The sequence below is a fragment of the Schistocerca americana genome, chromosome X, assembly GCF_021461395.2.
Source record: "Schistocerca americana isolate TAMUIC-IGC-003095 chromosome X, iqSchAmer2.1, whole genome shotgun sequence".
NCBI classification, from domain to species: domain Eukaryota; kingdom Metazoa; phylum Arthropoda; class Insecta; order Orthoptera; family Acrididae; genus Schistocerca; species Schistocerca americana.
In genome coordinates, this window is record NC_060130.1 from 807,421,189 (window position 1) to 807,565,367 (window position 144,179).

The window sequence follows — 144,179 nt, forward strand, 5'->3', positions numbered from 1 at the left end:
AAAAGGCCACTCTCCACTGATGATCTGATTTCTCTACTGTAAAACATGTAGTGATGAAGGCTAAATGAAATGAAACACACTTCTGACATCGATTAATTGAAAAGTTTATTACGAAATGTTGCTGTTCATTTCGCTGCAATGACATATAGATTATGTCAAAAACCATTTTAAATAGTTCAGTAGGTCCAAAAACGATCAATTGACAGCGCAGGACCTTTCATTGTCCCTTAAACAATTTAAGTTTGTATATATTTGCCGAATATGTTTCCCTCTTTCTTCCATTGGCCTAGTTTTTGCACAAATGGTGTAATCTACAATTAAAATACTATCTTAACAGCATCCTGACTAGAAAAGAGTAATGTGACTCTTCTCCAAATTCAGCTGGCACCATTAGATGGTCAAAATGGAGTAAATAAATTCGGCCTGTCACCCAACATTCTGAACAATTCCACACACAACTACAGAAGGTTTGACAGTCCCTGAAAACCCTTTCTGCCACTGTTAACAATTTGAATACACCCTTTGGAGCAGTATAAAAACTATTTTTGATGCATTTTATTGCAATTAAAACTGTTTTCCATCAGTTTCGTCCAATTTACGGAGGTACTGCGTCAGTAAATTAAGTTTCACACTTGCTGTTAAACCATTAAGAAAACAATAGCCAACAGGAATTTTCCAACTCTTATTAATTTCAGTGAACATAAACACTAGTGCCTCTTTTGCTATTTGGCTATCATCACTTTCCTCACATCCTTGCCCTAAGTCAACATAACCCCAGACCTTATTACCAACCCATATTAAGTCTAGAGCCACCTCATCGCACCTAAGTGCAGCTAAAATAGGTCCTGAAGTACGATGAACCTCATCTGATACTTTTTTAAGCTTTCTTCTGTAAATCCAGGACTGCCATTTGCTGTAGTTGCCCACCTGCGGAGTGTTCGAGGATGGGGTAATTTAACAGACTTCCTCAAATGATTATAAGCTTTGAAGGAGTAAAAACTGAGTGTAAGGGCAAACTGTCTTATTTCTTCAGGGTATTCAGGAACTGAACATTTGTTTTGCATTGCAAAAAGTGCTTCACAATATCACTATTTTTGTCACATCCTATCACTTCAGAAGCACAGTCCTGAAGTCTCTTATTTAGGCCTACAACCACTGTTTTATATGTCACAATTTGTTTCTTCTTTCTTGAAACACTTTGCCTTGCATGTTTCGCTTGCTTCCTCAGCTTCTCGGTCCTTTTCTATAGTGCCTCATAATTCTGTTTCAATTTTTTGGGGCTAGGCAAACAATAAGAACGATCTGTATGATCATTCTGATCCACTCTTTCACCTACAAAAATGAAGTATTATCATTAAGCTTTATTTTTCTTTAAACATACATTGATTAATAGTAAAATTCACACATAACCCATATAGCAAATAAATAACAGGAAAACTATCTTACCTGGTTCATTTGATAAGGAAGCTGATTGTTCAGTGACAGGCCGTTTCCTTGGTTGTCTCTATACTATAGTTGTTTTCTGCAGATGGTCAGGAAACGTAAATATTGTCGGTACTGCGTTTGGCAGAAGTCGCCTTTTCTCGTTTGTACTATACATTTATCTATCTTCAAAGTGAAACGAGCATATGTAGCTATATTGAGTTGGCTCCCACTTTTCTCGCCTCATATTGGCTACCCACCGACTTAACAGCTCTTTCTTTTTCAGAGGAAATCTAAAAATAAAGAGACGTGTATACAGTAGTTTATTTACATTTTGTATACAGCTTAAACACGAAAATGATGCACAAGACGCTAAATACAACACGCATTTAGATACTCACCTGAAATATGATATTCCAGTTGTTTTATAACTTCTATTAGCGCAATTGTACGCTGCACATACACTGGGCAAGGTTCGCGATCGGTCAATAAGACTTTTAAAACAAATTATAACCGGAAAACAGTGATTTTCTAACGCCAGTACTATACACCAAATGTAAATATACTGACATGTAGACGTTTCAAAAAATGGCGGCAGGTGTTGCTTTTTGCTGCCGCTGGGAGCGCTGTTACCTCACAGATAGCCACTCTATGTAGCTTATATACCTCCTTGGTGACCGGGCCAAATATCTCACGAAATAAGCGTCAAACGAAAAAACTACAAAGCCGAAACTTGTCTAGCTTGAAGGGGGGAAACCAGATGGCGCTATGGTTGGCCCACTAGATGGCGCTGTCATAGGTCTAACGGATATCAACTGCGTTTTTTAAAATAGAAACCCCCATTTTATTACATATTCGTGCAATACGTAAAGAAATATTAATGTTATAGTTGGACCACTTTTTTCGGTTTATGATAGATGGCGCTGCAACAGGCACAAACGTATAAGTACGTGGCACCACGTAACATTCCGCCAGTGCGGACGGTATTTGCTTCGTGATACATTATCCGTGTTAAAATGGACCGTTTACCAATTGCGGAAAAGATCGATATCGTGTTGATGTATGGCTATTGTGATCAAAATGCCCGACGGGCGTGTGCTATGTATGCTGCTCGGTATTCTGGACGACATCATTCGAGTGTCCGGACCGTTCGGCGGATAAATGTTGCTTGCCGTTTTAGTCAAGTTTAGTGTTGTCTCCTTCAAAGTAGTTCCCTTCTGATTGCACACACTTTTTCCACTGCCTCTGCCACTGATAGTAACATTTCTGGAACTCGTCTTCTGTAATATCCTCCAAGACCCTCGTCACAGCTTTTTGGACATCTTCTGTTGTTTGAAAATGGTGTCCAAATGGTTCAAATGGCTCTGAGCACTATGGGACTTAACTTCTGCGGTCATCAGTCCCCTAGAACTTAGAACTACTTAAACCTAACTAACCTAAGGACATCACACACATCCATGCCCGAGGCAGGATTCGAACCTGCGACCGTAGCAGTCGCGCGGTTCCGGACTGAGCGCCTTGAAAATGGTGTCCCTTGACCGCCGTTTTGACTCTTGGAGATAGAAAATAGTCGCACGGAGCGATATCTGGTGAATAAGGTGGCTGTGGTAGTACTGAAATTTGTTTTGAGGTTAAAAATTGCTGTACTGACAGATCAGTATGGGATGGCGCATTATCGTATTGCAGAATCCAATTATCAGCAATGTTGGCACGGACACGAAGAACTTTTTTACGAAGTTTTTCTAAAATTTCTTTGTAGTAATATTGGTTAACTGTTTGTCCAGGATGCACCCACTCTTTATAAACAATTCCTTCGGATTTCCCTTGGAATCAAAGAAGCACACAAGCATGCATTTCACTTCTGACTTCAACATTCGTTCTGACTTTACTAAACATTTTATACCAACGAAAAACGTAAGCTCTTGACATAACCTCCTCTCCAAAAGCCTTCTGAAGCTTACCGTAAGTTGTCGCGTTTTCACCCAATTTAACGCAAAAAGAAATGGCATACCGTTGCGCAATATTATGCGGCCCCATTTCCGTGACGAGAGACACAAACACATGTTAACTTATTACAGCACAACTCACGACTGAGCAGTTGCATCAATGTGCCACTTTGACTAGAGGCAGCTTATAGACCACAGTCAAAGGTATTGTGCCTACGCAAATCTGCAGGGTTGCCACATCTTGCAAAGGAAATCAGTCTCATTCCTTTATTGACAGTGTCACACTGAAGGAGAGGGTGCTCCATGTATGGACGAACTCTTTGAAGTCGTGCTTTCAGTTTTCTGAGGGCCTTGCAGTACCATGCAGAGCTTATGGTGGTGCCTGCACATCTCAGAACACTGATAGCATGGCTTTGCCTGCTGATGAGATGGTCTTGAAATTTTTGGCGTCAAACGATCCGTTGTGGCGGAACTCCATTGATGCTTTCTTCAAAAATGGTTCAAATGGCTCTGAACACTAAGGCACTTAACTTCTGAGGTCATTAGTCCCCTAGAACTTAGAACTACTTAAACCTAACTAATCTAAGGACATCACACACAGCCATCCCCGAGGCAGGATTCGAACCTGCGACCGTAGTGGTCTCGCGGTTCCAGACTGTAGTGCCTAGAACCGCGCGGCCACTCTGGCCGGCGATACTTTCTTGTTTTCGGGGTCAAAAAGGTGTCAGCACGAAAAGCCAAACGCCCTATTGATGTCATCACCCACACAGCTTCCATTCTTCTACGGATTTCAATTGGAGGCATATTTTTTGTGGTTAGAAACTCTATTACAGCACGCTGTTTCTCACGAACCGACACAGCTAGGTTGAACACCGCCATGTTACACGCTACAATTCGGGGCCCTCTAGTGGCAATGGGTACCAGTTTTCTTCCGCGAAGCAGGAAGGTCGACGGAGTAATATGCATTACATGCAGTACCTCAACCGATACTGAACACAGAATAAATGATTCGGAGGCATTACTTTGCAGCACGCCTTCGTATGTAGCTGTAGCGTGGCTTTCGAAGCGACCTAATGAGCGGGCTGGGGCAGTGGAAGCCCATGGTCTCATTCACGTGTACGGAGGTTAACATCCTGAGCTCATTTTTCCGTGATTTTCCTTTGAACGAGCACGGCCTATTTCCTTCCCAATCCTTCCCCAATTCGACAACATTCACTGTCTCTAATGATTCGATCGTCGACGGGGCGCTAAACTCTCACCAGCCTCCCATTCTTCGTATCGACTGTGTGTCATAATGTCAAAAACTGGCACTTATCCAGGCTAAAATAGTGCTCTCCTGACTTACTGGATTGGCATAAAAAATTTCCTTGTTGTAATTTGGGTTGGACCCTCAAAATATCCGTTATTTCGCAGTAATATAGGCCTACATGTATTACTCTGGGTCTCCAGCCGTGCATTTGGCTCCATTATTCATACCTCACGTTTTTTCTAACGACTCCTTCATGGCGTTGCATTTCTTATCCAGCTGTGTCTAAGCAGTGTAACGACACCAGACGAAGGCAGACAAGAGCAAAGCACCACACAACTAAAATATTTTAACTCAGTTTACAGAGAGGATACGATGTAAATAACACTGATATTAAGTATTTTCTGATACGCAATATGGCTTGTATAACGTTTGTGCAGTTGTAAAAGTCTGTGTTAGAAACATGGGTCCGTTTATTTATGCATTCGTTCATGCGCCGTACTCTTTGAATGAAGAAAAGACACAAATTCAGGGATGCATCAAGAAAGAAAAGAGACTCTGCGATGCTTATTCTCTACACTGTATTAACAGTTAATTGTGATTGATCTGTTGTATCACAAATGGGGTCCATGCTGTTTCACATCACGGCACTGACATCGCGCTGTAGTGTCAGTAAAGTTGTTATTACGTTACTTCCATATTCAACTAAAATACCGTTCTAATAAACGCATTAAAGTGCACTGTTATATGCACAATAGTTGTGTTAGTGGCTATAATTTAAAATATTAAAGTAACAAAAAACATTCCACAACAACATACTATTCTTTTAAAAGTTAGTCACTCGATGATTCGGACGCTTAACCTTAACTTCAGACGACCTAAGAGCGAATTATCCATCCCATGTTACGTGAAAAGAAATTAGCTTATTTAATTATTCTACATCTAATGTAGCTGCGTTCCTGAGATCTTTACTGATAACCTAAAATCCAAGTTGAAATTAATCCACGGAAATACGTCGATACTGTCAAACACAGCGTTTAGTGACTGGTTACCTGGTGACTTTGTTGGTTGAACTGTAAAACAAAAGCTGTCACTATCACAAAATGTTATTTTCAACATAACAATGCCTTAGTAGGTGGATTATTGTTAGCCCTTTATTTGATCTGGCCTGAGAACCGGGTCTCCTCGCCAATTCTATGTGGATTTACAGTTAAACGTGATATTCGAACTACAATGAAACTTGATTTTTTAAATTCTTCAGTGCAACTGCACGTTAGCTGAGAGAAAAATGGCAACGTGATACATTACACAGTCAGTTTAAAGAATTTACAGCTATTTTCTGTACTTTCCGTGCGTAAGACTTCATCAGAAAATATCCTTGGAAAAATGGTGTTGTCGGTTAGTATGATACGTGATTCCACTACATCAAATTCCAACCATTTACTTCGTAATTCATATATTACATTGTTAGAAACGATTGCACGCATACGGTAACTTTTATGAGCGTGGCTTACCTAAGAAGCGGAGACGATTAAATCCAGCGAGAAACCAGCTGCTGTATTGGATCAAAGATTGACTACGTCCAAAGCTTTGAACTGCTTGTGCACCGATGTGATCAGAGATGGAAGGTTTCTTTATTGTTTTTTTAAGGTAGACACAATCCAAACAAATAGTACAGTACGTTAAAATCTGTCCTGAAAGACATAAGGCATGTACGGTTCGCGATCTTATGCGTACACCAACATTTGCACCGTACGTGATTGCGATTACCAAGTCTGTAATTTTCTTCTGCCTTTGCTTCATTTTGTACTTTCTGTTGTACTATATATATATATATATATATATATATATATATATATATATATATATATATATATATATATAATCAGGTCGGAATTATTCACTGTCTGTTTTTATATATATTTCCATTTAGATCTCTCCTACCACTCAATGCATACACGCGATAAGAGGGAAAATTTTTGAATCCATAAACATCCGAGATGTTTCAGCATCATTACTTATGTCTGGATCATTAAAGGCATATTATTCTCTGTCTGAAAAACAAAAAGGAAAAATTCTGGATAAAGTAACGCTTTCACATAAAGGGAGTGAAAACGGAAAAATGTGGCAAATAACAGCATTTCACTATATACGATTAGCAACTGCAATGCAGTAATTGTGTAAATAGACACTATCGAGTGTGGTGAGAGTTTGAGCATAGGAAAGACGTTTTAGCAACATAATGTTGCTAAAAATCGTGGCCAAATAAGATTTATTTCGAGACAGTATTTGATCAAGAAAAATGCGATTATATGCGTTTGCACGGAAAATTTTTCACGATGCATAAGATTGTGCCAAAACACCTTGTACAGAACTTGAAAACTGAAAAAATAGGATTGTTTTAACGTTACTCTGCTGCCACATGGAAACGCAGATACGTTTGGTTTCCGGAAACGATTCATTTGCGGGGCCAGTGATCGTCACAGTAAGTAGCGACTCACGAGCCCGCTAATAATCCTTAAGAACTGACCGGGATTCAGATCATTCGCAGAGTCACAAAAAATCGATAAATGTGCGAACGTGAAAATAGCTTGTTCGGAAAATCCTTCGTGAAGCAATAGATCGGAAAACATCGAAAACTGGGTGTTTAAATCAGGGTTTGGTATGGGACAGGCACGTCTATTGGTCGCAAGGAATGATCTTCACGCTCAATTCGAGCAACCATCTTTATTAACCGAATGCGGAGGGAATGTACAACCAATAACATCGCACTGCAGTAGATTATAGGATGAGAGGAGGTGAGCGAGAGGGGGGGGGGGGGGTCGGGAATGAAGAGGGAGAAAGTAATAGGAATTGCCTCGCCCGCATCAATCTCGGCGATTTCCTGGTCATCATTTTCCTTGATGGCTCGGCATCAGCTGTAGTTTTTGGGGTGCGAGGGGAGAGTACGGGGCGTGGCCGCTGGCTCCGCCCCTGCCGGCCGCCGACCAATGGCGAAGCGCGTCCGTCCCAACCAATTGGGAAGGCGTCTCTTTACGGGTCGCTAATACGGCTCCCCCAGCGGTGCTGAGCACGTAGTTAGTGTCCTGCGCCCAGCCGTTGCCACCAGCTCGTCGCAGCATGCAGCAGTCGTTCCGCGTGATGGAACACCAGCTGGTCGTGTCTTCCTCGGAAGACATCAAGCCTCCGCCGGCTGCACATCTAGGAAAGCCTACCGTCGTCGTAGACGTCATACCGCCCACGTACACCAGCCCGCCAGTCGCCAAAACCGAATCTATCAAAGGTACGTCCAGGTTTCAGTCTTAACGTGCCTCGTTCTGCTAGCTTCTTACAGCAGGGGCGTGGCACACTGCTTCCCAAGTAAACAAGTATCACTGAAACTGACTTCAGGCTACAATGAAAATAGTCAATATTTTATGTTTTGTCAGAAGCTGGTCGAAATTTATATTCTTTCCACCTTAAGATACTCTTCAAATTGCTCGTAGTTAAGTAGTCAACAGAGACATTTTACCTGAAAATTTTCGTCCTTCAACTCAGCTGGTAGCTTTTTATTTTTTTGTTATCATTATTATTTTTATTTTTATGTTGTCTTACATAAACATTATTTTTCCACCAAGCTAATTAGCAACGTATTTTACACATAGCACAGCTTGTTAGGTTATCCTGTATTACGGAGTCATAATTCAGTAGTAGTCTTTTCAAAAACGTTGTATTTAGCTTTCCAAAATTTATACAAAAATTCTAGCATGTAATGACATGAACAATCGAGAAATCTTTCACAGTCGGTTGTTCGTGGTACACTCTAATGACATTTCTTATGAAACTCGGCTGTTTTTTATTTATTGTCACCCATTCCCATAGCCTTCTTTCATTTCTTTCGCCTACTACACATATTTTAAGATAGTTCTGTAAATAATATAATGAACAAATTTTTGAGTTATTATTCTCGTTTTCGGTAGGTAGTGCGATGTTTCTACAGTCGAGAGCCTGTGATTGCAAGGGTATGCCCAGCTTACGCAACTTGGCAATATTTCGCATTCGCTTAGTCCTTTTTGCTATGTACTGAAATAATGTTGCTGAAAAAATATAATATCATGATAAAGGGAAAATATTTACTTGTGGGAATTCTGCTTCAGCGTGCAGTAAACGCGTGAAGTTACGTTTCTACTGTGAATGTCACTGTTTAATTCACATATTCTCTCACAGCTGTGTAATAAAGTTCATCGTATTGTCATTTCAGGATGCCGAAGGAAACACAGCATAATTCTGGGGCATCTATGTCGCTATGTTGCTCGTCTGCTTTCTTCGAGCTGTGACCAATGAGAGAAATTACTCATAACTTGGGAGAAACGTCTGTACCAAATATTGGTTCTCTCCGGATGGTCGGCAAATTTGCAGTGGCGCGGACCATAGAAATCACGCAGAGCTCTGTACGAGTAAAACTCCAGTCGGTTCCTCCTTGTGCCGCGTTTATAGGCAACACACCGCACATGCAGGTTGTGCGGTCAATGCATCACACACGTATTAGGCGAGACAGAGTGACGACTTTTCTAATAGGTGTTTTTGAGGTGTACCAGTTTGTGAAGTAGCCCTTTATGCCGCGTCTTGTCAAAGGCTCGCTGTATGTTCACGAAAATTACTAGGCTCCAGCGGCCTCCGTTAACTGCTCCCGAGATAGCGTAGTGAACCGAATAGATGTTTTCCGGAGCCGACATATCTTCTGAGGCGCTCTGTTACGATCATTCATATGTTTTGGCTATGGTATTTAACAATGATATTAGTCGGTATGATTTTGCATTGATTGTAGGTTTATTCGGTTTTGTTATCATTATGATTCTGCAGCTTTTCCATGACGCTGGTTTGTTTCCTGTGTTATATAGAATTCAAATATATTTACTAGTGTCAGTATTATTATGTCAGTGGGGCTTACCGTAGGTGTAGTCTTTTAATATCATTTTTGCCGGGTGCTGCATTTTTATGGTCATTTTTGCGTCTGTTGAATCGTCTCTGTGATGACACTTGTGTGGTCTATATCCGTTTCTGAATCTGCTTTCGGTACTGTGCGCATCCCTCAAAGAATGGGAATGAGAAAATGAGATTAACGAATTTGCGGAGAATTAGTGGGTTGTTGTTAGCTGTCAATAGTCGGACCGCGGAGCGAGGTGTGTTCACATCTGGCTACGGTTTGTCGTCCAGCCCACAGCTTCAGATTATTAGGGAAGTGGGCATTTCCCGAGTCTTTACAAGCCTTTCACAGTGAAATCATTCTTATGAATGAAGGTATTTATCACAAAAAATTAATTTTTGTTGTGATTCACTTGATAAATGACGTTGTACTTGCATTTTCACGAAGCGTTCAAAGAATTTATTCTCGTTTTCACGTGCTTTACATATTTGCGTCTAGTTGGGTGTTATTCCCGAGCGTGGTGCCACATTTTAATCTTGGCTTCGTCTCTTTCGTCTGTGCATGCACTGTCGCTCCGAGGGGAAAATGTTAACCGTCGAGTGTCTGCATATTCAAAATGATTCTCACTGGTGCCTGTATAATTTGCATGTTGTTAGTTATTTACTGCACGACATAAATCATGACCAGGGAAAGATTTTTTTAAACATGAAGTATCAACCGCAACAATGGGCAACTATCTTCTTTGCTTTACGGAGCTCCAAAGCGAAATCCGTAGAAGGTATATTGTGACTCTTATCGCAATTTTTATTCACTCTAAACTGTTTTATTTCTATGTCGTCTTTTCATGATTATAGTAGACGTACAACGATTATAGCACAGGATTAGGAATCAGACAAAAATGGCTCTTATACTTAAAGCTTTTACTTAACCTTCTTCCTGACACTAGTTTTTAGGTCACATCTAAATTTGGGGGAAAATATTGTTTGGCTAAGAGAGTCTGCTGTTTGTGAAAACATGAATTGCACGATATTACATCTGTAGTTCGATACACCCTGAAAAGCAACTTTTGTAATAAACGATTGCGTCGTTCGTTAAATGAGACCACAGCACCATATCAGTAAAAGACCAAGAAAATTTTATTTGTACATTATCTCCGTCTTTTGTTGTAATCTTTTCATTTCTAATTTCTGCCTAAAACAAAAAAATATCGGTTGAGCTGAACTAGTGCTCAAGTCTAGTACTCCATTCACATTAGTAATGTGGGGAAAGTTCTGGTGGAAAATTACGAATTATTTATGAACAAAAGAGGCGACTCTCCGGAACGCAGTAGCGCTGTGTCGTCGGTAGGCACACAAACAAAAGGTACGGAGCTTGGCTAGGTTTCGGAATGCACTTCCTTTTTATATGCATATAACTAAAACAGTGCTCAGTGGTGTTGATCCAGCTTTTAGTCTTTTTACCTCTATTTTATTTTCTATTGAAAACGCCCGTTTTACGAAGTTACCAGGCAGTGGTCGAACCACAAAAGCTGCACTCCGATTTCTGAGTTGCAGCGAATTCGGTGACGGCTTACCTAGTGTCATCACATCTAGAAATTTTTACCTTCCTCCGACTAAGTGCAGATTGAAATGTTGCACAAATTTACAAACATTTCGATTTACCAGTTTTCCGAAATGTGCAGAAAGAAGAAAAAATTAAAATAATCTTAGTAACCGCTAGCTACTGCTTGGATTACCTATACGTAAAAAAAGAGAAAAGATTACCTGAGTAAATTATGTCTAAGTTATTGTCTCTCTGGATACGAGAACGTCCATAACAACCGATTACGGGGCTGTGATTTCTTACGATCTTGAAATCTAGCTGTCTACAAACGACAATATCAAAGTACGTCATACAAACATACTACCTTATTTGCCACTTTATTTTGCACATTTCTTAGCCTCTCTGCATTAATAAAAACGTTTCAACTTTGCAAAAATGCAATAAATATCTTAAAATGTTATTAATTACGATATGACTTTCATAGGTTTAACAAGAGAAGCTTTTTTTATTGCTTCATTTTAATATCGTAAATAAATATACATGCGCTGTCGAAACATGAGCAAAGTAGCACTAAATATAAAGATGTATAGCAGATAATATTCCATGTGCATAACCATTGTTTTTATAAATAGGCAAAGAGGTGGAAGTCACTGATTTAATCTGAATTTCGACCTAAAATCAGCACTCCGTTTCAGCACGACTGTGTATTTAGCAGTTTAGAATTTCTTGTATTGATTAGATTGTTTCAAAATTTCGGGAAGTTGATATTAAGCCCCGAAATCTATAGTGTTAATTAATATCAGAAATCGGGAATCTCTGAAAATGGTCCCGACGTTCCGATACTTGCCATCATCTGCTTGCGAACTTAATGTTCACATTTTACGGTATGATTACCACTTGCTTGTATGAGATAATTTAGTAATGTTCTATGTCTAGATAAAACTTCCGAAAATATAAGTGAAACTACTGACGGCCAATTAATAATTTTAAATTTACATTCGCCCTTCACCTCAAAATAATTTAATTAAAACAGGGCAAGAGTGGGAGGCAATCTCGTTCGTGAGATTGTTATTGAAACAGTTGCGAGTAATACACTCTTTCTTCAAATGAACTGTGCTGTAAAGACTATCGCCAAATCTTTCAATACTATTTTAATTAGAAATTATCAGAGCGTATTGACACTGCGGGGAAAGGATCATTTACTATTTGTTAACAGGTATGGTATTCGTTATATACAATACAGAGACTTTTAATTTATCACATTGTCAGTATTCTTAAAATGTATGCCGATAATCTAAACAGATATTTATGGTATGCATTATTATGCAGGAAATTTAACAACTGTGTACTTTTCATCGCCAGAACTTATGTTCTGAAACGACGAAGTCGTTGTCCGCTGCATGGTCGGAGACTATCCATTTAGTGCGTGGAACATTATGCAAGAACAAAACAAAAATTTTGGTAAATACGCAACCGCTGAATTTATAATCGCACACGAGGTCATAGAACCATACGCTATGATTATATGATTGTTATTAAATTATTGACAGTGGAGCTATGATTTGGACGGAATAACCAAAAACATAGAAACTTTGTTTAATGACACGGTGCTAATACATTTTTGGAATGCACAACTCCGGAGCTTCAAATCGTTCATAAATCAACTTTTGCGGACACCTGCTAGTGCTTTCATTTACGCTACTCTCAATCGTTATGCCTGTGAGTTGTCAGCGTAGCTATACTCTTTATATTCTTTTCTTTTACTTTGATGAGAACTCCCCGAATTTATGTAATTTACGCAGTAGTCCAACATTGGTTATTGTTTCTTTACCATTTTCCAGTGCTCCCTTTTTACTGTGTTCAAGGAACCACATTTACGTGAGGTGTTTATTTACAGCGCAAAAACATCTAGCGATCGTTAACTTTCCTTTGTTGGCGTTTATCGTCGTTCCGAGTGGGGTGGCGCATTGGTTAGCGCGCTCTATACACACACTGGAGGAGTGGAGATCAAATACAAGTCCGGCTATAGTGATGTACGTCAGGTATGGCGTCCATAAATAGTGAATGATCCCATTAAAGAACAGAGCGATCCAATGTTTAAAAACTTTTGGAACCTAAAACAGTCTTTGATCGTAATTTTTCCTTGTTTAGTGACCGGTTTCAATCAGATAGTTCATCATTCGATTACGTCTCCTGAAAGAGCTAATCTAATGATGACCTAACTTTTCTAAAGCGGTCACTGAATAAAGAAAAAATTTGCGATTAAAGACTGTTTTGGTTACAGGAATCGGTAAATAGATTACGATAATGTCGGAATAGTTTCTTGGAAAGGGACGTGTGTAATTTCTCTCTCAATCCTTGTCTTATACGAGCTTATGCTTAGTCTATGATGACATAATCGTCGACAGAGCGTTACTTCTTAATAATCTGTCCTTACATATTTGATACCGAGAACACAATTCGAAAGCTTTTTAGTTCGCCATGGCTGTCATCGTTTGCAAGTTTCTTGTGATTTAATGAAACTTGGCAAACGTATGTCTACATCTACTATATCTATACTCTTCAAACCACCTTGTGGTGTGTGGCGGAGGATATTTTATGTGCCACTCTCACTCCCCCTCCTGTCCCTGTCCCAGTTGCCAATAGTTCGAGGGAAGTACAATTGCCTCCGTGTGTGATTGAATCCCTCTAATTTTGTCTCCGTGGTCTTTTGGCGAGATATACGTAGGCGGAACGAAACTACGCTCTCGGAAATTTAAAAATAATCCACACCACGATGCAGAATACGTCTCTTGCAGCGTCTCCAACTGCAGTTGGTTGATCATCTCTGTACCGCTTTCGTTCTTAATCAATGAACCTGTAACGAAACGCGCTGCTCTTCTTTGGATCTTCTCTATTTCCTCTATCTGGTACAGATTCCATACTGACGAGCAACATTCAAGTATTGGTAGAGCGAGTGCTTTGTAAGATACTTCCTTTGTTGATGGACCACGTTTCCTGAGGATTGTTCTGATGAATCTCAGTCTGACATCTGTCTAACTCGCGATTAATTTTATGTGGTCAATCGATTTCAGATCGCCCCGTACGCATACTCCTAGATATTTTATGTAAGTAACTGCTTCCAATGATTGTTCTGCATTTGTATACTCATACAATAAAAGATTTTTCTGTCTATGTATTCGTAATACATTTGCTTATGTTGTAGGTCAATTGCCACTCCCTGTACCAAGCGTCGATTTTCTGCAGGTCTTCCTGCATTTCGCAACAATTTTCTAGCGTTGTGATTTCACTGTATACAACATAATCATCCACGGAAAGCGTCGCGGAGATTCCGACGTTTTCTACTTCACTTAATTGTACTTCGGTTACGTAGTTCCTAATGTCATACAAACAATGCCTGTCTTGTACGCTTGGATTAAGAAGACATCAGGGGAAAGGAGATAGTTATTGTTCACTAATATCGAAGTGGCCACATGACTGTGTTCACAGATTGCACGTCTAAGGCTTGTAACTTATTTGACTTCGCAAGAATAGGACCATTAGTTCCTGTCTTACATATAACCAGAAATTCTCAATATGTTACATTACATTTATTACAATAAGCGTGTTATAAGTTACAGACCATCTAGTGCCACATACAACGTTATAAAACATTTAATAATTAATATCGTACAGAAATAGAAAAAATAAACAGATTTTACAATAGTTCATGAGTAAAACAATAGAGAAAAGTTACTGGAAGGTAGTTTTAAGTTATGAGGGTTAGCAGCAATGGGCGTAGTATGAGAGGTGCAAGAGGGGAGGCAGAGAAACGTGGTAAAACAAAGTTAATGAATCCAGGGGAAAAGAAAGTGACGTGACTGATTTAGAAATGAAAAGGGCATGAAGCGTAGAGGGCAGAAAATGGGAGTATTTGTTTTACTCTTTGACAAGAGGACACTGGCCGTATACGTTAATTTCTTGGGAAACATTACGAAGTTCGTAGGAGGAAGAGTTTCATATTGGTCTTAAAAGCAATAGCGCATTTAATTGTGTGCAGAGTGCAGTGTAGCTTGTTCCAGAGCCGGATGCCAGCAACGCAGAAGGAGTGGGTGAATATTTGATTCGTTCTGACGAGATGACGGTAACTTAATCTCTGATAGAACAAACTGGGGTTCATGTGCGCTGAAGAGCCAATGAAGTAAACAGAGCGTGTGGTAGTCACGTGACTTGCCTGGCATTAACCAACCTAACTTCGCGTAATGAGTGGCTGCGCGGATAAAACACGCACTACAAATCTAATAGTCTATAGTTTAATCCTTGGTTATTCCTTAAATTTTTTCTGACACTTACTGTGACTTTCAGAAACAGAAATGACTTGGAGATGTAAAACAATGAAATTGGTTTTTTTTAAATTCCATTTTCTACTGTAGACCCCTGCAATAACTGGATGCATGACACGATTTTCAGATTGGAGGAAGGCAAGGGCAAACCACGTTCAATAAGACCATTCCTTATAATGCTCTGTAGTGTTAAAAATCAAACTTCAGGTTGATGACTGCTTTACCTTTAAACCAATCCGTTCAGTTATTCATCTTGTAATTGGATCACATTTTGTCCTTGTTTGCTTTCAAATGTGCAGTTATCTACCTTGCGTTAATACAAGCTCTTCTTCTTTTACACCCAAACATGTTGATGTGATATTTCACCAACGCCAGTGGGTAGATTTATTTTCTCAATATCACATATTGATGTTACATGCAAGTCATGCCAAGTATTTCCGAAAGACGAAATGGAGCAAAACATCAGCGGTTCTGAAAATGACAGACAGCCACGTGATCCTCAGTATTGCACCGCGGCAAGAATACAACTCAAAAATGCAGTACTTGTTGAAACTCGACTTAAAGAATTAATTCTATAAAACTTCTGTTGAAACAGTGTAAGTTTCCTTTACATTTCAAGTAAGTACTGTTGGCCGCAAATTCTATCACATTTTTTTGTGGACGTTGCGGCACTTTGCATGCATTTTTCAGTGACATAAAATAAAGATGCTCTTTTTCGACTCGTGTCACTTTTCTTGCAGAGGTGCGATATGATGCTAACAAGGGAACCTTCCTATCGCACCCCCCTCAGATTTAGTTATAAGTTGGCACAGTGAATAGGCCTTGAAAAACTGAACACAGATCAATCGAGAAAACAGGAAGAAGTTGTGTGGAACTATGAAAAAATAAGCAAAATATACAAACTGAGTAGTCCATGAGCAAGATAGGCAATATCAAGGATAGTGTTACGTAAGGAGCGCCGTGGTCCCGTGGTTAGCGTGAGCAGCTGCGGAACGAGAAGCCCTCGGTTCAAGACTTCCCTCGAGGGAAAAGTTTCATTTTTTATTTGCGGTTTATGTGACAAACTCTTATGTTTTCATCACTTTTTTGGGAGTGATTATCACATCCACAAGAAAAACTAAATCGGGCAAGGAAGGAAAGAATCTTTTTACCCGTTCGCCAAGTGTACAAGTTAGGTGGGTCGACAACATATTCCTATCATGTGACGCTCATACCGCCACCAGTGTCGTATAGAATGTATCAGATGTGTTTTCCTATGGAGGAATCGGTTGACCTAGGACCTTGCGATCAAATGTTTTCGGCTCCCATTGGAGAGGCACGTCCTTTCGTCTACTAATCGCACGGTTTTGCGGTGCGGTCGTAACACACAGACACTAAACTTATTACAGTGAGCAGAGACGTCAGTGAACGAACGGACAGATCATAACTTTGCAAAAATGAAGAAAGTAAACTTTTCACTCGAGGAATGACTTGAACCATGGACCTCTCGTTCCGCAGCTGCTCACACTAACCACGGCACCACGGCGCTCCTGGGCTCACAGTGTCATTGATATTGCTTATCTTGCGCATGGACTACTCAGTTTGCAAATTTTGCTTATTTTTTCATGGTTCCACACAACTTCTTCCTGTTTTCTCAATTGATCTGTGTTCAGTTTTTCAAGGCTTATCCACTGTGACAACTTATAACTAAATCTGAGGGGGGTGCGATGGGGAGGTTCCCTCGTAAGAAAATAAATGAACCCACTGACAATGTGTGTTAAAGAACAAGAATTACTGTTTGCTCAAAGCGGAAACGCATTTCCATAATTAGAAACATGTAGAGTGATGTTTTCTGGTTGCTAGAGTGCACTACTGTACCAAATATGATGTTCCTGTGAGTGAAGTAGCTACTGTCGTGCTTCAGACAAGCATTTTTCTTTTCAAAATAACTGCTAAAGCAGTTACTGCAGTTATATGAGTGATTATACGGTGTAAGCTGACACGTTTTATCGAAAGCGTTTGTTTTTTATGGCGTTTAGTAGAGCAGCTGGAGTAAACTCGAGCACAGCAGTACGCAGCAGTATATTTCGGTTCTGTTCCAACAGCAAATGATCATTTATAGAAAAGGAAGAGCAGAGTGAAGTAAAGAACGTCGGCGCGGCACGTTGTAGGTGGCTGACTACCTCCGGCGAGCCAATAAATGAAGCGTCGGAATTCCTGTCTTACAACGGAACACGCCTCGCCACTCCGTCCCCCGCGTCAACAGCTCCAAATGTTGCCTGCGGCCCATATATCTCCCCGACAAATGACGGACGCCCCGCTGTTCCGCTCCTACCTGCGCTGACAGTTTAAAACTTCCCAGAAACACCTAAAACGCTTTTACTGCCCGTCAATAATTACTTATAATCGTCTAAAAACACCGGCGAACCTCTCTCGTCCCTTTTGAGTCTGCTCGTGTCACTAAATACTGTCACTTAGTATTTTAGTTACTTTCTTCTCGAATTCTTGTTCAGCTATGTTACGTTGTAACCGAAGTGTTATATACATTCGACATCAGCGTGTATGCTGTCTAAAAATTTAAATGCATCTGTTGCTCCGATAATATTGAAGGAGTGAATTTTACAATATCAAGAATATGACAACCATTAAGCGAGTGAGAAAACACTGGACTCGTATTCGGGACTAGCGATGGCGGCTATCGCTAAAACAACCGGTTTTCAGTTACAACGTTTTTTTCAACGCCAGTCTAACCGGATTGTTAAAGCCACCCAAAATAACCTGTTTCTGAAATAAACGATTTTTGTTCTTTTAATCCTATTAGTTCCTGTAATCGAACAAAGATAGAAAATTTTTGACTCCCTCCGTTTCAGGACTCACAGAATCAAAATATTAAATGAAATAATCAAATAGAAAAACGTAGTCCGTCCATCGTTCGTTTTCTCGAAAAGACTACCACGAGAAATCACAAATATTATTCTACTGATTCTCATTTTTTCACACTGCTCTAAAATCATGTTTTAATCGGAGATCATACCACTATTTGGATACTGCGAGTACTCAGTGGTAAAGGGCGAAAACTGGTGTCGAAAAACTCTGTTTTTCGTGTTAATTTGCCTGTTTCCAAGGGCTGAAAGCAGTTAAAAGCCTGCTGTGTGGACACAGGCAGCAGATCAGCCACTTTCTATTTTATTTGTAAACTGTGAACGAGCTGTTAAGTTTTCTCCTTCCATTTTTAGTCTTTTACAGCAAATGGAGCATTGTACTTCATTGATACCTTGCTTTGTAAAATACTTCCAGTCTAGAGGTGGTGACATTGTGCAATACAACTAATCTCCGACAACGACAGTGAGAAACTATCATACAGACCACATAGAGGAAGTCTTTCGCACTGCATGTACACGCGTACCGTCTGTTGGACGCCACATGATAACAGGTACATTACTGTCACAGCAGTGTTGTACGAATTCTCATGCCATTTGTTTGTTTCTAGTTTCTGTCGGCATTGTTATTAAAATAGCACTGATTGCATTTACCATTTTTTATAATATTTCAATGCTTCAAAGGAATGCAAGTTTTAGGAATAGAAATTATTCGTTCTTTAAAAAATGTTTATTTAAAAACGAAAAAAATTACCTCTGTTACTATGCTAATTGATACTTCGGTTTTTTACCTGATTATTAGTAAAAAATAAAAACACCTGTTATAATCTATACCGAACAAATACTGAATAATATCGGATATTCAGAAATAAAATACCGAGATAAATTTTAACCGGTCGGTCTTTCCCATCCCTATTCGGGACTACGGGTTTCAGGAACCCGTTCAACCATCCAGATTTACCTTTTCTGTGAGTTCCATAAATCGCTTAAGGGAAAAGCTGGGATAATTCCTCTGACAGGAACATGGCCCGTTTTCTTGTCGAGCCTTTCTCAATCCGAGCTTGGATTCCAGCTCTAACCACATTGTCCCCGACATTAGCCATTTAAGTTACACTTGTAACCTTATGAGAGACTTAAAAATACATAATAAATAAACATGTTTATTCACTGTTATTCACAAAGAGTACATACTGGCATGTCTCTCATTGTAATCCTAGGAGAAACCTTCTGTCACTTTCAAGAAACCACACTCTCTCACCTTTCCGTTGACAACTGTTTTCCATTAGACAGATGCTGCTGCATTGCTGAATTCAGAATATGATATACGAATATTCTAAGGTAAAGCAGAGAATTAGTTACTAGATAATGACATTCAAGGTACAAGCTAATGGTTAAAAAACACTATATTCACTGCTTCAAATATTGCGTTGCGCTTTCTGAATCGTTACTGGCGGATACTTTTCTTCTTTGTAATAACCTGTTGTCCGCGCAACTTTTTCTTTTAATGAGATGATACACTTTCCCAGAAAAAAAGTATTTCCTCCAAAACTGTTTTACACGGCCCCAAAGCTCCTCAACACTGCTGTAAACATGCGTGCTTCATATGGAGATACACTTTTTATAAAGCAATTGGTTCGACTATGTACGATTTCGTGGGCATTTTCTCTCCTGATCACCAATATCTGATGCATTACACCATTTGTCACCAAAAATATTAGACATTGCTCTTCATAAATATTCCGATTGCATTCTGTGTCCAGAATGTGCTCAAATTTTTTCTGAACGGCCATGACTCGAGTACTATCGCGCTCGTCGTTTAAATGACGGAAACAATATGTTTTCTTGTTAGTTGTTGCTGTAGTCTAGATTGGACAAATGTAAAGTAAACACGGTGGGATCTTGTGTGTTCTTGTTATATGAGACCACCTGACCTCCTCTCAGAGCTAAGATCTTCGTTTAATTGATAAGAAAAATCATGGGTTCCCAGTTTCTCGCATTTTATTTTGCTGAAAATTTTCTGAGATTTAAACTCCTTTCAAATTTAGCTGAAAGGCCAGCAGACAAATGTACCATCCGCCTAGTATGTTCGTCTTGATGCAAACACTATGTATTTTTGTGCTCTTCCATCATCGCTCTCGCGGTGACTCTTATGCTGAACTATAAACAAGTGCTGATTCGCTCTAAGATGCGTAGTTAACTTTTAGCCAGTCAGAAGGATGTATGCATTTAATCAGTCTGAATTCAGAATACAGGTGCATAATTCTGCAGTAGCAGTATTACACGGATGTAAAATGACAAAATGGCTCATGAATGAGCCATATCCCATTTTTTGTTTCGTAAGAAAATGCTCTTGGTTCCTTTCTCAACTGAAAGTCTTTAGATTTCTTATTTCCAGTTGGGTGGTGACGTGCGAATCATTCAGAGAATTAGACTTTATATCTGACGGATTTTGGATTTCTTCGGTGTCAACCCGAATAAAAATCCAACCCATTCATAATTTGCCAGTTCTGAATTATCATTGCCTCTAATTATCTCTGTAATAGCCCTGCGAAGAATATAGCTGGCTGAAAAATGAGTCACAGAGAAATCTTTCATAGCTGCATGCTGCCAAAGAAGAAGCGGCTCCGACCGCTTTTCAGTAATACTGGCGAGGGTGGGGATTGTGCCAACTTCATCTGACGAAATATGGTTAGCGAATAATTGAGAGGGTGGCGAGGTTCGTTATTAGCTGATGCTTATTACACGAGAGTCTGGTATAGAATTGCTGAATGATCGCACCAGCCACAACTAGGAGCGAAAACGTTGCTCATGTGCGGACTGTATTGGTGCAGCATGACTGTGCTTCCTGCTGCAAAGCTGAGGCCATGAATCAAGGTAGGAAATTAAGTAAAACAGTCTTATGAAAGCACGCAAATACTGCTCGTCTTCTGCCGTCATGAAGTGATGGGAAAAATAAACTTCTAATAAGAAAGCACATGATGTTTGAACACCGGTTGTGATTTAATTGCCTTCCAAGACACCAGTGGCTGGATTGTTATGAGATATACAGTAACCTGAATATTTAAGCAAAGGAAAAAAGTGCTTATCTTAAGAGAAATAGTTAAAAATATATCAAATTTGAAAAAAAATGCAGAAAAATTTAAGACAGACAATTACGCTACTTGAGGGGACTAGTACGTGAATAAGTCTCAAAAAAACGATGCTTTAAATTTTTGTCTTTAAAAAATTCTTTGTAGTTTTCTGAACAATAAAACGTTTACTTCAACGAAACTATACCGAAAGAAGCCCCAAAACTAGAGGAATTTAAAAATGTTTGCACTCATTACGATGTCTCTATGTCACGCACACATCTCTGCTAAAACAGATTTTTTTCTCTATTGTTTGTTTTTTGTGAATTTTAGTCTTTAATATCTTAGTCACCCAAGATTATTAGAGAAGTAATTCCACGGTAGGACACAGTAGTCAAACAAGAGCTTAACAACTGTATATGGGAATGGTTACCAAAAACTGTTCTGGTAGGACTAAATACCTTGAAAATAGGTGTGTTGAACGCTCTTCTATGTTTCAATGATAGTGCAGTGCCAGGGTTTAAGGTTACGGAATTGATGAAAAAGCGTGGTGGACTCAATATGCAAAGAGTTTTAATTGATAGACCGCAGGAGACTTTTGGAAACAAAGAAATCATTGGGTAGGCCACCAAAGAAGCAATAATAAGAGGTCTGAAAAAGAAAAAGGAGAGAGAACAATACCAGAAAAAGATGACTGTGGACCTGGGACGCATTAGTGTTATGCAGGGTAGTTAGAGGTACAACTTCAACTTGAATTTCCTGGAAATTTAGTTTTCTGATGTTCTAGTACACACTGGTTAAAAACTGTTTGAATACAGTGCGCTGAAACTTTGTATATTGTCTTAAAACACACATAACGAGAAGTAGACTTTTCGTATGACTTAAATTTGAAAATTAAAGACCTTTTTAAAGAAAAACTATGAGATAATTACTGAAACTATTATTAATCATTATTAAAAAATTTTGAACGATAATTTATGAAAGCAACATCTTTTTAAGAGTGTACTTTAAACATGGTAGTGTAAGGAACTTCCAGAAAAAAATCTGGCTTCTGCTTTCTTTTTATTTAGAGATTCGTGTACCTATGCTGTACATAAATAATTAACATGCTTTATTTCACTTGAAACACAAAACACAATTTTAAAAAGAGGCCAAAAGCTGTGGGTTGTACATTAAATTCTTCCCAAAAGATCTGTTAAAAATGGTAATCATTACACGGGCTTACATCTCTAATCTTTGAGTTACACTATTTGTGAAACCGACAATTTTTTTCAATATTTCCTTTGTATTCACGAACTAGTCCCTTTAAGTCAATATCATGTCTCGGTCAGTATTCGGTTTATACCTAATAGAGAAATGGTAATTTCTATAATAACTAAAGGAACTTAATGTACTATCAGACAACGATTTGCGTGTAACGTTCCGTCGACACTGAGACCAGAGACGAAACTCTAGATAAGCTGAAAAAGGGTGAGGCTGGGAACCCGTCTCGGCATCTCGAAGGAGCCACCCGACCACTCCCCTCAATTAATTTAGGGAAACTAAAGGAGGCCAATATCAGTACTGACATTTCAGTTCCAGTTCTACCGAACAGATAATACAAAACAAGCAATTAACCAAATAAAATAAAATATTATAGATGTTTAACGTCAGCATCGAAGTCAATATAGCTGTGGAAAACTGTGTTTGGTAAAACAAATTGTAACTTCAAGTGATGAAAACAGGAGCCACGTAGGACGGAACTAGCAGTCGGGACTCAATTCAATTTAGTCTCTAGTGAGTTAATATGAGGTTCTGTGGAAATTTAAATGCTCAGTAAGGACAGTACCACAGTGATTAGAATGATAAGTACTGAATGAGATTAATAATGTGCGCCACTGATTTTTCTGCCTTCATGTCGTTCTTTACAGGGGGTCAACTCCATTACGAAAATATATTGATTAATCGGTGGGATTTTCGACTGTCCTGCTGACATTGGCAGAGAGCTACCAGGTCTGAAACGTTACGACAGAATAGTCGAAAATTTATTTTTTAATGCAGCGACCAAATAATTTCTCGCTCCATAAATTTAGAACCATGGATTACAGATTTCTCTGGAGTATTTGTAGCTTTAGGGCGATGTAAAATAGGGTATATGAAAGGCCCAGTCCATGTAGTACCCTAGAAGTTGGCCCGCATCTCGTGGTCGTGCGGTAGCGTTCTCGCTTCCCACGCCCGGGTTCCCGGGTTCGATTCCCGGCGGGGTCAGGGATTTTCTCTGCCTCGTGATGGCTGGGTGTTGTGTGCTGTCCTTAGGTTAGTTAGGTTTAAGTAGTTCTAAGTTCTAGGGGACTTATGACCACAGCAGTTGAGTCCCATAGTGCTCAGAGCCATTAGAACCATTTGAACCCTAGAAGTTGAGTTGTCTTTAAGCACTTTGGCCGAATAGGAAAGCAATAGAAATTTTTTTACTTGAAAACTGCTACTGACCAGGAAGTAATGTCCCGCTGCTTCAGAATAACTATTTAAAATTTATTTACAATTCCAAAAAAGAATCCTGCAGCATGCGTGATTAATACTGTGCGGAGCAAAAATACATCCAGACAAGTTGAGACTTTTTTGATTTGCCATAGTGTCTGTTAATAGGTATTCAGTACTAGGAAACTACATAGACCACAAACGAAAGTTTTTATGTTTTACAAGCTAGCTCACTGGCGGTGTTATTAGTATATTTTCATTCCAGGTTGACGGAACTCTTTTTTTTTCAGATGCGTTAATTATATGTCATTTCATAGTGTATGCACTGCGGGAAGGGAATTATTATGCCGAATAGATCTGTTTCTTCCTTCACAGGTTTGTGAGTTGATGCCCTGGTCATTACCAATGAACCTGGTACTTCGAGAGAACCGATGTGTTGTTACTGTAGTGTCACTCGTTCATAAGACAATGCCGGCGATCGGACGTCTTCAAAAGAAGAAAAAGCAGGATTTTATGAAGTGTTTTTTAGTTTCCGCCAACAGAATTATTTCCAGAAAATTTAATGTTATGTTTACTTTGTTGTCTGTAGCGTACTACATAAATAACGTAAATTTAGATACAGCTTAACTAATACAGAAAAAACTTCCGTTCTTTATGCAACAATTATTTTATACTGTCATTTTAGAGCATTATGCTTCATACGTACATCTACACATGATAACCCTGTTGCCGAGTAGTTTTTATATTCTCCTAATGAAACCTAATAAAAGAAAGAAAAAAACTGGATTTCAAGGGTCGCCATTCGAACACAACGACATTTTAACGATCCAAGTGGTGTACGAATACCAGAAGAACGAATTTGAAATTAATAAGACGAAATATTTTCACACAACAGGAAACGAGTGCAATACAGACGTCAGAATTATAGCTGCAATTACGTACCATTAAAAACCTCCAAGGAGATCAATGTAATTTAGAATGTAGTCTGCGCATCAAAAAAGTAACTGGTTTTTTTTCTGATGATAGCTCGTGAAACTTGCAATGGAAAAATAATATAAAATATATAAATCTTAACATTAAGCAAATACTCTGCTAATGGCATCAACGTTTCATTCTTAAAATTTCAAAGAGGGTTACTAATTTTGCGTCTCTCATTCGACATCTACTTATTTCTTCAAATCATTTAATCATATACTTCGTACCTTTGAACACTTTTCTTTTTACCGTCTGCCAGAAACAAAGTTCAAAATTTTTTTCTTGTTTATAGGTCTGATAACATTGTGTGCACTTTATCTACGACTTTATAGAACCTTGAGATATCTTTTATTTATTCCGTTTTTAGTTATTTCGTAACTTAGGACAATCGCAGCAAATAATTATAATTGGAGCTCACAAGTAAATTTGTCATACAGGTAAATATATCGTTCCATTCACCGTGCACTAAGATTTTCTCGTAGAATGCTAAGTGCCACACACCATGGACAGTTCTTCTACGACCTGGGATATATATGTTGCATTTACACGACGAGTATACGATATCTTAAGGTATGCAATATCCCTATTGTAGACTATAACGCAACTATATGCCTGTAAAAACATGAATCGCAACTTCAAGCGACTCTAGGTGACCCAAGTAGTTTTAAGATCGCCAAAAGATACACTACAACTAGTTTTATTATAATTGCTTTAAACGTCTTCAGTTTAATCTTTCCACTTCGAGGAGTGCAGCCTCTGACGGAAGGGATATTTACTTAATGTAATGCAGCTGTGGTTTATGACCGGGAATGTCCAAAAGACTTTTTAAATGACAATTATTTGGCTAGTTCAGAAAAAAAGAAAAAAAAAGTACAAACACTCAAACACACTTATTCACCATACATACTATGACCGGCTACTCTTACATCCGCGTCACTTTGACCGTATGAAATATATACATTTTTCCGGACAGCGACAAGTTAGTGTAGCTTCATATTCAAGTAAAAATTATAAATGCTATAGACTATTACTAACATAGTACAAGCACAAGCAGAATTACACAACTAACTGGCTAGCAGCAAATAATTGAATCATGGAAATAGCACATAAACTATAAGCTCTGCACGGCCTTTGCGGCATGAATAAGAATCCAACGCATCTGGTAAATCGCCATCACTGTAGAAGACTATACGGTTAGAATATGATGCGACCAACCGAACATACTAGAGTTCGATAATCCATTCCAAGGCCTCCAACTGCGGTTGGCGTTCATAGCGAGACTATTCTATCCCCTTCCTTCCCTTAAAACACTTCTACTCTTTTAACTAATTTAAATTTTTTTTAAAAAAATCATTATTATTACAATGGTGCAGTGAAAAGTAATGCTCCTAATTTTTTTCTGTTCTCAATATCGGCTGAAGTGTTACATGTCAGCCATATTACTCGGTAGATTTTTCCCCCTTCCCTGACGCAAGATTCAACCCTCTGCTATTAGAAGGCTCCGAACTGTAGCGTGGTGGTTTATAACGTAACTATGTGGGTGCGTGAGAATCTGCTTACTATTTTCTAACTACAGAAAACGTGCCTCATATTGAAAAAAAGGAGACCGGATATCTGTCAACAGTTTCTTTTGCGTTTCGAGCTTCAGGGTGATGGGTTGCTTGAAAACATTGTGACAGGTGAAGTAAGCTGGGTTCACCATTTTGACCCCCCAAAACTAGATACCATCAATGGCGTTCAACCACAAAGGATCACTGACGCCAAAAATGTTCAAAACCATGCCATCAGCAGGCAAAGTCATGCTCAGAGTGTCCTGGGGTGTTCAAGGTGTGGTGAATTTGGAATTCATGCCCAAACGCACCGCCATTAACTCTGCAAGGTATTGCAAGACCCTCAGAAAACTGAAAACACGACTTGGAAGAGTTTGGCCACACATGGAGCAGCCTCTCCAGCATGGCACTGCCACATCACACTCTAGCGCTGCGACACCCGCAACAATCCGACGCCTGTGTTCACTGTCATCGGATCATCCTCCATACAGTCCCGATTTGGCCCAAATCGATTTTCATATTTTCAAAGAACTCCTTCGAGGACTTCATTTTGATAGCGAGGTTATGGCTCCGTTAGCAAAGACAAACCTTGTACAATGACGATATCAACAAACTGATCTCACGTTGCGAAAAATTTATTCGTCACCGGCGTGATTTCACACAAAACATGTGGTGGTATTACTTTTCAGCACACCCTAGTTGTGTAATTTGTATTAATATCTTTGCTAAGGCAATATATTTTTGTAGTATGTAGCAATTAATCCTAAAAAAATACTAAGAAACAGCCAATAAGCAAAACGAAAATTAAATAGCCCCATAAGAAATATGAATGCTTGTTTAGGAATGACAATAGATAATGAACAGTAACATGAAGTTCTGTCAGTTATATATGATGTTTCTTTCATGTGTGTATAAAATATTTCGGCGGTGTATCTAGGCTTGGGATCTAGAACGTCGCTATATCATCTCGACAAAATATTGGTAGTACTAATGCAAATTTTAACTGGCCAACAATTCTGTCTATAGTACGCACGTGTTATTGTACGGCTGGATTATTGCGCTTGCTGCATGATACAGATCTCGAGTTCAATTTGCTCTATTAGGTAAATTCGAAACAACAACGAGGTGTTTTAAACAATATACCATATCTCTAAATTTAACTAACTGCAGAAATTTTAAAATGCACTGTTCCTCAAATTTGCTGAATATAAATCCAGAAAATCGCGTAGATGGGAGAAGTTGATGAGAGGTAACGTGTGACACAGGCCATCATGGGATAACATAGTGGTGCAAAACCTAATTAACTTTACTGATTAACAACTTGCACATATTCTTGTTTGCGAATTAGAAGACTGTTGCTGACGACTCAAGTAACAACGTATAATTATCAAGAAGTTCAGGGGGTGGACAAAAATATGGAAACACGAAAAACACAACGCATTACCAAGCCCAATACAGCTAGGAAAACCATTAGCTTTCAAAACGGCTTCTAATCGTATCGGAGTAAATAAATACACGTCCTCTATAGTCTTCACGGGATTCTTGTTCCGTTCTTGGAGAAAAATATTGACAAGCCCAGGTAATGATGATGGAGGTGGATGGTGATCACACACTCTTCTCTCCGAAACACACCACAAAGGCTTAGTAATACTGAGATCTGGTGACTGTGATGGTCAGGCAAATGGTTCAAATGGCTCTGAGCACTATGGGACTTAACTGCTGAGGTCATCAGTCCCCTAGAACGTACAACTACTTAAACCTAACTAACCTAAGGACATCACACACATCCATGCCCGAGGCAGGATTCGAACCTGCGATCGCAGCGGTCGCGCGGTTCCAGACTGCAGCGCCTAGAACCGCTCGGCCACCCTGGCCGGCTGGCCAGGAAAGATACGAAAATGTGAGACCTTAACTTTTCCCGGCGAATTGAATGTTCAGATAACTTACAGGTTTGCTGCCGGGTGCCGTCGTCGACCACTGCCGATATTTCGACAGGAGCGCACCATGTGGCAGTTTTGGCTTGAGAATGGCAGGGTGTGCTCTTGTCGAAATATCGGCGGTGGTCGACGACGTCCGCCGGCAGCAAACCCATAAATTATTTGAACAAGATACGAAAACCTATCCTTGTAGTCACAAAAGCAGTTCAAAGCCATGTGATGTGTGTGAAGAACAGTCCTATCCTCTTGGAACACAGAATCACCTTAGGGGAACACACATTGTACCATGGGAAGGACCTGATCAAATGAAATGGTCGCGTAATCCTTGACAGTGAGGCGACCTCGCACAATACCCATAGGGACCATGGAATGCCACGATATGGCTGCGAAAACCATCACCGAACCCCCGCCCTGTTTCACTCTTGGGGCGTAAATTCGGTCAGAAGTTGGAAACAGTATTAGCACGACTCACCCAAGCAAATGACATTCTTCCATTGCTCCATATTCCAGGTTTTGTAGCTCCGGCACCACATTTTCCTGTTATGGGCATTTGAATCACTGGTTAGTGGTTTTGGATTCCAGCTCGCAACGGAATTCCCTGCAGCTGGAGCTTCCTATTGTTTTGGTGGTGACAGGGTCCGCGGGTGCGCCATTCAGCTCTGCAGTGACTGCAGCTGTCGTGCTCTTATTTCTCGTCACAGTACTCTTCAGTGACAGTTCGCCACGATCACTCAACCTGCAATACCGTTCGCGTTGTGACTTCGCGGACGATTTTCTTCCAGTTTCTCTGTGTGCGGTATAAATATCGATACGGTGGCTCTTTGAACAGCAAACTCTGGCTACCTTCGTTATCGAAGCACCCACCATACGACCACTAACAATTTGCCCACGTTCGAATGCACTGAGCTCAAACATTATGCAGTTATAACTGCATGGAACACTTCTGACCACGACTGACAACTGCAACGTATTCAGGACATCGCACAGATGCCGTTCGAGGCCAAATTACCCGCAGTCTTAACTAGGATCTGCGTTTATGTTCAAGCACCATTTCTCGAGATGTTACAATATTTTTAAGTATTTGTTTTGCATCACTCATCGCGCTTATGAAAGAAAAACCTTACTTCGATAACTCACAAGCCGTACGTGCCACTGGTTCTTTTATCTACATCTAAGCGATTACTCTGCTATTCACAATAAAGTGCCTGGCAGAGGGTTCAATGAACCACCTTCATGCTGTCTCTCTACCGTTCCACTCTCGAACGGCGCGCGGGAAAAACGAGCACTTAAATTTTTCTGTGCGAGCCTTGATTTCTCTTATTTTATCGTGATGATCATTTCTCCCTACGTAGGTGGTTTCCAACAGAATGTTTTCGCAATCGGGGGAGAAAACTGGTGATTGAAATTTCATGAGAAGATCCCGTCGCAACGAAAAACGCCTTTGTTTTAATGATTGCCACTCCAATTCACTTATCATGTCTGTGACACTACGACACTATCTCCTCTATTTCGCGATAATACAAAACGAGCTGCCCTTCTTTGTACTTTTTTGATGTCATCCGTCAGTCCCACCTGATACGGATCCCACACTGCACAGCAATCTCTACCAAACTGTAGTGAATTAAGAACATTCAATTGGGTATTTTTAATGAACGTGATTTCTCTTGAGGATCGTTTGAAACAGATGACTTTTAGTGACTAAGCAACGGCCGACAGAACAAATATACGGATTAAGAATATTCTGATCAGGTTATGTCAATGGATGACTGGAACGCTGCCACTGGGGGACGGCCCAGTGGCCTCCTCCACATCACATGTATGGTGAAAACCCATTCTGAGGAAGGCCACTCTGATGAGGAAGCGCTTCGTGTGAACAAATAGCGTTGAGGATGTCGTCAGACCGCGAGGCCGGCCCTCCCAGCAGGCGGTGTGGGAACAATGTGCAGCGAGCACCCAGGCCGTCTCCAGGGAGCTGGCAACTCCGCCAGCTGCCGAGCAATGCTCTCATGTGCCATGCCGTCCTTGCCTTTAAGGATACTCAGAAACAATAGACTAGCTTCTCAACATACAATATGTGATAAAAAGTATCCGGACACGTGGCTGAAAATGACTTACAAGATCATGGCACCCTCCATCGGTAATGCTTTAATTTAATATGGTGTTGGCCCACTCTTAGCCTTGATGACAGCTCCCACTCTCGCAGGCATACGTTCAATCAGGTGTGGAAGGTTTGGTGGGGAATGGCAGCCCATTCTTCAAGGAACGCTGCGCTGAAGAGAGGTATCGATGTCGTTCAGCGAGGCCTGGCACGAAGTCGGTGTTCCAAAACATCCCTAAGGTAATTTGTAGGATTCAGGTCAAGACTCTGTGCAGGCCAGTCCATTACAGGGATGTAACTGTCATGTAACCACTCCGCCACAGGCAGTGCATTATGAATAGGTGCTCAATCGTATTGGAAGATGCAATCGCCATCCCAGAATTGCTCTTCAACAGTGGGAAGCAAGACGGTGCTCAAAACATCAATGTAGGCCTGTGCTGTTATAGTGCCACGCAAAACAACAAGGGGTGCAAGCCCCCTCCATGAAAAACACGACCACACCATTACACCACCGCCTCCGAATTTACTGTTGGCACTTTGCACGCTGTCAGATGACGTTCACCGGGCAACCGCCATATGCACACCGTGCCATCGCATCGCCACTTTGTATACCGTGATTCGTCACTCCACACAACGTTTTTCCACTGTTCAATCGTCCAATGTTTACGCTCCGTACACCAAGCGAGGCGTCGTTTGGCATTTACCGGCGCGATGTGTGGCTTATGAGCTGCCGCTCGGCCATGAAATCCAAGTTTCCTCACCTCCCGACTAACTGTCATAGTAGTTGCAGTGGATCCTGATGCAGTTTGGAATTCCTGTGTGATGGTTCGGACAGATGTCTGCCTATTACTCGTTACGACCCACTTCAACAGTCGGCGGTCTCTGTCAGTCAACAGACGAGGTCGGCCTGTACGATTTTGTGCTATCACATAGTAGACAGTGGACCTAGGGATGTTTAGGAGTGTGGAAATCTCAGACGTTTGACACAAGTGACACCCAATTACCTGACCACGGTCCGCAGCTCGTGGTCGTGCGGTAGCGTTCTCGCTTCCCGCGCCCGGGTTCCCGGGTTCGGTTCCCGGCGAGGTCAGGGATTTTCTCTGCCTCGTGATTACTGGATGTTGTGTGATGCCCTTAGGTTAGTTAGGTTTAAGTAGTTCTAAGATCTAGAGGACTGATGACCATAGATGTTAAGTCCCATAGTGCTCAGAGCCATTTGAACCATTTTTGAACCTGACCACGTTCGAAGTCCGTGAGTTCCGCAGAGCGCCCCATTCTCCTCTCTCACGATGTCTAGTGACTACTAAGGTCGCTGATATGGAGTACCTGGCAGTAGTGGCAGCACAACGCATCTAATATGAAAAACGTATGTTTTCGGGTATGTCCAAATACTTTTTATCACTTAGTGTGTTCCCAACTACTTCCTCAGATTTGTCATACATGTGGTCTTCAGACTGAGGACTGGTTTGATGCAGCTCTCCAGGTTAATCTAACCTGTGTAAGCCTCTTCATCTCTGAATAACTACTGCAACCTATGTTCATTTGAACCTGCTTACTGTTGTCATGCCTAGGCCTCTCGCCACAAGTTTTATCCTCCAGACTTTTCTCCATTACCAAATTGACTATTCCTTGATGCCTCGGGGTGTGTCCTAACAACCAATCCATTCTTTTGGTCAATTTGCGCCATAAATATATTCCTTCCCCAATTCGATTCAGTGCCTTATCATTAGTCACTCGATCTACCTACCTAATCTTCAGCATTCATCTATATCTACATCTAAATGACTATTCTGCGAACCGCACTTAAGTTCCTGGTAGGGGGTTCATCGAACCACCTTCACATTAATTCTCTATTATTCCATTAGCGAACAGCGCGCGAAAAGTAAAAGCACCTATATCTTTCAGTGCGACCTCTTGATTTCCCTTATTGTATTATGATGATCGTTTCTTCCTATGTAGGTCGGCGTCAAAAAAACACCTTACAACCTAACTTTTGTAAAGCCTCTATTCTCTTCTTGTCTGAACTGTTTGGCGTCCATATTTCACCCCCATAAAATGCGAGACTCCAGGAAGTTACTTTCAGAAAAGACTCACTAACACTTAAATTCATATTCGATGTTAACAAATTGCCCTTTTTCTGAAATGATTTATTTTTCTACTACCATTCTGCATCTTCTCTACTTCAACTATCATCAGTTATTTTGCAGCCCAAATTGCGAAACACATCTATTCCTTTTAGAGTCTTATTTCCTAATCTAATTCCTTCAGCGTCACCTGATTTAATTCTACGACATTCCATTAACCTTGTTTTCCTTTTGCTGATTTTCTTCTTATAACTTCTTTCAAAGACACTACCCATTCTGTAACTGCTCTCCCACTTCCTTTTCCGTCTCTGGCAGAATTGCAGTGCCATCGACAAACCTCGAAGGTTTTATTTCGTCTCCCTAAACTTAAATTCCTGTTTTAAATTTCTCTTTGGGTTCCTTTAGTGCCTACTCGATATACAGACTGAATAACATCGGAAATAGGTTACAAACCTGTTTCACTCCTTTCTCGATTACTGCTCCCCTTTCCCGTCTTTCGACTCCTATAACTGCAGTTTCGTTTCTGTGCAGCCATCATATAACTTTTTCCCCTATATTTTATCCCTGTTTTCTTCATAATTTCAAAGAATGTAGTGTAGTCGACACTGTCATAAGTCTACAGATGCTGTTAACATCTTTCTTTACACTATGGTGTAAACTAACTCGTAGGGTCAGTATTGCCTTGCGTGTTCCTACATTTCTGTGGAGCCCCAACTGATCTTTCCCGATATAGGCTTCTACCAGTTTGTCTGTTCTTCTGTAATTAATTCGTGACATGGATTTCCTATAGTTAACAGGAGATTTCAGAGAAGAGTTTACTCATTTACCGCTTCCCCTTAACTGTTATTTCACCTTTTGACATCTCCTTTATTCATGAAATTTCCAGTAAATACGTTAGGGTTTTCTATGACATTAATAATGATTGTGGTTGCTAGATTCTCGAACTTACAGTTCCAAGAGCTCGCAGGTTTTGGACGTGTTAGGTCAAATAAAGATGACGTACTCAAAAAAATACTTGTTGCAAACTCCCTTATGATTCACTCTTATAAATAAATAAAAATTGATTGATGTTTATCATGATCTAAAACTTTCTGTCCCATGACGACGGAAGATGGTAAGCCGCAGTTTGTGCCTTGTCCTCCTATACGGTAAATTGAACTCAATAAATTGGTAAATGACGGCAAAGCCCCTACACCGTACACATAAGATGACGCCGTTTGTTAGTTCTGTAGACTGACACCTTTTCTTGTGACTATCATAAATCTCTTACCCATTGCTTGATAAAAATCTCTTCCACACTTTGCCACATATTAAGACCCTCCATGAATACCGTACATGTTTCCTAACGTATTATACTCTCATTCATAAATTATTTGTTAAGGTCCTTACTTATCTCGCAAGAATGTGAAATATTATGTGTGTGAAATATTATGGGACTTAACTGCTAAGGTCATCAGTCCTTAAGCTTACACACTACTTAACCTAAATTATCCTAAGATGAAACACACACACCCATGCCCGAGGGAGGACTCGAACCTCCGCCGGGACCAGCCGCACAGTCCCTGACTGCAGCGCCTAGATCGCTCGGCGAATCCCGCGCGGCTATCTCGCAAGATCCAGCAGAGAATTTCCACAGTCTTTTTCCGTCAGCTCGTTGGGTTACGCTGCTCGCGCATCTCCATTTATTGGTACTAAATGAGATCCTCACATACGTGTTGATTTTCATTATATAGGCGTTAGACCTTGGTCTAAAGCAAAATTATATACTTAAAAATTCGCCCCCTAGCACTCTAGACATCCTCAGAGGCTATAAAGACGTGTTAGTTTACTTTAGAACTGAAGATGGCTCTAGCATTACGAAGTGAAACGCTAGGTACAGAAACGTATCTAAGACCACGGCCTAATGCCCATAGGGTAGGTGAGGATAAGGCCAAGAATTTCAGTTCTTCTATTACTGTGGTCAATGAGGAGTAGATTTGCTAGTGATTTCAAATTGAAATCATAGACTAGGTTGTTACATATAAGCTATCCAAATTCCAGCTCCCTCTGATTGCTAATTAAAGAAGTATTTAGCCGCGCGGGATTGGCGGAGCGCTCTAAGGCGCTGCAGTCGTGGACTGTGCGGCTGGTCCCGGCGGAGGTTCGAGTCCTCCCTCGGGCATGGGTGCGTGTGTTTGTCCTTAGGATAATTTAGGTTAAGTAGTGTGTAAGCTTAGGGACTGATGACCTTAGCATTTAAGTCCCATAAGATTTCACACACATTTGAACATTTTTGAAAGAGATATTTACAATTTAGCTAAAATAAAACTTGCAGGGTTTTGTTCCGCAAAATGGAGGGAGATTGTTCCCTCTGAGATAAACATGGATGAAAACTGCGTAATAAAAACACTTGAGAAAACCCTTTATAACATTGTTGTATTGTAGCCAAGTAACCCAACAAAATACTGAACTGAAATGTCTCTCAAATTTGAACGTAATACTTCAAAATACTTGTACAAAAATAATGCCTTCTCCTCCACGAAAGGAGGATTAGTAGAGTAACCTGAAAGAGTTAAATTACTGAGGCTAAACTATTTAGGTACCTAGTAAATAGTGTACTTTGTTAGGTCCTCTGACTTTTCCTTGAAGTCCCAGTCTCTTATATTTCTTCTTCTTCGAATACTTCTTTGCCAATTAGAAACTCCATATCTGTATCCAAGCAAATGTCGTGATGTGAGAAGTCTGAATCTGATTCTGAATAATAATCAACTGGCTGTTTGATCTGTTTTCGTCCATTTTTTGGCATTGATGTAAAGAAACGTAGCTTACGTCTCTTTGTTTCTATAGCATGTTCTTTTCCTTCTTTGGCACGTCTTCTCTTCTTTGCAGCAATTTTTCTTTTCCCATGAATTCTTCTTTTTCCAAAAAGTTGCCCTCAATCTTTATTTTAGACAGCGAAATTATATTTTCATGTGACACAATCTCACGCAGTGAGTGCTGAAAGTAATCTTTTCTGAGGATTACCATTAAAAAAAATGGTTCAAATGGCTCTGAGCACTATGGGACTCAACTTCTGAGGTCATCAGTCCCCTAGAACTTAGAACTACTTAAACCTAACTAACCTAAGGACATCACACACATCCATGCCCGAGGCAGGATTCGAACCTGCGACCGTAGCGGTCACGCGGTTCCAGACTGTAGCGCCTAGAACCGCTCGGCCACCCCGATTAACATTAAAGAACTGCCGTCACACAGTTGGAGCTGTGGGGATTTAACCCAAAACACCTGCGGGGATATGCGCTATTTCGCCACTTTCTGACAAACGCATCGTTGTTGACTTTAGGGAGGTACTGGAACAACTATTTCCACGCGAAAGTAAAGTTTAAATGCAGTAGCTCAACGTGTTTTTCGTTGATTCTTCTTTTCAAATCCTACATCATTCAATATTCAGGTGAAATATCAGGAAAGTTATGTATAAGTAGTAAAAAACAAATCTACTGCATTTTCTCACCTCAGGAGCGACCTGCCGGGAAGAACTGTCGTGGAACTATAAATTTCAATCAGACATACCTGAGACCTGGTGGTCAACTCCTGAGGCAATGGCAGTCAATTCAAAAACTGGATGTAGGTTTTTACTCCACGTGGGGCTTTACCCTCAGCTACCCTGTAACTAAAATCAAACTGTATGCCAATACTGACCGTGAAATCTTACACTATATCGTCCTCATTTTTTGTCTTCTCATGTAGCCATTTATTCCTTTTTGGCGTCCATTCTCTGCAATCACAACATACATCTTTCCGTTATGCGCCGAGCAACCCTCCCCGTATTTTTGAATCATTTGCGCAGTTAAGTACATGTCTCATTGCCGTGGGATTGAATATGAACACGTAAGTGTAAGGAACCATGGTAAGTTATTTCTTTGTCCAGTATTTTCGAATTTGAAAATTTTTTGGCTAACTAATCTCCTTTCTTCTGATGCTCATAAGTAAAATTTATGTAAAGAAGGCTACGACGCTGCTTCGTTGTGTGTCAAATACGTCTCTTGATTTGAAAACGCGAAAGGATTTATTGTATTCCGGTAATTCGGAAGATGACAGGTCTAAAAAATTTTCAAGTGGTGCGTGAGTATACAAGCAGAATAAACAAATCCATTCAACAAATGAGTAGTATTGCAAGACGATGATACTGAATCTGACACAAGCCGTTTAAGACTTAATCATAACTTCTGCAAATTGTGCTATAGCAGTAAAAACATAGATTATTTTTCAGGAATTTCTTGGTACACAATATTGCGCTATATTACTGGTATTCAAGCCGAGTTGCCTCGCTAGGATCATTCACTTTTGTAGTACTGCTCCTGATTGGCGTACATCTAGAGAGGAACGTACTAGAATCCACATTGTCTAGGACACGGTATTACCGCAAAACTTTCCTTTCTTCTTTAAATGAACGCTATATTTATCACTATTTGCAACTCGGTGCATGCACATCGTCTATCGTCTGAACTGTATGAAAACTATCGCTTTAATGGAACGTTATACAAAATCAGATTTAAATTTACGATAGCGCTAGGTTTCCGTCGGAGTGTACGAGGCCGAAACGTATGTAGAATGATGCACATGAAAAAGCAATTACCTTCATTGTCGGTGAATCCGTTATCGATATGGCTTAAACCATGTTGAAGCCTACTCGAAGTTTTCTTCCAGAGAGAAGTTTCGAATACTGTTGCACAAGCGAAATAATAGTTACAATTGCAGATATTCTTCACAGCCGAAACGTGGTACTGTCAAGATGATACAGCAACATAAGAAAGCTTTAAGCTGAGGAAAATGGTCTTATTTCAGTGAATTTCAGATTTATTAAAAAATCAGCCTTAGACTTATTTCAGGCACCGTTCGCTTCTTTCAAATTTGGCAATGGTTTGCTAATGTGAAAATGCCAAGTGACATGCGGTGATTCTCGGCCCAAGTCCCTCTGAAACCAGGTAACTTAGTCAGTAGGCAATAGGGCCATGTCTAGTAAAGCACTAAAGTGTTCAAACCAGCCTTCTGACTGAGGACAGTTTCACTTTATAAAAATTACCACAAAACTGTAGTATACTTTTACTTTTACAAAAATTCGTTGTTCCTAAAACAATTGTATTGATTTCTGCGTATCATGTCTTCCATGTCATAGATAAGTTGGACGGATTGGACACATTCGTTTCTGTATAGAGCAAGTTTCACGCGCTACACATGAAATGCCATATTCTCAATCTTTCGTAATACTTATGGATGAAAATAACTTTCAAAAAAAATGGTTCAAATAGCTCTGAGCACTATGGGACTTAACTTCTGAGGTCATCAGTCCCCTAGGACTTAGAACTACTTAAACCTAACTAACCTAAGGACATCACACACATCCATGCCCGAGGCAGGATTCGAACCTGCGACCCTAGCGGTCGCGCGGTTCCAGACCGTAGCGCTTAGAACCGCTCGGCCACCCCGGCCGGCAAAATAACTTTCTCTTGATGTGTCACTGTCAAGTAACACAGCTCGATGAAACTTAGACCGTATATAGAAAGAAATGCTACATTATAGTACACAAGGTAACGGAAGAAATACGCAGTGAGAGGCACAGAAATGATACTTTTGTTGAAAGACAGTACTCACACTGAAGCCACCGCGATTCATGATTGCCCCTTGGACATTATAAAAGGCGGAACATGGTTCTCAGCACGGTGCGTGATCACCACGGATGGCTCCGTATGCTCTGAGGCGTGTCCTCTAGATTGCCACAAGGTTGGTAAGGCTTTCTTATGGTAGGGCGCTCCATTCCGCCAACTGCCCGGTTGACAACTGCTGGAATACTGAATGGACGTTTTTGCGTATGACCGTGCTGCCGTACGTTTCTCCCAAGCATCCTACTATGTGCTCGATGGGATTTAAGTGGGGGGAACATACAGGGCAGTGCGTTCGCCGAATATTCTCCCGTTCCAATAGCTTCTCAACCTGCACTCTTCGATGCGGTCGTGCAGTGTCGTCCATAAAAATGAAGTCAGTGCCGAATGTACCCTCTAAAAGACGCACACAGGGAAGGAGTACAGTGTCCCTATGACACTGACCGACGAGTGTTCCGGGTTCGAATATTTGGAGATCAGTGTGTGAATACAATATTATGCCTCCTCACACCATATAACATGGACTACCCAAGCGATCATGTTCGAGAATGTTCGTGGGTGCTTACTTGTTCCCACATCTAGCCATATGACAGTGCATCGAACACTGTCGAAAGGAGGCGATAAGGAAATTCAAATGCAGTACTATATATTTTACCGAGTACGGGACTTGAAGTACAGTTACGAGATGCCGCAGACATTTTATGCAGTCCGTGAAAAGCATTGTTCAGGCAACAAGCTTATTGCCGGATCAGTTTATCTGAGTCATTAAATTTAATGGGTCATAGTCGTATGATGAATCTAAATCAAGTCGACCAAGTAGAGACGATTACGCAGCTGTCACTTAAATGCATAGACTCCCGAGTTTGCCGAAATTTTCCAGTCGGTGTGGAGGAGATTAATGTTTAACGTACCGTCGACGACGAGGTCATTAGAGACAGAGCAAACGCTCGGATTAGGGTAGGAAGAGCAAGGAAATCGGCCGTGGCCTTTCAGAGGACCCATTCCGGCATTTGCCTGAAGCGATTTAGGGAAGTCAAGGAAAACCTCAGTGAGGATGGTCGGACGTGGGTTTGAACCGTCATCTTCCCGAATGTGAGCCTAGTGTGCTAACCAATGCGCCGCCTCGCTCGGTCCCGCCGTTGTGCTAAGATAAAATTTGTGTTGACAGCCACAGCAACAGATACTGATTTGCACGGCCCCATCACTTGTGCGACGCTGAAATGCTAGTTTATACGCAACACGCCAGGTGCTTTCGCAGCCAAGTTATTTGCAGTTCTACATTCCGATATCGGACCTGGTAATAGACCCTAGTGAATATGCTTGTTTCTTGCAAACAAACTGTCCATTCCCAGCTACTATTTCTGAAAAACACCTTTTTCTTCGTTTGTGTTTTCGAATTTCCTTCTACAAGTTTATAAATATCTGTTTTTTCTCATAAGTGTGATGCTCATATCTGATGAACTGGTCATAATTGCAATCAGCTTAACACACAGAAGTTTACTGCGTGTCGAAATGGTTGCTGCCCATTTCATTTATTTTATGAAATTACATTCTGTTAGGAGAAAAATATAAACTAAAAAGAATTTGTTGAAACAGACAGTAGTATTTGAATCGATATATGTGTAAAGCAGCTGAAGAGTCAATTGTATTTAATAAATGTTTGTTCACCTCTGCAGCTTCCTCCACAACAATATTTGCACCACACTCGGGCTGACTACTTCTACTGGTCATTAATTTATCCTTTAGCCCAAAAATGTGCAAATATTGCCTTTTTAATTTTTTCTAAATGCTTTTTGATTACAGTAATTAAGTTTGAGAAATTTGATGTCAGTTTGATAAATGGCTTATGGTGAATCGATCCACCGACAACAAGATCGATTCCGTCTAAGAAGGGGACTGTGCCAATTAGCTATTTTTGGTAGGCCCTATATCCAGAGGTTGGCCAAAAATTAAGGTGATGGAAGCGGAAGCCAAGCGTTTAGAAAAAATACCATTTTTGGAGCATGTCGGGCGAGATATGAGTCATTTATGCTATATAGTTCCCACCCAGCGGTTGGCGCTGCGGAAAGGGTAAGGAACCGTTATATGAGGGCCGTGCGAAAGAGTCCCTCTACAAGAACTTTTTTAAGTTCAGTTTTTATATTGCTTGCATTATAAATAGACAGAAATAATATTCACTACATTGTATGTATTAATACATTCATAAGAGGTGTGAAAAGAAAAGGCAAAGGAAAATTCGGGATTCGAAATACATTTCCAGCCGGGGATGTACAAGGACTTCGTGTATAAAATTACACATTTTTTATTATTTTACAGTTGATGATTTACACGTGCCAGGGTGATGACGATCATAAAACAGGGGAAGCAGCAACTTTCTCAGCAGCTTGTACTCGTTATAAACACCGCATGTTTACAGTTGCATAGTTGTTTTAAAGTTTCTATAGAAAAACGAGCTTGGTTTACATTCATAAAAGGTTCCCCTCATAGCACATCTTGGCAGCAAACGACGCGTAGCTGATCTTTTGACAAATATTGACGAGTGTAGCTGGGGGTGCACAACGGAATGCATTCTGGTGCTGTATTCTCTGAAAGTGATTCCCTTTTCTTTCTCGACAAGGTAAGAGCTTTTTGAGCAAATTCTTTACCTTACGATAAAAAAAGACATCGCAGGGTTTCACTAGCGGAGTGTGAGGAGAATCACATTAATACTGTACAATGTCAATCCTTCTTCCTATTGAACATCTCGAAAAATCTTGTCGTATAGTTGTGGATTTGTTTGTCTTTCGAACGAGTCAATTAACAGAACAAATTTGTTTTGCTGTGTGGTGTGTTTCATCATATTAGGTTACCAGATTTTGGCGAAGTAATAACGATATACCTGTATTTTGTCGCATATTCATCCACCATGATTTGAATCCTCTGTGCAAAAGAGGCAGTACTTTCTTGTAGGCATACGTAGAGTGTTCGTAATAATTTTCCGGAAAGGATTATAGCATATTATGCAGTATACGAGTGGACTAATTTGTTCACAATTCGGTTTATAAGTAGTGTAAGTAACGTAAAAATTGAAAATAAAAAAATGTTTCCGCATAGGAACTTGACGCCATTATCACCGGAGTAGCGATCGGCACTCTTTCCGCTTTGTTAACCGCTCCCTGGAAACTAAGCTAACGTAAATGACTCATGACTCGCTCGACCCGCGCCAAATTGCTATTTTCTCTAGAGTCTTAGCCATCTGCAGCTCACACTTTTGTCACTTCCATTTCTGACCAGGCCTCTCATATTCCATAAAATTTGGACTAAATCGGTGATGACGGGTAGAAGTGAACCCCTTGAAAGCCACTTCGCTAGGTAAAGCTTATTAGAAGTGCGCTACACTCATGTCCTTTCAAGCCTGACGTTATATTTTCCTGAATGAAAATCGGTGGTAACATATACAGAAACAGAATTGTAGCGAACTTTCTCTACTGATAGAGTATAACTTTTCATAGCTCAAAGCAGATATATAAAACACTTCAATTTTATGACTAGGCTTAATTAACAAACAAAGAAGTATACCTGTTAGGCGGGAGACATATTTCAAACACACATATGAAATAAAACAGTGTCAAAGTGAAAGATATCGAGTTAACAATTGTAAAAGCTGCTACTTTTTTCAATAGTAACTAGGAAAACCTAATAATTATCATCCCATAGCACAGTTAAGTTACAGAGGTTATAGATGACAAGATTCTGTAGTTAGACACATAGGCCGTGGTATAACGACATTAATAGTTAGTCATTTTTCTCTTTTCCCCTCTGCAAAGTAATTCTATGCGAATGGCAATAACTAGAGACTTCATGGATTTTCCGCAACAAGTGGTTTTTGGCATCACAGCTCGTTACCAATCGTTAACGTAGACTTCCCATGTAAGATAATATTTCGTTAGTATAATCATCAAACTTCACATGAAAGCGCACCAATAGTTGTAATTGTTCCAAACCGCGAACAGAGTATTAAGAGGCAAAGCAAAGCAAGCACAATCACTTTGTCAGGAGTCCGCAGAAATGAACTGGAAGTACAGCTGCGGAAAGAACGAAGGAAATGCAGAAGAGCAAAAAGCAATATAATTAAATTCTGCATGTGTGTGTGTGTGTTTGTCTGTGTCTGTGTACGTCTATGCATGCGTGAGTGTACGCGTTCCTTTAATACAGTTTTCACCAAATAAATTGTTAGTTTGTGACAGACTACGTATAAATACAGCAAAATGTAAGGAAATTCAGTGGTCATACAATTCTGATTTCATCAAGGATTAACGGAAAAGGTCTAGAAATATCAACGCAATATGAACATTCACGATCGTGAAGTTAAACATTCTGTTCAAACATTACTTTTCTTCGTAGAACTCTTCTTACGTACCTTGTTGATGAAACCCTCAGTGTTAGCACACACACACGTGACACAGTGATTTATCGGCTGCAACAAACAATGACTGGCTAGATAAAGTCATTAACTTAAACGTGTTTACTTTCTCACCAGCTCTTTGATGGGAGTGTAAATACTTGGACGGTTACAGCACACCGCACAAACAGACGTAGAGCTGGAGCATTGCCTTCTGATTCGGCAGGCGTAGCGGCCAGTAACGGTCAGGCCTCTTTTATTTGGGACTTCCGATTTCTTTAGTATGGAAAAAGAAAAGAAAAGTATGGAAAAAGAAAACCTTTCAAAGTTGAGCAGATATCTCGTCCCCACTGGTATAAGGCTGCACAATCGTATATTATTATTCACTAGTGGAATATTTTATACTGTTAATTGCTTTTACCGTACAACTTATAACTGAAGTTTATAAACGAACGATATCATGACTCCACAGTGACAATGTTCTGATATTGAAATTGAATAACAGACTGGTACTCCAAACTTGATGTCTTGCGTTTGGCGGGCAGTATCCTACCAGCTATACAGTGCTTGTTACAGATTTAACTGAAGACAGGAGACATGCTTATTACTTCATTTATCGTCAGCTTTTCTCCCACAGAAAATGGATATGAAACTTCCTGACAAATTCAAACTATCTGTCCCACAAAGATTCGAGTCGTTAACGTGGCTTTCACTGGTGATGACGAGCGATCTGAGCATTCCTCTGTAGCTACAGAGTGCACACAATTGAAGATTTAAAGATACATACTTCCTCCCAGTGGTGCTAGTCGAATAAGCTAGGCAAGAGATCCCCGGTAAAGTTAATAAAAACGGGAGAGCGGTACTGGCGGATGGGAACTGTGAGGATGGGTCAGGTGAAAAGTCGTTACCTATGAAAGTCAAGCTCAGGGTTCAAATCCCAGCCGGTCCTACAGATTAAACTTGTCAGGAAGTTTCACACCTACAATTACCAGTGTAAGAAAATGTGACGAACAATGAAGTAATAAGTGTGCCTCCTGTTTCCAGTTAAGTCTGTAACAAGTAAAGATTCCAGAAAATATCTTCTTTCAACCTGTATAGGTCTGGCGAGTTCTGTACCCAGACTGAAAGTTGGCTCAGCTGACGATTATAGGCCTACACGGACTCTGATATCTGCATTATTTTATATCTGAGGTTAGAAGTAAAGAATTGCTGATACCTTAGTTTAGCTCAGAGCACCATAACTGTACACCCCGCCCGGATAGCCGAGCGTGTTAGCACTCCGCTTACTGGAGGCGTCGAAGCTCGTCGGTCCCGGACCGAATACTCCAGGCGGATTAGCAACAAGGTCCGGTGTGCTGGTTAGCCTGAATGTGATTTTTAGGCGGTTTCCCACATCCTACTTGGTGAATACCGGGATGGTACTCACGATCCAACTGAGTTACAACATATGGGAACATTGACAAAAATATTCTCACGCTTTCACATACGATAACACTAGACTAACGTTACCAAATCCACAAATTAAGATGCCGAGGACATCAATATATGACGAAAAGGAACAAATGAACAAGCTAATGCAGTGAAAGAAAAGAGTGCGAAGCCAACATCAGGAACTCGTCTGACTATCCGCCTTTAGATATTCCGTGCTTCCCTTAATCGCTTCACGAGAATGACAGGATCATTTCATCAAAAAGGTGAAGGCCAATTTTTATTTACTATTCTTATCCAATCCCAGCTAATTCTCTACCTCTAACGTGTTTGATGTCGACGAAGCGTCAGACTAACCTTCCTTATTGTAGTGTGGTGCCATTATTAGTTCTATCGTTACGCAAACCATATCCCCTACCCCCATCTCCAACCTACTCTTCTACGGCTGTGTGTGCTTCTGTAATATAGTTAGAAACGGAGAATGTTCAGTCTTTTCTTCGTTATATGGATCTCTCAGCTTGTTAAGGAGAAGTACATTTTTTCATATAATGTGAAATAAATGGACAGTAAAATGAAAACGAAGCAGATGGATAAAAGTGAATAAACTGTTTATCACTTCCAAAGTAATCGCCATTACTCTCAATACATTTATCCCACTGTGTGACAATGCCTTCATGAAAAATGTTTGCGGTTGCCTACGGAATCATGATTGCACCCAGACGTACACCTCTTCGACCGAAGAAAATCGACAGTGCGCGGGCTCACTTGTTGCCAAGGTTGCTTCGTCTAGGTTTCAGAGCTGCACTTCCTCCACACAGTCCCCGAGCGATTTTTACAGTTTTGGAGCCCCGACGAAACAAATTCGTGGCCGTTGTTTTGCTTCGTACGAAGAGGTGCACACCTGAGTATAATCACGGTTCCATAGGCAGCTGCAAACATTTTTCCGTGAAGGCATTGACCGTCTCGGGCGCGATAAATATATTAACAGATATGGCAATTACTTTTGAAATAATAAACAGATTACTTACTTTTTCCCATCTGTCTCGTTTTCCTTTGACTGCTTCTTATATAACATGGTGATGCGGCCGTACTACGCCACTCGATCACACCTAAGATTCTTCATTTGTGTGGCCGTAGAGTTCGTAGTTGCTTTATAAATCATGAGGGTATTTTTGATCCGTCGTTGCAACTACAAAAATGGGTGAGTTTTTCATAAGACGCGTTTCGCTTTATTGAGGTAGAGCATCTCAGTGGTCTGTAATTAAGTTTAGTTGCATTTTGATTTGCTTTTTAGATCGAAAAACAGTTCGTTAAGAATAGGTTGGTTTGTACTTACGGTGATTTTTCGACTGCTTTCTCACTTACGGCATTTCCCGATGTAAGCGGAAAATCAGCCGATAAGTCACCGTATGTACAAACCAATATATTCTTAAAGTACTGTTTTCGGCTGATTTTCCGCTTACATCGGGAAATGCCGTAAGTGAGAAAGCAGTCGAAAAATCACCGTAAGTACAAACCAACCTATTCTTAACGAACTGTTTTTCGATCTAAAAAGCAAATCAAAATGTAACTAAACTTAATTACAGACCACTAATGATGCTTTACCTCAATAAAGCGAAACGCGTCTGGTGAAAAAATCACACATTTTTTTAGTTGCAACGACGGATCAAAAATACCGTCATGAACACCTAAGATACATGTGTGTGGACAGTCACGGAACATTTAGAACGGTGTTGTAAGAGCTGAAATTGCACAAATAGTGTAAAAAGCCAATTATTACTTTTTATCAAACTGAGTTGAAAAGCAATCAGCAAGCACACACTTCGGTTGAAGTTCATAGTCTTTTTCAAAGGCATGGTCATATTTCCTGTAAAATTTTGTCGTCCTCCCAATTGGGAGAGTTCGCGGGGCAACGGAACCTGAAACACAGCTATTTCTTTCTTTTCTTTTCTTTTTTTTCTTTTCGCAGCATATGACTAGGGATGAAAGTTGTTAATTCCCAGAAAACTGTTAGAACTAACGTATGAAACACGCCAAGACATCTAGATCTATACATGGACACTTATCTCTATAGGCACCAAGCTAGACTGAAATATTAAAGTGAATTCATCTTGATGCCAGAAACTCAAGAATCGTGGTATTTCATGGGTGCTGTTAGAGGTCGATCAGCAAACGGAAGTTACATATCATTATACTTATCCTAAGACGGCTGTGAACAATGTCCATTAACTAAATATGCGAAATTGAGTACACATCTTAGTACATTAATGTATTTTGGTAAAACAATGGTTCAAGAAATCAATTTAAGAACAGTAAAAATTGTCCATATACTTACACTGATAGTGACCATAATCTATTAGGATCTACTAATGAAACACCAGTTGAAATGCGAGAAGTTAATTGTAGAACTGCAGTTTTTATAGAGGACAAATTTAGTAAAAAAAGGATACATACTTCACACCCAGAGATTTGAGAAACTCTTTCTATTGTCGAATCGAATAAAATGGTTATTTTTCATTCACAGTAAATGTGGTATTAATTAAAGAGATAGAAGAGGAATACTTTTTATTTATGTAACACAAGCTACAATAGCCAGTAAGGACTGAGTCATACAAGAGGGCAAAATCAGGAAAGCTCATTGCAACCGCTAATATTTCATTTATACACCTATGAGCCAAAACATTGTAATTACCAGCTTAACAACGTTTGGTCCACTTCTGGAACGCAATACAACAGCAGTTCTGCGTGATACGGATTCGACAGATACTTGGTAGGTTTCGAGAGTTATGTGACACGAGATATCTACGCACAGTTCACGCAATTCCCATAAATTACGGACCGGTGGTTTGCGGGCGGGGAGCTGGTGCCCAATAGCGTCTTAGACGTGTTAATTGGGTTCAGATCAGGCGAATTTGGTGACTAAGACATCAACGTGAGTTGACTCTCACGCTCCTCAAACCACTATAAATGGTCTTGTAGACGGACAGTTATCCTACTGGAAGATGTTATCGCTGTCGGCGAAGACATTAAGCAGTAAAGGATGCAGACGGTCCTCAGTAATGTTCACGCAGTCCACAGCTTTCATGGTGCCTTCGCTTACGACCACAAGTCCCTTGGAAGCCCAGGTGAATACGATCCATAATGTAACATTTCCCCCATCTGAGGAGGTGGCGAGGTGCATGTTTCGAGCAGCCGTTCTCCTGGCTGATAGCGTATCCGTTTACGGTCATCGACCTGAAGTAACATGAAACGGGATTCATCCGACAAGACGACACGATCCACGCTCTAAGTCTGATGATCCCGTTCCCACAGAAATCACAGTTGACGAGGTTGTTGCGTCAGCAAGGGAACACGTAGAGGTCGTCTGCTGTGAAGCACTGTACTCTGTTGTCATATCTTCCACAGATCGTCGCCTATCCTGCTCTACAGGGCGGGCAAGCCTCCGACTTCTACAAGGTGTGATGAGTAGTGGACGTCCAACACCTTGTCGCCTACACATGGTTCCACCGCCCTCCAGCCACTTTCCATAGATGCTCACCGCAGCAGTAAGCTAACAGCCGAACTAGCTTCTCCATTTCCGAGTTACTCGTTCCCTGGCGCCGGGTCATAACAATCTGCCCCTTGTCTAAATTGCTTATGTGAATCGATTTCCCTATTTGCGAATTGTTTCTTCGATAGAGTGATTCTCCATTCGCCTCTACATATATACTTCCCTTGCCGCCTCACGTGGCTGCAACACCGCCAGGCTCCATTCAGTTTAACGACCAGTAGTGGCCATAATGTAATAATTTTAAGCCACATTGACAATTAATCGACCGTGACTATTTCAAAAATATAAAAAGATTTTCAAATACCGCGACGAGTCTCAAAATTTGTTAACAACTAAATTATTTATTTAGTGATATGTTTCGAGGTGCTACCTCGTCATCAGGCTATATTGGCATTAAAAAAGCATTTAACACAAGTGTATACCGATATTAAAGTTTCTTGTCGTGACTGCTGTGATCATCCTGTGTATCGTGCTTTAAAGACACTGTTGCGACGTTTGTGAACAGTGGTAAAGAAGTTCAAAACAGCCATGGAAATAATGGGGCCTCAGTACATAACAAGAAAACTGCCACGCCACAACAATAAAGTGAGTCATTGTTTTATATATAAAAAAAGTGTTCTTGTGAACGGAAGACCAATACACAAACTAACATTGCATCTTACTACGTTAGCCGGCCGGAGTGGCCGAGCTGTTCTAGGCGCTTCAGTCTGGAACCACGCGACCGCTACGGTCGCAGGATCGAATCCTGCCTCGGGTATGGATGTGTGTGATGTCCTTAAGTTAGTTAGGTTTAACTAGTTCGAAGTTCTAGGGGACTGATGACCTCAGATGTTAAGTCCCATAGTGCTCAGAGCCATTTGAACCATTTACTACGTTATCCTTCTCTCTCTCTCCTTAGGATGATCAGAGCGGTCATGCCAAGAAGCTTTAATATCTGCATGCACGCGTGTTAAATGTTTTTGTAATGCTAATATAGCCTGATATGAGGTACCATCCCTAAAAGTGTCGTTAAATAAATAATTTAGCTGTCAACAAATTTTGTGACTGGTAGCGATATTTGAAAGCCTTTTTCACATAATGTTTCAGCTCATCAACGTGTATCGAAGAGGCAACGAGGGATGTACAGGAGTTGATACTGGGGTTGTTTCTCACGAATAGAAAATCAGCATGATACAGTTCGCTGTTGCGGTTTATAAGGCGATTGTTCGACCGATTTTTGAGTGCTGTTCATCTATCTGGGTTCCCTACCAGGTAGGACTGATAGAATAGATAAAGAAGATCAAACAAAGAGCGGCCGGTTTCTTCACGGGGTCGTCTACCTGGCGCGAGAGCGTTACGGAGATGGGCAACAAACTCCATTGGTAGACGTTACAAGAGAGACGTTGTGCACCACGGAGAGATTTACTATTGAAGTTTCGAGAGAGCACTTTTCGGGAAGAGTTGGACAACATATTACTTCTTCCCACATACGTCTCGCGTAATGACCACGAGGAGAAAATTCGAGAAATTAGAGCTAACACAGGCTTACAGACATTCTTCCTACGCGCTATTCGCGAATGGAACAGGATTGGAGGACTCATTTAGTGGTACGAAAAGTATCCTACGCCACACACAATAGATGGCTTGCGGAGTATGGCGTAGATGCAGATGTAGATGTCGTAGCAGTGATACTGTACTAGCTCATGGGTATAATATGCACATTCAGGAAAAGGAAACTAAGTTAATGAAGGTAATGGTATACACAGCTGGTAACACGGGGTAGACTAAATGTGAAACTTCGACAAGACGCTCTAGAAGAGGGGAACAATTGTGCTATCTCGGACGTTCAATAGAAAAAAAAGACAGATGCACAAAAGATATAGTAGCCAGCATTACGAAAAGCAACAGAGCTGATTTCTCGAAAACGGTTTGGTTCTGCGAAGGGCGCTCAATAAAAAATGCAATACATTTTCTTCTCGGCCAATATTAGTTAAAAATTTCGGAATTTGTTATGGGACATCGTGGAATGCTCCTTCTTCGGCCCCGATAGCTTTATGAAGTTCCGATAGGTGGCGGCGCTGTACGTAGTCTTCAAAATGGCGTCTGTGACGGAAGTGGGTTCCAGGCAGAGAACTGTCACTGAGTTTGTTTTAGCGGAAAATCAGAGCATCACAGATGTTCATAGGCGCTTGCAAAATGTCTACGGAGACATGGCAGTGAACAAAATCATGGTGTGCCGTTGGGCGAGGTGTCTGTCATCATCGCAGAAAATTCACACAAACTGTTCTTCCTTTTCTGCCCTACAGCCCCGACCTCACACCTTCCGACTTCCATCTGTTTGGCCCAATGAAAGATGCACTCCTCGGGAAGCAGTGTGTGGATGATAGACAGGTTATTGATGTAGCAAGACGTTGGATCCGACGTCGACCAGTAGAGTGTTACCATGCGGGCATACTAGCCCCTCCAGTAAGGTGGCGTAAGGCCGTCGCACAGAACGGTGATTATGTTGGAAAATAAGGTTTTTTAGCCAAAAGAGTGGGGAATAATATGGAGTACCGGATTCCTGAACGGAATCAACTTTCTTTCAGAAAAAAAATTTGCATTTCTTATTCAACTCTCCTCGGAGATATAAATGAATGCCATCGAGTTCGAAAGGCTGTGCACTACAAACAATATGCTCCACATATCTGCAACTTATTTCAGTGTAAGTTAATCGGTCCCCTTCTGTCACTTCGAAAATAAAGAGGAAATATGTGGGTTTAATGTCCCGTCGACAACGAGGTCATTAGGAGCCATGTGAAACAGGAGCGCAATGCCGATATGTCGAATTGACAACGCTTCTGAGAAGACCAAAAATCAAATCCCTTGTGGCCACCCAGATTTAGGTTTTACGCGGTTCTCCTGAGTCGCACAAGGAAAATTCCTCGATATTTCCTTAGAAAAGCACACGGTCGAGTTTTTTCTTATTTTTCCCTTACCCGAGCTCGCCACATAGGCATTGCGCTTCATGTTTCATACGGAAAACGAGACAAACGTTGTGCTGAACCATACTCTAACTCTGGCTCTGGGTACTCTGAGCAATAGTCTATATTTCCTTGAGGTGCCCCACTCGCTGCAGACCGTTCCAGCTCTAAAGGTGGAAAACCAATGTAAAAACAGAAGAAATTTAATTTGTATAAGAGTATGAACGCAGTGCATACAAGTACGGTACACACGAGAAAGCTTTCGAAGGAGAAACTAAAATTTCTTTTCTGCGAGCGAAGGGTTGGTTGTTACGAGTTCTCCACGTAGGTGCCTTCCTTGAATCAGTTTGATCAGCTATCATTCGTTTGGAATACTAGTTTTCATAAATAATGTTTCACTCACAAGAACGCGCGGTCCGAAAGTACAGATACCACACATTCATGTAGTTGATTCGCCTCGATGGCAACGAATCCACCACCGTCAGTGCGGATGCACAGTTAAGTTCGACCTCATGCCAGATCTCAAAGTAGCGAGCACGGAGGACATGGGACAGGTGTCACTAGGTGGGAATCTGGGTCGGCCAGGAGGAGTGCCGAGGCAGTCCGAGCCGGTCGCTGTGGCCGAGCGGTTCTAGGCACTTCAGTCCGGAACCGCGCTGCTGCTACGGTCGCAGGTCCGAATCCTGCCTCGGGCATGAATGTGTGTGATGTTCTTGGGTTAGTTAGGTTTAAGTAGTTCTAACTCTAAGGGACTGATGACCTCAGATGTTAAGTCCCATAGTGCTTGGAGCCATTTGAACCATTTGAGACAGTCCGCGCAATGACGGTGAACACTGAGTTTGATTGGCGCAATGGTTTCCGGAAGTGCCGAATAAGTAGGAAATCCACGATTCGAATCCCGGTCCGTCACACATTTTTTCTCGTCGCCATTGATTCTGCATAAGTCCGGATGCAGCTGATATCATCAGTTCCTTCCCTTTCCTTTCCTTCCCCTCCACTCCACCTCCAGTGTACATAAAATGTTTCACTCGTTAGGTGGTTTTCGTTCAGCTTCTATGCATTGAAAACAAAACCCTTTTAGGTCGCTTTACGTTCTAGGAAGGAGCAAAAAGCTCCACAGGTCCTGACACAGTGAGTAGGATTGGTGGTAAGCCATTCTCACTTTTTTTATGCCAAAATCTACCTAACACTCGTGCGCTGTGTGATTGGGAGCGTTGTGCTGGAAGGTCCCACCCTGCCCCACGAAATACACAGCGCAACAGAATTAAAGGATCACATTTTTGTAACCCGATAATCATTTCCCATTGCGACTTAGAAATTTGGCTCAAAGGCGCCTACTACCTTTCTCTATAATGAAGCAAAAGCGTGGCGCCCGGCGACGTCGTCATTGGACTCGGCGACACATTAAACAGCAAGATGTCGATACATCCAGAGCTCAGACGTTCTTGAGAGGTGTAAGATGTGTTAATGATGTGACATTGGCACCAAAGTTCACGGTAATTCTGCCCAACGCCACCGTGGACGTGTCACACTGTGGGAAGGTCATCGCACGCCCTCTTACATTTTACCCCTTTTTTTGATGTCTCCGCGATGAGGTTATAACAGCGATGCCTAGCGTTAAAATCACGCCTTTTCTTATTTGTTGGCCGAGGACAACATTTCAGACACAACGTCGCTCGGAATCGACAAGAAAAGGTCTCAGGAGGTGTCATAATGGGCATCAATAAAACCACCCCTTCTCTTGAGACACTGATTCCCACACATTGCGCAGTCGAAACCACAGCTCACAGACCAGTGAACAACAGGACAACGTTCTTGACAGTCTTTGACATGGGTAACAAAAATGGCTCTGAGCACTATGGGACTCAACTGCTGTGGTCATCAGTCCCCTAGAACTTAGAACTACTTAAACCTAACTAACCTAAGGACATTACACACATCCATGCCCGAGGCAGGATTCGAACCTGCGACCGCAAAAGTCGCACGGTTCCGGACTGCGCGCCCAGAACCGCGAGACCGCCGCGGCCGGCAACATGGGTAACACCCTACGGATTCCTCAATCCTTCTCTAAAGACATCGTGGGCCAGCAACCCCACTGAATGTGACCGCATCGCTTTGGAGAGCAGGGTGACAGCAAATTATTTTTTAACGGTGTAGAACACAAGCCACTCCAAGAAATCTGAACGCGATCCGAAGCAACAACGGCTGCAGATGCTTTTCTAGCTCTCCAATTTTTCGCTCTCCGGTGGCGTGATCATGGAAGAGTGCGACATTGACACATGTGTGAATGAAACGGCAAAGCGTCCGTTTAAGACCTCCCCCCCCCCTCCCCCCCCAGTTCGAAAACACTCTCAGTGATATCTACCCACGTCTGTTCAGCACTTTAAAAATTTACTGTACAGAGAAAACATGTGACGTGTTTACTAAGCGCCTACACGTAGGCAACCACTTGACATCTCCCTGTTCCGGCGAGCCTGCTTCAGGGGAGGAATTACACTCCTGGAAATTGAAATAAGAACACCGTGAATTCATTGTCCCAGGAAGGGGAAACTTTATTGACACATTCCTGGGGTCAGATACATCACATGATCACACTGACAGAACCACAGGCACATAGACACAGGCAACAGAGCATGCACAATGTCGGCACTAGTACAGTGTATATCCACCTTTCGCAGCAATGCAGGCTGCTATTCTCCCATGGAGACGATCGTAGAGATGCTGGATGTAGTCCTGTGGAACGGCTTGCCATGCCATTTCCACCTGGCGCCTCAGTTGGACCAGCGTTCGTGCTGGACGTGCAGACCGCGTGAGACGACGCTTCATCCAGTCCCAAACATGCTCAATGGGGGACAGATCCGGAGATCTTGCTGGCCAGCGTAGTTGACTTACACCTTCTAGAGCACGTTGGGTGGCACGGGATACATGCGGACGTGCATTGTCCTGTTGGAACAGCAAGTTCCCTTGTCGGTCTAGGAATGGTAGAACGATGGGTTCGATGACGGTTTGGATGTACCGTGCACTATTCAGTGACCCCTCGACGATCACCAGTGGTGTACGGCCAGTGTAGGAGATCGCTCCCCACACCATGATGCCGGGTGTTGGCCCTGTGTGCCTCGGTCGTATGCAGTCCTGATTGTGGCGCTCACCTGCACGGCGCCAAACACGCATACGACCATCATTGGCACCAAGGCAGAAGCGACTCTCATCGCTGAAGACGACACGTCTCCATTCGTCCCTCCATTCACGCCTGTCGCGACACCACTGGAGGCGGGCTGCACGATGTTGGGGCGTGAGCGGAAGACGGCCTAACGGTGTGCGGGACCGTAGCCCAGCTTCATGGAGACGGTTGCGAATGGTCCTCGCCGATACCCCAGGAGCAACAGTGTCCCTAATTTGCTGGGAAGTGGCGGTGCGGTCCCCTACGGCACTGCGTAGGATCCTACGGTCTTGGCGTGCATCCGTGCGTCGCTGCGGTCCGGTCCCAGGTCGACGGGCACGTGCACCTTCCGCCGACCACTGGCGACAACTTCCATGTACTGTGGAGACCTCACGCCCCACGTGTTGAGCAATTCGGCGGTACGTCCACCCGGCTCCCGCATGCTCACTATACGCCCTCGCTCAAAGTCCGTCAACTGCACATACGGTTCACGTCCACGCTGTCGCGGCATGCTACCAGTGTTAAAGACTGCGATGGAGCTCCGTATGCCACGGCAAACTGGCTGACACTGACGGCGGCGGTGCACAAATGCTGCGCAGCTAGCGCCATTCGACGGCCAACACCGCGGTTCCTGGTGTGTCCGCTGTGCCGTGCGTGTGATCATTGCTAGTACAGCCCTCTCGCAGTGTCCGGAGCAAGTATGGTGGGTCTGACACACCGGTGTCAATGTGTTCTTTTTTCCATTTCCAGGAGTGTATATTTACTTTGGGACCCATCCTCGTACGTGTCGATTCAGGATAGCTGAAGCATAAAACGGAAGGAAATCCTACTTCCTAAGAAGCGGAAAATTCATAGTATGTGGGAATAGGGGATCCCGCCCGGATAGCCAGGCTCGTTTGCACGTCAGTTCTGTGAAGGAGCCGTGCCGGCCCCGAGTCGAATCTACCCGACGGATTAACGACGTCGTCGGTGTGCTGGTCAGCTAGATGTGGTTTTCAGTCGGTTTACCACATCCGACTTGGTGGATACCGGGGTTGTACTCACGTCCTGCCTCAGTTACTCGATACATCTAGAAAAAAGTTTTCTCACTTTCACAGGGGACAACAACAGACGTAAACTGTTGAGGTGCACAAATTTCGTCTCGGGGGAAAGGAGTGGTGACTCGAAGGGCATCCGATCTCCCTCTAACGCGAATATTGCCAAATCCGAAAATTAACAGGCTGAATCCGTGAAGAAGCGGGATAAAGACCAGGAAAATGAATAAGATGTGGGGACGAGAACTGCAGTAGACAAAAAAAAAAAAAAGATCCTAATGTGCTTGAGGACTGGAAGCGGCATGTGAAGCTCCTAGGGAACTAGCAGACCTCTCATTTGTCGCTTGCGGTCGGCGCCGCCGCTCCGGAGAACGCACAGATGTTCCTCCAAATCGCGGCCGTAAATAAGTGTTTCCGGTAGCTAACTATCAGACGGGTAGCACCTCCCGCCTAGTTAAGGAGACACATGTGGCTTATCTGCATTACAAGCGGTACTTGCGTCGGGCACGGGCGCGGGCCCCGCCCGAATATATACTGTACAAGAAGCGGGCGATAAGGGCCCGGCGGCGCATTAAGACACGTCGGCACGGCAGGTAGCTGAATGGTGGCGGTATAATGCCCGCTAAAAGACGGCGGCTAGCTACTAGTATCTGTCCGGCGGCTGGCCGGGCACTCAGCCTTATCGCGCGGCCGCTTTCATCCCGGCCGCACTAAATCACACCGCCATGTGGCCATTCAGTACTTGAACATCGGCAGACGCTGTCGGCGCTTATGAAATCTCAAGCCGCACCCGGCCTCTGCCTCCGACGTGCGCTCATCCTGTCTTGTTGCTAGACGAGTGTTCGTAGTGACGATTACTACACACTGTTCAATAAATATTGCTAGTCTAATGCTCGCTGCGGCATGTCTCTCAAATACCGGGTGATCAAAAAGTCAGTATAAATTTGAAAATTGAATAAATCACGGAATAATGTAGATAGAGAGGTACAAAATGACACACATGCTTAGAATGACATGGGGTTTTATTGTAACAAAAAAAAAAAAAAAATACAAAAGTTTAAAAAATGTCCGACAGATGGCGCTTCATCTGATCAGAATAGCAATAATCAGCATAACAAAGTAAGACAAAGCAAAGATGATGTTCTTTACAGGAAATGCTCAATATGTCCACCATCATTCCTCAAAAATAGCTGTAGTCGGGGAATAATGTTGTGAACAGCACTGTAAAGCATATCCGGAGTTACGGTGAGGCATTAGCGTCGGATGTTGTCTTTCAGCACCCCTAGAGATGTCGGTCGATCACGATACACTTGCGACTTCAGGTAACCCCAAAGCCAATAATCGCACGGACTGAGGTCTGGGGACGAAAGTGGCGGCTGAGCACACGATCATCACCAAACGACGCGCGCAAGAGATCTTTCACGCGTCTACCAATGTGGGCTGGAGCGCCATCCTGCATAAACATCGTACGTTCCAGCAGGTGTTTTATCAGCCAGGCTGGGGATGATGTGATTCTGTAACATATCGGCGTACCTCTCACCCGTCACGGTAGCAGTTACAAAACCAGAATCACGCATTTCCTCGAAGAAAAAAGGCCCAATAACGGTAGATGTGGAAATCCAACCCATACCGTGACTTTCTAGTCGTTCAATGGAGTTTCAACGACAGTTCTAGGATTTTCGTTAGCCCAAATTCTGCAGTTGTGGGCGTTGACAGACCCTCGGAGCGTGATATGAGCTTCGTCGGTCCACAACACGTTACTCAACCAATCGTCATCTTCCGCCATCTTTTGAAACGCCGACACCACAAGTGCCCTCCGCTTCACTAAATAGCCAGGTAACAGTTCATGATGCCGATGGATTTTGTACGGATAGCATCGGAGGGTACGCCTCAGTGCCAACCAGACAGTTGTGTATGGAATGCCAGTGCGACGTGCGACTGCACGAGCGCTGACTTCCCCGTGCATAGACGAACCCGCTACAGTCTCCATTTCTTCCTGAACTGTCTCAGCAGCATTACGCCTTGTGCTCGGTCGGCCACTACGGGATCTATCGTCTAAACAACCCGTGGCTTCGAACTTCGAAATCATTCTCGCTACAGCTGCATTTGTCAACGGACCTTTACCCGTTCGAATCCCCTTCCTATGGCGATAGGATCGTAACGCTGAAGTAGAACATTCCGCATTCTGATAATACAGCTTCACTAAAAGCGCCTTTTCAGGTAACGTCATCATGCTGCGGCTGCTGGCGCATCTGATTCTCTCTCTCATTACAGCTCCTTTTATACACGATTGTCATGCGCAGTCACTGACGGTTTGCTGTCCAGCGCCATCTGTCGGACATTTTGTGAACTTTGTTTTTTTTTGTTCTGATAAAACCCCATGTCATTCCAAGCATGTGTGTCTATTTTTACCTCTCTAGCTACATTATTCCGTGGTTTATTAAGTTTTCAAATTTATATTGACTTTTTGATCACCCTGTATACTGCCCATGTTTCCAGCTTTACCGCTGTTCAAATTTACACGGTACAATCATATTAATGACCACCGCCTATGTTCGACCACAACGTGCTATAGCCACTCACCGACGCAGGTGGCAGCACTAACAGTGGTGGGCATATAAAGGGTGACGGGGGTCGCGGAAAACAGTGCAGTCGTTGCTGTAATGTGGAAACGGAGCAATTTATCTGACATCCAAAAGGCCATAACCATTGGCTTTTGGAACAGGGTGGAAACATTTCCGAAACGACTAAGTTAGTAATCTGTTAGCGTGCCGAAGTGTTTAAAGTACACTGTGCTTGGCAAAATGGTGCTTTCCAAAACTGGCGACGAGGCAACTGTCGTGCACCACAGGCCATAGATGACAGGGGTGAACGACGGCTGTGGGGATTTGTACGGGCGAATAGCTGTGCAACTGCTGAGCAAGTGACTGCCCGGATGAACCAAGGAGCTGCCAACAGTGTTTCCTCAACGACCGTTCAGCTAACGTTGCTACGTATGTGCCTACGAAGCAGTCGCCTGGTTCATACACCCACGCTGTCGTCCATCGCCGACGAAGGCTGGAATTTTCACGCCAATACCGCAGCTGGACGTTCACTGAGTGGCGACAGACGGCCTTTTCAGATGAATCACGTTTTATGCTCCATGGGACAGATGGCCGTTGGCATGTACGGTGTGAAACGTCTGGAAGCAAACACCCTTTAACAATCGTCGGCAGTGTCTACGGCGAATGACGGTTAATTATTGTCTGGGGAATGTTTTCGTGACAGTCCCTTGGTGATCTCGTCATTCTGGAAATCGCAGTGGATCAACACAAATATGCATCTATCCTTGGGGACCGTGTCCACCACTATGTGTTGTTTGTTTCTCATCGGCACGATGGCATCAACCAGCAGGACAGTACAACGTGTCACACAATACGCAGTGTACGTGCGTGCTTCGCATAGCGCGAGGATGACTTTACTGTGCTCCCGTGGCTACCAAACTCCCCGTATTTAAACCCAATCAAGTGTCTGTGGGACCATCTCGATCGGGCCGTTCGAACCTTGGATCCTCAGCCGAGAAACCTGATGATCTCAGATGTTAAGTCCCATAGTGCTAAGAGTCATTTGAACCATTTTGAACCGAGAAACCTCTGTCGGCATTTGCCAGAACCTCATTGACTCTCTTCCTGCAGAAATTTAATTATTAAGGCTTTTGACAGGCGGTCACATTAGTGTGACTGGACAATGTATTTGGAGGCTAAACTGATCGATAAGTATAAAGCTGACTGTGCTGAAGCAATGAGTAGTAACTTGAATTCGAAAGGAAAAGGATGTAAACTTGGGGTTTAAACGGAGTTCAAGCTCTCTCTGGGGAAGGAAATCACTTCTGACATCTCAGAGGAACCGGGCCACAGTATTAGCTTTAGTCATTTAGGTGTATCACGAAACAAGTAATTCTGGATGAGCAGACACGCAGTTTAACCACCGTTTCCTGAATACGAGTCGATTACGTCGTTATGAAACAGCAGCTTACCTTCATTTAGATTGCCTGTAGTATTCCTGTATCCCTTAGGATGAGCCGGCCGGGGTGGCCGAGCGGTTCTAGGCGCTTCAGTCTGGAACCGCGCGTCCGCTACGGTCGCAGGTTCGAATCCTGCCTCGGGCATGGATGTATGTGATGTCCTTAGGTTCGTTAGGTTTAAGTAGTTCTAAGTTCTAGGGAACTGGTGACCTTAGATGTTAAGTCCCATAGTGTTCAGAGCCATTTGAACCTTAGGATGAATACTGACTGGCTGGGCTGTTGTGGGGGAGGAGACCAGACAGCGAGGTCATCGGTCTCATCGGATTAGGGAAGTAAGTCGGCCGTGCCCTTTCAAAGGAACCATCGCGGCATGTGCCTGGAGCGATTTAGGGAAATCACGGAAATCCTAAATCAGGATGGCCGGACGCGGGATTGAACCGTCGTCCTCCCGAATGTGAGTCGAGTGTGCTAACCGCTGCGCCACCTCGCTCGGTGATGATTACTGAAATAATCCCTTAAGAAGAAAAATGTCGTTTCTTTCCCTGTCATTCTCCAACTGAAATAATGCTCCGTCTGTAATAATTTCTACGATGCCCAGGCAATGAACTCTTAATTTTTCCTCCAGTCTGCCTGTTGGGGAGGTACCGTGCTGAAACTACGCTGGTGTACAAAACCTAAGGACGAAAGTTACTTCCGCTTGACATTTTACTACCAAGTAGAATAGCTCGATGAAACTCAGACTATGTGTAGAAAAAATTGCTGCACTATAGTACACAAGGTAACTAAAAAATACGCAGTGAGACGATCAGAAATGATACTTTTATTGAAGGGCAGTAATCATACTGAAGTCACCGCGATTCATGATGATCCAGTGATCGCCACAGACGGCACTGCCAGCTCTGCAACGTGCTCCGTTGCTGGTTACAATGTTGGTAAGGCGTTCTCTGCCGCACAGTACGAGGGGCGTTTGTAAAAGTCCGTGCAAAAACAAAAATTACTTACGTGTTTGGGGTAAACCTTTTCTTTTCGACATAGTTTCCTTTTAGACTTAATCACTTCGTCCTTCGCTGTTCTAATTTGTTGATCCCTTCCGAATAATAGGAATTGTCCAAGTCTGCAAAATAGCTATTAGTTGCTGCAATCACCTCCTCGTTTGAATGAAATCTTTGTCCCGCCAGCCATTTCTTCAAATTGGGGAACAAACAGTAGTACGAGTGAGCCATGAATGGAGAATATGGGGGGGGGGGGGGGATGTGAAACGAGTTGGAATCATATTTCCATTAATTTTGCGACCACAACTGCTGAGGTGTGTGCTGGTGCATTGTCGTGATGGAAAAGGACTTTTTCGCGGTCCAATCGCCGGCATTTTTCTTGTAGCTCGGTTTTCAAACGGTCCAATAACAATGAATATTATTTACCTGAAATAGTTTTACCCTTTTCCAGATAGTCGATGAGGATTATCCCTTGCAAATCCCAAGAGACATTCGCCATAACCTTTCCGGCCGAAGGAATGGTCTTCGCCTTTTTTGGTGCAGATTCTCCGTTGGTAACCCATTATTTAGATTGTTGTTTGGTCTCAGGAGTATAGTAATGTATCCATATTTCATCCACAGTGACGAAACGACGCTTGAAGTCCTGCAGATTCTTCCTGAACAGCTGCAAACCATCCTTGCAACACTTCACACAATTCCGTTTTTGGTAAAGCGTGAGCAAACGCGGAACCCATCTTCCGGGTAGCTTTCTCATGTCCAAATGTTTATGCAAAATATTATGTATCCGTTCATTCGAGATTCCCACAGCACTAGCAATCTCACGCACCTTAACTCTTCTGTCATCCATCACCATATCATGGATTTTATCAATAATTTCTGGAGTCGTAACCTCCACAGTGCGTCCAGAACGTTCAGCATCACTTGTGCCCATATGGCCACTCCGAAAATTTTGAAACCACTTATAAACTGTGCTAATCGAAGGTGCAAAGTCACCCTAATGTTTATCAACCTTATCTTTAGTCTCCTAAGGCGTTTTGCCCTTCATAAAGTAATGTTTAATCACCACACCAAATTCTTTTTCGTCCATTTTTTGACAGTCACTCGACTTCCTTGATTCACACGAATGCCAAACACAAAGAAATAGACCAATATGGCTGAAACTTGGTGTGCATTCTTTCCAAAGATGCTACTAACTAAATAAGACTTCGATACGCGCGGGTGGTGCCATCTCTCGGACTTTGCACGGACTTTTCAAACGCCCCTCGTACTTCTCCCCAACGCATCGCACCACGTGCTCTTTGGAGTTTAAGTAGTGGGAACGGACAGGCCAGTGTGTTCGCCGAATATTCTCTCGATCCAAGAGCTCCTCCACGTGCGAAGTTCGATGCGGTCCGCATTGTCACCCATAAAAATTAAATCAGGGTCGAATGCTCCCGGGGAAAGAAGCACATGGGGAAGAAGTACAGTGTCACAATAACGTTGAGCCGTGAGTGTACCGTGACCAGAGATCTGGAGGTCAGCACGCCCACGCAACGTTATGCCTTCCCTCACCATAAACGGTCATGTTCGAGAATATTCCTGGGTGCTGGCCACCTCTCGTCATATGAGGGTACGTCCAGAGGAGTGGAACGCCCTACCACAAGAATTTCTTACCGACTTTGTGGCCAAAATGGGAGCAAGGTGCAGAGCATGTATTGTCGTCCGTGGTCACACACACACACACACTATTAAGAACCACAATCCACCTTCTGTAATGTCCAGGGGACCATAATAAATCGCGAAGACTTCAGTGTAATTACTGTCTTTGAATAAAAGTGTCTTTTCTGTTCGTCCCATTTCGTACGTCCTCCAGTTACCTTCTGATCTGTACTGTAGCAGTTTTCTATGCATGGTGCAACTTTAATGAAGATATGTTACTTAGCAGTGACACAACATGAGAAAGTTATTTTCGTCCTTAAGTTTTGCGCACCAGTGTACTCTCTTACCATATTTATTTATGTTTCCTGCTGGCTCCGTAATACAACGATCCCATGCCACAATTGTTCCTCTGCTACTATCATCGACGGTTTCTTCCCTACACTTAGCCATCCAAGTTACTGTTTCGTCCATAATTACCTCCATATCGACTTGTCGATGAACGTTAACTTTGTTTCTTAAAAATTATATGGACCAAAAGGGAAGTCTTAGTTGAAAAAAGGGTTTTAGAAGACACGGATCAGTCAGTAACAGTCAACAGTGTATTTTGAACGCTTCTAGAAGCCGGTATCTCGATATTTATTCTTTTATTAAACTGAAAACCACGCTATTCTCACAGTACATTATATCGAATACAAAAATAGTGTTAACTCCCCATGATCTACTCAGTCTCATTGGGTCACCTGTTGTGAGATCCTGAGTATTTCAAGCCTGTTTTTCATGGAAGTTATAATGCGAAAACATAGATATTTCGTAGGGGAAAGAGCGGCAGTATTCGTTATCTGCAGGTGGAGTGGCGGTAGTGGCTGGTTCTCCCGGTAGGTGCCCTGCTATAAAATGACCAACCATTATCGGTGCAGAACCTCCGGTTATGTTGGAGTCCTTATTTTTTTAAACACTGTTGTGCAAGTTCGGCGATTTTAAAATTGCAAACATGAGAGGACGTCAATAATTATTGCAAACGACGAGTCTTGATGTTATGGATATGCTACTAGAAGCCAAGCAACAATTGAGAGCGTGGAAGACTTGTTCATCACTGCAGCCGAATAAACGTGAAAGCAAAATTGCTTTATTTTCAGATATGCGAGTAGGTAATAGCCTATGAATTTGTTCCCCAAGGAACCAGCAACAGTACGTTCGCCGGCCGGTGTGGCCGTGCGGTTCTAGGCGCTTCAGTCTGGAACCGCGTGACCGCTACGGTCGCAGGTTCGAATCCTGCTTCGGGCATGGATGTGTGTAATGTCCTTAGGTTAGTTAGGTTTAATTAGTTCTAAGTTCTAGGTGACTGATGACCTCAGAAGTTAAGTCGCATAGTGCTCAGAGCCATTTGAACCATTTTTGAACAGTACGTTCTGGCGCTATAATGACTACCTGAGGCACTGGTGGGACTATGGCTTTTATTGGGATGGTACGGTATTGTATCCTTCAACGCGACAGTGTTGTGTAATTTTTGGCGAAAAACAAAATAAGACTTTCGCACCTCCCCTACTCATCGATTCCGTAACTTTTTCTCGTCTCCTATCAAGAAAAAGAATCTTAAAGGAGAAGCATTTTCGGAACATAAAAAGATGAAAAAAATCTCTAGAGGCACTACACAGCTGGGTTAGGCACTGGAACAAATGCTCACTGGACACTGTTATAAACGTGCTGCAATTTTGTAAATGTTCTGTGAAGTACAAAATGCGTAACCGTATAATTCTCATTTATTTTGGATCATGTCTCGGACAGCGCACTCTTAACACGTTCCGCAAACGTACGAGGTTTGTTTTTTAAGTAAGTACCGTTCTGAAATTTAAAAAATACGTGCAAAGATATCTCAATAATTTTATTTTTACATGAAAGCCTGTACCTTAATCTACGCATTGATGCCATTGTGTACAGAGTGTTTAAGATGCCTCCAATAATCGTGAGTCCCGCCGACTGTGAAGTACGGGCTGTTATAAGATTTCTTAGTGCTAAAGGCCTAAAAGCGATCGATATTCATTGTGAGATTTGTGCAGTTTACGAAGAAAACATTATGAGTGATGCAATGGTACGAAAGTGGGTGAGAGCATTTAAAGATGGCCCCACAAATGTGCATGGTGAACAACGGAGTGGGCGTCCTTCGGTCGTTAATGAAAGTTTGGTGCAGGAAGTGGACAATAAGGTGAGAGGAAACAGATGCTTTACGATTTCCTCCTTGCGGGATGACTTTCCAAATGTTTCTCGTAGTGTTTTGTATGGCATTGTGACCGACCACTTGAATTACCGAAAATTGTGCTCACGTTGGGTACCGAAAATGTTGACGGATGTGCACAAAACCAAACGTTTAGACAATGCATTGACTTTCCTTGAGCGGTACCACAACGACGGTGATGATTTCTTAAGCCAAATTGCTACGGGCGATGAAACATGGGTGGTCTACGTCACACCAGAATCAAAGGAACAGTCCATGGAATGGCGGCATTCAGATTCACCCAGAAAAGTGAAGTTTAAGCAAACAATTTCTGCCCGGAAAATCATGTGCACAGGTTTTGGGGACAGAAAAGGAGTATTGCTTTTGTAATTTCTGCCTCGTAATGGGACAATCAATGCAGCAGCTTACTGTAAGACATTGCACAATCTGCGCCATTCAATTCTGAACAAAAGACGTGGCAAGTTGAGCAAGGGCATCGTTTTGATGCAAGACAATGCCCGTCCGTATGTGGCGAATCAGACCAGAGATCTCATCACATCTTTTCGATGGGAAACTCTAGATCATCCTCCGCGCAGCCCCGAACTTGCGCCCAGTGACTACCACATTTTCCTGCGCTTGAAGAAACACCTGGGCGTCAGCGTCTTCAAGACGGTGACGAAGTCAAAATAGTGGTGATGCAGTGGTTAACAAGTCAGGCGGCAGACTTCTATGAGGAGGGTATTCAAAAACTGGTACAACGTTATGACAAGTGCCTCAATATTGACGGAAAAGTAGATTAAGGTACGGGCTTTCATGTAAAATAAAATTATTGAGATATCTTAGCACGTCTTTTTTTAATTTCAAAGCGGTACTTATTTAAAAAACACGCCTCGTATGATTTCCTGTCCTACCATCACACATCAAAATGACATACTGTACGACATTCAGTCTCAGAAGACAATACCCGCCCGGATAGCCGTGCGTGTTGAAGTGTCCCTTCCTGGACGGGGTGATGCGCCGGCCCCGCATCGAATCCCCCTGGCGGATTAACAACGAGGGACGGTGTGTCGGCCAGCCTGCATGATGTCTTTAGGCGGGTTCCCACATTCCATGTAGTTAACACTGGGTTGGTACCTAAGGCTCGACGTTTTTAAAACTTTCGCTCACTTTCACATGAGTGACACTAGACACAGGCAATTCCGGTACGCATATTCGGCCTCAGAGGGTTACGGGGGGAAGGAAATCCGACCACCCCTTACATTAGCCATGCTATATCCGTCTAATAACTACGCTAAACCCTGTGCCGATGCGGTACAAAGACACAAGAAGAAGTTGTTCCAGAAGACACTGCCAAAAACCACTCACAAAACAAAAAGTAGCCAAATTCAGGCGCCCACTCTAGAAGGGGAGAATATACAACAGAACACGGTTAAAATAATTTTTTATGTGTAGCCTCTCAGGAGATATTGTTCATCATCTGTCAGCCCGGAGACCTTAAATTCCCAATACGAATTCGCAGTCTGGAATTCGCTATCTTGAAGGAAAGATTGTCGGTGCCGAGGAAGGAAGGAAGATTAGGGTTTAACATCCCGTGATCAGCGTGGTCAACAGAAACGGAGCACAAGATGGGAAGGATGAGGAAGGAAACTGGCCGTGCCTTTCCACAGAAATTACCCTGATATTTGCTACTAGCGATTTAAAGACATAATGGAAAAACTAAATCTGGATAGTCGGACACTTGTGCTAACGACTGCACAACCTCTATCGGCCGGTGCTGTGACATAACGCCCGATTTTCTCTAATTTTGCGCTGGTGGTCATTACGCGATATATATTGAAACTAAATTTTTAGATGGAACCCATATGTGAAGCATAATATCTTTCTTGTAAAGTCTGCTATACAAGTTTGTCACGCATTTCTCTGATACTCTCGAGCTAACTACAAAAATCCTTAAATCTTTACCATTTCTTTCCTGAAACCTACATAGTAAAGCAATCAGAACGATGAAGGATACTGAAGATTTGTTCAGTGAGGTAGTTGTATACTACCGCTTTGCGAGATGAGCTACACTTTCGAAGGATTATTGCAATGGTTCTTAGGCTGACATCTGGCTTTTCCACGGGTAAATGTATCCTGGAAGATTTCTGATAGTAACGCCGGAATGTCCGTCGTTGGCGAAAGGTAAAATCAAAACTCCATTTTTACATGCCAGGGTTTCTCTTATTACTTCCTTTGTTTGTAGTGGATTGATTCGTGTTAACACGAATAGAAGTAAACATTTTTGCCAAACATTCTTCTTTATTACCTATAAGAGCTAATGCTAATTTTAGCTAATTTTATAAACAGTAAGACATATAGTTATTGATATATTACATTCGTACAACCTGGCTGCCTCGAAAAGATTGCCATGCAGAATAAGGTGCTGTCAAAGGCGTTTCTGCAGTCTCAACAGTCATCGAACAAACGACTGTTTCACGGGGAAAGCCAATTATTTAACTTTTGTCCTTCTCCTTAAGGACTCGGTAAACACTTCCGTTTGTAATTATGAGCTGCACTGTTTATCATAAGATCGAGGGATACAGCGAGTTGTCTATCGTCCTGGAATCCTTCACGTTTGTAAGGTGATTAAGGACTGGTAATTATATTTCCCTGCTGACGTGTATTTACAAGAAGCAAACAAGAGTAGACTGTAACTACAATGTTCCCTGCCGTAGGTGTACTACTTAATCAAGTCAGCTGCTCTCCGAAGCTTTTAGTACCAACTCTCCCAACACCGATAACTCTAATTATTTTGGGTCGCCAGCCTCGCTATAAAAGAAGCACCCCTTGAGACACGGGGAATTACTGTAATGAGAAATCAGTGACCCATCTGACAGTCGCGACCCATCGTCCGTCCATAAGGGTCGTCGAACCGTAGGGAAACCAAGCCAGAAATACAGACACTATATACGAGGCTAGCCTAGAATCACACAAAGATTACTGCGGACACCGAGAAAGGAATGACGGCACATAGGACATTTAACACTTACAGGTGGAGAGATTAACTGTTACTTGCACGAGGTTTCTATTCACATCCTTTAATATTCATTTACATCCTTTTACGCATTGGAAAGCAAGGTCTCCTCTAGTCTCTGTAGTCATATGGTCTAATAAACGCTCCTTCTTTACACTACGGCAAATAAAGTTTAGACTAGCCTGTGTTACAACTTTAGACACTTCCTGTCCACCCTGACATGAAACAACAAAAAGTTTTTTTACGGGATTTCGTAAGGGACGAAGTCAACAGTGGGCTGTCAGTTATGACGATACGGATGTAAAGACAACACAACACCCAGTCTCCGAGCGGATAAACTCTCCTAGCCGACGGAAACCGAACCCGGGCCCCTTTGTTTGACAGTCCGCCGCGCTGACAGTGCTGCTACAGGGGCGGATGCTACAGAAAGCTTACTATGGCGATTTATTTCACAGTGAGTGCTGCGCCTCTCCGTTCTCCGCCGGTCCTTGCTGAACTGCCCTTGCGTCCTCCATACTGTATCCAACCCCTCATGCAGCTAGTCTTTTCGCTTCTGTACTCTGCTACTTTTGGCCTTTGGCGTCTTATGGCAGGCTGTCCCATAAACAACCTCAGCGACGAGCTATCATTAGTCACTCTGTCCCCTGCTACCTCCACTGCGCCGGCTGGGGTGGCGAGCGGTTCTAGGCGCTACAGTCTGGAACCGCGCGACCTCTACGGTCGCAGGTTCGAATATTGCCTCGGGCATGGACGTGTGTAATGTCCTTAGGTTAGTTAGGTTTAAATAGTTCTAAGTTCTAGGGGACTGATGACCTCAGAAGTTAAGTCCCATAGTGCTCAGAGCCATTTGAACCATTTTTGAACCTCCACTGCCTCTCATGCTCCTTGCAGAAGAATTTTCGGTATAACGGAGGCCAATCACAGCTGCTAGTGTCCAAGGGAAAGCGATACTTGGCAGCCACCGACACACCTCCATTCTGGGGTTTGCCAAACATCCTCGGAGTTCCCAGAACTGACATGGTTCCACAGCGACTCCAGGGGTCGCAAGGAGTCTTCAAAGCATTTTCGAGAACGGGACAAATTCTGTGTGTCTAGCGTTCGCAGGGCTCTCCGTCACCGAGGGAGCTGCCAGTCACCCTCCTCAACAACGGAAACCGCCATCCAGACAATCATTCTCCTCGCAGCCGAAACAGCAAAAAAAGAAGGCAGATTGGGTTTAACGTCCCGTTGATATCGAAGTCATTAAAGACGAAGCATAAACTCGGGTGGCGTCAAGTATGGGGAAGGACATCAGTCGTGCCCTTTCAAAGAACCATCCCATTTGCCTGGAGCGATTTAGGGAACTCACAGAAAACCTTCATATATCGAGCTTAACCTTATCTGCAGACTGTAGTCCCACTAAATGAGCTTCTAGGCGCTACAGTCTGGAACCGCGCGACTGTCTTAGAGAGCGATGTAAATCTCGTAGAAATGTAGATCATGGATTCAGCCAAGAACGGAAGCTGACCTGTAACCATACTATGATTAACCTATTTCTGCAGAAGCTTCGTGCGCTTCAGTCGAGTCAGTTAAAACAACCACTTCACTCCGTCTAAAGGCCATAAGTGGCCCATCGGGACCACCCGACCGCCGTGTCATCCTCAGAGGAGGATGCGGATAGGAGGGGCACGGGGTCAGCACATCGCTCTCCCGGTCGTTATGATGGTATTCTTGACCGAAGCCGCTACTATTCGGTCGAGTGGCTCCTCAATTAGTATCACGAGGCTGAGTGCACCTCGAAAAATGGCAACAGTGCATGGCGGCCTGGATAGTCACCGATCCAAGTGCCGACCACGCCCGACAGCGCAACTTCGGTGATCTCACGGGAACCGTTCAGTTAAAACAACACATGCAGTAATCTCAATCAGTAATGTATTGTCTCACATGGTGAGGTTGATTAATGTATGTTTGTTGGCAATCAATTATTTTACTGTGAACAGAATGAACTGAGCATTTGTTCCGTTGACTGGGAGCGTAAAATTATAATTGTGCGGATGACCTGCATTCAAACCCAGATCCCCACCTGTCACTGTCGGTACACTGCCAGCTGCACCATTCGCACGCTTCACGGACTAGTTCAGAACATCAGTTTATCACTAGCTCTTCTCCGACCCCTTCAGAGGCTTTCTCACTGAACTGTGAGGGTTGTATACTACAAATGTTTCCTACGCTTCATTGGAAGAAGTATTAATGAGCGTTCAGTGGCACTATGATAGGACAATTGAAGTAGTAGTTGTGGGGACAGCAGCGAACACAAGTCTTCTGATCGCAGAGACTCCGGCTATGTCGACGGGCAGCACGGCGACGAGCAGCGGGAACGACCAGAGCATCCGGCGCTACCGGACCGCCTTCACCCGCGAGCAGCTGGCGCGGCTCGAGAAGGAGTTCTACAAGGAGAACTACGTGTCCAGGCCACGCCGCTGCGAGCTCGCCTCACAGCTCAACTTACCAGAGTCCACTATCAAGGTAATTTACCTTCCCTGCACTTTTATTTCTATCAAGCGCATGCTCTGAGCTGTGTTCAGGTGCTATCCGGCCGCCCTGGAATAACACTGCCGTGATTTTACTACATCACGCGATGGCCAGAATGCTTGCTTCAACGACACACTGTAAATCACATTCCCCCAATCTCCTCTACATGATATATTGTTCCTTTTATAAGGATTTTTCCGTCGACGAAAACCTGAACACTGATGACACTAATTTTTGTGTAATAGTAGGAACAACGGCAGGACGTAGTAGGAACATTCGTTCGAGCACCTCCCACGACGGAGTACATCCGATCAGGAAATCCAGGGTGAATTCTCGTCCTGCTTATTTTCAGTGACGATATCGAAAGTAATAAGTATGTACTGATTTTATCAAAGATTTCACTGGACGTTTCTCGATTTTTCTCTGACCTACTAAACGCTTTAATGGCTACCGAACGGTACGTGAAGGTTTTGGAACATGATTTCATCCCCATTATCCAAAGTGACCCTAATTTCAACAATACACTACTGGTCATTAAAATTGCTACAACACGAAGATGACGTGCTACAGACGTGAAATTTAACCGACAGGAAGAAGATGCTGTGATATGCAAATGATTAGCTTTTCAGAGCATTCACACAAGGTTGGCGCCGGTGGCGACACCTACAACGTGCTGACATGAGGAAAGTTTCCAACCGATTTTTCATACACAAACGTCAGTTGACCGGCGTTGCCTGGTGAAACGTTGTTGTGATGCCTCGTGTAAAGATAAAGGTCGGATTGTAGCCTATGGCGATTGCGATTTATCGAATAGCGACATTGCTGCTCGCGTTGGTCGATATCCGATGACTGTTAGCAGAATATGGAATCGGTGGGTTCAGGAGGGTAATACGGAACCCCGTGCTGGATCCCAACGGCCTCGTATCACTAGCAGTCGAGATAACAGGCATCTTATCCGCACGGCTGTAACGGATCGTACAGCCACGTCTCGATCCCTGGGTCAACAGATGGCGACGTTCGAAAGACAACAACCATCTGCCCGAACAGTTCGAAGCCATTTGCAGCAGCATGGACTATCAGCTCGGAGACCATCGCTGCGGTTACCCTTGACGCTGCATCACAGACAGGAGCGCCCGCGATGGTGTACTCAACGACGAACCTGGGTGCAAGCATGACAAAACGTCATTTTTTCGGATGAATCTAGGTTCTGTTTACAGCATCATGATGGTCGCATTCGTGTTCGGCGACATCGCGGTGAGCGCACGTTGGAAGCGTGTATTCGTCATCGCCATACTGGCGTATCACCTGGCGTGACGGTATGAGGTGCCATTGGTTACACGTCTCGGTCACCTCTTGTTCGCATTGACGGCACTTTGAACAGTGGACGTTACATTTCAGATGTGTTACGACCTGTGGCTCTACCACTCATTCGATCCCTGCGAAACAGCACGACCGCATGTTGCAGGTCCTGTACGGGCCTTTTTTGGATACAGAAAATGTTCGACTGCTGCCCTGGCCAGTACATTCTCCAGATCTCTCACCAATTGAAAACGTCTGGTCAATGGTGGCCGAGCAACTGGCTCGTCTCAAAACGCCAGTCACTACTCTTGATGAACTGTGGTATCGTGTTGAAGCTGCATGGGCAGCTGTACCTGTACACGCCATCCAAGCTCTGTTTGACTCAATGCCCAGGCGTATCAAGGCCGTTATTACGGCCAGAGGTAGTTGTTGTGGGTACAGATTTCTCAGGGTCTATGCACCCAAACTGCGTGAAAATTTAATCACATGTCAGTTCTAGTATAATATATTTGTCCAATGAATACCCGTTTATCACCTGCATTTCTTCTTGGTGTAGCAATTTTAATGGTCAGTAGTGTATATGGTTCACGGAAGATGGAGCTCGACGCCATTGAAGCAGGAGAGTGTTTGATGTTCTGCAGGAGCAGTTTGGGGCTCGCATTCTGGCTCTTGGGTACCCAGAGGCCACTGGCATGGTCCTTGATTGGCCGCCATATTCTCCGAATCTGAACACACGCGACTCTTATGTGGGGATATACACTCCTGGAAATGGAAAAAGGAACACATTGACACCGGTGTGTCAGACCCACCATACTTGCTCCGGACACGGCGAGAGGGCTGTACAAGCAATGATCACACGCACGGCAGAGCGGACACACCAGGAACCGCGGTGTTGGCCGTCGAATGGCGCTAGCTGCGCAGCATTTGTGCACCGCCGCCGTCAGTGTCAGCCAGTTTGCCGTGGCATACGGAGCTCCATCGCAGTCTTTAACACTGGTAGCATGCCGTGACAGCGTGGACGTGAACCGTATGTGCAGTTGACGGACTTTGAGCGAGGGCGTATAGTGGGCATGCGGGAGACTGGGTGGACGTACCGCCGAATTGCTCAACACGTGGGGCATGAGGTCTCCACAGTACATCGATGTTGTCGCCAGTGGTCGGCGGAAGGTGCACGTGCCCGTCGACCTGGGACCGGACCGCAGCGACGCACGGATGCACGCCAAGACCGTAGGATCCTACGCAGTGCCGTAGGGGACCGCACCGCCACTTCCCAGCAAATTAGGGACACTGTTGCTCCTGGGGTATCGGCGAGGACCATTCGCAACCGTCTCCATGAAGCTGGGCTACGGTCCCGCACACCGTTAGGCCGTCTTCCGCTCACGCCCCAACATCGTGCAGCCCGCCTCCAGTGGTGTCGCGACAGGCGTGAATGGAGGGACGAATGGAGACGTGTCGTCTTCAGCGATGAGAGTCGCTTCTGCCTTGGTGCCAATGATGGTCGTATGCGTGTTTGGCGCCGTGCAGGTGAGCGCCACAATCAGGACTGTATACGACCGAGGCACACAGGGCCAACACCCGGCATCATGGTGTGGGGAGCGATCTCCTACACTGGCCGTACACCACTGGTGATCGTCGAGGGGACACTGAATAGTGCAGGGTACATCCAAACCGTCATCGAACCCATCGTTCTACCATTCCTAGACCGGCAAGGGAACTTGCTGTTCCAACAGGACAATGCACGTCCGCATGTATCCCGAGCCACCCAACGTGCTCTAGAAGGTGTAAGTCAACTACCCTGGCCAGCAAGATCTCCGGATCTGTCCCCCATGGAGCATGTTTGGGACTGGATGAAGCGTCGTCTCACGCGGTCTGCACGTCCAGCACGAACGCTGGTCCAACTGAGGCGCCAGGTGGAAATGGCATGGCAAGCCGTTCCACAGGACTACATCCAGCATCTCTACGATCGTCTCCATGGGAGAATAGCAGCCTGCATTGCTGCGAAAGGTGGATATACACTGTACTAGTGCCGACATTGTGCATGCTCTGTTGCCTGTGTCTATGTGCCTGTGGTTCTGTCAGTGTGATCATGTGATGTATCTGACCCCAGGAATGTGTCAATAAAGTTTCCCCTTCCTGGGACAATGAATTCACGGTGTTCTTATTTCAATTTCCAGGAGTGTATTAAAAACAAAGTGTACAGCAATAACACCAAAACCATTTCTGAGCTGAAAACAGCCATTCAGGAGGGCATAGACACCATCGATGTTCCAACACTTCAGCGGGTCATGCAGAACTTCGCTATTCCTCTGCGACACATCATCGCCAATGATGACAGGCATATTAAACATGTCCTAACCTAAATACGAATATCTGTAGTGACGTGCACGCCATAGTTTGCTTCTCATTTACGTTTTTTTCACATAGTTCAATAATCGTCACCATGTACACATAATTTAATGGCCTAATACATGATGTTTCAGTAAGAATGCTGTGATATCGGAAAGTCTTATTTTAAGGGAATTATCTTGTAATAGTAACAGTGTTGATGGGTAAAGCAACTTCACGACAGAAACTAAAGACTAAAACTGCAGTCACCTGTGTCGCGTGATGAATATTCCGCATATGATTTTTAGTTAGGATCAAATGCCACATTAATAACTCAGCACAGCCTGGTTCTTGTATTTCATGGAAATCGTGTAATTTCATAAAATCTGCTGCATTTATCCGTCTTTGCTCCACTCATCAGTATATTTACTATACAATCCGGTGGTTTACTTCAGCGCTAGAACCGTTGACCTAATGTTTTCTTTGCTAAAAGAACTTCTAGAATGAAGACTTTTTGTGTACTAAATGGTACAGTAATGCTATTTAGAGTGTTATTTGATAATAATAGAGAACATTTATGCTTGAGCTGGGCAATGCCGAAACGGTCACAAGTGAGAGACCAAGTAGTGAGCAAGGCCTAGCCGAACGATGGGGAACTATTTTGTCCTCTATTCTCGCAATGAATAATGAAGCTGTCGTTCAATATCCTGAATGTGATTCGTAGAGTTTCCATTTGACCACACAACAGACTCAAAAATTGGATTTTTTTTTCTACAGATGCTGGTTGTCTAAAGCATTTAGGTAGAAGATATCAATGAGTTCCTGCCGCAGATGAATTCTGAGATACGTTGTAGGTATTATAATAATTTATTTTTGAGGTTTTATACAAATTGTGAAAGTGAACGTCATCCGAATTCGCGCTCTACCATGATAGACTTCACATTTTTCAATACAAAGAACAGTTTCCGTTGTCTCTTGAAGGATTTCCAACCGGAAGACTCACGAAGTTCTGTCAACGAGTACTGCATGAATTTCCTGTTCGGGTGGTGTTTCATCGAAGCAAAATTAATTACTGCTGGTAACTTCTGATAGGAACTAAAGTAAGAGGAAGGAGAGTCGAAATAAAGCTCCCCTTGGACGGTAAATGTTCTTTCTAAACTAGTCAACTTTCACGGTGGTGGAGTGAAGTGAAGTGTATAACGGTAGCCTGGGACGCACCACTTGTCTGTAGAAGAAAGGCAGGGGGCGAAAAGTGAAATAAAACCGCACGGACCGAGCTTCCGAAAGGTTCAAAGGGATGCCGCCCTGTTCTCTTCCAGTATCTCTCTCTCTCTCTCTCTCTCTCTCTCCCTCTCTCTCCGTCTGTGTGTGTGTGTGTGTGTGTGTGTTAATGTTGTTATTTTTGTTTGATGGCTCTTAAAGGATTTTACAACCCGCGAACTCAGCTGGCACAATTAGCATCGCCGTGATAAAAGTTTCGGTGTGCCTGCTGCCCCTACTGCCATCATTACACAATAACTGGACAATCGCTCACACAAACGTACGCGCCCACGCACACACACACACACACACACACACACACACACACACACACAAAACACGAGATTGCCGCTCTGCCATTATATTATAAAATGTTATCCGAAAAAGTAGCTTTTATTGGCCGTAGAAGACAACCTTTTAGACAGCTGTTGTCGGTGTTTTACGCCGTGTATGCGGCAGCCGAGAAAAGTGATAATTGTTTTATGGTAACAGGTTACAACAAGAAGTAAAACGCTTGAGCAAGAAGCCATTCAGAGCCTCCTGTGATGAGTGTGGGTATTAATTGAATGCTACTTCACGATCCCGACTCAGTGACGAAACTTGCACCGTAAGCTCCGACAGGTTACGTATCTCGCGTTATAACACTCCTAACAACAGCAATGAAGCATCTGCCCTAATTTTAGCTTTAAGTCATCTATCAGTTCCAGCAGATATTTCCAACACTTTTTCCAGTATAAGTATTTATGTTCTCATTGCTGTGAAAATTAAGTGCGCAAAAGTAAAATTATCTACAAACACTTGGAAATTATTTTCATGGTAAACAGAACAGAATAGCAGAAGCTTGTATTACAAAGCGTTTACAAGGTTCGTGATTACCAATAGATGGCGTAGATATTGTGTAAATCATTCCATTCCGTTAACTCTTACAGACGGATAACGAAAGTAGTCAACTACCATATTGGAATTTTAACCTGTTCCCACGCTTGCACAAAAATAATAATGAATTGAAGAGGGTCCACCTATTTGCCAGTCACAATTATTGTTTTGCTTTAATACCCAAAGATGGTTCACCACAACTGTGGCATCCTCAGAGGATTTTATCTCCTTTTATTGTTCCTGAAATACGTATGTACCCTACACAAATTATGTATGTATACAGAAATACATGAATAAATCTCTGTGTATATATTTCAGGAACAATAAAAGGGAAGACCCATTGAGGATGTCATAATTGTGGTGAAACGTATTTGGGTATTGAAGCAGAACCATAATTGATTACTAGAAAAAAGGCGAACTCTCTTTAATTCATTATGAAAGTAGTCAACGTTATTCTGTTTTTGTAACTGCGCCACTAGCAGATATCAGTAAATCTCTGTTATTAACTAATTCTCAAGTATATGCTAGTAATTGATTTTAATGTTTGTTCCTTTCCTGTAGCCCATCTGGAAATATTACGAGCTCGGGTTTTCTGTTGTTAGAAGGAAAGCTATATTGCATTACAGACACTTGTCTGTTTCTTTCAACTCATAAATCCAGAAGCTTTTAAACATCTCTTTAAGAAAAGGAAAGAAAACTAGGGTGTAGCGTCCCGTCAAGGAAGATGTTATTAGAGACTAAGGGCAGATTCGGATTAGGGGGAGAATGGAGAAGGAAATTAGACGTATGTTTTTAAAGGAACGATCCTGGAATTCGGGCTAAGCGATTTAGGAAAACCGAGGAGAGCCTGCATCTGGATGAGGATTTGAATAAACGTTCTGCCGGATAGCCTCATAAAGAGGATCTGTGTATTCCACGATACCTTCGACTTCCATTTGCATCCTTTACAATTATAGATACGTGTCTTCAGGTCTGTAGATTGGAATGTAAGCCTATTAAATACGTTCTTGTTATGGGAAAAATATCTAGCATGTGCTTTATTAATCACTAATTCAGTAAGACATTTATCAGTCAGTTACTTCCGTTATGTAAGAAATATCATCAGAAATTCGGCGTGTTCCTAACAAAGAGCATACGAATCTAGGTGTGATTCTGATCGAAATAGATATCAGAAAAAAAACAGCGTTACGTGTTGCCTATGTATTCAGCAGCCAACAACTAATTTGAGTATTGTATGATTTAATTTTTAAAATTTTCTTGTTTTATATATAAGTTTTGTGTAGCAAGTACTGAGAAGAGAATATGATTGTCATTGAAACCGGTCAGTTCAGTCGGTTGTGAATCCACGTCTGTAAATGTGCTACTTCCTTTGCAGTAAACTTGTTTGTCTGTACCGTTATCGCATGAGTTCCTCTAAACAACCTAACTCAAACCATCAATATTGTTGTAAGATGCCATACAAAACCTGTACACGATTTACAGACTTTGACACCTTTTGGGAACAAATGCATAAAATGTAAACACCATTTTCAAATTACAGAAAAGGACGATCAGAATAATAACCAAAAGCGGTAATGGAGTCCATTGTAAAGATCTGTTCAAAACGCTGGGGATTTTAACTACACTGTGCGAGTACATTTACCAACCACTTGCACACATAAAAAAACATTGATAATTATTGCAAAAACAGCTCTGTCCATGGCCGTGTAACAAGAACTAGAGTGAACTTTAATAAAACTGTACGATAAATTGTCCAAGGAGATTAAAGACATTACTAAAACAAACTTACTTAAAACGACAATTAAAAAGAACCTGTTAAACAATACAGTCTATACATTGAAAGATTGCTTACACAACACAGAGTAGGAGCTTGGTAAAAAATTTAAGACATATAAGTAGTAACAGCGTTAATAAAACATCTGTCATTTCACATGACAGTTTCACAGCATGTTTATTCCTTCCTATTTTTCTTATATGGAGAAACGTACTTCCATAGCTACGCAATGTGTAATACCAATACTTTATCCTCTTTCTGGGCTATATATCTCAGTTGTTATAGAGAGATGCTGACTCAGTTTTTCAGACTAGCAAATGAGAAGTTCCGTTACTCAAAATGGAAACCAGAGATCGTCGCTATAGTCCTGAAATCAGCCGATAGTGCAGTGTAACATTATGAAGCAATGTGCGTATAGAGCGTACAGTGACAGGGAATCAGAAATGAATATGCAGTGTTACACTAGCCTTTTGCATTATTAAATAACTTCTTTGTAAAACAGTATTGTACTCTAGGGACAAACCGAGTGACGTAGGATGGTTTGAAACATACTAGCGCTGTGTTCGGGAAATTTGGGACTTTAGCTTTTATCCAGAAAATGCGATTTACGTTTTACGTGGTTTCACTAAATTTCACCACACAAATACCGGGATGATTCCTACTATAAGGCTACGGCAAACTTCCGATTCCATTCTTGTCAAATTAGATCTGTATGTATATAAATGCCTATATATAAGAATTATGTTATTTTTACTGCTCTTGAATTGAAATACCAAGACATTCCCAATATCCTTGTAAACCTGATATACAAATGAATAAAATTACTACTACTACTACTACTATTGCTACTAATACACTTAAAATTTTCGATTATTAAATAATTACTCCATTTTCCCAATACACCTAATTTACTTTCAGACTCTTCTTTCGAGTATAGTTGAGGTAGATTGCTTCTTGAATATTTGCTTATTGAATATTACATTTTAATTCTAAACATTTAGATTATATTTTTGAGTCATGCTGTTGTCTTTCTAATGTGTAATCTACAATTGCTGATAAACCTGGCAATTTCATATTTGATCAGCGAGTCTTGACGTTGCTGCATCTCCCATCTCATCTCTGCTAGTTTTCGTTGTAGTTCTGAGATTTATTTCGATTTTCCACGTTTTAGTGCCATTAAATAATGTAAACAGCTGAAACTATTAACAAGCACGTGCCTTGGGCTATTATTGAACTCATCTTTACAGAGCCAAGATTATGAATGGAAAGATTGTACATAACGACGAATGAAAGGTCCATCCTCCAGCGCAGTACGGGTTGATGAATGCTCCTCTCACATCAAATGTTTGCCGCTCGCCATTCGAACTTGGATCTTTACTTTAGCAGACTACGCTTTGCCGTTATGTCGCTAAGTGCCTCCGAGTTGGCTGTGCTTGGTGTTCAGCCAGCAAATTTAATTTTCAGAATTTGGTCGACAAGGGCGCCTATGCTCTAACCTAAATTCGAAACATTTTCACAGAATGGGGACAGTAGTAATTTCCAACTTGGATCTGTATGTCCAATGAGTACGTTAAGCGTAGCAGCCCTTTGATGTTTCCAGAAAAAATAAGTTATATGCACCTACTTTTTGTACTTACTCAAAACGAAACAAACATTGCAATACGTAAATACTTATCAGGCATCGTTTCCATGCAGTTTCACAACCAAAGTGCACTCCTAGGATGGTACTAAGTCGGTGTAGTCCATACAAAAGTGTAATTATGGTACTCAAGAAAAGCAAATGGTAGTACTTCGAAGAAAGGCAATCTTTGTTCTCAAGAAACTTTGGTGGATAAATTTAGAGGACTTGTTCTCGAGGTATATGATACATTTCTCATACATATCATAAAATTAGCAGGACAACAAATAGCTAATGTTGGTACGAGGTATTTTCTGTTATACGGTGCATAGTCGCTGGCAGCGCCTCCAAGCTTCAATGTGCCAGAGACTTTTTCTTATGTAGAAATAACACACCATCCCCACGAACGAAAAGTTAAATGAGAAACCTTTTCCACTTAAATCTTACTTGGAACCACAATGTGGATTGGTGTAGTCACCAGCGTTCATTGAGCAGGAAACAGTTATCTCTCAAGAATACTGAATGTTCACTTCCTTAGGTATTCTCTGAAACAAAGCTTTCCGAATAATATAAGGTGCTGATAAAAATACGTCCCCAACGCAGACATCAGAGCACAATTGGGGTAATCATTTATGTATTCCCTCATTCTAGAAAAGCCAGTAAAATTTTACGAAAAATCACAAATTTCGTCCCATAACTTTATCAGAACTTCAGTTACTTTTTTTAAAAAGGCGAAATTTGATCCACGCATGACTTTCGAGGGAATAAAACAAACTTACACACGTCACTAGCAGTTACACGCCTAGTACAGTTTGAAGTTCGACGCACACAGCTCAGTAAGGCTTCAAAATAACTTATGCTTTATGAGTTCGGTCATCAATATCATTATCGCATATGTTGTGTATAAGATTAACTTGTAATATTGCTAGTAAAGTACGAACGATGGACAGCTGGTCATGTTTCTAACTAAATTAGCTGTGTCGCTGCTCTCTTCGTAGTGTTTGTTCGAGCGAGGTAGCACAGTGGACTCGCATCCGGGAGGACGAAGACTCAAATGTCTGCCCGACTGTCCTGCTTTAGGTTTTCCATGATTTCCCTAAATCGCTTAAGGCTGATGCAGGGAAGGTTCACATGAAAAGGTACGACCGATTTCTTTCCCCATCCTTCCTTAACACGACTTGTGCTCCTTCTCTGATGACCTCGATGTCGACGGTACGTTATACCCTAATCTTTCTTTCTTTCCTTTCTTATTATATATATATATATATATATATATATATATATATATATATATATATATATATATATATATATATATAGTATCTTTGTGGTGCATGTGTTGTTTACAGATAGGATGTTGTGAGTTTAATGGATATAGCAGGGTGATTCATAATGATTAATTCCATTTCACAAGAATGTATCTTCTACATGAAAGAAGATATTAAGTTGGGGAAAACTTTATCGTACGCATAGGACTACAAATCTGTATTTTCGAAAGATCCACCTGATTTTATAAAAGCGTACCTTTCACATTCATGCGATACAGCTTTGGCTTACTTTTTACAAGTACGTTTAGGATCAACGTTTTTATTTACCTTTCACAAAAGTTCAAAGTGCACTTCTCCGAGCCCACGACAGACATGCAGTTGATAGTCAAGTACGTCCCATACGTTTCCCAGCGTGTCTGTAGTTGTGCATTCACTGCTGTCATTATGCGGCGTTGCACTTCACCCAAAGTTGTTCCAAGGGAAGGCACGTAGACAGAGTCGATCAAACCGTCAGAACATACGACCTTGGAAGTCAATGGTACTACGCAAAATCCATACTGCCTCTACGGCCGGTGGCTTCTGTCCGCAACCGCGCTGCTGCTACGATCGCAGGTTCGAATCCTGCCTCGGGCATGGATGCGTGTGGTGTCCTCAGGTTGTTAGGTTTAAGTAGTCCTAAGCCTAGGGGACTGAAGACCTCAGATGTTAAGTCCCATAGTGGTTCAAATGGCTCTGAGCACTATGGGACTTAACATCTATGGTCATCAGTCCCCTAGAACTTAGAACTACTTAAACCTAACTAACCTAAGGACAGCACACAACACCCAGCCATCACGAGGCAGAGAAAATCCCTGACCCCGCCGGGAATCGAACCCGGGAACCCGGGCTTGGGAAGCGAGAACGCTACCGCACGACCACGACATGCGGGCAGTCCCATAGTGCTTAGAGCCTTTTGGAACATTTAATCTACGGCCGCTCCAGTGCGGAGACAGCTCATTCACAAGAAAATCACACCCCACGGTTGAGACAGAATTGCACCTGTTGAAACGGAGAACGGAAAATGACTTTTGTTGTTGTCTTATCTCACCTCGACTCGATACACTTTGGCTAATGAACGAGTGAGCTAGCTGCAGCAGGAAGACCTCTACTTCAGCCGGCAGGAGTGGCCGAGCGGTTCTCGGCGCTACAGTCTGGAACCGCGCTAACGATACGGTTGCAGGTTCGAATCCTGCCTCGGTTCAAAATGGCTCTGAGCACTGTGCGACTTAACTTCTCAGGTCATCAGTCGCCTAGAACTTAGAACTAATTAAACCTAACTAACCTAAGTACATCACACACATCCATGCCCGAGGCAGGATTCGAACCTGCGACCGTAGCGGTCGCTCGGTTCCAGACGGTAGCGCCTAGAACCGCACGGCCACTCCGGCCGGCGAATCCTGCCTCGGGCATGGATGTGTGTGATGTCCTTAGGTCACTTAGGTTTAAGTAGTTCTAAGTTCTAGGGGACTGATGACCTCAGAAGTTAAGTCCGATAGTGCTCAGAGGCATTTTGAGCCCTCTACTTCAACCACATGTACCATTAGCCTACAGCTGGCGCCAAGGTGAACTTCCAGTTTCGATACGCAAGTTAAAATATACCCAGTGTGTCAGTCTTAGTTAATAAAGAAAGTTGGATTAATAGAAAAGAGATACAAGACGCAATGAAGAGCAGTGCGCTTCTTTACAGGATCCTTTAGTTGGCGGGAAATCTTTACAGATATCCAGAATAAGATTTTCACTCTGCAGCGGAGTGTGCTGATATGAAACTTCCTGGCAGATTAAAACCGTGTGCCGGACCGAGACTCGAACTCGGAACCTTTGCCTTTCGGGGGCAAGTGCTCTACCAACTGAGCTACCCAAGCACGACTCACGTCCCCTCATCACAGCTGTACTATTCAGATTCCGAGGGAGTACGTTCCAGGAAGAGTCAGACAATATGTCATATTTTCCCACACACGTCTCACGACATGACCGCAACGAGAAAATTTAAGAAATTATAACTAGTTCGGAAATCTACCGACGATCAATCTGCCCACGCGATAATGGAACAGGGACTGGGGAATCAAATAGTGATACCCGAAGTACCCTCCGTCTCACACCGACACGTGGCTTGCGGAGTACAGATTTAGATGTAGATGTATCGCGTGTACCGGTATGAAATGAGCGTTTTTTTTGTGAAAATGAAACACTAATTTTTAATACAAAAGTAAAATCATTTTATTCAAATTACTGACCATTGCTTTCTATACATTTTGACCACCTTTCTGGCAATTTGTGGACATCACGCCAATAGAAATGTTCGTTGAAGCAAACCAATCAGACACCCAATTTTCGACTTTTTCGTAGGAATCGAAGTGTTCCTCAGGCAATGCGTGTCCCATTGATGAAAACAAATGGTAGTCGGAAGGGGCTAAGTCTAGTAAATACGGCGGGTGAGGTAGCAGCTCCCAGCCAAGTGTTTTTATTGTATCCTGAACCAGTTTTGCTTTGTGTGCAGGTGCATTGTCGTGTAAAAAAATTACTTTGCCATGTCTTCTGGCCCATTCTGGTCTTTTTTCGATCAACGCATAGTTCAAATTGATCATTTGTTGTCTGTAGCGATTAGTATTCACAGTTTCACCGGGTTTTAGAAGCTCATGACACACCACACCTTTCTGATCCCACCAAAAACAGAGCATTGTCTTCTTGCCGAATCGATCTGGTTTTGCAGTCGATGTTGATGGTTGTTCCGGAATAACCCATAATTTTTCCCGTATAGGGTTCTTAAAATAAATCCATTTTTCATCGCCAGTAACAATTCGATGCAAAATTGATTTTCTTTCATGTCTTTGAAGCAAAATTTGACAAAAGGTTTTTCGGTTTTTCCATCTGCCTTTCATTCAGTCCATGTGGCACCCATTTTCCACACTTTTGGATCTTTCCCATAGCTTTCAAACGGTCGGAAATTGTTTGTTGTGCAACATTCAGCATTGCTGCCATTTGCTTCTGACTCAAAGTGTCATCTTCATCCAATATTGCTTGCAATTCGGCGTCTTCGAACTTTTTTGGTGGTCTACCACGTTCTTCATTTCTTATATCAAAATCATTATTTCTGAACCGTTGCAACCATCTTTTGCATGTTGCTTCTGATAGAGCATGATCACCATGTGCCTCGACAAGCATTCAATGCGACTCTGCAGCACTTTTTTTTCAAATGAAAACAAAAAATTAATGCTTTCAGCAAACCATCCCTTTCTCGTATAAAATTCGACATTGTTAACGCGATGAAAACATATGATGTTGTTTGTTCCATGACTTGATGTATACTAAATATCTTTGACAGATGTCATACCAACCAAACAAAAAAAATTAAGGCTCGTTCACAACAAATGTTCCCTATCGACACATTTGTATCTTAACGCTCATTTCATACCGGTACGCCTGGTAGTTGTAGAAGATGTAATGTTGTGAAATGGGAGTAATCTTTCCGAAAGACCTCGTACTTTGGTGATTTATTTTGGCGCGAGTGCTAAGTGGATGTGTCGGCGCAGGTGTGGTTCCAGAACCGGCGCATGAAGGACAAGCGGCAGCGCATGGCGATGGCATGGCCGTACGCGGTGTACACGGACCCCACGCTGGCGGCGAGCCTGCTGCAGGCGGCCATGTACGTGCCGTGCCCGCCGTACTACCCACAGCCGCGCTACGCCTACCCGTACCCCAGCCCGAGCCCGAGCCCCAGCCCCGCGCAGCCGCAGCGCCAGGACGACTGCGACGGCTCGCCCAGCTGCAGGTAAGCCGCATCAGGTAGTGCTTGGCTTCTGCCTCGGTGGCCCCGGCTTCCATTCCCACTGACTCCCTCAGTTATTTCTTCACTCTGCACTGCAAGAGACTGCCGTGGGGACCACTTGGCTTCGCCAAACCAGATTTGAAACGATTGGTGGAAAATAGCTCCTAATTTTCAACCGATAGCTGTTTCAAGGAAACGTACACCAGTATGTACTGATCCAACGCCAAGAACAGTAATATCCTCTTGCAACAACAAGGGGGGTAGGACGTCAAACGGGCCGACTTGGAGCAGGAGAGGAACCACAGGACATTTCAATTTCCACTGTCTATACTTTTACAAATAAATTCATAAAACTTTGTCAGCATGACCAGGAGGGATTCAGAATTTACACTCATAACAGTGGAAGTTCTAAAACATAACGAAGTAATTTTTTTCACTTACTAATGGCAGCATTTGTTGATATAGGAACACATTTCTTCGTAAGTAAGAGAGATTCTTCGATGAATTTTGCACAGCATACAAACCATACTTAAAGGTGTATGAAACTCTAGAATTTTCCAAATCTATTAAAAACTGTGGTAGAAATTGAGGTAATTATCTATAAAATTTGTGTTTTTTTTCTAAACATGAAGTTTAAAATATAACAGTTCATTCGTTTTTTCATAAATTAAATAAATCCTAGAGTTTCATACACCTGTGAGTAAGGTATGTGGCCGGCCGCGGTGGTCTAGCGGTTCTAGGCGCTCAGTCCGGAGCCGCGCGACTGCTACGGTCGCAGGTTCGAATCCTGCCTCGGGCATGGATGTGTGTGATGTCCTTAGGTTAGCTAGGTTTAAGTAGTTCTAAGTTCTAGGGGACTGATGACCATAGATGTTAAGTCCCATAGTGCTCAGAGCCATTTTTAGTATGGTATGTATGCTGTGCAAAATTCATCGAAGAATCTCTCTAACTTATGAAGAAAAGTGTACCTATAGCAACAAATGCTGCCATTAGTAAGTGAAAAAAAGGATGAAATTTCACACGTAAAAAAAGATTACTTCGTTATGTTTTAGAACTTCCACTGTTATGTGTGTAAATTCTGAATCCTTCCTGGTCATGCTGACAAAGTTTTATGAATTTATTTGTAAAAGTATAGACACTGGAAATTAAAATGTCATGAGATGTCTCTCCTGCTCCAAGTCGGCCCGTTTGACGTCCTACCCCCCTTAAAGTAATTTGGCAATTCTTAACCAGCAGAAAAATGCTCCTATAGGAGCATAAAAATGTGAATATGTTCCTGTTTATTTAAAAGACTGTGACTGAAATGTGGGGCACCAGCTACCTCTTTCTACCTTCCTCACTACCTTTAAAAATTTTCCCGAAAATTTTCGCATGCGAACATATTCGTGCTTTCTTAAAGGGGAGGTTTACTATCATTGGCCGGAAAAAAAGCATGTTGTTTGAGAATCTTTTTCTCGCGATGTGTTGTTGTTGTTGTTGTGCTCTTCAGTCCTGAGACTGGTTTGATGCAGCTCTCCATGCTACTCCATCCTGTGCAAGCTTCTTCATCTCCCAGTACCTACTGCAACCTACATCCTTCTGAAGCTGCTTAGTGTATTCATCTCTTGATCTCCCCGATGACTGGGTGTTGTGTGATGTCCTTAGGTTAGTTAGGTTTAAGTAGTTCTAAGTTCTAGGGGACTGATGACCATAGATGTTAAGTCCCATTGTGCTCAGAGCCACTCTTGATCTCCCTCTACGATTTTTTCCCTCCACGCTGTCCACCAATGCTAAATTGGTTATTCCTTGATGCCTCAGAACATGTCCTACCAACCGGTCCCTTCTTCTTGTCAAGTTGTGCCACAAACTCCTCTTCTCCCCAATTCTATTCAATACCTCCTCATTAGTTATGTGATCTACCCATCTAATCTTCTGCATTCTTCTGTAGCACCACATTTCGAAAGCTTCTATTCTCTTCTTGTCCAAACTGTTTATCGTCCATGTTTCACTTCCATACATGGCTACACTCCATACAAATACTTTCAGAAACGACTTCCTGACACTTAAATCTATACTCGATGTTAATAAATTTCTCTTCTTCAGAAACGCTTTCCTTGCCATTGCCAGTCTACATTTTATATCCTCTCTACTTCGACCATCACCAGTTATATTGCTCCCCAAATAGCAAAACTTCTTTACTACTTTAAGTGTCTCATTTCCTAATCCAATTCCCTCAGCATCACCCGACTTAATTCGACTACATTCCATTATCCTCGTTTTGCTTTTGTTGATGTTCATCTTATACCCTCCTTTCAAGACACTGTCCATTCTGTTCAACTGCTCTTGCAAGTCCTTCGCTGTATCTGACAGAATTACAATGTCATCGGCGAACCTCAAAGTTATTATTTCTTCTCCATGGATTTTAATGCCTACTCCGAACTTTTCTTTTGTTTCCTTTACTGCTTGCTCAATATACCGATTGAATAACATTGGGGAGAGGCTACAACCCTGTCTCACTCCCTTCCCAACCACTGCTTTCCTTTCATGCCCCTCGACTCTTATAACTGCCATCTGCTTTCTGTTCAAATTGCAAATAGCCTTTCACTCCCTGTATTTTACCCCTGCCACCTTTATAATTTGAAAGAGAGTATTCCAGTCAAGATTGTCAAAACTTTTCTATAAGTCTGCAAATGCTAGAAACATAGGTTTGCCTGTCCTTAATCTTTCTTCTAAGATAAGTCGTAGAGTCAGTATTGCCTCACGTGTTCCAATATTTCTACGACTGTGTTATACATATCAATGTCAAATTTGGTCAATATGTTTATTGATATTTTCTCGATACTGAAATTTTTTCGACCGGAAATGTCGCAGAGCAAAGGGAGAAGTGCCGTCGGAACGAAAGAAAATTTCGGTGTAGACTTCCACGCACGGCATGTAACAGGTCAGCCGGCTCGTCTGAAATCAAAACTGAGTTGACGTTAGCAAAGCATACAAGATTCTTTAGGAGTTGTACCTCGCTTACGTTATTTGGACCATAGGAAACAAAATGGCAGCCATTTGAAAAAATAGGTTCTTTTCATCAATGTATTCGAATTCGTCGGCCAAGTAAAACTATTTATTGTTGATGGATCGGAATAAAAGTGGTACAACTCCTAGACAATTTAATTAGCTTCGTTGGAAACAAAGAATCATCCCAATCGGTTCGGTAGAATTGAAGTTACCCTACCGCGCGATAAAAATGTCACTTCGAGAAAAACGCGTCTGAAGTTTTGACTATATGTAAATGCAGTATTATGCAACTTACGTTCAATCTGCTATTTTGGGTCCATAAACTAGTCCTTTCTCTTCCTCATGGAGGGCGTTCTGCTCAATCCGGGCCATCCTGCACTGCTCCAGAGCCGCTCGTACGGCCGGTGGCAAGCGGTTTTCGGCCGCCCGAATGCTTGGCGAACTGCGTCGAATAGAGTCCCGGGCTGACGTCCATCGTTGTCAAGGTTTTCAGAATTGCTGAATACCCTTCGTTGAAGCTGCTCTCTGGCAGGAAAGTCGCAATCTCCACAGTCTTCGCACCAGAATGCAAATGGTTGGGGGCTCACTTCCAAACACACGCGTTCAAACTTTCATTTGAATTTTGTGTGTCCCTCCCAAGCACCGGTCGTCCGAAAGAAAATAAAAACTGGTGTGTGAAAAAGGCCGATTTCAAGCAAGTGCATTTGTTTGTTCAATCGCGAATAACAAGCAAAAAATGGTTCAAATGGCTCTGAGCACTATGCGACTTAACTTCTGAGGTCATCAGTCGCCTAGAACTTAGAACTAATTAAACCTAACTAACCTAAGGACATCATTCACATCCATGCCTGAGGCAGGATTCGAACCTGCAACCGTAGCGGTCGCTCGGTTCTAGACTGTAGCGCCTAGAACCGCACGGCCACTGCGGCCGGCGAATAACAAACATTTCCGTTCCGTATTCAGGGGTGAATTCTAAACACTTTTATGGATCCAAAAATGCAATAAAAAAAACGATTTTTAGAACCAAAAGATAGTAAACGTTCCCTTAAATATGAAACTCACTCGCATGCGAACATATTTGTGCTTTTTTTAAAATATGAAACTCACCTCAAACTCCCACAAGCTTGCCCAACTGTAATGCGCAAACACCCACTAGTCCATCACTCTAAGTCGCTCATACCCAGGCACTCCCAGTTGGCCTTTTTCACTCAATGATTCAGCCCAGCTCATTGTGATTATTTCTTTGTGTCTCCCTGCCATTGTCTCCTGTGTCACAGTCACAGTTCCCTTCGTTCTGTCCCACTACTATAGTCGCCTCTCACTGTTGCTCTCTCCCTCTTGGTCCCTATCACTGCTAATGTCTCATTTCTTCCTTCCTACTTCTGCTGCCTCATTTCACTGTCAATGTCTCTCTCTTCCTCGTTGTCATTGTCATATATTCTGTCTCTCATTGTCATTGGCTCTCACCGATGTGTACTTACTTCCTCTCTCTCTTTATTCCTCCCCCTCCCCCCGGCACTGCCTCTTTCCTTAGCACGGTTCTGTCACTGTCAACTACGTTCGATCATCATTGTGTCCCTCTCTCTCGCATCACCATTGTCTCCTTCACTATTTCTATAACACGGTCACTCTGTACTATCTTCCAGTATTTATTACTTTTCCGTCTCTTTACCACTTCCACTGTCTTCTTATCTCTCAGCATAAAATAGAGCGTATTTTTGGGAAAATTTTGGAAGATACTGTTTTGTGATAGTTAGGCAGTCGTACGTTGGTTTTAGTGGGTTCTCCTGTCACACTGAAAGGAGGGATGACTCTTACGTTAAGTGAAATTCGTGGGGCAGATACTGTTCCCTATGGAACTTACGTTTACTGGGGTGATAATGCCCCAAATTATTTGCTCGGGAATTTCAGTGACTGTTTCGCGAATACTTTGATGCAACAACACATAGTCCCATAATTCCTTAATCAGTGGATTTGCATATTGCTGAGCCATTATGATCTGTGCTAGAAAAATAGTTAAGTGTCTACTGCGATCCACAGTATATTTAAGCAAACTGAACTGGATACGTTTGTCTGCAAAATTTGTATGAAATTCCATAGATTACGATTCAAAATTTGTGTAAGTCGAATTTCAGGAGGATTGAGGGTGTCTAAAGACCAATAGTGGCCTTACAGGTTATTATTGTAATGTTCTTACTACTTTGACATCGCTTCTACTCGTATCATCGGTCTTTTGCCCAAAAGAATGTGTTCAGAAGAACTCTTCTCAATTTCCATTCTCCCAACATTTTTTTCAGCAAATATTGTTGTGTGTACTTCATAAAAAGACCCCGCTAATTGAAAAATTAGCAACAGAAAGCAATTCTCTTCCCTTTAGTGGTTAGTCAGTGAAGTATTTATTACGATAAATTTTAGAGAAAAACGGAAACCACGCAGTTGTTATATGCATTTTAGCGAAACTTTTGGTTCGATCCCCAGAGATCACTCACCGATTCCCAACGGAATTCATCCTGTTTTAAATGCCAAACACCACACAGGGAAGGTTTTTTTTCATGAACTTTCCGCTAATTTTGAATAGAAATTTTGTTTGTGGTTTCATAGCTGATAAATTATTTTTATGGAAATAATAGTTCTACAGTTGCAGTTTACTGTTTTTATTTCATTTCATTATTATTATTATTATTATTCGAATTTGGCTAACTCAGGACCACGTGAAACAGCTGTTTGATGACGACATATTCTTTACCTTTGTTTGACTTCCCAATACTTCTTTATTCTTGTTCAATGCTGTTCTCTTTTTTTCTTTTTTTCATGACCCTCGTCTCTTGTTTTGTGTTTTCTTCTGAAAACCCTTGAAATTTTTGTATCTTTTCCGTTAATTAATCTCTTTTGTATGACTTTGTTGTTCTCTACTCCTGTAAATCTTTTGTCCGCCTCTTGTTATCTATTTTCTTTAAGTGGCAATAAAATATAAGTCTCCACTTTCTCGTTGTGTGTTTTATGCTCTCGGGTGTATCACACTCTTTCTTCTTACTTTTCTATTTCCAAGTCCCATTTTCGTTTAATTATATTTTTATGTAACTTACACATAATGTTGGGGCAGCCAATATTGTGATTTGTAACATGAGAAACCTAGATCGCTTGATGTGACATTGTTTATTTTATGGCCAGTTTCGACAGTAACTAGTTATCATTTTCAGATTCTCAGTTCTGCAATGTACGGATAAAACAATGTTAGTGTAGTAATCTGCATGCCCTTACAATAATTATACAAAATGGACTCTATTACCTGAATAATAAAAGGTATATATCTCCCAGGAATATAACTGTACGTAAGTCTCGCCGACATACTGAGAATATGCTCCAGTTACAATAACACAGATCCACATTGGTTTGTCACACCTATAAAAATTGCTAAATAAAATATCTATGGCAACAATAAGGAGTACAGGAGCAGAAACAGGTATATTAGTAAAGATGATAGTGTATTAGTAAAGATGATGTCAACGATAACTCAGGAACACCGAGCTGATGCGCTTAACAGCCCATGTTGAGTAGTTACAAGCTTGGTCGCCAGGCAACGCCACCGCACTAAGACGACGATGTGTATACGATTAGTTTGAAGACCATACAAACATATAAAGAGGAATGTGGTTCCAACTGGACGATAAACACTGTCACGACTCACAACACGAACAAGCAAGGGGGGGGGGGGGGCATTTTGTTTCTGAATGACTGTTTAGTTTTTTAAGTTCAAAGAATCCTTAAAATTCTGAAAGAATAAAAGCTTGTACCACTTCTGCCCCCCCCCTTCAGCTCTCTTCTCTCTCCACATCACCCTCTCAACCCCCGCCCTCTCCTTTCTCCTATACACCCCCCCCCCCCACCCCCCCCCCACCGCCAACTCCTTTTCCACACCCTTTCAAGTACCAGCATCACTTATTATTTCAAGTTAACCATTAACCTCTCATCCCAGACATCATATGCCAAGATCAGCCAATGGAAGGAGCAAGAAATTAGCTGTCATAATACTCTCAATACCAATAATCTTAAATGTAACTGAAATATAATGTAAAAAATCTAGTTTTTTATATACCTGTTAAAATTGCACAGTTAATTTATAAATAAACATTTTACTAGTTTAAGCTAATTTACATTTATTTTCTATGTAATAAAGACAAATCTCTTGTCAATGTGTGTGATGACTAATAATGCCTCTGGTCAACTTGAAATCTTTGATACTGTAATTATATTGCAATCTTTGGCTTGTTTATAATGTGTAAATCCTGTATTCGTATCTGTGGCTAAGTGTGTTCAGCGATGTTTACGAAAAACAAGATATATGTTTCCAACAGTGCCTCATAAAAGTAATATACATCTAGTGAAAGTTTTAACTTGTGAAATTGTGAAAAACAAGACACAATGGTTTCAAAAATACGTCCTAAAAGAGATATATATATACCTGCAGAAAGATTTATCTGTAAGTAACACCTCAAAACGTAAATTAAACTGTAAATATTTCGTGTAACTGTACCACATGTAGTGATTATTTGCTCTTATACGTTAAACATAAATTATGCTGTAAATATTTCGTGTTACTGTACCACATGTAGCGATTATTTGTTCTCGTTTCTGTTTAGCCACAGATACTCAACCACCCACACAATGGGTACAAAAAAGCACTAAATGTATATACCATCTGATGATGAGTTGCTAGGCAGCTCGAAACCGGTCATGGTTAAATAAAATACATCTACATAAACAGGCGACTGGTTGCAGTAATTTCTGAAAACCTTTTCACACCACAGTCGCAGTGTTCCACATCCACAATGGATAAAAGTCTTACTCTGACGTTGTTTTTACCGTATGCTGTAGATCTGAGAATCTCAAAGATGACAGATAGTAACTGTCGAATCTGATCATGAAATTAACAACTTCACATCAAGCGACCTTTGCTTCTAATATTAGATATTATATCTTTATTTATATTGTGTGAAGTGCGTCTTTTAATAAGCCAAGTTGTCAAGCTGGAACGTGGACTGTCAGGGATCCCTGTTAGATTTTGTTTTGAGCGCGGCTGTACGTGTGTGGCAGATGCGGCATCGTGAACTGCGTGGCGGCGAGTTCGCTGCCCACGGCGTCGCCGTCGCCTTCGCCGCTTCTGTCGCCGCCGCTGTTCGCGACTGGCGCGGCTGTGGCTGGCGCGGCTGCTGGCGCCGGCTCCACGCAGCTGGCGCGCCAGCCTCCCAAGCTGTTCCAGCCCTACAAGAGTGACGTCACGCCGCACGCCGACCGCGACCGCGACCGCACGTAAGGCGCGGGAACCAGCGCGGCGTCTCGCGGCGCGTGTGTGATAAGGACACTCAGGGCAGCTTCTCTGGCAAATTCCTAGACGTAGCTCGGACCTGCTGCTGGAAAATACTGCCCGCTTGGCTGGTTGAGAGTATGGTATTTGTTGTGGACTGCAAAGATTTTACCGAAGAGTATTCTACCAAAGCAATGATTCGATTCCTAATGGACTGTAATTATCTGTTGGAATGACGTCACTGTAGAAGGGTGGTAGCTGATCGGAACTCAGTTTCAACCATAAAGGAAAAACGTTCTATCTGCTTTTTGAGGTTTCCTTCAAGATTATATTTCCATCGTGGAACCAGTGAGTCATTTACCCATTTCCTTTATTTCTACAGTATGTACGCTTGCAACAAGGCTCAACAGTCTAACCACAAAGTTTTCCTCTGGAAAGCTGGAGGATCACATCTCTGAAGATGTTGTGCATCCATTTTTGTGAAATTCTCAATGTAGGAGTCGTAGGTCCAACTGGTCAAAGACGGAACTCGTACGTTAAGTATAGCAAAAGCGCCCCGCTTACCGAATTTCGCGTTACTCTGAAGACCCCTTGCACTGAAATGAGTACTACTGCTGGTCCAACTCGTACGACAGATGTCAGTCAACGGTTAGATACATTCCAGCGTTTCAGTTTCTCTCGAACATCTAACATAGGAGTGGCAATAGATGGTATTCTATGCGCAGCAGCTTCACACTATAATAAGTATTTAAATCTTCCACAATTCGGTGGGCTCGGGAAGCGGTAGACGTCTGCTGAAGTGTGATGAACTGTTGGCAGACTAATTCTTCAACAGTGCTTTTTGGGCCATTTTTGATGCTTAGCAGTTGCCAATAACGAACACTAAATGGTTTCCTAGGACAGCAAAATGTTTGTCCCACTTTGCTCCAGTTTGTTAGAAAGTTGTGCGCGTGTTCATGATACAACACTGCTACTGAAATACGCTTATTGGAAAGAAATCTATGAAAAACAGGTTTCTTGTTGTTCTACTGTCGCTACGATCCTGTGTGTTAAACTGCCTCGTCTAAACATAAACCGTGCACAGAAAAATACGTGGTGTTTTATCTCCTGCTGAATGTCTTTCTTACCATTAGGGAAGCTTTGCTTCGCTAGGCTCACACGGTATAGTATTGTGTACCTTCATGTGGATTCTTTCTGTTCAAGTTTACCTTACAAAGGACTTCTTCGTATAATAGTTCCGTTGAAATATATGTAAGAATTTGTAACATATGTTTATACGCTTATATTTTATATGGTAAGCAAGGGGTGATGAGGATACAATCACGCCTATATAGAAAAGGAAGTTAATACAGTTCGCGAAAGCAGAAGCATATAAAAGAGCGAGAGAGTGAATGTTGTAAACACGACCTTCTACAGTGACATCAAGCTAAAAATAGCAATTTCGACACTTTCCTATGTATAACTGCCTCTCCAACCTTGTCCACAGCCCATCTACACTCGAATGCGAATATCGTCTCTGTCGCTAAAGGTAAGGAAAATCGTTATGAGAACTACATAGCGGACCTTATCTGCATTGTCTCACCAAGTTCTCTTTATGGATACTTGTCTGTTTTTATATATCCAGTTTGAATAAGTTCGCTTCACAGGAATTAGTCTCTCCTGTAGAACTTCAATGCCACCGAAATGTGACAATATGGTACTTGTATTGAACAACAGTACTTCTATGTATTTTTTACTTCTCTGCTTAATTTTAGTATTATAAATACTTACTATGACTGAGGCACACAAAGTTGTCCATATGAGCTCTATCAGAGTACGTCATTCGAGTTTTCCTGTTCATTGATTGAGCTGTATATAGAAAGAAGATAATACGTAAATGACTCTATATTATGTACATCATAGTGATAATCATCGTGTAAGTTGTGTAATATATGGCGTTGTCATATTTCAGTAATGTGCCAAAGATATTAAATTATGATTTAAGATTCCTGTGGTCTTCTTTTTTTTTTACAGTTCTTTCTTACAGATGCTTTTACAATAAGAAGTTCTAGCATTAAATCTTTTGTATCTGTTTTATTGTATTATTAAATTTTGCATTTATGCTATTGAAAATGGTGATGAGTAGGAGAATGGACATTAGATATGTGTGTTAAAGAATATATTGCACTGTATTTGTTATTAAATGAACCTTCTGATATATGTTACTATATTTTACAATTATATCATTTACATACTGTAAATAATGTTACTGTGTAGTTCTAATATTAATTGCAATAATTGCAGGTCAAAATACATTTAAATGGATTTAGATTATTCTTTTCTCTGGTGGCATTTTCCTGTCCTAGAATAGATTCTTGGAAACTGAGGCAGTGACAGTAAAATAAATTGACAACTGTTCACATTTGGAAGACACAAAAGAAGTGAACTGTTAACTATCAAAAATTTGGAAGTTAATATTTCTGTGTTCCATAAAGCTTTGAAATTTGATAAGAAAATTCATTTTCCTTGAGCATGTGATTGTGGGAATGTATTTATGATGAATGTCATGGGACAAGTATTGTTTAACGGTTGTTTGGATTTGAATGTAATTATCGAATATTGAGTTCAGTTGATGTAGCCATAAATCGAATGGGAGTGAATAAACATGGCTCTTTAATACTACAAATTTGGTCATTATATTCCTTGACCTCGGACCTGTTATGTGTGGGTATAATTATTGAAAATAGTAGAATAAACATGTGGCAGTATTCTCTATGTCTGTTAAATTACATATGGCTCATACAGTTAATGCGTTTAACATTTAGCGGGAGTAGGGATACGTAAAAGGTTTTCATACATGCATAAACTCAATGTATGCTACACTGTAACAGAAAATTTGACAGAAAAGTATCTACAGATACTTTGGTAGAAGAAAGAGAACACGAACGTTGTCATAACAGTGGAAATGTGGCAGCAGTCTGCTTGATAGTGTTCAGCAATAGTAATCATAGACAATTATAGAAGTCTATGTAGTTTCATACTCTATTATCATGACACAATACTGAAGCGTTTGATTACAAATATATTCCATTACGCAAAAACAGAACACCAGATCATGGTTAATGTCACTCAACAAAGTCGCAATACAGGGAACTATATGCAGAAATCAACTTCTCATGCAGGGTTTTTCCATCTCTTTTCATAGTACGTGAGTGCTGAAACCCTCGAGGAAGCAATATGATACGTAGTCAAAATTCTGTCTAGCCATACTGACTTATGATTTGAGACTTAAATAAAAGTAGAATCAAATTACTCATAGTTTCTTTAACAAGGTCACGATCGATTTCTTCCTCTATCCTTGTATAAACGAAGTTACTACTTTGTTTCTGACGGTCTTTCCTCCACCAGTTAAATATACTACATAAGACTGAACAGTCTGAAAATATAAAGTATAGACGATAGTAACCTGGTCTCTCCCACTCCTGACAGTGGCTGATATCGGTTAAGCGAAAAGACCGCAGAGATAGAGGCACCTTTTCTGCCGATATGTAGAGGGAGCAATCGTTATTAAACTACTTTACTCTCTTAATTTTTTTGAGAGAGAGGAATCTTTACTTAATCGCTCTCAAATGAAAACTACTTATTTCACATTGCCACAGTACTTGTTGTTAAACATAAAACAGTTTGCCAATTACAGATAGTTGAAGAAATACTAGCTCAATTCAACTGGAGTGCTATTCACGTCAGTGGGATCAACAACAGGGTGGGCTACGTCGGCTATCGACAGTATGCAAAGAAGTTCAGAGTGATAGTCAAGGGCTTGTTTCCCTCACGGGGGGAAAATAACGGAAATGCTGAAACATCTAATTTTCCAAACATTCAAAAACAGAAATCTAATTTCCAATGAAAACTTACTTTTAAAAAATCCTTACCTGTTTCTAGGGGAGAATTGTCGTAACTTCTTATGCCTTACCCCCCCCCCCCCCCCACACCTACATTGTCCATCCGTAAAAGAAACGGAAACTAACCTGGTATATGATGCAATTCAAAGCTTTGGTATGTCGCACTCTCTGCAGAGATTTGCAAGTAACATATGTAGAAGTGCTTTCCAATAGCAAGAAATCTGTTGCGGAAATCCGAGGTTAGTTACTCTAGTGTTTATGGCGAAGGTTTGAGGCTATGAATAAATTCTTGCTCTCCTACAGGACACATAATTGGATCCAATAATTATAGTTTAACCGAGATAAACAACATCAAATTACACAATGGTTCTACAAAATAACCTCTGCATAGTTATTCGCTAACCATTAACTGAGCTTCAGATGCTTGATGAATTGAAAAGCAGCTACAATGGCTTAGTAGTGGAATCGCCTCAGGACCAGATGAGATACCTATAAGATTCTATAAAGATTATGCAAAAGAACTTGCTTCCCTTCTGGTAGTAATTTATCGTAGATCGCTTGAGCAGCGAAAGGTACCTAACGACTGGAAAAAGCGTAGGGTCATTTCCGTTTTTAAGAAAGACTGTAAGACAGATCCACACAATTATAGACCTACATCGTTGACGTCAGTATGTTGTAGAATTATGGAACATGTTTTATGCTCAAGAATTATGACGTTTTTGGAAAATGAACATTTCCTGTATAAAAATCAACATGGATTCCGCAAACAGAGATCCTGCGAAACTCAGCTCGCTCTGTTCCTCCATGAGATCCACAGCGCAGTGGACAACGGCGCTCAGGTTGATGCCGTGTTCCTTGATTTCAGTAAGGCATTTGACACCGTCATGCATTGCCGTTTGATGAAAAAATACGAGCTTACGGAGTATCGGAGCAGGCCTGCGATTGGATTCAAGACTTTCTTGCAGATAGAACTCGGCACGTCGTTCTTAACGGAACTACATCGACAGATGTAAAGGTAATATCCGGAGTACCACATGGAAGTGTGATAGGACTGTTGCTGTTTACAGTACATATAAATGATCTAGTAGAAAGCGTCGGATGCTTTTTAAGGCTATTCACAGATACTGTAGTTGTTTATACCAAAGTAGCAACGCCAGAAGATAGTAAGAATTTGCAGAATGACCTGCAGAGATTTGATGAATGGTGCAGACCCTGACAATTGACCCTGAACGTAAATAAATGTAACATACTACGCATACACAGGAAAAGAAATCCACCACTGAACAGCTATATTATTGGCGACATACAGCTGGAGACAGCGTCTGCCGTAAATATTTATGCGTAACTATCCAGAGGGACCTTAAGGGGAATAACCATATAAAACAGATAGTGGAAAATGTAGTCACTAGACTCAGATTCATCGGAAGAATCTTGAGGAAATGTAACTCATCCACGAAAGAAGTGTCTTATAAGGCGCTTGTTCGCCCGATTCTTGAGTATTGTTCATCTATCTTGGATCCCTATCAAGTAGGACTGATTGAGGAGATAGAGAAGATCCAACGAAGAGAGACCCATTTCGTTGCGGGATCGTTTAGCTGACTAGAGAGCGTTACGGAGATGCTACACAAACTCCTATGGCAGACGTTACAAGAGAGGCGTGGTGCAGCACGGAGAGATTTACTACTGAAATTTCGGGACAGCACTTTTCAGGAGGAGTCAGACAACATACTATTTCCCCACACATACGTCCCGCGTATTGACCACGAGGAGAGAATTCGAGAAATTAGAGCGAATACAGAGGCTTACGGACAATTATACTTCCCACGCACTATTCGCGAGTGGAACAGGGTTGGAGGGATCACATTGTGGTACCGAAAGTACCCTCCGCCACACACCATTAGGTGGCTTGCTAAGTATGGTGTAGATTTTGATGTAGATACTTATGGGTTATCGTATATCAAAAATGTCACCGAAACACACTAACAAAAGAGTAAGTCTATGCTGCAGTGTTCTTTCGGAGATGATTAAGACTGTTCACTAACTTGCTTATTACGAATACGCCAGAGCAGACTATAATACAGAACAAGACTCCATTTCCTTATGAAAGAAAACCAACTTGTACTCAGCGATGGAACTTTGTCTAACGTTTGACGATTTATTGTAGACATCTTAACCGTAGACTTACAGTATTTCTGTAGAAAAAGAACGAGCAAGAGTAACACTTATCTGAGCAGACATCCACAACATTACTAGTTCATATAATTGATGCTTAAGTGCTGTATAATTTTGAGTTCAAAGATGGCGATAACCGTAGGTAAACTGAAGTCCACAATACTAATGTTTTCTTTACGAACGCTAACACAGAATGAGTACCTTCGATCAGTCATAGTCTGCAGCATAAATCATTCTCTCTTCCAGTGTACAACTTCCCTTTTTTGTAGTCAGCGATTGTTCGACTGACAAAGAGGTGTAACGATATGAAATATTTATTATATAGCACGTAGTGTGCATTTAACAGTTTGCGCAATTGCCACTGAGAGATGATACGAAGAAATGCAGTCTGAATATGCCAGATAAATTGAGCTACAAAATATAGATATTATAGCACTGTTACAAGACATTGCAATTTTTGTAATCCATGCGTGTATGCGCGAAGATCGGAGTTTGAAGCAACCCGTGAAAACTGTCAAAATCGAATGAACGGGTGACTAGTCAGAGTACTTGTCACGATGAAACTGCCCATTGGTAAAAATCTGAAAGAATGTATGTGTGTTTCGAGAAAACAACAGTTAACGTACAAGAACTGGAGATTTTTGCGGACAGGAAATTAGGAACAGCTCTCTTCTTCTTGAGATATTAAGAATTGTCACAAATCACGTTTTATTCGTGGTAAAAACACCATACCATATTAACAAACGTGTTATATACGCTGTTCCTACTTCGTTGTTTCAGAATCAAGTATTCCATGCATATCTGTAATTAGGGTGACCACTTGCTCAATGTTAGAAATCACTAAATTGATATAATTACAATTCATCATAGGCATACGCTAAATCGGAGAGAATGAAGGGTGAAACGAGCTATGCTTTTCACATTATGGCTAAATGATCTTGTAAACAATGCATAAGCTGTTCAATCCGAGTGGCAACGGTACCACATTTGTGATAGCGACGTTATCATGCAAAAATTGATATGACAACGAAATTTTCGGTTAAATGCAACATAAAATAAGCAAAACTACACAAGTCTCAAAAGTGATTGCTTAGAAAATGAGTGAGAAAGGATTGTAAACTTTCACGTTAGTAAAATTAATCGAAGTAGCCATTAAGAAACTATACAAATCACGCAGAAAAGAAATGAAGCGACAACCGAAAGCTTTTTATGATAATGATACAAAAATGCAGTGTGTGGAAAATTAATCGATCACAAAAATTCAAGTAGTATTTTGCCTTGTATTTTTCTAGTCTTTATGGATTGCTGTTGATTTGCGTTAGTGAAGACATTGAAAAACTGAAAGGGCAGTACGTAATTTTAGACGAATTAGTTTAGAGCACGGGAAAACTGTAGCCAAATATTCGTAAATTTGTAAAATGATAAAGTAACAAAAGAGATATACTTTAATCGAGGAAAACTACTGCAAAAATACCATTAACCCTTGCGGGCGAGAACACAGGGCATAAATTACACTACACTTCTATGTTCTTTTCAAGGTATTAGGCAGAGGCGCGTCAAACATTGTTGCTAATCCTGGGACTCGGAAGGGCATGACGAGAGATTTAAGAGAAACAGGTGTCGGCTTTAGGGTGGCAAAGGGGCGAGCTTCATTCTGCGTGTGTACCCCTTGCTCGTGGCTGGTGGGCGACTTCTCCCCTCGTAAACACCGCAGACTGGTTTTCATACAGCGATCACAACGCTTTGTTCGCACCCTCGGCTCTTGACAACCCGCAGTAATTCACTCTGCTTCCCCCCATCGCCGATTCAACGTGCAGCGGGTCAGCTACTTCCTACTTCATAAATAAGGTTTTAATCACTCAAGAGTTCTATAGCAACTTTTAACAAATGTAAACTATAAGCAGTTATTTAATCGATAAATCTCTTCAGTTATCCATTATTAAAATGAGATGGTTATCGAGTTTCCATGCGACCGTCGAAATCTTTTCGTTGCTGTAAATTTGGTTGCTGAGTAATTCGTTTTTAGGAAACTATATTTCAATTTGCCGCGAAACGTTTTGACAATCTACAGGTATCCGAAGTGTGGCAACTGCTGTGTAAAACGTTATTTTAAAATTATAATCTTATCGGAAAGATAGTTACGTTACATCATTCATTATCCTAACACAGCCTTCTTCACTTTACGCATTAGGCTATTCGTTACATTCCACGGTCCATATTCTACGTATACTTGATTTATCAATACCTCTTTACTTCTCCTGGCAGTATTCTTTTGTCCACACTCTACACCATGCAGAAATTCATTCCATCTTTTGCTCTCCTATAGCGTCTCTTGTACAACATCTCAGTAAATTTATTAATTTCTCGTTTTACCTGTCATTTTATCTGCTTTCGTATCTCTTTAAAACTTCGTGTGCTAATAATTGTGGTAAGAAAATAAGAGAGAAACAGTTTTTTTAAAAAAAATCGTTCAAATGGCTCTTAGCACTATGGGACTTAACATCGAAGGTCTTCAGTCCCCTAGAACTTAGAACTACTTAAACCTAACTAACCTATGGACATCAAACACATCCATGCCCTAGGCAGGATTCGAACCTGCGACAGTAGCAGTCGCGCGGTTCCGGACTGAAGCGCCGAGAACCGCTCGGCCACCGAGGCCGGCCAGTTTTTTTAATTCCATTTTGGTTTCAAAAATTAATACCCGTGAAGCTGTTACGCTGCAGCAGACGTCTTGATCAGTGAAAGAGATGTGTCAAAGAATGCATGCTACGTGAACTCGTCCGTCCCGTAATACATGTCATTCACTGTCATTTATTATTTAAACTATTTTCAACAAGTTCTCAGGTATGACGTTACTTTTCCGATAATAGTGAATAGTTGATGCTGTGGTTTCCTAAAAACCCTTAACAGTCAAGATCGAAAATATAATCTTATTGATTCCTGGTTTCGGCTTGACTACTGGCCATCTTCAGATCTGTAAGATAGAAAATGGAATCTAAGAAGTACGGAAGTGTAAATCGTTACTATAAAAGTTGCGTCACACGATGTATACCATAACAAAATACACTGATTAGTGTAAAACTGCCAAACAGTGGGACATCTCGTCATAATTTGCGGGAGCAGGAGGTCATGTTTGACTAGAAACTAGTACTAAGTAACCTCCATAAGTGAAAATAAACATGATGCGTCGCTCATGACACAGACCTCGGTAGACACGGAAATGCACGTGCTGCGGAAGGCAAAAGTTAACGACGCTGTGTTTCAAGGCTTACAGGAAGACATGTTCAGCCACATAGCGCTAGTATCTTATTTTTCACTTGGCAGAACTGAAGAACAATTACAATAATGGTAACATGAATAATTAATAATGCAGAACAAAAGAATAAGATATACCTGATATAAATAACTGAGTGTCATAAACAAGGTGGCATGAAAGTGTTAGAAGTACCAGTAGAGTATTGTATTATGTATGTAAGCTCAACAAAGTATAATTACACTTCAACTGAACTATAAACAAATAAGAAAGCATAGGAGAATACAGGCAGAAATCCATAGTACTTTCTCTTATGATAATGCAATATGTAACCGTTAAAAAGCAAGGCGTTCGTCAATGTGCCGTAATTTTGACATGAATACTGAAAGAACTGGTGTAATTGTTGTTGTTGTTGTGGTCTTCAGTCCTGAGACTGGTTTGATGCAGCTCTCCATGCTACTCTATCCTGTGCAAGCTTCTTCATCTCCCAGTACCTACTGCAACCTACATCCTTCTGAATCTGCTTAGTGTATTCACCTCTTGGTCTCCCTCCACGATTTTTACCCTCCAAGCTGCCCTACAATGCTAAATTTGTGATCCCTTGATGCCTCAAAACATGTCCTACCAACCGCTCCCTTCTTCTAGTCAAGTTGTGCCACAAACTTCTCTTCTCCCCAATCCTATTCAACACCTCCTCATTAGTTATGTGATCTACCCATCTAATCTTCAGCATTCTTCTGTAGCACCACATTTCGAAAGCTTCTATCCTCTTCTTGTCCAAACTAGTTATCGTCCATGTTTCACTTCCATACATGGCTACACTCCATACAAATACTTTCAGAAACGACTTCCTGACACTTAAGTCTATACTCGACGTTAACAAATTTCTCTTCTTCAGAAACGATTTCCTAGCCATTGCCAGTCTACATTTTATATCCTCTCTACTTCGACCATCATCAGTTATTTTACTCCCTAAATAGCAAAACTCCTTTACTACTTTAAGTGTCTCATTTCCTAATCTAATTCCCTCAGCATCACCCGATTTAATTTGACTGCATTCCATTATCCTCGTTTTGCTTTTGTTGATGTTCATCTTATATCCTCCTTTCAAGACACTGTCCATTCCGTTCAACTGCTCTTCCAAGTCCTTTGCTGTCTCTGACAGAATTACAATGTCATCGGCAAACCTAAAAGTTTTTACTGCTTCTCCATGAATTTTAATACCTACTCCGAATTTTTCTTTTGCTTCCTTTACTGCTTGCTCAATATACAGATTCAATAACATCGGGGAGAGGCTACAACCCTGTCTCACTCCTTTCCCAACCACTGCTTCATGCCCCTCGACTCTTATAACAGCCATCTGAAAGAGAGTATTCCAGTTAACATTGTCAAAAGCTTTCTCTAAGTCTACAAATGCTAGAAACGTAGGTTTGCCTTTCCTTAACCTTTCTTCTAAGATAAGTCGTAAGGTTAGTATTGCCTCACGTGTTCCAACATTTCTGCGGAATCCAAACTGATCTTCCCCGAGGTCCGCTTCTACCAGTTTTTCCATTCGTCTGTAAAGAATTCGCGTTAGTATTTTGCAGCTGTGACTTATTAAACTGATAGTTCGGTAATTTTCACATCTGTCAACACCTGTCTTTGGCATTGTAATTATTATATTCTTCTTGAAGTCTGAGGGTATTTCGCCTGTCTCATACATCTTGCTCACCAGATGGTAGAGTTTTGTCATGACTGGCTCTCCCAAGGCCATCAGTAGTTCTAATGGAATGTTCTCTACTCCCGGGGCCTTGTTTCGACTCAGGTCTTTCAGTGCTCTGTCAAACTCTTCACGCAGTATCTTATCTCCCATTTCGTCTTCATCTACATCCTCTTCTATTTCCATAATATTGTCCTCAAGCACATCGCCCTTGTATAAACCCTCTATATACTCCTTCCACCTTTCTGCCTTCCCTTCTTTGCTTAGAACTGGGTTTCCATCTGAGTTCTTGATATTCATACAAGTGGTTCTCTTCTCTCCAAATGTCTCTTTAATTTTCCTGTAGGCAGTATCTATCTTACCCCTAGTGATACAAGCCTCTACATCCTTACATTTGTCCTCTAGCCATCCCTGTTTAGCCATTTTGCACTTCCTGTCGATCTCATTTTTGAGACGTTTTTATTCCTTTTTGCCTGCTTCATTTACTGCATTTTTATATTTTCTCCTTTCATCAATTAAATTCAATATTTCTTCTGTTACCCAAGGATTTCTATTAGCCCTCGTCTTTTTACTTATTTGATCGTCTGCTGCCTTCACTACTTCATCCCCCAGAGCTACCCATTCTTCTTCTACTGTATTTCTTTCCCCCATTCCTGTCAATTGTTCCCTTATGCTCTCCCTGAAACTCTCTACAACCTCTGGTTCTTTCAGTTTATCCAGGTCCCAACTCCTTAAATTCCCACCTTTTTGCAGTTTCTTCAGTTTCAATCTGCAGTTCATAACCAATAGATTGTGGTCAGAATCCACATCTGCCCCTGGAAATGTCTTACAATTTAAAACCTGGTTCCTAAATCTCTGTCTTACCATTATATAATCTATCTGATACCTTTTAGTATCTCCAGGATTCTTCCAGGTATACAACCTTCTTTTATGATTCTTGAACCAAGTGTTAGCTATGATTAAGTCATGCTCTGTGCAAAATTCTACAAGGCGGCTTCCTCTTTCATTTCTTAGCCCCAATCCATATTCTGCTACTATGTTTCCTTCTCTCCCTTTTCCTACTGAAGAATTCCAGTCACCCATGACTATTAAATTTTCGTCTCCCTTCACTACCTGAATAATTTCTTTTATCTCGTCATACATTTCATCTATTTCTTCATCATCTGCAGAGCTAGTTGGCATATAAACTTGTACTACTGTGGTAGGCATGGGCTTTGTGTCTATCTTGGCCACAATAATGCGTTCACTATGCTGTTTGTAGTAGCTAACCCGCACTCCTATTTTTTATTCATTATTAAACCTACTCCTGCATTACCCCTATTTGATTTTGTATTTATAACCCTGTAATCACCTGACCAAAAGTCTTGTTCCTCCTGCCACCGAACTTCACTAATTCCCACCATATCTAACTTTAACCTATCCATTTCCCTTTTTAAATTTTCTAACCTACCTGCCTGATTAAGGGATCTGACATTCCACGGTCCGATCCGTAGAACGCCAGTTTTCTTTCTCCTGATAACGACGTCCTCTTGAGTAGCCCCGCCCGGAGAAACGAATGGGGGACTATTTTACCTCCGGAATATTTTACCCAAGAGGACGCCATCATCATTTAATCATACAGTAAAGCTGCATTTCCTCGGGAAAAATTACGGCTGTAGTTTCCCCTTGCTTTCAGCCGTTCGCAGTACCAGCACAGCAAGGCCGTTTTGGTTGATGTTACAAGGCCAGATCAGTCCATCATACAGACTGTTGCCCCTGCAACTACTGAAAAGGCTGCTGCCCCTCTTCAGGAACCACATGTTTGTCTGGCCTCTCAACAGATACCCCTCCGTTGTGGTTGCACCTACGGTACGGCCATCTGTATCGCTGAGGCACGCAAGCCTCCCCACCAACGGCAAGGTCCATGGTTCATGGGGGGAGGGGGGGGGGGTTCCTGGTGTAATTATACTTCGTTAAACTTACACATGGTACTTCCAACACTTTCATTCCGCCTTGTTAATGGCACTCAGTTATCAAATATCAAACATATTTTGTCTTTCCATTTGTGTAATTAATTATTCATGTTATCATTACATTAATTGTCATTCATTTCCACTAACAAAAAATTAGTTATTAGCGCCATCAGGTGGAACTTGTCTTCCTATAGGCCTTGAAACATAGCATCGGTCAGTGCTCTGCCCGTCGCAGCACATGCATTTCCTTGTCTGCCGAGGCTTATGTCATGAGCGACACAGGATGTTTATGTTCACATATGGAAGTTACATAGTAGTAATGGTTCAAATGGCTCTGAGCACTATGGGACTTAACAGCTGTGGTCATCAGTCCCCTAGAACTTAGAACTACTTAAACCTAACCAACCTAAGGACATCACACACATCCATGCCCGAGGCAGGATTCGAACCTGCGACCGTAGCAGTCGCGCGGTTCCGGACTGCGCGCCTAGAACCGCGAGGCCACCGCGGCCAGCCTACATAGTAGTAGTTTCTCGTATGGAACTGCCATCTGGTTCTACAGATTCCACATGAATAACTGCTTCTGGCGTTACTTTGCGGTAACAAAACGTGGCAAGCATGACGTCTACGTCCTCATATGTAAACTGTCTGATTCTGTCAGCGTGCATTACATATGACGACTTCTATTCTGGGTAAGGATTGTGGTCTCCATTGGTATCATGTCTGAGGACCGAGATGGGCACTGAACAGGACCACCGCGACCAGTTCATCGTTGGCCAAACTATGCATCAATGTGGTTCCTAATGTCGAGTGCAAAGTGTGCCGACGATCCGTCATGATGAAACAGCCTAAACTGTTGATTTGCTGACATTTGCATAATTTTGGAGGTGTTTTGGGTCTAACACAGATACGACAGTAGAGGGAGCTCTACATCCACATCTGCATGACTACTCAACCTGGAAGAGGGTTTATCGAGCCACCTTCAACCTATTTTTCTACCGTTCCACTCTAGAACAGGGCACGGGAAAAACGAACATTTAAATCTTTCTGTGCGAGCTCTCAGCTCTCGTATTATGACGACCATTTCTTCCTATGTAGGTGAGCGGCAACAAAATATTTTCGCGATCGGAGGCGGAAGCTGGTGATTGAAATTTCATAAGAAGATCCTGCCGCAACCAATGATTTAATGATTGTCACCCCAACTCGCGTATCAAATCCGTGTCACTCTGTCCCCTATTTCGCGATAATGCAAAACCAGCTGCTCTTCTTTGAACTTTTTCAATGTCGTTCGACAATCCTACCTGCTAAGGTTCCCACAGAGCGCAGCAGTACTGCAGAAGAGAACGGACAAGTATAGTGTAGGTACTCTGTTTAGCAGATCTGTTGCATCTTATAAGTGTTCTGCCAATGAAACGCAATCTTTGGTTCCCCTTCCTTATAACATTAACGAAGTTATCATTCCAATTTAAGTTATTTGTCGTTGCAATCCGGAGGTATTTAGTTGAATTGACAACCTTTAGGTTTCTGTGATTTATCATAGAACTGCAATTTAACGAATTGATTTTAGTACTCTCGTGGAAGACCACATTTTTCATTATTTACAGATAATTGCCTCTTTTCGCGCCTTATAGATGTCTTGTCTAACTCATATTGCTATTGTTCTTTATCTTCTGATGATTTTACTCAACGGGAAATGACGGCATCATCTGCATACAAACTAAGGAGGCTACCCAGATTGTCTCCTAAATCGCTTGTAGAGATTAGGAACAGCAGAGGTCGCGTAATACTTCCCAAGAGGAACGCCAGATATTACTTCTGTTTTACTGGATGACTTTCCGTCAGCTGTTACGAATTGTGACAATTCTGACAGGAAATCATGAATATACGAGGTGCATTCAATTTCTAAGGCCTCCGATTTTTTTTCTCCGGACTGGAAAGAGATGGAAACATGCGCATTGTTTTAAAATGAGGCCGCGTTCATTGTCAATACGTCCCAGAGATGGCAGCACCGTACAGTAGATGAAATTTTACCGCCAGCGGCGAGAATGAGAACTGTTTTAAATACTTAAAATGGCGACGTTTTCCTTACTTGAACAGCGTGCAATCATTCGTTTTCTGAATTTGCGTGGTGTGAAACCAATTGAAATTCATCGACAGTTGAAGGAGACATGTGGTGATGGAGTTATGGATGTGTCGAAAGTGCGTTCGTGGGTGCGACAGTTTAATGAAGGCGGAACATTGTGTGACAACAAACCGAAACAACCTCGGGCTCGCACAAGCCGGTCTGATGACATGATCGAGAAAGTGGAGAGAATTGTTTTGGGGGATCGCCGAATGACTGTTGAACAGATCGCCTCCAGAGTTGGCATTTCTGTGGGTTCTGTACACACAATCCTGCATGACGACCTGAAAATGCGAAAAGTGTCATCCAGGTGGGTGCCACGAATGCTGATGGACGACCACATGGCTGCCCGTGTGGAATGTTGCCAAGCAATGTTTGACTCGCAACAACAGCGTGAATGGGACTTTCTTTTCGTCGGTTGTGACAATGGATGAGACGTGGATGCCATTTTTCAATCCAGAAACAAAGCGCCAGTCAGCTCAATGGAAGCACACAGATTCACCGCCACCACAAAAATTTTGGGTAACCGCCAGTGCTGAAAAAATGATGGTGTCCATGTTCTGGGACAGCGAGGGCGTAATCCTTACCCATTGCGTTCCAAAGGGCACTACGGTAACAGGTGCATCCTACGAAAATGTTTTGAAGAACAAATTCCTTCCTGCACTGCAACAAAAACGCCCGGGAAGGGCTGCGCGTGTGCTGTTTCACCAAGACAACGCACCCGCACATCGAGCTAACGTTACGCAACAGTTTCTTCGTGATAACAACTTTGAAGTGATTCCTCATGCTCCCTACTCACCTGACCTGGCTCCTAGTGACTTTTGGCTTTTTCCAACAATGAAAGAAACTCTCCGTGGCCGCACATTCACCAGCCGTGCTGCTATTGCCTCAGCGATTTTCCAGTGGTCAAAACAGACTCCTAAAGAAGCCTTCGCCGCTGCCATGGAATCATGGCGTTAGCGTTGTGAAAAATGTGTACGTCTGCAGGGCGATTACGTCGAGAAGTAACGCCAGTTTCATCGATTTCGGGTGAGTAGTTAATTAGAAAAAAAATCGGAGGCCTTAGAACTTGAATGCACCTCGTAGTCCTACAACTGAGGCGACACTTTGTAGGTATGCAATTTAAGTAGAAGTCCCGTATGAGAATCAGTGTCAAAAGCCTTCTGGAAACCTAAGAATATGGAATCAATTTGACATACCCTGTCGATAGCACTTAGCGAGAATAAAGAGATAGCTGTGTTTCACAAGGACGATATTTTTTGAATCCATGTTGGCTATTTGCCAATAAATCTTTTCTTTGAGATAATTCATAATTATCGAATACAGTCGATATACCAGATTCATAAAATCGTCGTTAGTGATACTGGTCTGAAATTCAGCGGTTTACTCCTGTCTCCTTTCTTGAATATTGGCGTGACCTTCGCAACTTTTGAGTGTTAACGTACGGGTCTTTCGATGAGCGCGCGGTTGTATATAATTGCTAAATGTGGAGCTACTGTATTAGCATACTCTGAAATGAATCTAACTAGTATACAATCTGGTCCGGAGGCTTTGCCTTTTTTAAGTGCTCTAAGCTGCTTCGCTACACCGAAGATGTCTAAGCTACTTATGTTGGCAGCTGTTCTTGATTCTAATTCTGGAATATTTATTTCGTCTTCTTTGGTGAAGGAATTTCGGGTAAGCGTGTTTAGCTACTCAGCTTTAATGGCACTATCTTCAATAACATTACCACTGGTATCACGCACTGAAGGTATTGACTGTGTCTTGCCACTGGTGCTTTCTTCCATACGACCAGAATCTCTTTGAGTTTTCTGCCAGATTTCGAATCAGAGTTGCGTTAAAATCCAAAGGAATCGCAATTAGTCTTTATAGAATCAATGGAGACCCCAAGTCACTTGTATGAAAGTACTCCGAAAATATCCCAGAACAACTTACGAAATTTTGTCAGTGGAGTTCGGTTTACATTTTACGTAGAGGGTGCATCACACTTAATAGCGGAAACTGACACGGGTGAAAGAATATGTTACTAAATGCAAAAACTTTCCAGAAAACATAGGTCCACAAATGAGCATTGGAGAGATAATTGCGTGTGTGCGGGTACGAGCCGCCATTGACTGCAGCATGAAATATTGTCCCAGTTAGAACAAAGGCATTGGATATTTGTACTTTTCGGTTAACTTCCCATCTAACTGGGTTCAAATTTCACCCACGCTCTATACCAACAATGAATATAATACTGCTTCAGCACGTTACATGTTGCAATAAACTGTGGCTCGTACATGTAAAAGGAGATGCTCCACACGTCGTCGTAGCATTTCGATGCAAAATTGCACCTGTGTCTACAGTGAATTACCAGTTCTTTCAAACACTCCTGGACTATCTCGTAAAGTTTAATAAGACTGTACAAATTACTGCTCGAGTTCTTCAACCGTACCATCAGGATTACTGAGCCCTTCACTTTTGAGATGGCCTCAGACAGAAAAATTCAGTGGCGCGAGGTCGGATGATCTAGGTGCTCAAGGTAGCATTTGGATGTAATATTGCACCCGTCTCCAAGGTGAATTGCCAGTTCTTTCAAACACCTCTGAATCATCTCATAAAGCTTAACAAGACTGTAAAACTTGCTGCTCGAGTTCTTCAACTGTATGCCTTGGTGGCCGAGCGGTTCTAGGCGCTACAGTCTGGAACCGCGCGACCGCTACGGTCGCAGGTTCGAATCCTGCCTCCGACATGGATGTGTGTGATGTCCTTAGGTTAGTTAGGTTTAAGTAGTTCTAAGTTCTAGGGGACTGATGACCTCAGATGTTAAGTCCCGTAGTGCTCAGAGCCATTTGAACCATTTTTGAACTGAACGCTTCACTTTTGAGATGGCCACTAATAAAAAAAGGGGGAATATTGAGGTCGGATGATTTCTGCGACAAGTAGGACCGCCATAACAATACAATAGTGTTCTTCGTATTTAGTATGGTTACCAGGCCTGGTAAGATGTATATGGGGAGCGAACAGCGACAGATGTTGAGTGAGCACTCTGAAGGACACGAATATGCCGCGTACGCGTGTGATTCAGCGTTATCAGCAGCCGAAAGAGTTATAAAGGAGTCTCATTGTGTAACTCCATTTGTCGAATCGTAATACATCCGGATTTGTGGGGCATTCGAACGTGACAGTGGCTCGAAATAAGGACCGTATGGGAACATGAGGGCAGACACCGCTCTCGTCGACCACATCTGACCGCCAAGAGGAACGGTCGCCGTATTGTGCATCAAGCACATCAAAACCCCTTCACATCTGCAACCACCATCCGGAAACCAGAAATGACACTGTGTCACTTCGCATCATTGGTCGGAGACTAGCAACAGACGGACTAGGGTATTACCATTCCGTCATAGGCTGCCGTTTGTACCACAACACAGACGGATATGTGTGAAATTGTGCCTCGACCGTGAAGAATGGACCACTGATTAATGGCGTCGCAGTGTGTTCAACAATAGGTCGCGGCTTGAACACTACCCCGGATGACCATCGTAGGCACGTACGGCAGCGACCTGGGGAGAGGACCCATTCTTTCAATTCTTTAGAGAGGTACAGCGGTGATACTCGGGTGTCATCGTGTGGGGATGGTAGCTAAGTGGTCAGCGAGACGGAATGTCATACCTAACGGCCCGGGTACGATTCCCGGCTGGGTCGGAGGTTTTCTCCGCTCAGGGACTGGGTGTTGTCGCAGGTTCGAATCCTGCCTCGGGCATGGATGTGTGTGTTGTCCTTAGGTTAGTTAGGTTTAAGTAGTTCCAAGTTCTAGGGGACTGATGACCACAGCAGTTAAGTCCCATAGTGCTCAGAGCCATTTGAACCATTTTTGACTGGGTGTTGTGTTGTCCTTATCGTCATCATTTCATCCCCCTCGACACGCAAGTCTCCGAAGTGGCGTCAACTCGAAAAACTTGCACCCGACGGGAGGCCCTGGCCACACGGCTTTTCCATTTCCATCGTGTGGGGAGTCATCAGTATGCCTTCAGTCACAGCTGGTAGTGACTGAGGGAGCTCTGACGGCACAATGGTATGTCACGAACACTCTGAGTCCTCATGTGTTTCCTCTCATGCGACAGTATCGTGTTGATATTTTTCAGTAGGATCGTTATTGCGCGCACATAGCATGTGTCTGTTTGAATTGCCTTCGTGATGTTGAGGTACTCCCCAGATGTGTCTCCAATAAAACATGCGTGAAACCATCTTGGATGTCAACTCCGTCACGGCGCCACTATCCAGGATATCAAGGAACATTTACAACAGTTATGGGAGAGTTTGCTTCTGAAGAGGATACAGCGGTTTTATGACACGCTTCCCGACCGAATAAGTGCACGCATCTAGGCCAGAGAGGGTGCAACATCATCCTGATAAGTGAGTTTATACTGCTAAGTTTTATGTAAATTGGACTCGATGCTGTAATCATTGAAATAATATCACATACACTCTCAACTTGTGAGGTTTCGTTTCGTTTCCTCTTCCCCTTCTCGGCGATTCAGTATCTTACCAGGCAGTGTAGATAGGGAATTAATCTAAAAGTTCACATTTCACATTTGATAATTACAACACTATTTCATAGTGAAGTCAGCCTTTGCTCACAGTCCCACTTACACTAATATATCGCGAACGGCTCGTTTGCGAGGCCGGCCGGAGTGGCCGTGCAGTTCTAGGCGCTACAGTCTGGAACCGAGCGACCGCTACGGTCGCAGGTTCGAATCCTGCCTCGGGCATGGATGTGTGATGTCCTTAGGTTACTTAGGTTTAATTAGTTCTAAGTTCTAGGCAACTGGTGGGCTCAGAAGTTAAGTCGCATAGTGCTCAGAGCCATTTGAACCATTTTTTTTCGTTTGCGAGCCAGTATTCATCGGAACGTATATTTTCACACGTGTCAGTTTTCGCTGTTGATTAGTTACACCTCTCATGTACACGGTGCCCGATTTATCTTTACCACCCCAAATAAGTTTTTGGTTCTGGACAATGTGTATACTTAGAAAGCAGTGACACTGAACTGTGCACGAGATTTCATGTAGGGGACTGCTGAGACTAGCCGATGCTATAAAGCCGAGCCAGTACGCGTGAGTGACAACGATAACAGTCCACGTAAACACGCGCCAAAGCGGTAGATTAAAGTGTCTCGCAGCACACATGACTACAAATCACGCTGAGTAGGTGTATAATGTGCTCCACTAAAGCGGTCGTTGATGGAATGTCGAGCAGTTATTGGCGGAGTGACGTGCGTGGGCGCGGGGGAGTGACTAGCCATTAAACTTGCTTCTCGCCATATTGAAAATTGCATCGTTAAATGTAAGGGTGTGCGGCCGGAACGGGGGAGGGGGAGGTGCTGAAAACAATGCACCTTGCGCGGCTCCCCGGGGACGGGCGGGGTCAGCCGGCTGCTACCGGATTACACACATCGTTACTCGCAGTCCCCTTCTTTATTGACTGGACGCGGCACTGCATTCTATATTCACGCCACCAGCCGCCCACCCCGTGAAACAGATGCGCCCCACGCGCTCTGAAGGAACTGGGCTATTTGTCAGTGACTGATTGTGAAGAGGCTCATTCTAATTTAGAAATATTATCTCGGAGCAGTAAATGTTTCCCGCTTGGGATTCAATCCCCTGTCGATGTCAAAGTAGTAAGGGAGACGAACCTAAAATTTTACACTGGGTGGAGCTGCAGTGTTCACTATAGTGTATGACAGAAATATTGCATCCATTTTGAAGTGGAATAAAAATATGTATAATATATGAGACAGGCGAAATTCCCTCAGACTTCAAGAAGAATATAATAATTCCAATCCCAAAGAAAGCAGGTGTTGACAGATGTGAAAATTACCGAACTATCAGTTTAATAAGTCACAGCTGCAAAATACTAACGCGAATTCCTTACAGACGAATGGAAAACCTGGTAGAAGGCGACCTCGGGGAAGATCAGTTTGGATTCCGTAAAAATGTTGGAACACGTGAGGAAATACTGACCCTACGACTTATCTTAGAAGAAAGATTCAGGAAAGGCAAACCTACGTTTCTGACATTTGTAGACTTAGAGAAAGGTTTTGACAATGTTGACTGGAATACTCTCTTTCAAATTTTGAAGGTGGCAGGGGTGAAATACAGGGAGCGAAAAGCTATTTACAATTTATACAGAAAGCAGATGGCAGTTATAAGAGTCGAGGGGCATGAAAGGGAAGCAGTGGTTGGGAAGGGAGTGAGACAGGGTTGTAGCCTATCGCCGATGCTATTCAAACTGTATATTGAGCAAGCAGTAAAGGAAACAAAAGAAAAGTTCAGAGTAGGCATTAAAATCCATGGAGAAGAAATAAAAACTTTGAGGTTCGCCGATGACATTGTAATTCTGTCAGAGACAGCGAAGGACTTGCAAGAGCAGTTGAACGGAATGGACAGTGTCTTGAAAGGAGGGTATAAGATGAACATCAACAAAAGCAAAACGAGGATAATGGAATGTAGTCAAATTAAATCGGGTGATGCTGAGGGAATTAGATTAGGAAATGAGACACTTAAAGTAGTAAAGGAGTTTTGCTATTTGGGGAGCAAAATAACTGATGATGGTCCAAGTAGAGAGAATATAAAATGTAGAGTGGCAATGGCAAGGAAAGCGTTTCTGAAGAAGAGAAATTTGTTAACGTCGAGTATAGACTTAAGTGTCAGGAAGTCGTTTCTGAAAGTATTTGTATGGAGTGTAGGTAGCCATGTATGGAAGTGAAATGTGGAGATAAATAGTTTAGACAAGAAGAGAATAGAAGCTTTCGAAATGTGGTGCTACAGAAGAATGCTGAAGATTAGATGGGTAGATCACATAACTAATGATGAGGTACTGAATAGAATTGGGGATTAGAAGTTTGTGGCACAACTTGACTAGGAGAAGGGGTCGGTTGGTAGGACATGTTTTGAGGCATCAAGGGATCACAAATTTAGCATTGGAGTGCAGCGTGGAGGGTAAAAATCGTAGAGGGAGACCAAGAGATGAATACACTAAGCAGATTCAGAAGTATGTAGGCTGCAGTAGGTACTGGAAGATGAAGAAGCTTGCACAGGATAGAGTAGCATGGAGAGCTGCATCAAATCAGTCTCAGGACTTAAGACCACAACAACAACAACATAATATATATAAGCACAGAAAGTGCTGTTTTCGGTTTTTGGGGGGCAACGTGTAAATTACCCGGCCTTGCTCCGTCATTGCTATGTAATCACTGATTTTTTTGTTTTTATTACATTGATTCATAGTGTGCAATCATTTGAAAAAGCTATAGCGTATCTACAGAGTAGGACCATTTGTATATTAATTTAAAATATTCGTGCTGTGTACACGTATCTCAAATGGCTGAAATGGAATACTGCCCTAGTATAAAATTCTTTATTTATTATTATTATTCAACCAAAGCCAATGAAATGAAAATTAAAACACCTGTTTGCATTTACACTACCATTTTCAGTGTTCCATTACACCATCTTCAGGCGCCTTGAGTAACTAACTTCGGAGGCACCCAGTCACATGCGTAGTTATAACAGGAGTTAGTATTAAATAACTGGTGTCCATAGGTCTCGAAATTACACGACACTATCCCTTCATTCATCAACCGACGAGTATCAGGACAACATTCCCAATGATCAACAAAGGGACAGTGTCGTGTAAACCAGAGATCTACGGGTACTGTTTGCTTAATACTGCTCCTGTTATAACAGCACATGAGATGGGATTCCTCCAATTTTACGTTGGTAAAGGGGCCTGAAGATGGTGTAACAGAACATCGAAATTGGCTGCATAAATAAATTAAATGTAAAAGAGATGGCTCCAGGTGTTTTAATTTCCATTTCACATTGAACAGCTGAAGTCATTGTAACCAGATATTACAAGGATGGACATACAAAAAAAAGTCAGTGAAGTTTTACAAGGTGCACAATTCCTCATTTTCGACAGTTAAGAACTGAATTCCAAGGAAGAGGTAGTGGGCGGATGAAGGTTAGTGGAGGTAGTACAAGTGCCCTTTTTTCCCTCTAAAATTTGAACCTCCCGCCATTTTATGGGGAAGGAAGGGAGGGTGGAGGGGAGGGGGTTAGGTTAGTGGAGGTAGCCCAATTGACCTATTTTCCTGCCAAAATTTGAACTTCCCACCATGACCTCATTGCGATGTTCCCACATCTATCGCCGCCGTCTTGAATAAATTTGGCAACAATGCAGGGTGGGGCCATATGAACATTGTCCTACTACTCATGTGAAGGACATCCCAAGACTACTACCACAGCTGAAACTCAAAGAAAAAAGTACTCAGTATCGTACTGGACGATCGACAGTTAAATGTGAGTGAAATAGCTGCCGCTATGAATATACCGAAAGAGCAAAAATACTATATACTTTATACTTCTTAGCGTTAATCCCATCTAGTACGGAGTTCACTACTAAGACTTGGAAACTTTTATTTAACTTTGTGGACAGATGCCCTTCCTTTCGATGAAGTCGTGTGCGCCCCTGCAGTTGGGGTTGTTTGGGGGAAGAGACCAAACAGCGAGGTCATCGGTCTCATTGGATTAGGGAAGGACGTGGAAGGAAGTCGGCCGTGCCCTTTCAGAGGAAACATCCCGGCATTTGAAACTTCCTGGCAGATTAAAACTGTGTGCCGCACCGAGACTCGAACTCGATTTCGAGTCTCTGTCCGGCACACAGTTTTAATCTGCCAGGAAGTTTCATATCAGCGAACACTCCGCTGTAGAGTGAAAATCTCATTCTGGATCCCGGCATTTGCCTGGAGCGACTTAGGGATATCACGCACCTCTGCAGTGAATTGTGTAAACATGGTTCTGAGAATGATTGTATTTTAACTGTTTGTGTATCGTATTTTGTAAGGCAGAAACTGGGTACTAGCCCAGTATTTGCCTGAACACGCGTTGAAACCGCCTAAAAACCAATCTCATGTCGGCAGGTCGACAAGCTACGGTCTTTATTCCGCTGCGCGGAGTCGATCCAGATTCCGACTTATCTTCCTCTTTCACGAGCCATGGCTCTACGTGTTGCGCTATATGAGCTGGTCAAAATCAAGGACTATTTTACTTCAAGTGTTAACCATGACAACGGCTTGTGCAAGACGGATAAAGCAACTGATTCATGTTGAGCAACAGCAATTACAAAAACGAACTTCTCAGCAAGATTTGGACCTTTAATAACATCTGAGTGTTTTTTTCCGACAATTTGTTATTGTCAGTGAGGCGTGGGTCCACAACACAGCAGGAACGTAACAGCAATCACATGCGTTTTGTCGAAGCTGGTACGCCTGTAGTTTATAGGATGGAGTCAGCTTCATTTTCAGGAAAGATTGCGGCCAATGTTTTCTGGGTGCAGAATGGCTCATTTTTATTGATTACCTAGCGGAGGACAGGAACTGAAAATAGTAATTACATTATCTGATCAAAAGTAATGCAGAATTGGCCACTAGATGTCACGAAAGGTGAAACTGCCAATATGAAAGAAGTTGAGGAATATTGCGCTGACAGTAGAATGGTTCAAATGGCTCTGAGCACTATGGGACTCAACATCTGTGGTCATCAGTCCCCTAGAACTTAGAACTACTTAAACCTAACTAACCTAAGGACATCACACAACACCCAGTCATCACGAGGCAGAAAAAACCCCTGACCCGGCCGGAAATCGAACCCGGGAACCCGAGCGCAGGAAGCGAGAACGCTACCGCACGACCACGAGCTGCGGACTCAATTTCTACACTGAAGGAAACATTTCACGGCATTCGCTTCAAAACTGTTACAATTTCGTCGGGCAATAGACCGCGCCGCTCGAACTGTCAACACAACTGGCTCTGCTAAGAGTATCCTACGACTTCCACATCGCTGGCAACGGGTTATACTCGTAAACACAATGCTGGTGACTACTCTGAAGGTCAATAAAACGTTGAAACACGTATCTATTTTGTACGAGCTGTAAATAAATAAATAGTTGCCACTATTAAAGTTCCAATCCTCGTATCAGTCACGTACGGAAGAAATGCGGCAGATGATAGCTTACGAACTAAACCACCGCGTGCATTGAACCCAGCTGTCCATCGTGCGGCTGTAGTAGCGGCAGTAGGAAGAGATAACGACGCAAGCGAATTCAGTAAACCTGTTTCGGTGGAGAATATCACCGAAATAAAAGAGACATCGGACAAGTTATTAAGAAAGAGGGGAAAGACAGACAATTTATGCGAAAAGGAGTCGTCAGCGATCGCAGAGGGGCGTGACGCTTTGTTTTACAGCATAAAGCAATATGAGCGGGAAAACTTCGAAGAGGGTTATACGACCAGAGATTTAATAAAAGAGAGAAACAAAAATGGAAACGTCGGAAAGAGGGCGTTGTCCGAAAATGAAAAGGAGGTGGAAGTAGTTAGCGCCACGCAAGATGCGCGAGCAGCAATTTTAGAGGAAGAGGTTGGTAAGAGAAAGGAAGGCGCAGCGCTAAGCACGCGAGCTGCCGATGTTAGGGAAATTGGTGCAAAAAGTAGAAACGTGGTCGGTATAAACAGGGGTCTGGAGGAGGATGAAATCCTCAATACTGTGGATGAGGCGATAAACAGGGGTCTGGAGGAGGATGAGGCGATCCTGGCTGACGAAAAACTCGTCCAAGTAAATATTGTTGATAATCGTGAGAATATAGATTCAGATGAATATATGCGAACCACTAAAATCCAAGACGATTATACTAAATATTAATTTAAAGTTGACGTCATCCAAAGTGATACTGAAGAAACGCCTGTGACTGAAAATGAAATAGAAATTTTAGGAAAGGATCAGCCCCATCAGTCAAACAAATCAGTAACAGCTTGCACTGTACGTGCTTGAGCATTTTCCTGCAAAATGATGGTCAGGTCCTGCAGAAAGTGTCATCACTTCTGTCTCTAAGCTGGTCGTAGGTTGTATTTCAAAAATGAACAGCATCGCTGGCTGAAAAACTGTTTAAAACCCTCGAGGAGCTATCTGTTCTTACCTTCTGTAAAATGAACATTGACTTTCGAATAAGTTAAATTTGCTGATGTGATACTTCAGGAAGTGCTTTGCTGAACCTTATTTGCGTCATTGAAGGAGCCAGTTTTGACTACTTCGACATCACAATGACTAGTGAGTGATCAGTGAGAATTATAAAAGAACTAAAAGGAGCTGTTCTAAGAATTGTAGGTGTGACTTACGACATAAGAGCAAAAAACTGGAAGTATGTAGTTAAGTTGGGCTATGCTCAAATAAAACGTATTTCCCTAACGCCACAGATCTGGAAGGATGTTATGAATATTCTTTAATGTGTTCCTCGCTGAAATTTATAAGTAACCACATACTACACCAAATAATCGTTTTTTCAGATGTTATGTTCCTGAAAGAGAAGTTAATACAAGACCTGTTGGATCACCAGGCGGATCTTTCAATTGTCTTTCATATTTCAGAGGCGCAGCTGATTATTTCTGGATCCGCGTTTGGGAGAATGGTTGCACAGTCACTTTCACGTCTCCCTGCACAAGCGTGAAATATACGTTAACGGAACCGTGAAGGTACTTTCATTCAATCAGTAAAGACTGTGCGTTAAACTTGAAATATCCCTAAGATGAAAGGTTTACGCGAGAAGCGCGTATCTCAGTCTTAATAATCAGTAGTATATATTAAGAAGTTTTGAAGTTGGTTTAGGCACAACTTTAGGAAAAAGAGCATGCCTTCCAACATTTTAGAAAGGTTTTTTGATGGCCGTGAATTTATTCACTGGATTCCTTGCTGTATACGGGTCATGGCCACGGCTTACATATTGACTGTTATTTTCAACCAAGACTATGTAGAGAACTTTTTTCCATAGAGTATGTGGTCTTCGGGCATTCTACAACAATCCCTCAACTTTCACATTAAAAATTAAGATCGGTCTACACATCGCACCAGAAATGCGAAACCAGTTATTATGTCTCACGAAGTTGTTGCTGAGGACAGAAGTCATGTATGTGGCTGTACCTCCACTGTAGTTTTTACGACCACAGAAGACTGTGTGCTTCACATAATACGCCTTCCCTTCGTTAATAAGTACCGAAACTGCTCTGACGTCACACTGTAACCTCCCACTGTCACTTATCGACTTTAACGACAGTGGAAAATTAAACCGCGTGTACCTAATGGAAATTTGGGAAAAGCAATCGTCACCGAAGTTAATCTGTCGGTAAAGTGGGAGGAAGGGTTACATCTATATGAAAGGAAAAATGCAAATGAAATTGGTGGAAATTAATTTTGAAAAAGCATAAAGTAAATGTGCGGTCGTTACGCTAACAATTAACTGGCGTTAATTAGATATTTGATATTTGGGGAAAATTACGGTCGCCAGTCCTATGGACAACTACTATAATAACTGAAACAGAAAGGTTAATGCACATATAATTAGCACTAAAAGCGTGCAACTGAAGGTTGACACGTATTGTGTGAAAACTGAATGTTTGTAAGTAGTAATAAATTTCGCTACACTCTGGCTTAATTTAGCAAAAGAATTAATAAAACCGGAAAACTGAAAGTTAATTTAGTGACTGAAATTAATAGTGAACTTTGTTTCTGAAGCATTACGAAATAAAATAAAATAAGGTTAGTCTTGGGCTACCTCAACAATCATCTCAAAATCAAGTTGAATCTACGCAATTTAGAAATAAGACATTTTACCTTGAACTTCAATTAGTGACTTTGAACAATTAACAATGTAAAATTTAATACGTACCAAACTGAGCTGCAGTCACAGGTAAGCTAAAACATGGTAACAAAACTCGCACTCTTAATTAGTGCTTGTGTAATCTAAATATAGTTCTGTTTGGTATGAATACTTTAATTGAACTTTGAAATTAAAGCAGTGAAATGGAATGATATTACTTTAATGCTGGCGTTTGAATTTCAACGACATTCGGGTTCATTTCGGAAAAGGAAGGGACCCTGCTGGGTAATGCAATTGGGACAATGAGCAACAAAGGTTCATGCTAAGTTGCTGTATTTTAGTGATGCAAATGGAACAGTTTGAAAAGCTGAAGTCTTCGATACAGTTCTAAAACTTAACGTGCTTTCAGTCTTCCTTGTTGGTTGATTGAAGGTTTGAAGTCGTCCATCGAAGAGGTGGCGACAATCACTTATTGTCGGCCGTCGCTATTGCAGAAGCTGGATGTCGGCGCGCCTTCTTCTCGACACGGTCACCAGGCGAAACGGGCTCTTGATGAGTGCCAGCTAATGTTTCCCGTGCGCGACACCGTGCCAGAAACTATCATAGCAAGTCGAGCGCAATTACATGCTCCCAAACCCCGAAAGCGCGGCAACTCGAGGGAGCGTCACTCAACACACCTGCTCAACCGCCCTACTCCAGCCAGACCCTCCTCTGCCCGCGCTCCACGCGGCAGAGTTAACACTACCCAAGGTCCTAAACGCTTTGGTTCTCCACACGACCTATCGATGTAATCGTTCGATAGCAAGACCCAGCGTAAAAATACAAATAATATTTTAAAAACAAACCAATTACACATCAACATAAATGCATAAATATATATATACAAATTGTAAAACAACTACAATATATAAAGACACAGAAATGTCATATCTTCAGGTAACAAAATAAGGAAAAAATTGATAGTACAATAGATGGAAACAGGAGGATATGCATTTCCAGCGTTATAACACACTGTACCAAAATATCCGGCAGGTCGTTAATAACAGGATCATGTTTCATTTATAGACTTCTGTATGACGTAACATGGTCATTATCCTTAGCTTCATTGTTGCTAGTTGTTTCCTGATGTCCACATTTTATCTGCCCCTTACTAGTGTGCCTGTGTTCAGTGCTAACTTCCAGGTCAAGTTTTCTCTTTTTGTTCGGTATAACGAATATAACGTCGTTAGCGAAATTTCCTCGCACAGATCTTAACTGCAAGTGATGCTCTCTTTCTATGAGACCAACAGTTAAAGGTAAGTAGTACGAAAATACGCATAGATTCTCAGTACTATGCTATTAATAACAAGTACAAACGCCATATTTAATATCCACCAATGACACCGACGTAACGAGACAAAAAACATAGAGTTAACTAAGGAAAGTGTTTTTTAATACCTCTTCAACATAATTAATAAAATAATTTGTTCCCTTATATCCTGTGCTGCTAGAAAATGTTACAGCATTCTGAATTTTATCTCGTAGTTAAGAGAGTTTCTACGAACGGGCAGCGTTCGGTTCCTTTATCTTACTCAGAGGCAAATCTAAAAGCTTATTTTTCAAATTCCACGCGTAATCCACAGGTAGGAAAGTTCCAAGCATATCCTTGCATTACTAACATTTGTTTTGTCCACTCGTTTGCACCAAGATACCGACGTGCATTGATTAGTTTTATAGGCAATATAACTGCAGTGAATAACCACAATACTGCGCCTGTCTTATTCATTTCACGGGCAAGTGAATTTTCACTAGAAAAACAGCAATCCCAACACTAGCCTTACATGAATCCAGTGCTGGTTGAGGACTGCGACTACCGACAATATTCTGTCTGCCGCCATGTCACCCGGGGCCTACGAGAAATACGGGTTTTTCCACGAACTTCTCACGTCATGCTAGTCGGCTTGTTCGCCACACTCCGCGAAAGCTCGGCTGCGTGAAGCGTTCACGGGAAATCAGTATGGTAGCCACTAAAGGTCTTAATTCTGTCGAGTGCTATGGAGAGCTTGCATGCATTTAAACGAGCAGTCACGAATTATTTAACTCGTGTTAAACAGTTATTCGCTCCCCGCCGGAGACGGCTGCTGTCACTCGTAAGACCTGCAGTGCCACGTGGTGTGACGTATACGCCACGGCATGTCTTTCCCGTGGGCCTCGGTGTCTCCTCAGTGACATCAGAGCAGATAGAAATGGCTGGCCAAATTTCGCGTGTGAAGCAAGGGATATTTGGCAGAGTTTTCCGAATCGGTCGTCAGAGCTGGAATTTACTCACTGAAATAACACGTAGAAATGACATCACGTGACACCTCCGACGCTAATGTTAAATTAATTCTTTATGTTGCGGCCACTTCCCGCCAAAGACCACTATACAAAATAGATTTCTGTTAACAATAACAGTTACAAAAATAAAATGGTTCAAATGGCTCTGAGCACTATGGGACTCAACTGCTGAGGTCAGTAGTCCCCTAGAACTTAGAACTAGTTAAACCTAACTAACCTAAGGACATCACACACATCCATGCCCGAGGCAGGATTCGAACCTGCGACCGTAGCGGTCTCGCGGTTATAACAGTTACATACACTATTTGATCGAACATGTCCTGATATCCCCACCAATTGCGAAACTGACCACTAGATGTTACGAGCCGGCCGCTGTGGCCGAGTGGTTCTAGGAGCTTCATCCGAAACCGTGCTGCTGCTACTGTCGCAGGTTCGAATCCTGCCTCGGGCATGGATGTATGTGATGTCCTTAGCTTAGTTAGGTTTAAGTAGTTCTAAGTATAGGGGACTGATGACCTCAGATGTTAAGTCCCATAGCGCTTAGAGCCATTTAAATCATTTTTTTAAGATGTTATGAGAGGCGGACCAGCCAGTAATATTGTGTTTACAATATTGTGTATTGGGTATAGTAGAGTAACAGTTCGGGGGCAATGATTGTATCAACATGATAATGCAGCCTATCGTAAAGCAGTTTCTGTGAGTCAATGGTTTGGGGACTATAATATTCGTAAAAGGGACTGCCCTTCCTCTCAACCCAGTGAACACCATTGCAATGATTAAAACGTCGACTTCGCTCCAAACAGCAGCGTCCAATAGTACTACATTCTCTGTTTTCGACTCTCGAGGAGGAATGGTCTGTCAATCTTCCAGAGACATTCAGACACCTCACTGAAAGTGTCCCCAGCATATTTCACACCGTCACGAAAGAAAGGGGTGGACACACTCATATTATTGCCCACTAAAATCTGTCCGGGTCACATAGTCAATAGACATCAAAAAACTGAAATATAATATTTATAAATAGTGTTACGTAATGCAGAGGTAGATGCATAAATATGATACACTAATAAACGTTATTTGTAATATGCAGAGGTAGATACATGATTAAACATTATATTTTTGACATGTTTTTATGTAACCCTTGTTGCTAATAAAAATATCTGGTCGATAATGGTCTTTGACCGAAACCGACGGTACAATAAATAATAAACTGAACATCGGCTTAAAGTGTTACATGATGTGATATCCACAATTTATAAGAACTGTGGAACAAAACAAACAAAAAATATTTCAGTAAAATTTAGTATAACAAATGCGTTAATACCAAACAGGTTCATGTAAAAAAAACTTGCTCTTTTCGTCACAATACCTAAAAGCTGACTACCAGATCAGGATCTTTTGCTAGGGCTGAAGTATTTGTACCACATCATGGTGGTCGTGATTTTGCAAATATAAAATTACCTCCTCCTGTTATAGATGCTACGTATGTACCTGCCGTTGAAAATGTTGTTTCTTCCTTTGGTCTGATTGCGTAAACCTTTCACTACAGCTCAAGAAATCTTCGAAACTACGATTCGAACTTCCGTTAAGTTTGTTTTATTCACCTATTGCACATTATGGATTTGTTTGTTTGTTTGTGGTGCGACACACGCAAGAAATGAACTTGGCAGCTAAACTACAAAGCAGCTGGTTCATAAGCTTCACAGTCTCGCCAAGGGTTTTTTTTAGGGGGAGGGGGGGCGCCGAAATACGCTGCGCGGCTATTGAGTCAATGGCTCACATTAGGCAAGATCAGGCTTCAAACCCTTCTCCGCACCTCCAGATTTGGGTTCTTTGTGGTTTTCTTAAATCGCTTAAGCAGCATGCCGGTTTGCTTCCCCATCTTATCGAATCCTAGCATATTTCTCATTCCTAATGATCTAGTCATTGAAGAGATGTTAAGCTCTGATTATTCTTTTTTTCCTTATGTTTCAGTTTTCGTGTCATTTTGGATTGAAGATCTTATGTTCATGGTTCAGTATTTCTCTCACATCGTGATCAATAACGGCAAGGAAAGCGGGATTGTTTCTTAGAGGTACCTTTTGGAGAATCCTCCTTTGATATCCTCTAGTTCGTATCAGTTCCTCGAGTGCTATCTTTCTGCTTTCCAATGTTTGGTATCTTTTCACTATTGGCCCAAAATATCTCTCACTGCAAATACCCACAAGGATAGTTTTAAGTCGGAAGCGGAAGCACGTGGATCAAATCCGATATGTCCAAGGAATAATCGTTGTGACACTATATCGGATTTATTTTCTTGAACAACTTTTCGATTGTGAAACCACGATACTAGGCCGACCGCTTGTGGTGTTAGCACCATCCAAACTCGGAGCTGCGATCACTACAAATGTGAGAATTGTTACTGCCTCAGCTCGCAAGGTGAAAAACTCTAACTGGATCTTTCAGAATAGTTGGCTCAATGGGTCAGTGGCAAACCACAGAACTAAAGTGTTAGCGTTCGATTCCCAGTCAGTTTTAGTATATTTATCTGTCATGTATTTCCTCTCTGGCTATGTTTGATAATTTGGAAAATACCTAGTTGTACTGTGGTTCGGAGTTCATGTAGATCTGTAAGATCTCACATACAGGTAAATGGCTGGGTACGTCTGTTCAAAGATATTACGAAGGCCCTGGAGTACATCCAATACCTCTGTGTTTGGTGAAGCTCTGTGACGTTCAAACCAACTTTCGGGTTGATGACAATTTCACTTATCTTGATTTACATATATACACTCCTGGAAATGGAAAAAAGAACACATTGACACCGGTGTGTCAGACCCACCATACTTGCTCCGGACACTGCGAGAGGGCTGTACAAGCAATGATCACACGCACGTCACAGCGGACACACCAGGAACCGCGGTGTTGGCCGTCGAATGGCGCTAGCTGCGCAGCATTTGTGCACCGCCGCCGTCAGTGTCAGCCAGTTTGCCGTGGCATACGGAGCTCCATCGCAGTCTTTAACACTGGTAGCATGCCGCGACAGCGTGGACGTGAACCGTATGTGCAGTTGACGGACTTTGAGCGAGGGCGTATAGTGGGCATGCGGGAGGCCGGGTGGACGTAGCGCCGAATTGCTCAACACGTGGGGCGTGAGGTCTCCACAGTACATCGATGTTGTCGCCAGTGGTCGGCGGAAGGTGCACGTGCCCGTCGACCTGGGACCGGACCGCAGCGACGCACGGATGCACGCCAAGACCGTAGGATCCTACGCAGTGCCGTAGGGGACCGCACCGCCACTTCCCAGCAAATTAGGGACACTGTTGCTCCTGGGGTATCGGCGAGGACCATTCGCAACCGTCTCCATGAAGCTGGGCTACGGTCCCGCACACCGTTAGGCCGTCTTCCGCTCACGCCCCAACATCGTGCAGCCCGCCTCCAGTGGCGTGAATGGAGGGACGAATGGAGACGTGTCGTCTTCAGCGATGAGAGTCGCTTCTGTCTTGGTGCCAATGATGGTCGTATGCGTGTTTGGCGCCGTGCAGGTGAGCGCCACAATCAGGACTGCATACGACCGAGGCACACGGGGCCAACACCCGGCATCATGGTGTGGGGAGCGATCTCCTACACTGGCCGTACACCACTGGTGATCGTCGAGGGGACACTGAATAGTGCACGGTACATCCAAACCGTCATCGAACCCATCGTTCTACCATTCCTAGACCGGCAAGGGAACTTGCTGTTCTAACAGGACAATGCACGTCCGCATGTATCCCGTGCCACCCAACGTGCTCTAGAAGGTGTAAGTCAACTACCCTGGCCAGCAAGATCTCCGGATCTGTCCCCCATTGAGCATGTCTGGGACTGGATGAAGCGTCGTCTCACGCGGTCTGCACGTCCAGCACGAACGCTGGTCCAACTGAGGCGCCAGGTGGAAATGGCATGGCAAGCCGTTCCACAGGACTACATCCAGCATCTCTACGATCGTCTCCATGGGAGAATAGCAGCCTGCATTGCTGCGAAAGGTGGATATACACTGTACTAGTGCCGACATTGTGCATGCTCTGTTGCCTGTGTCTATGTGCCTGTGGTTCTGTCAGTGTGATCATGTGATGTATCTGACCCCAGGAATGTGTCAATAAAGTTTCCCCTTCCTGGGACAATGAATTCACGGTGTTCTTATTTCAATTTCCATTTGCCTTGCCTATAAGGAATTGTGTTGTGACCAGTCAGAGAAGTATCTAACTTATTAAGATCGACATTAGAAAAGATAAAATATGGAAAACAAGATTAAACTGATTCACGATCAAGGCCATGTATTTGATATGAAATCAATTCCAGTAGCTGTAATGTAATGTTTATTTGCTTGTATTTGGAGATTTATGCACAACCCTTTTTTGAATACCAAAGCTTTCTCTGTTTACATAAACAATTACACTGATCAATACTACAAGTGAATCAGCCAATATGTGCCACATAATTTAAACGATAGCCTTTTAATTCAGTCTCGTGTCATAGGAGGGTATTCTTCCAGACAGACTGCAATACCGGATGAGGACCTATCTTTCTCATGTCAAATGTCTTTTGATACGTTAAACACATTGGTTACATATTTTACCAAGAGAGTCACAAGTGGGCCCTAAAATTACGACCGACATGCTTTCATACTATGATTAACTGTCAATATACAGACATCAAATTATAGTTCAATATGCATTTATGTTGTCTCCTTGTATCAGGGTTATTAGTTCTCTCTCAGAAAAAATTAGTGAAATAACTACGTGGGGTTTCTCATGAGAAGTAAAACAGTAAAACTGAATGAAAAAAGGAAATTTCTATTATTCTAGTATAGAGTTAAATGAAATACCATCAGAAAGTCTCTTGCAGTCTTAACGATGAAACGATTTACCGAGAGCGAGAGTACTTTATTTCAAAAAACTTGCGTTGCTCTTACTTGGCCAAAAAGACAAAACATCATTACTTAGATCTCTACCATCTTTTACGAATACAATTCAAACTTCATATTTATTATTACTATTTATCTCCTTATTTTTATTTTGACTTTGTAATTCACTCGCAGTTCGAAGCCGTTGTAGATTACGAATAATATTCGCATGTAGAAACAATAAACATACAGCAACAGTCAGATTCAGGGTGCGACTGAACCCCACAAGGTCCACTTAACGAGGCAGTAGCAGTATCATGTGGTAACAGATGACGTCGTAGGAAATACTTCATCAACTGTGTATCACTCTTCGGAGACTTTTAGCAGAGTTCAGCGAGGTCGTGGACAGGTCAGCTTTCTTGGGAGACACGGGCGAATATCATTTACGGTACTTCCAAATAAAATTTTATTTTAAAGCGTGTTGCTTGCTACAGGAATATGCATAGAGGAGTCAAAACATTATGGTCACTGTCCGTCACCAAGTTTAGTGCCGCTTCGTGGCGTTGCGGGCACGTGACGGGGTAAGGAAAACACACTGTCCTCCCAAAAAGCTCGGAGACTGATTTTATTTCTAACGTATAAGCGACGTCAGCACCGTAACTACGTTGGCAGTTTGTGACTAGTGAGCAAACCGTGTTAAGCATTGGACGTGTGGCCGTAGTGATTTAACGCTGTTGTGTCCCTAAGTGCAATGGAGCCAAACCTCTGAATTAACTGTTCAAGAGATTCTCCAGATTGTTTTGCAGAAGTGCAAAGTGTGTACAAAGTTTTTCTCACATACCTTGACTCCCAAAGATTCGTGGACACCTGCCGTGACATGTTTGAAATGCAAAATGCAGACAGTTGTTTTCCTGGGGAAAAAACCATCATCACTGTTGACGAGACTTGATGTTATCAATGCAAACCTACCACAAAACGACAAAGGCCAGAAACTCACCTTAGGGGCCAACGGTTGACGATATAATCGACATTCAAGAATATGTGGCGCGTAAGATGAACAACATCCCAGAGTACTTTTATGACAGACTCACACGATTGTACGAACGTTCTGTTGATTGTAGGAGAGACCAGGACACATCGGCCATGGGGCACGATGGTCAGTTCGTGCAATTTTTTTATACTGCCGTTGGAATACACCACGGACCAAAGAGGTTGGTGGTAACAATACCGTCAGTGCTGCTAGATTGTCGAGCGACGTAGGGCTCGCATTTAATGTTTTCTTGTTGAAAAAAATGGTTCAAATGGCTCTGAGCACTATGGGACTTAACATCTGAGGTCATAAGTCCCCTAGAACTTAGAACTACTTAAACCTAACTAACCTAATGACATCACACACATCCATGCCCGAGGCAGGATTCGAACCTGCGACCGTAGCGGTCGCGCGGTTCCAGACTGTTGCGCCTAGAACCGCTCGGCCTTTCTTGTTGAGGAAAGTAAATTTTGCATGCTGAGGATTTTTGTTGTGTCCTCCAAGACAAGTCTCTTACGAAATTAGTAAGTACCATGATTTAAGTCCATAGATTAAGGATTATTTTCAAACTGTATACGGCAATAAACATTTAAAATGTATTCGTAAGCACCTACGGTGATGAGGTACAATGGGTCACTTAAATATGGGCACGTCGCCCACATGGCCGACCTCCCCCGCTGTCTTTTTATAATTAGTCTTATTAACTTTAATGGGTCAAACGTAGCCAAAGTCTGGATCATATCCAATGCAATTTTACGAAGGCTAACTGTGTTCTGCACTGATTTTAAATCCGTAACATCTTTGCGATGTTTGATATTTTTGTCTTTTTTACTTCCAAAACCTATAACTTGTGTTCAAGTATTTACTAAACCGACTGAAATTTAAATTTGAAATTATTAATTATGAAACATTTCTGAACATACATTTTCAGGTATAAAATAGGTATGTATATATGTAGTCATATTTTTTACTCATCGTCGTTCTGCCGATTTCTTTTTAGGATGGTCCTAAAATATAACTGAAGCAACTGTGAGATTAGCAGTAACAGAACCAAAACCGCACGAAATATCAGTTAGGAAGGTGAGCTCAGCGTTTAACATAGAGAAAAACTTTAGAGAGGTAGTAGAAAAAATTCAAAGATTTAAAACATTCTGTAATGCCAACAAAACTGTGGGATAGATTTGGCTTCACTTAAAGAATACAGGTAACATGTTTCTTTGTTTTGTCGTGTTGCACTTAATATTTTCGTTATTATAATAACAACACCTAATACAATGGAAGTAATATACAAAATTAAATTCACTAACAATATTCTGGAAGTTTTATTCATTCAGGGAATTTTAAATACATAGCTAAGATAAATTCATTTTTCCATGTGTTTGAACCTGAACAGGAAAACATACTTGAAGAGGACCGTACTAAACCTAAGGACATATACTTTGCCCTTTCACCAAAAGAAGTTAGGCAGTAATTCCACACCTATGAAATTGCCTGTCAACGTAAAATATACCAATCTTGCACCAACTTTGAAATGGCGGACATGATTGGTTTTCAGGATTACTGAAACGACACCCAACGCCCTCCATCCGAAATCCTCAGCCAGCTAGTTTGGCACGGTGTACTATATTGAACAAGCATGAAACAACCTTGTTCTTCCGATAACATGAGCAATGTTTTCACAAGATTGAAAATGATCTTTGGTGACAGCTGGGATGTATATACAACTGAAATCACTACAGTCAGAAGGCCTGGCGAAATAGTTACTCGAAGGAGATTACGTCAAAAAGGGTGGGTAACATCTGGAGAAAGAGGATGACATATCACTACGTCTTTACGTTTTAATGCAATTGGGAATAGTGTGCCTCCATTTCTCATATTCTGTAGGGCTGACTTCAAGCCCTATTTTGTCAGAGATGGTCCTGTCGGGAGCATAGGCACGGGGTGGATGACAGAAACTAACTTCTTGAAATACATACAAACTTTTCAATCACATATTCAGCGCTCCAAAGACCATCCTTGTCTGGTACTAATGAACAACCAAAGTTCCCATTTGTCCCATGAACTCTTTGATTTTGTAAGGAAAATGGTTTCATACTTCTGTCTTTTCCAGCTCATTGTAACGACAAACTACAGCCCTTAGAAGTATTAATCGTGCTTTTAAGAAATTTGTAAATTCAGCATGCGACGCACAGGTGACAGCAATGCTCTGCCAAACGCAATTAAGCCCAGCCTATGGCAAAATTCAAAGTGAGCGGCATCTCCCCCTTAAACATGGACGTTGACAGCAAAAGTGACTTTGTGCCTTAATAAGTAAAAGATGAACCTGATCCTAATGCTGTTGGTTGTCATTTAATTGCTGAAGCTGACCTTTCAACTGCTTAAGAATACAATGGTAGGCATATGCTGTTAGTAAAATCGCTTGTTAAATTAAACATCACATCACCCGCCCAGCGCGGCTTCCAAACGCCTGAAGAAGTCAGGTCATTTGGGAAATCGAAACCAAGAGAAAAAACAGCAAAGAACCAAAAAAGAACGTAAGCAGAACTGACAGACACTCCAGTAAAGGACGCATTACAACGGGAATAGACAGAAAAGAAAACCTTTGAAGATAAATATGGTTTTTCTGCGTACTAACCTATTTTCTAAAAATAGTGGCCGTGAGCCAGCTAAATCACATGATAAAAGTCCTCAAATAAACCGCTCAATTAAAATGGACATTCCTGAGAAGGTTCTTCAAGATGAAGAGTATACTCGAGGACGCCCTGTGTCTTACATGTCTTAAATGATTTTCTCACAGCTATCCAGTGCACAAGTTGTAAGCTGTGGGCTCATCTGCCATGTGTTAAAAATTATGTGAAAGGGCATTTTTATGAATGTTTGAACTATTAAGCTTCTATAGCGCATTCAGATGAAGACTGATGAAAATTCTGAAGATACTTTGTTGTCAAACTATTATTATAACAATGACAACACAATTTATGACTGTAATTTTTGTTATAGAGTAGTAGGAATTTGTATTAAAATGAGCTGTGAGCATTAAAGTCGACGTATTTTCAATTAAAAAACTGATCTAGTTACGAAATTAAATGATAAAATAATATGGGCCAACTTGCCTCCACGGCTGGGTCAACTTGACCCATAGGTGGTGTAGGATGGCCTATGTTGTCTTTCTGTACTAATTAGTTTCTAACCAGTATACAAATAATGAGAAAGCTTAATCACTTAGCTACAAAGGTGCTGAAACACTATATCAATATTTCCATACAAAATATCAATGGGAAAATTTAAAATACAAGCTGGAAGCAATCAAGGAAAACAAGTGGTCCAGCCAGCTTCGGTCTCCCCTAGTTAAGCGAGGTGAGACTTTGTAGAACACATGAAGCATTCACCGCGCCATCTTAACTGTTTATTTCAGCACATTTTTATTAGGTCAATTTCTTGTCAGTCTGTCTGCTTGGTAGACATGTTGCAATTTATTTAAACTAACTTCCCGCTGAGATAGTGACTTGAAATTTTAAACATAACTCATAATTGGATGTCAGTGCACTACTTCGTGTGCCCCTGCCATTTCCCACTTTTCCTGTTCCAGACTCAAAGGGTTCGAGAGAAGAACAATTGGTCATAAGCCTCCATGTGATCTCGAATCTCTCTTTCATTTTCACCTTCAGCTCTTTTCTTGAGATATACGTAAGAGGAAGTCAGGTGAAAAGAAACTGAAATAAAACTGAAAATTACCACATGTCTCTGTTGTTATCTCATCAAAATGTTTGAAATTGATTGAAAAATCTCGTACACAAGACTAAAAATCAGAAAATAAGTATTTAAATCAAAATGGATCGGACTAAAAAGTATAAAATAATTTCTCCTCGCCCCCTACAGATTCCTAACCTCATGCAAATAGTCCGGAAATTTTGTAGCTTGATGCAGATAGTCCTGAAATTTTGCAACTTCATGCAGATAATCCTGAAATTTTGTGATTGTGAATGCTTAATAGCTATGAAAATATTTGTAAGATTTAAAATGAAAATCGCGGGACGCTTGTAGCATATAACTGATACATGAATAGTCTACCCTCTTTCTATTACACTACTCACTAATTGATGCATGGCAAGTACACCTCCTTACTTTTATGTATCGCATGCACCCCACGTATTTCGTTTCAAGTATTTTCATATTTATTTAAACTTCACACTAACAAATTTTTAGGACTATCCTCCATATGGGGTTACGAATCTGTATGGGGCTACTTGAAATTATTTTCTACTTTTTAGTCCGATTTATGAATGGGGTATTTTAAAAATTCGTTTCTATTTAAATAGAAATGGCACTGGGCACTGTGGGACTTAACTTCTAAGGTCATCGATCCCCTAGAACTTAGAACTACTTAAACCTAATTAACCTAATGACATCACACGCATCCATGCCCGAGGCAGGATTCGAACCTGCGACCGTAGCGTTCGCGCGGTTCCAGACTGTACCGCCTAGAACCGCTCGGCCACCCCGGCCGGCTCTATTTAAATAATGATTATTAATCCACTTTCTAAATTTCTTGAATTGACGATGGTATAAGCGCAACAGAGACGAATGTCTAACAAAGTTAGCGACGATACGAGCGGAAAAGGGGATATCCACAAACATTAGCGACTTTGACCCAGGGCGGATTGTCATGGCCTGACTCCTGGTAACGAGCGTCTCTGAAACGGATGAGGTGGTCGGCTCCTCGAGCGCTGCTGTTGTGAGCATCTATGGAATGTGGTATAAAGACCGTGAAACACAAGTAGGCGACAAGGTGATGGACGGCTAAACCTCATCACCTAATGTGTGGTTCGGGTGGTGGTTTGATAGTTTGTGCAGGTATCGGTCCGTGTGTGTAGGTTTTCGATACACGCTGTGTCCCAGGTCGGAATGACTGGACGATCGATCAACACCAGGATCGAAGAACATACGCGACATTGCAGGTTGGGGCAGGTGGAGAAATCGGCCGTGGCAGAGCACGCACTGAGTGAGACCGACCACGTAATAACATTCGCCGACATGGAAGTTCTGGCTGTAGAGAAGCACTATCAAACGCGCTTGTTCAGAGAAGCGGTAAAAATACAAAAACACGCGAACAACTTCAACAAGAAAGAGGAAAGCCTTAAGGTAAACGGATCCTGGCTTCCCGTACTGCAGCGTATGACCGTCGCAGGTAGCAAGAGGAGAACCGCACTGGAAATGACCGCGGAGAAGCCCTCGGACGTTGGCTCGCCAGAGTCTGCTGCCCCGAGCTCGCTTTAATTCACCACCGGCAATGGAGGGTGAAGCTTTGACAATGCCAGCCACTCGTGCTGGCGAAACGTCAGTTAAGTCAGTCAGTCAAATCATTAGATGAACGTCGGCCGAAGAACCCGAGACAGAAGCCAATAGGCAGTTTGTCAATCACGAAGTCGGCAGAACGTTTAACTCTGACCTTCCATTACTTGTTGTATACATGTTCGGCATCCATTGCAACTGGCTGAAGTGTCTGGCGATTATTGACATTTCTTATAAAGTGCGCACTGCAGCCAAGACAGAAACGAAGATAAGTGCCTTTCGAAACTTAAATTCGTGATTTGGCTTATGAAATTACCTTTAACCTCATACTTTTCGCAGATCGTATACTAATCAGCTAAAAAATATCACAATGAGCGTCAGACTAGTATAAATAACTACCACTGTGTAAAGATTTAATGGAGAATTTTAAATAGCATAGAGAGGGAGAACACCTCGGTCCACAGACGTATGTATACAACACCTACCTTGAGAGTGTTCAAAATTGTTGAATTATTTGATATTCTGGACTAGTCAGGACATAATGCCACCTTCACTTCGCAAGTGGTAGGTAGGCACAAAAGTAGATTTAGTTTATTTTAGTACGTAGGGCATCTATACAAGTACAGTGTCAGCAACAACCTCAGATTGTTCACCGACGATTCTGTTGCCTACTGGCCGGCCGGGGTGGCCGAGCGGTTCTAGGTGCTACGGTCTGGAACCGCGCGACCGCTACGGTCGCAGGCTCGAATCCTACCTCGGGCATGGATGTGTGTGATGTCCTTAGGTTAGTTAGATTTAACTAGTTGGGTTGGGGTTGGGTTGTTTGGGGGAAGAGACCAGACAGCAAGGTCATCGGTCTCATCGGATTAGGGACGGACGAGGAATGAAGTCGGCCGTGCCCTTTCAAAGGAACAATCCCGGCATTTGCCTGCAGCGATTTAGGGAAATCACGGAAAACCTAAATCAGGATGGCCGGACGCGGGATTGAACCGTCGTCCTTCCGAATGCGAGTCCAGTGTGCTAGCCACTGCACCACCTCGCTCGGTTTAAGTAGTTCTAGGGGACTGATGACCTCAGATGTTAAGTCCCATAGTGCTCAGAGCCATTTGAACCATTTTGTTGCCTACTGGAATATATCGTCACTCAGTGATCGCAAGGAAATCACGGAAATTTAGCGTACAGAATGGCAGCTCTCTGTAAATGCCAATAAACGCTAAATAATTTTCGTACCAAAAATAAATAATTTTCATACCAAAAACGAGGAACCCAATACTAACGTTCTCGAGATTAATGATAAACTTCAGAAACCCATCACATCGGTTAAATGACTATGTGTCATACATATTAAGTACTAATCCGCCTCTGTAGCAGAGTGGCCAGTGCGCCTGAGTGGCATGTGGAGGACCTGGGTTCTGTTCCCGGCACTACCAGAGATATATCCTTGATGGGAGGACTGGAATGGGGTGCACTCAGCCTCATGAAACGGGCAGCTGAGGAGCTACTTACTTACTTGACTTTGTTTTAACAACCGACTGGTCGGTCGTCTTTTTTTCAGTAGAATGAAACAAAAACCAAATGAAACTGGTCAATTATTTTTTTCAGTAACTCTCCCGGTTTGAGTGATTTCAGTCCTTCAGCCTTTCTTTCTCCGTCCGGAGAGGGCGAGGCGACATAGTTTGGTACCGCCGCCGGCAGACTTCTGCAGCCAGGCAGGCATCCGCCACGAGGAGGTGGCGTGGCCGCCACTGAAGTGCTGAGGCTCGCGGTCCGCGCTAGCTGGCCACCTCCCCGCCACGGATACACCCCTGATAAGACTCCAGGAGGTTACTGACGTAGAGCGCTCAGGACACACGCGTCGCCGCCGCAAATCTGCCGGTGTTCCACTTCTTATTTATTGTCCGCGCTTGCTATGAAAATAGGACGAGGAATTCCGCCTTATGGAAGACACCTTTTCTCCCTTTTCTTTTACCCAGACATGTTTCAGCACTTTTTGTGCTATCTTCAGTGCATTATTTTTTATTTTTCTTACTGTAAAATTGTTGTTACATATTATTAACATTTAGCGAAACTTGTGGTACATATATACAGGGTGGTCCATTGATTGTGACCGGGCCAAATATCTCACGAAATAAGCGTCAACGAAAAAACTACAAAGAACGAAACCTGTCTAGCTTGAAGGGGAATCCAGATGGCGCTATGGTAGGCCCGCTAGATGGCGCTGCCATAGGTCAAACGGATATCAACAGCGTTTTTTAAAATAGGAACCCCCACTACAATTGTGAATGAATAATTGTTGTAAAATATTATGCATAATTTGTTCACAGTTCACAGATGAGATATGTATTAACAACCTGATGCATTGTGTGTTGTTTATAACATTATGTCAAAGTTCTGTTTATAGCTTAGTTGGCAAAAGGGTGGATATATGCATTAGTTTACATACCTTATATGATACTATTGGACATTTATGTTGGTAGCTATTCTGCTACACAATCTGCAACTTATCATCTGCAAACCGTAAAACGTAATTTTTATTATTCTGACTAAAACGGAACGCATACAGTTGCTAAAATTTGGCAAAGTTCCTTCCCCCTTCACGCACCCCTAAGGAAACTTTTATGCTCAACTTTGTTAATCCCCCGACGATACAGTTGCTGGCTGCTACTACGTTACGCGTCCCGAATACCTCAGTCCACAACAATATTTTAAACAATCAAAAGAAGAATTTGTCTATTCAGTATACAATTAAATGCCTTATACCTCTCATCTAAACTTCCGTGTAACGTGTACCTCCCCCCCCCCCCCCCCCCACCCACGGTATCTTCATAGTCCCAGGGGGCAGGGCTATCAACCAATATAAATACTAACGAATAGTTTCAGGTGAAAGAGCGAATAAAGTACGTGGTTCAAACGACAGAAAAATACAGGCTGGTTTCACTTGAAAAGAAAGAAGGAATAACTCGGTCAATATGCAAAACAGTGTCGACTGTTTTCATTCGTTTACTCCCAGAAACTGGCTCCACTGAATAATTCAACAGGTACTTACGAGTAAAACTACAACCAAATGAGTCGATTGTTTTCCAACTACCGACTGAATTCATTGTTTTCATTCCGTTGTTCGCATCACTATGCTTGACCGTGCAGTAGCGGCTCCAGGTCGCGAAAAACTGACAACAGCCAGGAGAGCGCTGTGCTACTCCCACACCCCTTCATATCGCACCCAGTGACACCATTGGCGGAGGATGACACGGCGGTCGGGCGGTACTAATGTGTTAGTGAGGGACTGTGGACGTAGTTTATACTAAGACCTGGTACGAAATAGGACAAACCTGTGAAATAAACCAGTAGGGAACAAGAAAGATGGCAAGTTTATTGGTGCAGTTCTGAAAAAATGCACAGTTTCTGTGAAGGAAAGAGTATACAAGACCGCAATGGAAACAGTTGTAGAATACCGCCCAGCGTTTGCTGTCCTTAGAAATTTTACATGGCAGCAGACGTCAAACGAATTGAGGTACGTGGTGCTATGATAGTAACAGGTCAGCACAGCCCATATAAAAGTATAGCAGACATTCTGAAAAAAACTTGAATAGGAATATCTGGAAGAAAGGTGACTTTGTTCTCCAAAAATTGTGTTGAGGAAGGCAAGAGAATTAGTATTCAAGGTATAATGTGCTACAATTCTTCTGTAACCATTATACACTGACGGAAAAGAAAACTACAACACCAAAAAATAATTACTGTAGAGTGATGAAATTTCGGAAATAAATTTATCTATGTAACACATTTAAGTGATTAACATTGCAACATGCTGAAGGAACATCTAGCTTCTCGTAGCCCCACTACACGACCTCGTTCAAACTCGTTGAGGTGCTGATACCGCCGCTTTTGTCGCCTTAAAGGCATTCTTGACTAACATTAATTTTTTATATACTTTTCATTGTATCTAGCCCAATTTTTAGTATGACAATCTCTCATGGTTACCCTACGAGTCTATCGTTTTTGTTTATTAGATTTCACTAGTTTTGAGAAACATAAGAGTAACGATATTGCAACCGAAGGGCTTCGGACACCCTTGGGTCGCTTTGGTGCGCCTGGGAGACAGAAGTACTTCGGCTGCGCTAGTCACTCTGTTTCGGGCGGTCTGGAAGGCCGGACATGTATCTCAGTATCGTGCGTTACTTAGACGTGACTATGTAATAGTCACTCTGTTTCGGGTGTTCTTGAGAGCCGGGCATGTTGTACTCTACATCGGGCGTAACTTAGTTGTGACTATGTAATAATCACTCTGTCTAGTGCGTACTGGAGAGCCACACATATGTATCATATTTCGGAAGTTGGATGGTAAAGTTACCATACAATTAAGAAATCTATGTCGAGTGTTGTAAAAGACAGTGTAAATGTGTGAATATTTGAATAATAACCAAACAGGACACATTAATGAGAAGTGTAGCCTACCAGCATTATCTGTACTACAGATCTTGCCCTCTGTAGTTACAGAGACTAACCTGGGCAAGTGGCATCCCGCAAGAAGCACAATCACAGGTTCGAATTGACAGCGTAGCAGCCTCCACCTAAGAAGATCCCACGACCGACGGGCTGTCTTCTGCGTTGGGGACACAACTTTAGAAGACGACAGGTTGGTGGAAAGAACGGTCAGAGACTCTTATTCAATCTCTCAAGATCTCTCCAGCTTCCAAATCTGATTTCCAAAGGGGCACATAATTTATAATAGACATTGTACAAGACAAACATACCTTCGCTACTATGAAAATACTAACTCCGTAGACACTTGGTAGCATTTGTCCTAAGTAATTTGAGTTTTCGATTAGCGAAGAAACAAAAATGAAAATAATTTTTCCATATTGATTCCGGCTCAGAAGGTGTGAAAACAGAAGCGTGGCCAGGTGTAAATGGCATTACATAAAAGTCGATCAGGACTTGTATTCTAAAACGGAACATACGGGTCCAAACGTCCTTTGGTTTATAAGCAGAATGAGCACAAAATTCGTTATTCCCAGGAGACATTCTGCTGATATCAAGTGACATTGCTGTCAGCCTTGATAACGATCTCAGTTCAGAGAAGAAGAGATTCCACAAGTTTCTTCAAGTATGCTATATTCAGCTTGTATGAGACCTTCCGTTTTTGAATTTTAATTTACAAGTGTAAGCAAAACCCAACGTGTCCTGAAAATAAGCCTTCTAATAGTAATCATCGGTGTAATTAATTAATGTAACATGACCAATGAAAGTTAACTGAGTAGAAGACACTCACGTTAATCGCGCAACGTAAATTTATTAACGTGCTGTTCCTGCCGACTTGTTTAGGATGTGAAAGTCAAGTAACGTGGTCACTCATTAAGTGTCACTTCTGCAACTTCCCTCATACAGCAATCCACACAACGTATTTTCAGAAATTGTGTCTAATGTTTGTAAGCCAACTACAATATTCGTACAATGAAAGCACATGAATGCAGAGATACTAATTTAAAAAATAAAATTGTATTTTATATATGTGTTGAGACTGGTGCATGTTTTTAAAAAACTTTTATAAATGATATGTATTTTATATTGCTATCATACATTGTTTTACAGTTTAATCTTAGATAAGTGTACACTTTTGGCATTCTTCGCTTCCAGCGAAAATGACCAATAAGATCAAATCCTATCTGGTTTCTCTGTTAATGTCCAATGTGTAATCTTCCACTAAAGGCAGTTCTATTATACATTTTGTATGACGTAACCCGTTAATACTGCATGTTCTATATTATGTCATCATTATGTCGGAAAACAAAATTTTTTCATTGAATTATTCTTATATCGTGGGCCACCATCTATGACACTTTACAGGAACGGTGTGTCTCTTTACGTACAATTTATGTAATTTTGCTGTTATTATTACTTGGTGCATACTATTTTGGTGTTAAATTACGTTTGTTAATGCTAAGGTTTTACAATCGTGGGATCCTTTTATATCATACCTAACTGACGTCATGCATTGGGGATTGTCATGGCATTAATCCATGAAACGACATTACATGGCATGTATCTGTTTTTTCATGTCATACAAATGGTTAAGTGGAACATAAATTACGTTTACATATCTCGCACGTTATTTTAATACGTCTAACTGCTTATGGTATGTTGTTACTTAATGTTACTTATTAAATGGATTCATTATTGTATTTTTACTTTGGATTCCAACCGTACATATGAACAGGATTTTGTGAGATTCTTTACCTTGAAGTACAATGTATGCTCTTCTTGTGACATAGTAGTTTAAATCTTTATATTATGGATATGTAATTTTTCTGTCATTGAGTTTTTGTTTATGACGTACTGAGTTTTCATACTGCTTTAAACCAGTAGCATCGACGTATTTTCTTCCATAGATCTGAATATGGCAATTGCTATTGCCGAAACTGGTTATCAATTTACGTCTTAACATAACGATCTTGGCAAATAAACAGAAGTTTTCATAAGAAGACTACAATAAAAAATATTAACTATAACATCGAAAGATTGAACACAGATGAACGTGATAATCATTATCAATGTTTGGAGATAAGTTTGCGTTTCGCAACACACGGTCATGCAATGGTGGCAGAGTCAAAGTTATGCCTTTTCTCTTAAGTATCAAGTCAGTACCCAATGCAGGTAAGATGAAAGAAAATATTTGAGTTACACAATATCTAATTAACTCAAAATTCAGGTGAACGGAGTAACACATGACCTTTTAGTAGTACAACTATCCATGGCAAACAGACCAGATATTTAAACACATTATGATCCAAATTCTATACGTGATGCAAACTGTTAATAAGCTCAACTGAATGGAAGAGTGAATGAGTCGACTGAATCACTCCGCGGATTAAACGACTGAATGAGTACCATATACCAAGCCTCTTGGGTACGGATCCCGTAAGACACTACGTAAATCAGTAAAAAATTTACCTACGAGATGTATACCCCTTATTTTACCGATAGGAAATACCTACGGACAATCGCGATAACAGAACACATCTCACGAAACAGCAAAAGCAGCGATCGGCTCCAATCAACTAAACCCAGCGACTAGTATATCACACCACTTATTCAAAACTTAACCCAGACTTCTTCGCTCGGTGAGTACCGATGCTATTCGCTTGCTTAATCGGAACCAAGCACGTCACTTCCCATCAGCTTCAAACTAATCATACTGTTTGCAATCGGTTCTTGATATAGAGTACCATTTTCGCATTACTTCAGCGGTGACAGCTTCACTAATTAGAGTAATAATCTTCTTCTTCTCCCTTAAAAAAAAAATGGTTCAAATGGCTCTGAGCACTATGGGACTTAACTTCTGAGGTCATCGGTCCCCTAGAACTTAGAACTACTTGAACCTAACTAACCTAAGGACATTACACACACCCATGCCCGAGGCAGGATTCGAACCTGCGACCGTAGTGGTCGCGCGGTTCCAGACTGTAGAGCCTACAACCGCTCGGCCACCACGGCCGGCTCTTCTCCCTTCAAATAGTAGGTAATTTCACCTGTTCTGGTCACTTCAGTTACAAACAAAAAGTGTCAATGTGACAGTGGCAGTAGGTGGTTCCCTGTTACTATCCTGGTGGGACCAGTTTCATCTAAGAAATTGGCGACGCTGCCCTATGCGAGGACTTGTTCTTTTCACCTCCATATCCCGAGGGGAAAGTGCCCTAAAATACATATCAACCCAAACCTCTACTAACTCCTATACAATACTCTAACTCCTCTCAACCTGCATTGGACGAGCGTGAGAAGATAAGGCCCAAACTTTTGCTAAATATAAAAGTCGAACTTTACAAAGATGGATATGAAAATCTTAGGATGAGGCCTATGTCCAGGAGGTGGATATATAGTCTGAAGAAGAATATTTAAGAGGCACCTTAAAGCTGAAGACATTCATTGATTATGAGATCTTAGAAAGGTACCAGACTTCAGAGATGTTGACTGCTATTCTTCACTGTCTGTTCCTAATAGTCGAAGACATTTTTCATGAGATTAAGATCAGATGATTTAGCTCCCCATTCAAGGTGTGATACTGAATCTTGTTCGTCAAATTCAGCGCTGTAAACATGGCTGCTGCCAGCCTCGACGACGCGAGTGCCCACAGTATACTCACCACGAAGATGTAGACGAAAGGGCAACACTTGGTCACCGACGATGTCCAAGTAAACACCCGTGTTCTTATTCACGGTAACAGGAGTAAGTCTCCGCAAGTAATGGCACGAAAATCAACTCCACAACATCACAGAGTCACTTCCATCCTGAACTAAAGCCTCTACGCGCTGCGGTGATTACTGAGGCCACTAAAGTCGTGGTATAGTGATATGCACTTTTACAGATGGCTGTGGTATCGTGTACAAAAGGTATAAAACTGCAGTACATTGGAGGAGCTGTCATTTGTACTTTGGTTTCCGAGATGTTTATGGCCGCGCGACGGGAATTAACAAACTTTGAACGAGGAATGGTAGTTTGAGCTAGACGCATGGGACATTCCATTTCGGAAATCGTTAGGGAATTCAGTATTCCGCGATTCACAGTGTCAAGAGTATGCCGAAAATAGCAAATTTCTGACACTGCCTCCCACCACGGACAAAGCAGTGGCCGACGACCTTCACTTAACGACCGAGTGCAGCGGCTTCTGCGTAGAGTTGTCAGTGCTAACAGAGAAGCAACAGTGTGTGAAATAGAAATCGATTGTGACGTACGACGAACGTATCCGTTATGAGAGTGCTGTGTATATGGCGTTAAGGGACTATAGCAGCGCACGACCGACGCGGGTACCTTTGCTAACAATACACGACATCGCCTGCAGCGCCTCTCCGAGGCTCATGGCCCCATATCGGTTGGATTCTAGACGACTGGAGAACCGGTCAGATGAGCCCCGGTTTCAGTTGGTAAGATCTGATGGTAGGGTTGAATGTGGAGCAGACCCCACGAAGCCATGGAACCAAGTTTCCAACAAGGCACTGTGCAAGCTGGTGGTGGCACCATAATGGTGTGGGCTGTGTTTACGTGGAATAGAGTGGGTCCTCTGGTCCATCTGAACCGATCATTGACTGGAAATGGTTATGTTCGGCTACTTGGAAATCATTTGCAGCCATTCATTCACTTCATATTCCCAAATACGATGGAATTTTGATGGGTGAAAATGCGATATGTCAGAACGCTGGGGACAATTCGAGCAAATGATTAGGCTACCGAGATCGCCGACCAAGAACCCTGTAGAACATTTATGGGAAGTAATCGAGAGGCCAGTTAGTGCACAAAATCCTGCGCCAGCAATATTTTCGCTATTATGGACGGCTGTAGAGACGACATGCCTCAATACTACAACAACGGACTTCCAACGACTTGTTGCGCAGATGCCTCGTCGACCTGCTGCTCTTTGCCTGGCAATAGAATGTCTGACAAGACACTGGGAGGTGCCATATGAGTTTTGTCATCTCAGTGTAAACGCGTCTTCGTCCGTCGGTACACCTGACGCCTTTGAAAAAAGAAAAAATCAAATTTGCTACCCGTCGGAATATTCTACGCGCATCGAGGCATCTATTGTCCAGTTTCTGTGTTATTTGGTCGTACAGTTTCATATATCGTTGCGAGCAATGGCCTTTTGCTAGGTACCCGGCTCCAAACGTCCGTCGAATGGTGCTCACTTCGCAATGTGCTGTGTTGTCCGATCAAGACACAGCCAGGGCAAAAGCACCACAGGAGCTAAGATTCGAACTGGTGCCAGTGCCGTAGAGACTCGCCACTTGTGCGAGTTCCACCAGTGCCACGGGCTGCGATGAGGACGAAGATATCGACTTCCTCTCAGCCAGTTACCGGCCGAGTACAATCCACCAATGACCGGACGACAACGGACGGAGGCATACTCGGAACACAGAAGAGCAGCTTTCGCCCACTTGGTTACAGATCATTGTGTAGGGCTGAATTTGGGAAAATCGTTTAGTGAACTCTTAGAAATGAACAGACAGTTGTTATAAAGTAAATTTGCTGTGTACTGTGAAATCTACCTACGATTATTTGCACTTAGCCTTTTAGGGCCCCCCATGAACCATGGACCTTGCCGTTGGTGGGGAGGCTTGCGTGTCTCAACGATACAGATAGCAGTACCGTAGGTGCATCCACAACGGAGGGGTATCTGTTGATAGGCCAGACAAACGCGTGGTTCCTGAAGAGGGCTAGCAGCCTTTTCAGTAGTTGCAGGGGCAACAGTCTGGTTGATTGACTGGTCTGGCCCTGTAACACTAACCAAAACGGCCTTGCTGTTGTGGTACTGCGAACGGCTGAAAGCAAGGGGAAACTACAGCCGTAATTTTTCACGAGGGCATGCAGCTTTACTGTATGATTAAATGATGATGGCGTCCTCTTGGGTAAAATATTCCGGAGGTAAAATAGTCCCCCATTCGGATCTCAGGGCGGGGACTACTCAAGAGGACGTCGTCATCAGGAGAAAGAAAACTGGCGTTCTACGGATCGGAGCGTGGAATGTCATCCCTTAATCGGCAGGTAGGTTAGCAAATTTAAAAAGGGAAATGGATAGCTTAAAGGAAGATACAGTGGGAATTAGTGAAGTTCGGTGGCAGGAGGGACAAGATTTATGGTCAGGTGAATACAGGGTTATAAATACAAAATCATTTGATGCAGGAGTAGGTTTAATAATGAACCAAAAAAATATGAGTGCGGGTAAGCTACTACAAACAGCATAGTGAACGCATTATTGCGACCAAGATAGACACGAAACCCACGCCTATCACAGTAGCACAAGCTTATATGCCAACTTGCTCCGCAGATGACGAAGAGATTGGTGAAATGTATGATGAGATAAAAGAAATTTTCAGTTAGTGAAGGGAGACGAAAATTTAATAGCCATGGGTGACTGGAATTTGACAGTAGGAAGAGGAAGAGAAGGAAACGTAGTAGGTGAATATGGATTGCGGCTAAGAAATGAAAGAGGAAGTCGCCTGGTAGAATTTTGCACAGATCATAATTTAATCATAGCTAACACTTGGTTCAAGAATCATGAAAGGAGGTTGTATGCATGGAGATGCTAGAAGGTTTCAGACAGATTATATAATGGTAAGACAGAGATTTAAGAACCAGATTTTAAATTGTAAAACATTTCCAGGGGCAGATGTGGAATCTGACCACAATCTATTGGTTATGAACTGTAGATTAAAATTGAAGAAACTTTAAAAAGGTGGGAATTTAAGGAGATGGGACCTGAATAAACTGAAAGAACCAGAGGTTATACAGAGTTTCAGGGAGAGCATAAGGGAACAATTGACAGGACTGAGGGAAAGAAGTACCGTAGAAGAAGAATGGGTAGCTTTGAGGAATGAAATAGTGAAGGCAGCGGAGGATTAAGTAGGTAAAAAGACGAGGGCTAGTAGAAATCCTTGGGTAACAGAAGAGATACAGAATTTAATTGATGAAAGGAAAAAATACCAAA

The 144,179-nt window shown here is 42.1% G+C and overlaps 1 protein-coding gene and 1 non-coding gene across 2 annotated transcripts; one reads left to right on the forward strand and one right to left on the reverse strand.

The window, feature by feature from the left end:
• The first annotated feature begins 7,757 nt into the window (after nt 1–7,757).
• LOC124556770 (homeobox even-skipped homolog protein 2) lies at nt 7,758–92,765 on the forward strand. Its single transcript, XM_047130779.1, has 4 exons — nt 7,758–7,897; nt 68,715–68,908; nt 82,904–83,142; nt 91,222–92,765. The coding sequence occupies exons 2-4, from the start codon at nt 68,726–68,728 to the stop codon at nt 91,439–91,441; spliced, it is 642 nt and encodes a 213-aa protein (XP_046986735.1). The 5' UTR covers nt 7,758–7,897; nt 68,715–68,725; the 3' UTR covers nt 91,442–92,765.
• Trnas-cga lies at nt 81,162–81,236 on the reverse strand. The gene has a single exon. It is a non-coding gene; the product is annotated as a tRNA-Ser (tRNA).
• Nucleotides 92,766–144,179: the final 51,414 nt, after the last annotated feature.

Excerpts from the sequence above, each read along its gene's own strand:
- LOC124556770 (XM_047130779.1), top strand. The coding sequence starts at position 68,726 with ATGTCGACGGGCAGCACGGCGACGAGCAGCGGGAACGACCAGAGCATC. Across the intron at positions 68,909-82,903 it reads TACCAGAGTCCACTATCAAG|GTGTGGTTCCAGAACCGGCG; the intron begins GTAATTTACCTT and ends GTGTCGGCGCAG. Across the intron at positions 83,143-91,221 it reads GACGGCTCGCCCAGCTGCAG|ATGCGGCATCGTGAACTGCG; the intron begins GTAAGCCGCATC and ends CGTGTGTGGCAG.